Source organism: Erpetoichthys calabaricus, chromosome 2 (genome assembly GCF_900747795.2).
Source record: "Erpetoichthys calabaricus chromosome 2, fErpCal1.3, whole genome shotgun sequence".
In the NCBI taxonomy this organism is placed as follows: Eukaryota; Metazoa; Chordata; class Cladistia; order Polypteriformes; family Polypteridae; genus Erpetoichthys; species Erpetoichthys calabaricus.
In genome coordinates this window covers 82,010,713-82,123,069 of record NC_041395.2, presented here as the reverse complement: position 1 = coordinate 82,123,069, position 112,357 = coordinate 82,010,713, and the positions used below count along the sequence as shown (strand labels likewise).

The following is a 112,357-nucleotide window of genomic DNA, read 5'->3' as shown; positions in this document are numbered from 1 at the left end:
GGCACACTGCTGTAAATATTCCTACTCCTGGCTAATTCAATGTCTTGGTTTTGGTCACAGCCAGAATAGGCCAAAGGTCAAATAGCATGTTCATCTATCTATCTATCTATCTATCTATCTATCTATCTATCTATCTATCTATCTATCTATCTATCTATCTATCTATCTATCTATCTATCTATCTATCTATCTATCTATCTATCTATCTATCTATCTATAATAATAATAATAATACATTTTATTTATATAGCGCCTTTCCCATGCTCAAGGCACTTACAGAATATAATAAAGAACGGCAGCATATACAGTATATAGCATTGTACAAACCAGATAAATAAATAAAGAAGATTAAGACAGTGAATTCTGAAAAAAAAAGAAACAGACAACATAACTGATGGTCTAGCACACACATACAGGTTACATTGGCATCTTGACAGAGAAGTAAACTGAGAGAAAGGTAATAAAGTCAAGTAGAGCTAAAAGCCTTCCTGAACAGATGAGTTTTGAATTGTTTTTTAAAAGAATTCATGGAGTCAGCTGGCCTGATTAATTTCGGTAGGTCATTCCAGAGTCTGGGCGCTATACAGCTGAAGGCCCTGTCACCCATGGAGAGTAGATTAGTGAGGGGCACAACAAGATTGACAGAATCAGAGGACCTTAGTGGGCGGGCAGGCACATAGTGATGGAGAAGGTCACTGATGTAGTTTGGCGCGAGGTTATTTAAGGCTTTGTAAATTATTAGTAGGATTTTATATTCGATTCTGTAAGACACAGGGAGCCAGTGGAGACGGAGCAGGATGGGTGTGATGTGCTCGCTGCTGCTGGTTCGAGTAAAGACTGTTGCAGCTGAGTTTTGAATAAGCTGGAGCTGTGATATAAGATTAGAAGGGGCACCTGCCAGTAGGGAATTACAATAATCGATGCGGGATGTGATAAAAGCATGGACAAGTTTCTCAGCGTTAGAAAAGGAGAGGAAGGAGCGAACACGGGATATGTTACGGAGGTGAAAGTAAGAAAGTTTCTTAATGTGATTTATGTGGGCGGAATAAGAGGGAGGAATCAAAAATGACACCAAGATTTTTTGCAGTAGAGGCAGGTCTGATGAGATCACTGCCAAGATAGACTGGGAAGGAGCTCATTTTATTAAGTTGCATATTAGTCCCAATTTGCAGGAGTTCAGTTTTACTGCAATTTAATTTTAAAGAGTTCTGCTCCATCCAGGTTTTAATTTCACTAAGGCAGGTTGTGTGCTGAGAAAGCTCTGATGAAGTCCCACTTTTAACATTGAAGTAGAGTTGAGTATCCTCTGCATAAAAATGATAACCCAGTCCATAGGTATGGATAATATGGCCAAGAGGAAGCATGTAAATACAGAAAAGCAGAGGACCGAGGACAGAGCCTTGAGGGACTCCTTGTGTGACTGCCGCTGAGCTGGATCTGCTCTTGCCAAGACTAACAAACTCTTGCATCTATCTATCTATCTATCTATCTATCTATCTATCTATCTATCTATCTATCTATCTATCTATCTATCTATCTATCTATCTATCTATCTATCTATCTATCTATCTATCTATCTATCTATCTATCTATCTATCTATCTATCTATCTATCTATCCATTCATTGTTTTCATGTAGGCATTATGGTAGTACAGTGTTTAATGGTAATGCCTCACAACTCCTAAGTCCTTAGGTCCCACATTGTAAAGACATGGTCAATAGCTTAATTGATGACTGAAAACTGGCCCTATGAGAGTGACAGTGTTCTTCAGTGGAATGGAGTCCCTTCTAAGGTTGCTTCCTGCCCTATCCCAGTTCTTTATGCAGTTTACAAACATAAAGAGAATAACATTTGAAAGCAAAAGTGAAAACAATGCTTGATGTTTCTTTCATTTATTTGGCTTGCAAAATAATCAAACAGGGGCAACATTAGTAAGGGACCTGTCTAGCTAAAGACCCTTTTCATGCACACACTCCAACAGGGATCATTCCGATATGCCAGTTAATCAAACATGTGGTAGGAAAATGTGAACAGGGTGAATACTTATGTAATTAATTATTTTGTGTTTAATAATTCTAATTAATTTAGACCACTTTGCAGAAATGTGATTTCTCTTTGATATTAAAGAGTCTTTTTAATAACACCAAATGAAATCCATTGTGACTCCATTTTTTATAACAATAAAATGTAAAAACGTCCAAGGGGCTGAATACTTTTTATTAGCCACTGTAACACAGTTTTTTGGTGCTCCAATCACAATTGTACCACAGTTGACTACATTAAAAAGCAGTGTAGATGCACTTTTGTTCAAATCACACATTTGGAGGGGGTTGAAAAACAGATAGTGACCACATTTAGGACTAATGAAAATGCCAATGTGTTTTCTATCTGCCTACAGCAACCATGTAAGGCTAACTTGAATTTTGTATGGGAAAGATTATATCTCTTTATATATAAAATCCAATGTCTGTCGCTCTGTATGTCTGTCTGCTTTTCACGAGAGAACTACTTAACGAATTCAGATAATTTTTTTTTTCTATAATTTGCTTGAACATTTTGTGATCTCTCTCATCACGTGAAGTATCACAGTTCTCTTGCGGTACCGATTAATTTGTGCGAATCTGAGAGACACTCAGCAGGCTGAGCCTGCCTCGGGTCAATCTTACATCCGTTTAGCTAGCAAACGAGAGAACTACTTAATGGATTTAGATAGGGCTTTTTTCTAGAACTTGCTCGATCATTCCGGTTGATTTTGCGACTTCTCTCATTGCACTAAGAATCATACTTCGCTTGCAGGAGTGATATATTCGCGCTAATACAAAAGAGAGGCTGTGGGCCGAGGGGATGAGGAAGTGTGACGTCAGGAGTAGGTAGTTGGGCAGGGCCCGCCTCGCTGTCCTGTTTCACTTCTATGCGGGTGAAGCCAGGGGGTTGGGGTTAGGCTAGTCAGCTATAATTCCAAGCAAAGCAGAGATACTAAAGACAAATGTTAATACCAGGTGTAAAGGGAGCTTGTGAGGCAGCAGTGTTAACCTCTGTGTTACCATGCCCAACTGGTCAACAGAAATCTAACTAAATGTGCCCATTAACACATCTTCCTCATGGCTCTAATCTATGGAAAACAAAACCTGCAGGAAGAAAAGCATCTATGTCTGTCAGTCTGTCAGAGTTACGATGTCAAAATGGAGAGACTTTGGAAGCAGTTGCCAATATTTCCACTAGTGTACATCTGTCCAAATAGTTCTTGAGGAAGTGTGGGTATAGTGGCATGTAGACACAGAACCATGTCTAGCAGTCTGTCTTAATACAGCAAATATCAGCATTCATGACTTCAGCATAAGAAAACCCCTGGCAAAGTAGGAAAATCAACTTTTGGTTTACAGCATCTCACTCCTGGTCCAAACCGTGAAGTGTTAGACGTACTGTAAAACCTTTAAAATAAACCTTTGGACTCTAATTTGCCTCACAAAAGGCAAGGGACCAATATTAAAAAAAAGAACTGATAAGTTGGCTGGCCAAATCCTAGAATTCATGGCAGATGAAAGAGCAATAAATGGGATATGTTCAAACTCATTTACAAGCTTCACTTGCCTAATAATTGCAAACACACCCATTACAGAGAAGTTGGCTGCCAAATCTGTAGTACATGAAATGAATGGAAAGACCACTGGGGTCTAAAAAGTCTGTGATTTGTTAATGCACTGGATTTTGAAAAAGATTTTGGGCACTCACCTTCAGTACACATCCATCCAGACATCCATTATTAAATCCAGTTAATCCAGTTGCTGGGTTGTGGTGGACCACAGCCTATTCTGACGGTACTGGGTGCAAAGAACTAACCATGAGTGTTCATTATCATTACTACGAGGACAATTCAAAAAGTAAAAGCAACTTGAAAATTATGTAGTACTGCAAAGGATAGAAGCTGATGAAATACAATACGTTTGCAAAGGCTTATGGGTAGTTTGCAGGGCTCTGACATTAGTCTAGTTGAAGTCACGGTCAAAAGAACATGGGTGCTCACCTGAAGGATTGCACCATTGTTGAACAACGTGCACAGGGAGAGTGAAACTACATAATTTTCAAATTGCGTTTTCCTTTAGATTTACCATTACACTTTAATTTATTTCCCTTGTGAAATAAATATGCTACTTACTGAGGAAGTAACAAAAATATGTGATCAGAGAGATGTATGTCATATTATTTTCCTTGTTTTTAAAAGATTTTGATGAGGTAGCACATGGACGGTTAGGGATCAAACTAAAAGAAGTGGAAATTGAGGGTGCTGTGTTTAGGAGGGTGCAAAATTGGTTTAAATATCAGGAACAGAGAGGGGGCTATTGTGAGAAGGACCTTTTCAGAATTAGGTGATGTTAATAGTAGTGTCTCTTAAGGGTCAGTAAACGATCTGGACACTAATATAAATAACAAGCTGGTAAGTTTGTAGATGATACCAAACTAAGGGGAAAGGGAGACAATGAGAATTGGCTAAGCTTGGACAGATTTGTGGGAGATGAAATTTAATATAAGTAAATACAGCATTATACATAGGAAGGAAAAATGGTATAGGTGAATACACAATGTGAGGGTTGAAATTTGAAAGTACTGCTTATAAAAAGGATCAAGGAGCCGTAATGGACTCATCACTGTCTACATCAATGTGCAGAAGTGATCGAAAATGCTTAAAGGATGTTGGGTTATACAGCACACTGTGCGGAGTACAAGTCAATGGAGTCATATAATGCCTTAGTGAGGCCATATCTTGAGTGCTGTACAGAGTTTTGGTATCAGTATTACAAAAGAGACATAGCAGCGCTACAGAAAGTCCAGAGATAAGCAACTAGGCTGATTCTGGGACTAAAAAGTACAAGGAGAGCTTGAAGGAGTTGAACCTTTTTACTTTAAGTCAATGGAGATTAAGAGGTGAAATTAGTGTGTTGGAGTGTAGGGCATTAGGGACCTTCCATTCTCGACTTGATAGATAGATAGATAGATAGATAGATAGATAGATAGATAGATAGATAGATAGATAGATAGATAGATAGATAGATAGATAGATAGATAGATAGATAGATAGATAGATAGATAGATAGATAGATAGATAGATAGATAGTGTGGGGAACAGCCCGGACACAGACAGGTAGACATGTTGATTCACCACACACGTTTATTTACACTAATATTTACAACAGTAGTGAGCACAATACCCAGTGCCGCAGCACCAATCACCCCTTCAGTCTTGGCCACAACACAATGCCTTCTCTCAGTCTCTGGTCCGCCTCCACTCCTCTCCACCAAGCTTCCTCCACTTCCACCCAACTCTTGCCCCTGACTGGAGGGAGGCAGCCCCTTTTATACACCACAGAAGGACTCCAGGTGCTTCCTGAGGGTTTCTGTAGTCACACCCCTGTGTGGCGGAAGCTCTGCCGGTATATCCGGAAGTCCTCCGGGTGTCCCCAATCCTCTTCTCCCCAGTACTTCCGGGTGTGGCAGAAGTACTGAGGTCCAGGGCTCCCAAGGCATCGGAGTGCCCCTTGGAGGTGACCACGGGCCCCTACAGGGTTGAGCTTCCATGCTCTGTACCCGTGGCCCCCAAAGCAACCAGGGAGGACGCCCCCTTGCATTCTGGAGGAGGCACAAGCCCTCCTCCGGTCCTCCTGGGCATCCCGTCCGGGTAGGAACCCCAGCCGGGGGCCTAGATAGATAGATTGATAGATAGATAGATAGATAGATAGATAGATAGATAGATAGATAGATAGATAGATAGATAGATAGATAGATAGATAGATAGATAGATAGATAGATAGATAGATAGATAGATAGATAGATAGATAGATAGATAGATAGATACTTTATTAATCCCAAGGGGAAATTCACATACTCCAGCAGCAGCATACTGATCCAAAAAAACAATATTAAATTAAAGAGTAATAAAAATGTAGGTAAAAACAGACAATAACTTTGAATAATGTTAACGTTTACCCCCCCCAGATGGAATTGAAGAGTCACATAGTTTGGGAGAGGAACAATCTCCTCAGTCTGTCAGTGGAGCAGGACAGTGACAGCAGTCTGTCGCTGAAGCTGCTCCTCTGTCTGGAGATGATACTGTTCAGTGGATGCAGTGGATTCTCCATAATTGATAGGAGCCTGCTGAGCACCCATCACTCTGCCATGGATGTCAAACTGTCCAGCACCGTGCCTACAATAGAGCCTGCCTTCCTCACCAGTTTGTCCAGGCGTGAGGCGTCCATCTTCTTTATGCTGCCTCCCCAGCACACCACTGCGTTGAAGAGGGCACTCGCCACAACCGTCTGATAGAGCATCTGCAGCATCTTAATGGTATTTTGTAGAATAAGTGTGGTGAATAGGACTGGCTAGCTTGTTGAGCCTGATCTTATGGAGATTGATATAATGTTCTAATTTACACAGAGAGGATATTTGTTAAAAAAATCAATCCATCCATTTTCTGACTTCCATATTCATTTCACCAAACTGAGCACTGGTACCCAGTATTGGGTGAAAGTTAAGACCTAAACACCAGTCCACCAAAGGTAACACATACAGACCTGACCACCCACACACACGCAGAAATGACCACAAAAGTTAACCTACATGTTTCTGAGATTTAGCAGGAAAACTTGTTCCTTGGTGGAAATAACTCATGGGGACATACAGAGAAACATGCAAACTGCATACAGACTTGTTAGGCAGTAGCACTAACCACTGTGCCAGCCCCGATGGATGTTTTAAGGTAAATTTGTTAACATTAAACATCATCATAATTATCCCCTTTAATTCAATTCACTCTTTCAAAGAAATCTTTCACTTTCTTATTCCACATTATTTGCGATTCATAATAATTAAAAGCATTTTCAAGTTATGTGAATGAAAGGGTTCATGTCTTGATTCAAAAGCTCTTGCTGTGACTGCTGATTTAAATTAAAGCTCCTTTTTTGCCTATATGTCCTCCGGAACCAGTTTAAAATTACAAAGCATTACTTCAAAGCTTTACTGTTTATTATTTTTCAATGCACAGTGGGATTTTTACTTAGGTCTTATTGCAGTTTTTTTGCCTAAACAATTGTACTCCTGTGATCATACACTTCGAAGCATATTGTTAAAATCAGGGCATTTTTAAATGAAAAGCATGTGATAAATTTAAAGATTACATCAAGACAGGACCCCATAAAGCCATTGTTCCTTTTGTTTGTATTGTAAATATAAACCACAAGATTAAGTTGAATTAATATGTGAAATCCGTATAATTGTAATGCTTCTCACTTCTGAAGTCAGAAATATATTCATATTCACTCTGATTTACACAAAATTATCAAGAAACACAGGTGAAGACTGTTAACTATGAATAGTATCAAATGTCCCCTAAAATGTTGTCACTGGTTTACAGTATGTGGATTCATTAATAATGGAAAGATGGACAGATAATGTGTATTAACAACACATATGCACACATACATACAGAAAGGTCAAGTGACTCACATAAGCCCATTTCTTTTAAGATCCACTTGTCATTTCTAATAGTTATTATACTACAGTACCTAGTCATAAAGGTCTGTACATACATATTGGTTATAGCGCGCACATTCACACACAAACACCCACACACTCATACTGTTTTGTCTTTCTGAGGGCTACCTACGGGCTAATTTACATTTATTTCCCCCAGATGAATGAAACTCTAATAGTAACACGCATTCAGGAAAAATGAAGTGGTACCATACAACGAGAGAATTAGTCCAGTATGACTACTGACTTTAAATTCTTATGATAGGCAGCAGAGTTCACAACATTGTCTTGAGCAAAAGACTGGTCCAATTGTGTTTGGAATTGCCATTTTAAAAAATTGACCACATGAATATCAATCAAATTGCACTGTAACACCCTTCTTCGTGAAACCTCTTATTCATTCATGCTATTACTATGACATCCAATCCGAACATACCCCTCGACAGCCTAAAATTAACTCATCTACAAGCTGCGCTGCCTTCACAGCATGCACTTCCCTGGTGTTATTCCTTTCTATTTCAGAGTCATAAAAGTTGACAAAATTGGTGCAGTGGTTAGCGTTGCTAACTCAATGGCTCTAGAGGCCTGGGTGCAAATCCTTGTCCGTGTGGAGTCTACACCTTCTCCCTGTGTCTAAATGGGTTTTTCACATCTCTGTGTGTTAGATTACTGGCAACACTATATTGGTGTGAAAGTGTGGTTTATCAGGTCTGCTAAGGAATGGACGGAGCTGAGATAAGGCCAAGTGCAGGATCCTCTTAAAGAGTTGTTAAAATCAAACTTGATAAAGCATATTAAACTGTAGCAATGGGGACTTCATTCTTCTAAGACCCAGAGGTGCGACAAGACAGATATAGAAAATGCACTTATTTCTAGAGGTATATAAAATGGACAAATATATACAATCACTATCAAATGTGTCTTTATCAACAAAAGACACAAAAGATTTCATTTAGTTTTCTTTTGTTGACATTTATTGGCAATTATGTTTATCTCAATCCAGACACCAGTTAACATACTAGCAGATGAAGTCAAATTAAACATCAATTAAACAGTGGCATATTATTATCAAACACAAATGCTGAACTGGACAAAACCACATTTGCTCACTTTGTTCTTGCAGGTAGTACATATCAGAGAGGTTTAACAGTATTAAATTAGGAATGCACTCAAGTTTGAAACAGTGTAGCATCCTTTGTTTGGGTGATGCATCTAGCCCAACATCCTATATATACTGTAAAAGAAAGGTCTAAAGACAAATTGTTTTAAGAAAGGGTGTCAACCCTGTCCTGATTGCACCAGGAAGATGAGTGTGCAGCCGTGAGAAACAAAAAACCTTATGGTTACCATACTTCACACAGGAAGGAAAGTAAAAAAAATAAAATAAAAAGGTCTGAGTGAAAGACACAGAGCTGCCATCAGTGGACGAGCATCTGCTTTCAGTGCTAACAATCAGGCATTCTCTCACGGCTGCTGAAGCTAAACACTATAATAACAAGAAAAAGGAAGCATACAAAGTGTATGGGAGGTCATTGACTGAGACCGTCTTTATATGAAAAGTTGTAGCTGCATGTCTTTACTGAAAAGGAGCATTGTTTTGCTGATTTTATCTTATGCACGTTACAAGATTTGTCTGCATACAGCGCACACCGTGGTTAGGCACTGGCACCACAGCATTTCTGAATTTGCTTATAAGCACTACGTTAGGGCAGGGCTGTTCAAACTGCTTTAGACTTCCCAAGAAATATGTTGTGCATAAATGGGTGGGAAAAAGCTCAACTGCATTTGATGCAATCACTTGCACTTCTGATTAAATAAATGCAAAGAACTAGCACTCACCAAAAGAAGTCCCTGGGAAAACACTATACTCGTGAAACACTTCCACCCCAGACGTAAAGTGCTTTTTTTTTAACTTGTTTGCTAAACACAACTGTGGCCATCATATACTTTTTCACCTTGTATCAATAATCCCTCGATCAGAAAGGTGGGGTGGTGGCATGGCATAGTGTTTGTCAATAAAGGGGTGAGTTTCTCTTCTCGTTTTTCACTCCAGTCTGATAAACAGAGGGGAGACATTATTCAGTAGGGATAGGGCACAGTTCTTGTGTTCAGGGTGGTTTAAATTCTTCTTTACTTCCCCCAATCTTCCACAGTGTCTGCCTACTGCAAAACTATAGGTGTCTTGTCTTCTGTAGAACTGTTGGCTGCAACATACAAAAGGAAAAAAATAATTATGACATATAATTAAAATTTCATTTTCAGTATCACCACTTGATAACGCTGGACAGAGAGTAACACCTGTGACAGGGAAGCCCCTCTAAAAAAGCATGAGTGGTTCAACAATATGCCACTCACTTGGACTGCAGCACTTACAAATCGGATCCTTGTAAATGATTATTTAACCTTATTCTTTCTCCTGTTCTCCACAGTATTGATACACAAGTTGCACAAAATTAAGTGAGTTGGGTAAGTAACTGAAAAGATCGTTACAACGCTAGGACCCTTCAAAGAAATGACTAGTTGTCTGCTGTTACTATCAAGCACCATAGTTAGATGGTCTTGGGTTAACACCCAACACATCACGCAATTTTGGAGCAGGATGGCTTTATTTGGGGAGGTAAACGGGATTCCCAAACAAGTGCTTTGGTACGCAAGTGGGTGGTCTGCCTAATGCAAGAGAAAAGGCCCAAAGGCTGAGTTAGGGGGGAGTATTGCTTGTGCTTAATTTTTCTTTATTATTGCAGTGGAAAACTTGTTCCCCTCTGCCTCTGTAAAAGGAACTCTGTTTGATTTTTGTCTGCCATATATTTTCTCTTTTTCTTTTTTTACTCTGGTTTCATGTATATCTGTAGTACTAGGGTGCTGTACCGTGTTAGCCATCATGAATGTAGAGAAAAGCCAAGCAAAACGACACCTTTTATTGGCTAACTAAAAAGATTACAATATGCAAGCTTTTCGAGGCAACTCAGGCCCCTTCTTCAGGCAAGATGTAATACAGAAAATCTTGCCTGAAGAAGGGGCCTGAGTTGCCTCGAAAGCTTGCATATTGTAATCTTTTTAGTTAGCCAATAAAAGGTGTCATTTTCCTTGGCTTTTCTCTACTCTGGTTTCAGAAACATATAAAAATAATGTGCATAAACATAAAAATAACCCATTAATGGCGTACAAAGGCATCATGGATTGTGATAAAACTACCATACAACAACTTCAGTATCAGAACATATCATTCACTTATATTTTAAGCTTGATGCTAATAGCACTTTTTTTTCTTCAGCTCTTGAAATTTTTAATTACATACAGGACATACATTGCACAAAAAATATTCATGAATGGTATGTTTTTAACTGCTATTTGTATAATTTATGAAACAAGACACTGAAGTAAAAATATCCATTACTATATATTTGATGTTCAAGATGCATAGCTAAAGCTAAAAGAAGAGGGTAAAAAATAATATCTGAGGAGCATTCTCCAGAAAAAAAAAAAAAATCTTTTTAGTTTGTTGGTGAGCAGGTTTTATTTTTAAAGGTCTGAATCTTTACCTAGCAGCAAAATAAATGTTCAAACATTATTTACAGAAGTTGTTATAAATATGTTATAATTAAGTGTGAAAGATATGTGACAAAAAAGTTTAGAAAAACAGCCCACCTCAGATGACAAACTGCGTTTCAAATCTTAGCATGCTAGACTGCCACCTACTGGGCAGAACAGGAAATGGTTTTGTTACAGAGAAATGCAGAAAAAAAAATTGAAATTGGGATAGTGGGTCGTTTTAAAAAAAAGGCTCCGTCAGTGTGCATATGTAGACGAATAAAGGGTAAAGGTTATTCCCATGCAAAAAATAATAAGAAATAAAGATTTAGAAACACGCACGCCTGATGAAGGCTGCATAGCTGAACATTTTCTCTCCAACCTTTCCTGTATATTTTAATGAGAAGTCAAGCAAAATGACACCTTTTTTTGCCTAACTAAAAAGATTACAATATGCAAGCTTTCTAGGCAACTCCGGCCCCTTCTTCAGGCAAAATGTAATCATGATTACATTGTGCCTGAAGAAGGGGCCTGACTTGCCTCGAAAGCTTGCATATTGTAATCTTTTTAGTTAGGCAAAAAAAGGTGTCATTTTGCTTGACTTCTCACTACATTCATAATGGCTAACACGGTACAACACCCTAGTACTGTATATTTTAAAAACGAAATGACCAAAACTGAATTATGGAAATGCATAAGACAATAGAGCAAGATAAATATTTAACTTAAATAAATTTTACTTAAAAATTAAAAACTGGAGTATTATATATTTCATCAAATTGTATCCATCTGAAGTGACATTTTACCTCTTTCAAACAAGTTTGTGGACAGAGAGGCTACCACTTTATTAAGATTTAAAGTTTTACCAAGCATTCAAAGTTGAACAAACTTGATAAAGTATAATGTCAAGTCAAGCTGAGTCAAGCGGTTTTATTGTCATACCATCCATACACAGTATTGCAACATATGGTGACACAAAATAACATGCCCCAGGACCATGGGGCAAAATATACACAAACACAGGGCAAGTGCAAGACAGGTAATGAACTATACTGTAATAGATAAATAAATAATTAAAAAATAGGTAAGTCGATGTATTAGTAATATTTTGAAATAGATAGTAATAAATAAATAATAACAGTAAAACTAATAATAAAAGACAACAGTAGTGACAATATTAACAAATGTACTATATATAAATTCTCTACTAGGGGCAGGTCTGAGGGCAGGAGGGCAGCACAGAGCTCAAAGTCTGGTCTGCCAAGGGGTAGAAGCTGTTAAAGTACATGGCAGGAATGGTTCTGATGTCACAGTACCTTCTGCCAGATAAAGATGGTACAAAGAGACAGTGGGAGGGATGGGAGCAGTCCTTCACAATGCTATAAGCTTTTGCAGATACAACACTTTATAAAGATGTTTTCAATAGAGGACAGAAAGTATCCAGGAACCCTGTGTGCTGTGCTGCACTATCCATTGTAAGAGCTCACGTTCAGAGACACTGCAGTTTCCAAACCAGACAGTGATGCAGCTGGTCAGAACACTCTTGATGGTGGCCCTGTAAAACGTGGTGAGAATGGGGGTAAGTAGTCACTTTATCACTGAAAGTAATTCCAAGTAAGTGATGCTGCTTTCCTTATGCCTCCAGTTATTCATGTCAAATTAAAAAAAAGAATTGCTTTCCATTAAATCAACCAAGTAATTTATTGTAATATAACTACAGGGTTTTATTTTCATAAATGATCAAATCCATTCTTCTTCAGTATCTAAATGTCACCTTTAATGAATTTTAATAAAAGTGAGATTTTGTTCTAATGAACACAACAACTTGTTTCTATATTAGATGAACTCCATTGGGTACCATTTTTAGCTGGACTGTTAAGAGACAGCCTTGCATTTTTAAATTCATGTAAGCAGTGAAATTTCTTTTGAGCAATTTATTAATATATATCTTCTGTATGCTTTATCATCATCATCTTCTTCATTTCATTGTGAATATCTTACATACATGTATCTTCTATCTTTATTGGTCCAGTAAATCATGAGCACAGTATGAACACCTTAACAACATGCAGACTGGGATGATATTTATTTCTCCACATGGAAGTATTTAAAAAACCCCTGGAAAAAAATTAGGACCTGAGGAAATACAGTTGTAGTAACCATCACTCCAGATATGACTACCAAAACCAAGAGAAATAAAGAATTGCTTCAGTATCACTCAAGGTGCAATTGGTTCTCCCACTGAAACTTGTTAAGATATTGTGGACAATATTCATCTTTTATCTTGAGCTTTATGTAAATATCAGAGTCTCTGTAATAATTGAATGAAAGTATTCTTTCATAAATATTCTCTCTCTATATATATAGATAATATATATAGAGAATATATATATATTTATATATAAATAATATATATGTACATATAGTGTATATACTGTAAAGACATTTTTACTAGTAGGAAACGAAGTCAAACTTACGAATACTTTGGCACAAAATAGAGGAAAGCACAATTATGGTTTCAAGGAAGAGGGGAAAAAAACGCTCACAAAATGAGTTTTTTTGCATGTTAGTGTGGATAGGCAGGGACCCCAAGGGGATCATATGCCTTCCTATTGTAAACGTTGCCACAAACTATACCTTCAAAAGCGATCAGGAACATACGAGTAAACCACAGAGGTCTGGCAGGATACCAGAGAACCTCCAGAAAGTTACAATCCTAAGTAAAAAACAGTTAAGTGTATGCTGTGCAGCATGAAATATACCTTAGAGATTCCATTTTTCCTAAAGGCTACTGAGTGTTTGGAACATAGGGAGAAGAGGAAACTTTAGCAAGATGGACAGTACCTTTTTGCAGAGAAGTGATTTGAGGCTTGACTGTAAGTTACATCTTGAAAAGGTTTAAAGTTGTATCAAGAACAAACACTTGATCAAGTCCAGAGTCACGAGGAAAGCTGGGGCCAAGCCCCAATCATGAGAGGGAAAAAGGTTAGGTTTATGAGCGAGAGAGAGAGACAGAAATATGGAGAGAGGTGACAAATTAAAAGAGACATTGTTTCACTGGTACTGGAGAGGTGGAATAATGGGTGAATCAACCCACCTGGCAGACTTGTGGTTCAACTACTCATTAATGTTCATTCATTGCAACAGCTAAGCTTTTACTAACATTTGTCTGCACTTTTGCAATCACTTTTTGTGATGCATCCCTGTGTTTTGGAAAACAGGGGCACTCAATATTTGCATTATAAAATTTACCTTAAAAAGCTGCACTTAGACAACATATATAGTACGTATATCACATATACTGTATATAGAAATGTATGATATTATCATTGTGTGAATAATTTATTGTGTGCAATAAATCTTAATCCATATTTTGAACCCATGAGATGGAAATTGTGCTTGTCTAAAAGAAGTCCTTTTTTTTTCTTTAACTATATTCATTCATATGATTTGTTTAAAAAAATGAGTTTGTATCAACCAAAAATTAGGCGTGAACTTGAGCAATGCCTAGAAGAAGAAAGTAAATTTCACACCTCAGAGTTAACACTCTTTTCAATCTCTGTCAAGCTATTTTGCATTTAGCCTTTAATTATATTTTCCCCCCAAATGATGCAGACTGTGGATTCTTCAAGTGTGAAATCCCAGGCATTAGGTCACAAAATGTTAAAATATTAAAATTGAATCTTGTACTTACTATCAAGGTCTTAGAAAAATGTAATTCTTAGTACACAGGATTTAGTGTCAATATTAGTACAAAGGTGATTTTTGACTAACCCGGGACGCAGACTATCTGTGGCTCCTCCCACTTGCCGTTGGACAGGCACTTGATGATAGGGTTCTGTCGCTGCAGGAAGCCCTCCTTGCATTGATACCGTGTCACAGAGTTGGTCTCATACTGCGAACGTGGTGTGCCAAGAATCTTGGCATTTTCCACAGCAGGTGGTTGTCCACAGGAGGCTACCAGGCAATGCAGAGAGCAGATCAGAATAAACTTGTTTTTTTTTTTTAAATCTTTTTTTCATGCAAAGGAAGGATAAAGAAGGAAATATAGAAGGTAAGTGTTTCATTAGAACTTCGCTTTAAACTCTCTTCCTCCTTTGCAATGGTAAAATGTTCGGTTGTAATTGATTCTTAGCAACTTGTTTTCTCCTTGATGCATGCATCACTATTTCCAGCAAAGACAGTTAAAATTTTAGAAATGCCAAAAGTGGAAATGTTGTTTCAGAATTCAGTATAATTATTTTAATGTAATTGATATTACAATTATTGAAAAAAGGATGATCATAGGACCAAAAACAGCAAAGAAGAATGTGACAATCAGATAAGAGTTGGTCTATGCAGGTTTAGGCCTTTCTTCTCATGAAAGAGGAGCCCAAGAACTCTTCTGCATTAATGATTTTAGGGCATACAGTGGGCTGCACCACAAATGCATGCCTTCAGATCTTGTATATCACCTAACCACAACAATAGACTAGGAAAGGGACCAGGCTGTGGTTACCCCTGCCTTTTAGTAAAAAAAGGCATATCACAGGGTTGAAATGGGAGCAGAAGGTGCATAAAGGAAAAAAGAAGGAATAAAGCGAGTCGGTTGTTTAAGTGGAAGACACTGATATCAAGGGCAACCACAATAAATACAAGGTGGTCCTAGAAACAAGCAAAAGCAGTGGTAATTTCCTGATAAACAACAAAAGGATATAAGGAAGAGACGGAGACAGAGAGAATGGGGCGTGCAAAGAGAAACGGAAAGAGTGCAAATGTACAGGTTTCATGCAGGCTTGTGACAAACATGTTGTGCACTTTCCTGTCAAGGTATGGTATCCTAACCTAAAATTTACTGTATGATAAATTTATTTTATATAAAAATTTTCCTTCAGATATTCCTGTTTAAATTTTGTCCCGCAGAAATTCCTACAAAGTGATAGCATGGCATTGATTAGTATTAAAGTCATTTATGTACATTACTACAAATTGTGCCGTTTCCAGAAGCAGGTTCTAAATAATATTACTAGGTTTCATTAGTAGTTTCATGCCATGCACATTAACAGACAAAATGCATTACTGTTTATATAAATTGTAAGTAGCGGTTACGACTCCATATGGTAAATACACCAAAGTCAGTTACTTACAAGTGCCCTTTTTACAAGTGTAGGATAAGTGATAGTTGCATGGAACATCACTCCATCGTCCTCCATCATGCCACACCATGACAACACAATCTTCTCCAGATAGGAAGTAGCTGTCAGGTTGTCCATGATACCAGTTTTCATAAAGCTACAGAAAAAGAACAGATGGTAACAATGGAGTAAATAAATAGTTAAATGTACATTTGCACAACAGAAACAGAACATGTGCAATTTTCAACCTGGTCAAGTTTTTGCACTCAAATTCTTGTGAGGACAGTCAGAGTCAATTATCAAGGCAACGGTTCTTTAAAGACAAGATAATGGGCTACTGGTATACATTACACATTTCCTTCAAAAGATCATCAAGTCCTACTTTCTATGGTACCCAAAAGGTCATCTCCATACTTGCACTTTTACAGTGAAATGTAAAGGTAGTTTTTTCACAATTTTATAATTGACATTGATAGTATAAACACCTTATATGTTAAGAAAAGTTCAAGTTCACATTCAAATTCAAAATTATTTTTTTCATCTGTACAGTACAGTGATTTTCTCACTTTTATGTATGACCAATATGCAACATGTTGCCACACTACACTGTCTTGATCAGCAAATATTATTAGTCAAAAAATGTGTTGTTATATTGAAATCAGTCTAATAGTCCATGAAGTTACACATTATAGTTCAATGAAAATGTGCTTTGCAGTAAGGAGGTTATGGGCTCACTTCCCGGGTCCTCCCTGCATGAAGAGTGCTTTGAGTAGTGAGAAAAGCTCTATATATATGATATATATGTAAGGAATTATTATTATATTGAAATCAGTCTAATAGTCCATGAAGTTACACGTTATAGTTCAATGAAAATGTGTTTTGCAATAAGGAGGTGGTGGGTTTGCTTCCCTGGTCCTCACTGCATGGACAGCACTTTGAGTAGTGAGATAAGCTCTATATCAATGTAAAGAATTATTATTATTATTATTATTATTATTATTATTATATTGAAATCAGTCTAATTGTCCATGGAGTTACACATTATAGTTCAATGTAAATGCATAATGAAGTAAAATTATTAATTGTTAAATAATATTAAGATTACATTTGCATTATATGCGCATTTTTTCATAAGAACTGTCATCACTTAGACTGGACTGCCAATACTGATGCGCTGTGCAAGAAAGGACAGAGCCGGTTATACTACCTTAGAAGGCTGGCGTCCTTCAACATCTGCAATAAGATGCTGCAGATGTTCTATCAGACAGTTGTGGCGAGCGCCCTCTTCTACGCAGTGGTGTGCTGGGGAGGCAGCATTAAGAGGAAAGACGCCTCACATCTGGACAAACTGGTGAGGAAGGCAAGCTCTATTGTTGGCATGGAGCTGGACAGTTTAACATCTGTGGCAGAGCGAAGGGCGCTCAGCAGGCTCCTATCAATTATGGAGAATCCACTGCATCCACTTAATAGTATCATCTCCAGACAGAAGAGCAGCTTCAGCGACAGACTGCTGTCACTGTCCTGCTCCACTGACAGATTGAGGAGATCGCTCCTCCCCCAAACTATGCGACTGTTTAATTACATCCGGGGGGTTAAACGTTAACATTTAACATTATACATAGTTATTGTCTGTTTTTCACCTGCATTATTATCATTCTTTAATATTATTTATTGTATCAGTATGCTGCTGCTGAAGAATGTGAATTTCCCATTGGGATTAATAAAGTATCTATCTATCTATCTATCTATCTATCTATCTATCTATCTATCTATCTATCTATCTATCTATCTATCTATCTATCTATCTATCTATCTATCTATCTATCTATCTATCTATCTATCTATCTATCTATCTATCTATCTATCTATCACTTGAATACTCCTGAGTGAGATCCTCATGCTCTTCCCACTTTATCAAGAATTTGTCTACTTGTATACTTTGTTTGTCATATTCTAGAAACACTCTTCACATTATGGCAGTTTGTATGTGCCCTGTGTGGTGCACTCGTATCCCACACTCTTCTATATTGTGATTTTTGGGATAGACTGGCGTGAGGCTTTCTCCCATTCATCATGTACTACGCAAGCATACGTATCATGGGTGTAAAAACTGCATACAAGAAATGTATTGCTTACCAATGGATTCCCATCAGACCAGCGAAAATCACCCTCAATAGTTTTGTCGTTTAAACCAGTCCACTGGTATTCTTTATAATTATCTGTGGTGAAAGGAAATAAACATGCCATTTGTCACCAAGAAATCTAAGTCTTCAGCTAAAAATAAAATCAGAACTTCAAATACACAAAATAAATCTCACTGTTCACTGAAGAATTTATTATTCATATTATTATGCAGTATATTATTAATTTTAAACACGACAACCCAGAGGTATGCATGGTAATGTAGTTTTGACTTTAAATTTAGATTAATAAGATTTTTTCTTTTATTTGAGAGGACAAAGGAGACTAATTCACAAATGAAGGTAGATAACGCTTCTCTTCAAAATATTGGCATAAATATTCAATAGCTGACATTATCTTTATAATTGTTTTTGGTGACTTTTCAACATTAAAGCTGAAAATAGTGTCCAGTAACCCTGGCTGAGTTTTTTATTGTGTATTTCAAATCGTTGTATTCTGGATAATCTTAGTCGAGATAAGCAACTTTGACATACAAAATGAGCAGTTAACTCAGATTAATTAACATTATTGGTTAATTTTATTGGTAGCTGAATTACCTATTTAGTTATTGCCTTAATACTATCTGCTGTCATTGGAAGAACAAAATGAAGTTAATTTTATTTTTTATTTTTTTCATTTTATTGAATTTATTAAAATCAAATGACATTCCATATAAGCAAGTCAAGTTTTACAAAACTAGGTTTGAAACAAGTAGACCCTGACCCCTGAGAAAGAGAGCTAGGACAGAAAGAATAAAACTTTAATAGTAGGAAAAGTAAGTAAATAAATAAATAAATAGAATAAAATTTTAAAAAATAAATTAAAAAAGGGAAGAGAATCTGCTTCCTCAATTTAAATGCTTACTCTAAAATGTTATTGATTAGATCCCGCCAGGTTTTGAAGAAGTTTTATACAGATCTTCTAAGTGAGAATTTGATTTTTTCAAATTTCAGATAATATATAACACCAGTTATCCACTGACTTAAAAGAGCTGAGTTAGGATTCTTCCAGTTGAGCAAGATAAGTCTATGTGCCAATAGTGTAGTAAAGGCAATTACAGTTTGTTTGTCCTTCTCCACTTTAAGCCCATCTGGGAGTACACCAAACACAGCTGTTAGTGGATTAGGAGGGATTGTAACACCAAAACTGTCTGAAAGACATTTAAAGATTTTGGTCCAAAATGATGTTTATTTGGTGCAGGCCCAAAACATAAGGCTCAATGAGGCTGAAACTTGATTGCAGTGCTCACAGGTTGGATCTTGCCATGGAAACATTTTCGACAATTTTAAACGAGAGAGATTTTAAGTTGAATTTTAACTTGAATAATTGTATGCTTCTGCGGTGGGTTGGCACCCTGCCCAGGATTGTTTCCTGCCTTGTGCCTTGTGTTGGCTGGGATTGGCTCCAGCAGACCCCCGTGACCCTGTGTTCGGATTCAGCGGGTTGGAAAATGGATGGATGGATGGAAGTTTCTAATTTGGATGTTATGAAAGAAATGTGTTGCTGGAAAGTTAAATTTGGAGAGTAATTGTTTGTAGGATGCAAAGATGTTGTCTATGTACAGATCTCTAAGTGATTTAACCCTGAATGTTTTCCAGACATTAAAAACTGCGTATGTTTGAGAGGATGAAAAAATATGGTTATCTTGGAGAGATGCCACAGATCACAGAGTACTTCCTACATTGGTTCCATATTCTGAGTGAGTGAAGCACAATTGGGTTGTTAGTATATTGGCGATAACTTGTACTTATTGGGGTACAAAGCAAGGAATAAAAATAAGTACTGCAGGATTTTATTTCTATTGAGGACCAAGTCCTGTGTATGTTCATTTATTAGTTAGTTAAAGGCTAGCTTGGACTTTATATAGCACTACTCCTGTCTTTACACTTCTCTTAAAATCTCTCATATGTAAAATCAGAGGTAATTGACTATACAGTAGATTTAAATCAGACATACTGTTGATGAATTCTTGCTCCTCTGGGTTCATAACACTGACAAGGTGACTTCCACTCGTTCGGCAGTGCTGCTCTGCTAACTCCCAGCTCTGCCTGTGGATGAAATGCTTATAACAGAAGCCCTGGAACTTCTCCCAGCCTACTTCACATTTCTCCAAGTCTAAATGAAAAAGAAACAATTGGTGAAAGAAAAATGTAATCATTTCTTCAGTTAGCACTCAATCCCAGCTCATTTCACACTTATGTAACAGCTTTATTTTTTTAAAAATTCAACTAACAAATATAAGTGTCTTTTCTGGAAATCTGAAACCTATTTTTAGGCTTGTATTCAGTAATTAAAATTATTCACTTTGTAGTCCATGCCACCCTTCTAAATCTTCACCTTAAATGATTATTATTATATAACAATATATAGTATTTCTAAATGAAACAACATATACTTTTGACATTCAGCATTTTACTCTTTTTTACAAGCTTTTTCTTTTAATACATTTAGTTCTGCTCACCAGTCTCGCAAAGGTCCCCTCCATAGCTGGGCAGACAGAGGCACTTTGTTGAAGCTCCTACCTCCACACAGGTCCCTCCATTCTTGCATGGATTTTCTAAACAAGCATCTGAAACATATGAATAAAAAGGGGATACTACACTTCCCCAAAGGGATCACTCTTCAATGTGTGTGCCGAGTTGTGTATCTGGTACAGTTATGGCTTCAATCCCATGGATTTCATTTAATAATTCCATACACTTAATACAAAAAATATATCCATTCCTTCATTTTCTGAACTACTACACTTCAAATGCAAGGTGGGAATCCTGGATGGGGTGTGCATCCATCACAGTGTACTTTACAGGGGCCAGTTAAGCAAATCTGTATGTCATTGGCATGTGGATTGAAGCTGGAATACCCAGCCAAAGCTGACACACACACACGTGAGGAAGCTGCCCAGATTGTAACTAAAACCCAAACTCAGGAGCTTTGTGATCACAGTGTTGTCCACTGCGTCATTGGGCTGCCCAGTAAACATGGCACTAGAGACTACTGACTTGTTGCATCTGGATTAGCACATGCAAGTAACAATTTCACTGTACTCTGTAAATGAGACAGCAATGACTCTGTACTCCTATAAACTTGTCTAGTTTTTCAAAATATGGATGATTGCTCTGTACACGATGAATAGGCAAAATTAATCCAATAAATGTTTATAAAAGTGCAAATTTGTTATTTGGCATGTCATTGTTCTGTCTAGTGAAATAAAGCTTCTAAATCTAAGCTCTGCCACATGTGATAACTACTTCCTTTAAAAAAAAAAAAAGTAAATTCATGATAGTAGCTAAATCTCTGCTTTAACTAAACCTTGTTTATTTATTTCTTTTCTGTGCTTTGTCCGATGGCTTCAAAATGTGCCAACCTCCTTGCTTCCCTAGGTTGGGAAAATGAATGGGTGGGTAAATAATTGCCCAGAACTGTATGTCCCCAGAAGGGCATTAATTCTTTAACTTTTTTGTAAATATTGTACCTTCTGTCTTAATTTTAAGACAAAGTAATTTGCAATGTAGATGCTGGTGTATATTCTTATCTGCCTCTCTCTCTCTCTCTCTGTCTATATATATATAAAGATTAGTGAAGTTGTGCAACATTTTCATGTGAAGTTTTCTAGCAATGCTCATTTTTCTTTAAAACAGTAAGTCATATAGTATACATCTATATATATATTTTTTTTTCATCTTCATTAGAATAATACAACAATGATACTCTCATGTCAATACAACCAATTAAACACACATACAGTACATCCAACAATCTTCCTTATATACATCTGCTCTGCTAAATGTAATGGCACACACTTATAAATTGTAAAACTGCATAAGCATTCAATTGCCAGCAAATCATGACTGGTGATCATGCAGCAGAAGTCATATTCTTTTTCCGTATTAAGTTAGGTACTAATGATACTTCATCAAGTAAACTACCATTCAGATATAAAGAGTTCTGTCCGTGTTAAAATAAACCTATGGACCGATAGCGAGTGAAGCGAGGGGGGTTGAGCCACCATAGGCAGCCAGTGAGGTACACTACCCTAGTATAATTTAATTTATTTATTTATTCTTTTTTTCCTTGCTGTTACCTTGTCATTTTTTCTCTGTGCTGTGTATTCCACAAATACGCAGAATTTCCCTTTGCACTCACAAAAATCTGGCAAACATTTCAAATTTCTCCAAAAGCTTGTATACAAAATTGTGCCTGGATGTCATATCTGGTTATGACACTCATAGCATAACAAACCACTACAGATACCATGTGAAATTCCCAGGATGTAACAAGAGTAAAGGCAAAGGTGAGCATTATAAAATTACCAAAATATTAACAAGACATCATAAATATCATAAACTCAAGGGCTCCAGATTTGGACATGTTGAAATATATAGATATAAAGACTACTTTAAGAAGGACTATTACAAGAAATGTAATTTAAGTTAGGGCTTAAGGATGGTATTTAAAACAACACCAATTATGGCACCTCAATGCCAGACTGAATCAGTCTTTTTACCTTTAACAGGAATTACACAAATAAGACCTAAAACCATTTTTTTAGGAAACTATAGATGCCCACTCAACTCCTTGAATGTACTCTTATTGTTCAGAAGCTATATATTGCTAATACAGTTATTCACTTACTAAATAACATGAAAGCAACAAAAGACTGTGGTATTATCAACTGTTGCAACAAGATTCCTGTGTATTTTAAATCAAATTGTTGTGTATTGATGCAGTACTGCATTTAGTTTTCACTTTCATGATCCATATTCCAGAAAGTTTGTTTTACTTGTGAAGTTTTATAGTCTAAGTCTGCATTCATAACAATTTCACTAATATTTGTAATCATGTGCAATACTAACTTTCTACTGAAATGGGTGTTTCTACAGGTGCAGTTTCTCTGTTTAGAGTAAAATATTAAATTATCTTAAATACTGCATTTTAAAATACAGTATATTAACAAAACATTTGCAATTAAGGAAGTGTAAGATATTTTTAATTCCAAGCAACCAAATATACTGAATATCCATCTGGCCATCCATCTATCTTCTAAACCTGCTTATCCAGGGCAGGGTTGCAAAGAAACTGGAGCTTTTTCATAACAATTAAGCAGATTACATTGATTTAAGATCAAAATAGTAATATTATTCAAGTAAAACACACATTTAGGTACATGTGCGCAACTGTGGCACCTGTCAATATATCAACTGAATTAATTTTTTTCTGATATATACAGGATACTGTATTTACCTGTTTTCACTCTTACCACATTTCCACAAATACTGTTATTTATTATATACTGCTTACTGCACATACACTCACACACACATTAATATATATATATATATATATATACACTGTATATATATAAAGAAACTAATTAAGCAGTGCACATAGATGTCTTGAATGACTTTTAACATTCTATTGCATTATTCAAAATGTTTTACAGCAGGACATTTTAGGACCTCCTCAGCACACCTCACACTTTTACCATATAAAATATGAATGGTATACAGTATATCTTAAAAACTCCATCAGTCGATGCCTTGTAGATCCCTCTTTTGAAAATCTGAATCATTTGTGTTAAATTCTACCAAATTTAAGCAAGAGGGATGAACCAGCCTTGAATTTTGACCAGAAACCTCCTGCTGACTAGTGATTATCTTAAATTCATTCTTTATATCTCCTTCAATTGTAGAGTAATTTTTTGTTTTCTATCATATTTAAACCTGGACTATAACAGAGTTACTGGAGAGCCTTCACTTCATTTAGCTTTGCCACTCCATTATTGAAATTGCTTTGTTCTTTGGATCTTTGGAACATTTCTATTAAGTTCAATCCAAGAACTCTTTAGTCCTTTAAAGTAATCCTTGTCCTCTTATGGACTTCCCCCAGTAGTTCGCTTAACTCTCAGAGGATGATTTTGAAGAGGCTCCCTAATAAAACCTTTTTTTCCCTATTGTTCAAATAAGAGCTTTCAGGTTTACATTATTGCTCATTTGCAGAATGGTTTCATAAGAACTGCAAACACATTTTCTCCCTAAACAAGACAATGATTTATTTATTTAAAATTGTATGATTGTGTTCTATACAAAAAAATACATGTACTCTTGACGTTTGGCATTTTTCTTATCATCACAGTGTTTGACATGCTGTTCAAATAAGTTGAAAACACTATGGATCTAAGAATCACTATAATAATCAGACATGCACAAACAGCAGTTTTAATGATGGTGTTTGATCAGGGCTTCACCCATGAAGATTTGGAATTTCACAGCACATGCATTAAATGGCTCAGAATGGTGTATATACAAACAGTCATGCATGAGAAAATGATAATAATGGTAACTGTAAATGTTTCCAATAATTTCCGAATATAGGTATGCTGGTACAATACTAGTAATGCAGCATAATGGAAAGTTTAAAAAGCAGAAGAAAATGAATGAATCATGTGATTCAGATGTAAGAGAAAAGTGAAAAACAGGAACTCTGAACCAAATAATGAATATATCATTGAAGGACTAATAACTGAAATTTCTTCAAAATCTGTGATTGATGTTTTCTTTTTTTGTTCAAATGATACAACCATCATCAAGGATAGAAGCACTAATCATATACATGGCTGTAAAATTACAAAACACAGTATATATGGAAATGAAGAAGATGTTGAAAAAAATGCAAAAAGTTGAAACAATAACTTTTAGAGAGTTAAATATAAATTTATGACCTTCTACTTCCATATTTAGGATGAATTAATAAATGGATCTCTGGATAGTCTAATGCATCTCAAAAGATTTTACTTATAGAGCATAAATGAGCAGTAAAAAATACTAGGTTTAATCACTTAAAATATGATGTAATCTAAACTTTACTTTTTAATTTAGAAAAAATAATTTTCCTTAATTACATTACTTAATTTTCGTTGTTGCTGTGGTGTCACCCGCTGCACTCAGGTCGAAATCCAGGTGGTTCGTCACGTGGTGGGTGCAGCAGTACGCTATCAGTGCATTGTACTTACTACAGTATTTAATGTCCACATTTCCATTGTTTCTTCAAAATGTAGAGTGCTCCTTATAATTGGGGAGTGTGGAAAGTCTTTGATGTGTTTTTCTATAAGCCACCTGGTAGCTACTTAAATAGTACCATTAAAACATATCATTAATTTAAACACTAGGAGATGTGAATAGTAGCATCCCAGTGGGGTCAGAACTTTTGACATTGGTTGTTGTACACTATAGTATGTGAACAGACAACTGCCAAATTAATTAACAACTTATATGGTACACCCTAGGGTGAGATAAATCCCTACAGAAAATGAGATATACAATATGGTATATAATATTTTAAATTTACATCCAGAAAGAGGTAGAGCAGATTTTCAAAACAGGTGATGGTTTTCAGGGAGGGTAGCATATTGAGCAAATTAAGACATTAAACAAGGCATTTGGTGCACAAGTTCATGAGAACAATGCCATGATGCTATGAGAAAGCACTTTAGTTTCATTTCACACAAACAATACAGTGGCAACTAAAATGGAAAATGACCTACGAAAAACTCACTGAAGACTGAAATGCTATGAACTTTTAGGGGACAATCATTAGGAACAAAGAAGACATGAAAAAACTTAAATTATGAAGAGAATAGCTGCTTTCCACTATGAAAATGAAAAATTTCTATACGAGTATGTAATAGAGGCCAATTTGCTAATTAAAAACTTTGCATTCATTTTTGTTAAATATTAAAATGTACAAAACATAAAAATTAATGGTACTTCAAATAATTAATAAACACTGCTGACAATATTACCTATCGTTCCAGTTTTCATTTTTGGAGTATTTTTTTTAAATATGTCAGAATATGGTGGCACAGCATTTTATGTATAGTAGCTGTCTTAGATAATAGCTAATATTTAGTTGGTTATTTTTTAATGGAAAATGATGCAAAAAACAGCTTTTGTCACAGAAAACTTTTTTTTTAAACTAATGCAATATTGGGTGTATATGGCATCAGGTCCACTACTATTAACAAACTGAAACCACTGATCTACCCTGTCGTCATCAAAGATTATTCTAAATTAGAGTTCAGCTCCTCAAAATACCAAACACGCCAAAAATAAAATGTCAATCAACAAGATATTAATTGACATTTACATAATGGCATCATTCATTCAATAATTCATTCATTCATTTAGTCATTCATTCACCCCAATATAAGATTGTGAGGTTAATTACGTTTAGCCAGAATATAGCTCATTTGTAGGCCTGCATATATAATTACTTCACATCATAAAGGTTACAAAGACCTCATTAATTCTTCAAGGGTGATTACAGTTGAGAGAAAAGTATTTATTTCAGGTGATTAACTTAGAATATGTGAAGCTCTAATCAATTAACAGGATCAAGGAAATTGCATAATGTTATCAATTACTGTCTATCATGTGTAGTCTGCATAAAAAAAACTTGTCAATCAATTTTCACATTCCTCATTACTTGTTGACAAAACAGCCAAAAAGTTGCAAGCTTCAAATACACTGCATGCTACTTTAGCATAACGGTATCAGTGAGTGGCTTACCTGGAGAAGCAACATCATGCAGGTCAAAAATGGATGTTTCCAATCCGACCATTGACTGCAAATTGCTGATCCATCTAAATACAGTTTTTAAACTGTTCCTCACCATAGAGGTCTTGACTTGGGGTCAAAAATACTTTACTTAAGATCAGTTCAATTCTCCAGTGTGCACATTTCAACAGGTTTGGTGATGGCAATGAGAATTTTAGTTGGTGTACTGGCCTAGAAAATGTTTAGGCTAGGTTAAGTTAGATTAGGTTAAGTAGACTTTGTAATCCCAGAGAGAAAGGAATGTTTGCAGATTTCCATTCTTCCATTAGTAGAACTTAATATTGCATTCATACTAAGAGCTCAATATCTCAACAGAATAATAGGGAAGTATCAACAAATTGAGCAAAATAAAATAATCTCATGCCTTTGTTATATTGCAGGATTTGAATCATTGAATCTCATAATTAAAAAAAAAATAAATGTTACAGCAATTAACATTAAAAATGTATATAAAATAATTGTTGATATTCCTTGCTTAAAGCTCAAAAAACTGCTTTCCATTTACTGCTTTTTTTTTGCAAACAGAGGTTTTATTCCAGAAACAGGTCTCACAACGGTAACCAGCATACAAAAAAGCAACATATTTTTAATATTCCAATGTATAACATCTACAACATAGTCACACTTGATGAGTGCCCTCAAATTTGAAGCTAGAGTAATTTCAATATTTGAAAGCTTAAAAAATTGGGTTCACACATTAATGAAGTCTATTAATGTGTCACAATATTTTTACTGCATAGTATTTGATTGTGTCGTGGTCAAGCTTAAAAAATGAAATTTTGCAAAGGAATGTTATAATAACAACTTAACAACTGTTATCACAAAAATTTGCATTAGGCTTGAAGGACACAGTGCATTAAAAATATGTAATAACTGCAGAGTACCCTTACTTTACAGAGAATTTTTATATTTGCTTATAATAAAACTAAGATGAAGAAAATTAAATTTGCCTAACGGTAAACAGCTTTTCATGAAAAATGTGTCGAATTAGTTTACCTTTCGCTTCCATCAGAGGTGTCACACTCACTTCTTAGAGGGCGACAGTGGCCTCAAATTTTCATTCCAGCCAGTGTTGCAATTTGAAACCAAATATGGAGTAAACTTCCCATTTGCTTAATTTTACTTTAATTATTTGTCCACTGTGGCCCTAAATTAGATCAAGCTCCCTATGTTGTGTTTCCTTTCTTTTTAAAGATGAAATGCCTTCACTTTCGTCTCAAACTTTAAATAATTGTGTTCTGATTTCCTAGTCTCTTCTTTTTTGTTAACCATCGACTGGTTAAAAATAATACACAAATAACATAGAAATCAACTTCTAACCAACAAATGTGGTTTCACTTGCACCTTTGTGTTCATGATAAAATGTTTGTTTGAAATATATATTAAAAAACATATAAATGAAAAAAAAACTGAAATACTTATTGTCCAAGGAATGGATTTAAATGAAGAAACCAGATAAAGTGAAATTGTGCAGCAAGGACAGTAATCCACAAAGTGGGTCTGACACACATGTCTTACAGCGCTTTTGTCAAAATAGATAATGAGATGCCAATCATTTACTTTTCCCAAATAAAAGACTTGTGTTAGTATGCTATTAATCAACTCAATGTGTTATCATTGTTTTTTTAATGTTGCAATAAATCTTCTTTGTTTTATTTATTCATCTCTTTTTTTTTGTATAATTAGTAAAATAAAATCCCAGATGTTGGCATATAATAATGTTCACTTAATAAGTACAGTATGAGCACTGCAAATGTCACAACACAGTGATGATCATTATTTTAAAAAATACTTAAGAAACAATAATATTTATTATTAGGCATAGTACTAATCCAATACAGTGGCTAATGCTGCTGTCTCTAACAAGAGCTCAAATGGCAGTCCAGCCACTGTCTGCATGCTGTTTGCATGTTCTCCCCTTTGTCTTGTCTGGGTGCTTTAGTTTTCCTCCCACATTTCAAAGATGTGCAGTTTAGATTATGTGGTGTTCCTGCATAAACTGTGTGGGTGGACATCCTACTTTATAACCAGTATTGGTGAGTTGGGCCCTGATTCTTCACAACTCTAAAAACTGTCAGTTGAGTATAAAAAATGGATGGACAGATGAAATGTCCTATAGGAATTAATAAATAGTGTCAAGGTGGTGCTAATGATTTTTTCGTAAAATACTATTCATTTGGTTTTCAAAAACTTCTGTTGTTTAATTATTTATTTTTGTAAAACAGAGTTAACCCTGAAAATACATATTGTTTTAAATCTTTTTGCTGTGATAACAGCAATCTTTCTTCAGTATCAAAAAATAATGAAAGAAAGCTTTTCTTAAAGTAAGAAAATTTTTCAGGTTTAATACACTCATCAAACTCAAAAACAAAACAAAAATATCCTCTTTGATAAAATTTTACAGAATATTCACCCGTAATACACTAGTGTCTTGTTTAGGGCTACTATGAGTACGGAAATAAATGTCTATAGATTTACAGAATATGCAATACTGTACTGCACCATAATCCCAATTTACTAACCAGCAAAAAGACTGCACTGATAATAATATATTAAGTAACAACATTTCAATTGCAAAAAAAAAGATAATTTTTCAAAGTGTTATTGTGGGATGCTGGAGCATGTTCTTGTAACACTTGGGAGCAAGTCAAGTGACGGAACATTAATAAGCCAATTATCACTGCACTTTACATGCACATGTGGGAGGAGTCACCAGAGAGAGTTCAGAGGGAGAGAACTCCAAACAGATGGCAACCATGCTGGGAAATGATATGAGCCCTTGAAACTGTAAAACAAAAAGTGGCATTAACCACTTCCCCACCATTCAAATTAAACCTTATTGAACTTTAATGAAAATGATTTTACCCTTTAAAGATTAAGTTAATTACTTTACAGCAGAGAACGTGAAACACTTTAGATTCATAATGTAGCTTCAGTTTTGATTTTTCATACTGTGAGATGTGACCGAACAAGGAAATTCTTCAGATACATTGCTAAAAAAATTCTAATAATGTCTCAGGAAGACCAAGAAGAAACTGATGCAGCATGAGGCATCAAATCAGCTCTGTCCCTTCTGAAATGTCTTTAATCCAGCTTTGATTTGAAAACAATATCAAAGACAGAATCAGAGAGTATTACTGGATTGGCTGTATTTATTTAAATAAATAGTTCACATATTAAAAGCACAGATGTTTTCCTATATGAACACAGAAATGACTGATTTTCCTTTGTTATGATATTTAGAATTACATGCAAAGTTATAGTATGTTTCTTTTGCAACAGCAGACAACACAGTATTTGATAGGCGCAAAGAGATCCTGCTCTGAAATTAAAGTCTCTACACAGTTGGTTAAATAGAACATGCACTACTGTGAATAAAACTACTTTTAAAATAGATTCCATTTGCACAACACATGATGAAAAATGGGTAATAAACATTTCATAAGGATGAATTACATTAGACAGAGGATTAAAGTACAGAACTAAACCTGCTGTGCTAGGTTAAAAGTCTCTTTATTATTATGATGCATATGTGGACACTAGCATCTATAGTACCATATTTTAAAATGTGGGTGGGCAGCCAGACTGGCTTTTCCAAAGGACTGCTCACCTTCATTAGGAGGTTTGCTTTTTTCCAGGTACATCATCAGCTGATTTTTTATTTTCTCTTCTTTCACTACCAGATGTTCTAATCTTTTGCTTGTTTAGCTTCTCCTCTACTGCTTATTTTGGTTCTTTCATTCATGTTTCTTAAATTACATTTTTAAAAGTCAATGCAGGGCATATCGTGTAGTTCTTTTTTATTTTGTTATTACTATATAATTAAGGGGATACATGTGCCTATACAGATGTGCATTTTGTAGAGTTTTATATTTTTGTTACTGTTTTCTGTTGCTATCCTGTCTTTTAGGAAGAAGCACTATATAACAATAAACTGAACTGAAGCAATGATGTATATGTCATTATTGATGAATGGGGAACAAACAATTGAGAAAAAAACAGAACAATGCAAAGCCATATACTTATCACCTGAATTATTCCAATATATGGTGAAAGAAATTCAAAATAAGAGTTAATGAGAAATTTCACAGATATGTTAAACCTTAATGTGCAATTCTGAGACTGGTCTGAATGCTGGTCTGTATGTTGGCTTACTGCACCCTACATGAATTGCTCTGATGATCATTAAAGAAGCATTTTCTTCCCGGCTGTATCCTGGACTGTTTAAAATCAGTTACGTTACACTGGCTCACAGTGATGACCTGCCACCTCTGCCACCTTGTTTGAATGATCTTTCACCTACTTACAAACCTGCACAATCCAATTTGGGGTTGCAGGAGTTGACTTCTACCTTAGCAGTGGAGGGTACAAGGCAGCACCCAATTCAAGACAAGATGCAGGTCCAATTTGGTTTACATTAGCATACACACAGTCACACATTCCTGATTTTACCAAGCAGCTAAACACACGTGTGCATACACACTTACTTTATATATTTTGTAAATGTGAGACGAATACCCGGAGAAAACCCAGGCAGATATGAGAAGAATGTGGATATTCCATGCAGAATGTGATTGATTGAGCATAATTAATTTTGGAATTTGTCTACCTTATGATAATAATTTATTCTGGTTTTGTTGTACCTGTTTAACCTTGGAAATGTTAACATTTTTAAAATGCTTTTAACAACATTCCACCTCATTGACTGGGGAAAAACCTTAACGTAATAATGTATTTTGATGCCTCCACACTCTCCTAGATTATGAACTACATGACCAACAGAGAGCAGTTTGTGAGGCTGGTGGTGTGTACACCTTAGGAAAATGTTCTGTTTCCCTTCCTGTTTACAATACCATCTATAGAAATTCTCAGCTATCTCATCCATTATAGGCAGCATTAATAATGGAGACGATCAGAGTACTAGAGGCTTGTGAAGGACTTTGCCTTATGGTGTAGGGAGAAGTGCCTACAGCTTAACATCAGAAAATCAAGCATGTAAAAAGGTCTCTGAGACCAATCGCCATTCAGAGAAAGGATGTGGAAGTGGGGCTGAGCTCTCAAGTACCCAGGGGTTCATATAAACGGCAAATTGGATTGGTCTGACAACACTGTGGCACTGTACAAGAAAGGCCAGAGGAGACTATACTTCCGTAGGAGACTCAGGTCTTTTGGTGTATGCAGCAAGCTGCCAGAGATGTTTTGCTAGTCCACAGTACTGCTCTATACTGAGAAAGTAACATGAGTCTAAAAGACGCACAAACCCTGAACAAACTTATCAGGAAAGCCAGCTCTACCACAGGGCTAACCCTGGAAATCCTGACGGTTGTTTTGGAAAAGGGAGTTTTGGCAGAACTGGATGCAATCATGAAAAACCTCCTCCATCCCACCTAGGAGGTGCTCTCTTGGTGCCCTCCATGGTGTGCTAAAATGAGCCTCTGAGGATCTTTTCTGCCCAGTGCTATCAAGCAATTCAACGCTTCCTTCGGGAGTACCAGTCTAAATACATATACTGTAGTATTTAAATAGGTGTTTCTGCACAAATAATATATATGTATTATTTATTTTTTTATCTATGTGTTGATTGAATGCATTATTTGTCCTTTGAGTCTGTATCTTTGTTTTTTATGTTTCTGCTGCATCTAAAATTCCCCATGAGATTAATAAATAATTTAATCTAAGTATGGCACAAACAAAAATTGCTAGTCAGTTCCTGAGTTAGAAAAAGTCTTTAATATACTGGTGGAGCATTTGGCAATAAATTTCTATCAGAATATTTATATAGGTATGTTTGCATCTGTGGGATAAGCGCTTGTACTCTTATTAAACCAGGAGTAATTTGGAGAAATTAAGAATGTTGAGAAAAGCCAAGCAAAATGACACCTTTTATTGGCTAACTAAAAAGATTACAATATGCAAGCTTTCGAGGCAACTCAGGCCCCTTCTTCAGGCAAGAGGTAATCATCTTGTAATTACATCTTGCCTGAAGAAGGGGCCTGAGTTGCCTCGAAAGCTTGCATATTGTAATCTTTTTAGTTAGCCAATAAAAGGTGTCATTTTGCTTGGCTTTTCTCTACATTCATAATGGCTAACACAGTACAACACCCTAGTACTAGAGAAATTAAGAATAATTTTTTACTTAGATAAAACACAATTTTGATTTTCTTTTCAATGTTCATTTTTTGTATCAAATACAGTTACACTCAGTAATAAATAACTACAAAAGCAATGTGCCTATCTGTTTGGGGTAAGTGAGGATCTTACTACAACAGCTTGCTAGTAGCAAAAAGAGTACTGCCATATGTTGAACTACTCCATTGTACTATGTAAACATGATGATAAGGCAGTGACTTAACTTGATGCTAACACTCAAGTGTTTGTGCTTAACTCAGCAGATAGTTGATTGTGTACAAAAGGCTAAAACAGTTAAATAAAGTTTATTCAGTAAATGTAGTTACAGTCACACATACCAATAGTACTGTAATTGTTTTGTCAAATAGTGTGCATTGCATTTACAGTAATTAGCCCACTTTTGGTTCGTACATTTGTGTAGCCTGTGCATGCATTAGAAGAACCTTTGTCCAAAACAGAGTATTCTGACTTTATCCCAATGCTAACATGATATACTGTAAATAGTGAAATTCTCTGCTAAGAAATTTTGGCCATTAGAAATACAGTGACACACACACAGTTAAGAAAATGAGTCTCAAACAGAGCAAAAGAATGCATCCTCCTTCTACAAAACACTTTAATATTTTCACGGAAACCATTTTCAAAATAATACTTCACAGAAGTAGAGAATTTCTGAAAGATGCATGCACAAGAGGAATTTGTTTGACAAACATTAAGGGCTGCTTTTCTGGCTTCTCTGACAAGACAACTGTCAAGGACAGACAGTTAAAGAGTGGAGAAAGAAAGATATAAACACAGACAGTGAGTAGAAGCAAAGGTAAAGTCAGTGATAGTCCCCAAGAGCACGTTACAGTATTCCCAAGTCATCAGACATAAATAAAAGGACAGTGGAGAGGATGGTTATTGCAGTGTAGAAGAAGACGTTACCTGAAAGGTTCTCTCCGTGCCCAAGAACAGCCCTTTCTGTGGGCAAAGCAGGGAGGGTAGGCTTCCTTGTAAACTCAGTAAGTGTAGAAGGAGTACCTTCTTCTTCTTCATGTCTGGTGGCCTCTTCAAAGAGATCTTCTGTTTGCACTGTCAATTCAAATTCAGTCACAGTTGTACTTTTAATGGTAGGTGAGGTTGGTGACAAAGTTGTTGTTTCTGTTTCTAAATTGTCCTCTGGACTTTCAACTGTTTGATAAGTGACTAAGTTAGTGGTAGGTCCCTGTAAAGAAATATGTGTGGTGGTGGTGGGCTGTGTTGAAAAAGTCCACAACAAAGAGCCAGTTGTTGTTGCTGGAGCTGCTGAGGAACGATCTGTAACTGTAAATGTCTCTTTGCCCAAGTCATCTAAACTGCCTGCAGCAGGGACATCTGTTGTAGTAATGTGGTCTCCACTGTATTCAGATTCTTCAGTTTTTGATTCCTGAGGTATCACTGAAGGCAGGATTTTACCAGAGGGTGTTTTTAACTCATCTGGAAAACGTGTAATGGAAATCTGCTTGTGGCCACTTGGTGGTTCCGTAAATAGTGAAGCACTGCCATCATGATAAGAGACGCTGCCAGATTCATGTATTGGAAATCCAGATACTTCTCCTGCAGCCTCTTGCTTAGCAGTGCCAGTAGATTTCAGTAATTCTCTGAAACTAGTCATAGTGTAAAGTGTGGTAGATGAACCTGAAATATCAAGCTCAGATTTTTCTTCCTGAGGATAACCACTAAACTCTACCTTCAGAGGGGATTTAGTCATCCCTGAACCATCACCGGACATGTGGGGTATCATAATCGTTGTGACTGTATACACTGTGGTTTCTCCTGAAGTTGATATGGGCTCATGTAGGCCTGATTGTCCAGAAGGCTCATTTCCCACACCTATTTGACTACTGTAAACATCTGTTTTAAATGTCTCGCCTATTTCAGAAGTATCTAAACTTTTTTCCACTTGATGCATTTCTGGCACATTTTTCTCTGAAGAACCTTCAAACTTGGGTAAACTTTTAAAATCTAAGGATCCTAGTTCTTCATCATCAGAAGATCCTTCTTTGTTAGCCTTGTAAAGTGACTGCTGATCCTGAGATGTGCTTGTTTCAAGAATTTCCCTCTCCAGATCACCTGAGATAGTATCCTTAATTTTAGCTGACAATGAAGAAGTAAACTCAACAAAGGGTGTATGTGAAGTCACTACGATTAATGGAATATTCTCCTTGGATCCAGAAGAAGTGGGCTGTAGTGAACCTTCACTAGGCCACTCAGTGCTAGAAACAGTAGGCGATGTTCCTTCAAGATTGTCCAAGGGAGTTGTTGTCTTTACTTTTTCATGCAACCTCGTCAAGTCCTTTGTGACTGAATGACCAGATGGCACATAGCCTGATAATTCCAGAATAGATCCAGAAACTGCAAAAAGAAAGACAGGATTTATTCCTATGAAATAGACCATACAATCCTAGTTTAAATCTAATGGCATACTACTGTATGTCGACAATCCTACACTACAGATTAAAATTGAATTAGAGTATGAACATATATAAATAAACTACATAAAAAATGATAAAACATACATGTATTTTTTATTTTGAAAAGACACACCTCAAAAATAAATCTGTAGGGACTAAGTCTTGTAGTTCTATTAAAGTGTATTTTATTAGTACTATTATTTAGTACTTTTGGCACAAACATACCATATGAATGAAATATGATTTTAAATTTTAATATTATTACTTTTAATGTCACTATTATTGGAAACAACTTATTTATCCTTTCATGGTCTTGGATTCATAAAATTATTTTTATCAGGTTTTGAAGAACAGAATGCAGACAAATGAACTGCTAGAGCTTTTTCTTCTCTCATAAAAAAATCAGACTTTTACTGCAACGGCAGGCCTGCTAAACAGAAAGCTGCATTTCACAAAGCACGCAATTAAAAAAATGATCATCAGTCTGGATCCTTAAAACCTGAAAAAATGTAATGCAATGTGTAACATGGTTCTCTTGTTATGTACAAGCTACATGAAGACAACATCTGACAAGTAAGCTGCACTTATCACCTGAAAACAGCATTCCAAATCAAAATAAGGTGACACCTCCCCTGTTTGTTGGTGACATTTGATGCTCCAATCACCATGCCTCCCCAGAAGCCAACCAAAAACGCACATGTCCAAGAGTTGACACAGCTGCGATCCAGAATTAAAGGCTTAAATTCACCTTATTCCTAAGGAGAGTTGTGTTGTTCAGAAAACAATCTGTAAATGTCTGTGGTTTGGAAACTTTAGAAGAGTCCAACTTTATTGAAGAAAAGTGATGTGCAAATGGTAGAGAGGCTATATGTAAAACAAGCATATTTTGACTTGTTCCTAAGAATCAACAGGACTGAACAGAACAGAACAGAATGAGATGAAGTTAGAATAAGAAAAAACAAAGATGCCAGACATATGCTAATCTGTTTAATTGTTTGAATGATCAAGGCAGACCACACTCAAATCAGAAAATGCCATGCTTGTGAGAGTGAATTCTAAGATGCAGATACAACAGACACTCACTGTTTATTTATTGCTGCTGGAAACAAAGCACATTTATGAATATTCATCCTAAAAATCATTAGCATATAAGCCCTCATGCCTGTACTCACCCCAGTCAGACCATCTCTGCTTCCATTTTACAAAAAGAAATGTTGTTCAGAACTGTTAGAGGACCACCTGCAGTATTGTTTGGATTCACTAAACTGGCACTTATTTAGAGATGCCTGATCAGTTCTGGATGAATATGCTACCATTGTAACCAGATTCATCAAAAATATATGGGCAGCTGTGTGTCTGCAAGAACAATCCAAATCAGAAATTGTGACTCACCAGTAATAATCAAAACTTATTGAATGTTTGCAGTCACGCATTTCAGGTCAGTCATATGGAAACATACAGTACATGCAATTAAAATTGAATAGCATTATTATGGAACTAAAATGGAGACTGAGTGTAACAGTAATCGTTTCTCATAAAATGTGGCAGGGTTAACAGGCACTTTTGGGTTGCAAAATATGCCTAATTTAACATTTTCTTCCCCACATAAACATATTTCTTTTCATGCTCTACAGTGTGATTCATTCTTCTTTAAAAAAACCTCGAGTGACAAATTTCCTTCCTTCTTCAATAACATCTTTAATATCTCAATAAGATAAACTATGGTCTGCCCCTACTTCAAAAATATCTCTAATTCAAAGAAAAGAAAAGTGGACTGTCTAACTGTGTTACGATTAACAGTTGTCATTAATTTTTTTGTGGGTTCCGCCAAATTGTTTTAAGTAAAGTATATCTCTTTTTAGCAGTTTTAGAACTCAAGGATTGTGAAAATAACATGTCTTTCTTCCTACAAGATGTTTTGAGAAATTAAAAAATTTTATAGCGTTATGTCACAATGCCATATTGTTTTGTATATGGGCACTGCCACTTTGTGAGACAAGTTGCTGAGACAAAGTTCATGGTTGCTGGTTGTGTGGTCAAGCAGGTCATGACATCTGCTGTTGTTAATGTGATGGGTTTAAAGGTTGGAACTAGCAGCCATGTTTCCACCAGTGGTCTGTGTTAGTGTGTGATACTTTTGCGGAAAATTAACTTCCCGGCTTTAGAAATCTACTCTTGTTTTTGGTACTTTCATTTTTCTGAGCAATTTAAACTTGATGAATGAACAGCTTGAATTTTTGTTTTTTTCCGTTTTGATTTTGGTCCCTGACATTGTTTTATCTCCTGATCTTCTTCATTAAAAACCTTTACTATTCCTCTGTACAAAATGAATTATGTTGTTAAATCATTATTGTATGTCCTTTTGTTTTGAAATGCTAATATTTTTTATTTTCATGAGTTATTATTCTTACCATTGTTATTGTAGTGTCATTGCAATGCAATTTTATGTATTTGATTTCCTTTGGGCTCTGCCATTTTGAGTGTTTGTGCCTATGGGTAGCACCCAGCAGTAGCTCTTGGTTGCTGCAATGAATCATGGCTTTTGGGCACAAGGAACATGTGTCATTTGCTCTGTGACAGTGTGGTTGCATGATTTAAAAGGTGTTGGCACACATCTCAAAAATCTATATTTAAGAAAAGATATATTTGTTTTGTTTCATCTTTGATTTTGCCCTTGTCAATTAAAATATTCTAATGAAATATCCCAGATAGTTTGTCACAATTAGTCCACAGAAGATGCTATGTCCCTTGTAATGTATGACATCTTAGCGCATTTGGCTAATAAAATTGTTAAGCTACAGTACTGTCAATAAATGGCAGCTCAGCTTTAAACAATGCTGCACTCTTCAAAGTCATTGACCAGATGCTAGATTTTTTATCTAGTGTCAGGCTCTTCAACTGGATTTTGAATGACATAATTGGCAGATCTCAACATGATTGGATTTGCTGCATCATTTCTATCATGATGGCCCTCAAGACAGGATTGTACACCTTGACATCTTCTCCAAATATAGCTCCAACTACATCAATATATTTATTATTTCAGGTTGAAGGCACTGGCCTCTGCTTTGACTTTCAAAATTCTGTGGCAGTGTGGTACAATTTAATACTTGTCGGAAGACAGGCCTACGTGAAATGGTTAGGAAAGTTACCTATCAGATAAAAAGAGGCCTGTAAATATTTGTGGTTAAATGGGTACACAATACAGAGTCAGCAGAAAGTAAAAAAATGTTAGAAGATACTTTCTTCGACAAAAGATTAGACAATGAATATATGCAACAATGAATATACAGTACTTTGCACCTGAATGACAAAAGATGAAATCAGGGAAACCATAATAAGTGAATACTAAACAGACATTCATATTCACAGGTTTTAATAACATAGGGTAAATATAAATTAGGTAACACCGAAACGCTGCCCAAAGCAAGCACTCTTCTGGTCCCAGTACCAAAATGAGTGAACACTAATCACTGAAACAATGATGATGGACATCAGATCTCCATATGCTTAAGTGAAAATTTTTAAATAAGCCACCACACTAGTCCTTAGATATTTATAATCTTAGAGGTGGGCTGAGGTGACTAATATTAACAGAGAAAAATTACAAGCGGTGGCGTGGTGGGTAGCGCTGCTGCCTCACAGTAAGGAGACCTGGGTTTGCTTCCCGGGTCCTCCCTGCATGGAGTTGGCTTATTCTCCCTGTGTCTGCATGGGTTTCCTCCCACAGTCCAAAGACACACAGGTTAGGTGCATTGGCGATTCTAAATTATCCCTAGTGTGTGCTTGGTGTGTGTGTGTGTGTGTGTGTGCGCGCGCGTGCCCTGCCCGGGGTTTGTTTCCTGCCTTGCGCCCTGTGTTGGCTGGGATTGGCTCCAGCAGACCCCCGTGACCCTGTAGTTAGGATATAGCAGGTTGGATAATGGATGGATGGAAAATTACAAGTTCCAAAACAGAATATAGAAATGCAAACCAAGATAATTACACAGCAGCAATCTTCATTGTATTTTAAGTTTGAATGCCAAGTACATAAGTAGATGTACTCAGCTTGACTTGGTGGTCTAGACAATGTGATTTGCTAAGCTATGTTTCCTCACACTTTCAGGTCAAACATTATTTTTGTTCAGGATAGATTCCCTCCTTGTGACCATTACTTCTTAAAATCCAATGACCCAGAACAGAATTAAGTAGGTTTGATAAAGAAAGGATAACATTATTTGTAATGCAATCTCTAATTTGTTTCATGGCCAGTAATCATTGTTACACTTTCCTGCTGTTAATCAAACATACATATTTGTTCAGCAAATTACCTAAAATGACAAATCCCTAGCCCTTCTGGCAGTAGATTTGAATATTTTTTGTCTGTATAATTACATTACGTCGCAAGTTTTAAGTGTGGTGCTCTATAGTACGGCAGCAGCACTCTCAGCAGCCCCGTCTCGCATCAGTGCTCACACTGGCAAACCTGGATGCACAGTTTTATGCATCAATTGTCACCCATTATGTTGGGTTTATGTAGGCTCAATAAATGAACTGACAGCTTCCTTTAAAAATCTCTGTCAGAAATACGTGCTGTTTTTGCTAAAGGCACAATCGTGAATTAAAGGATTAAGCACTTCTATAATCTGAAGAAAAATTCTGGCACTTGGACTAAGGAATGAAGAAATGCCAATAAAAGTGTTCAGCTTGGGAGCTATAGAAATGAATTTATGGTGAACAAGTTGGAGAAGATTTGTGTAAAAGCATACTAATTCTCCAGCTTTAATGAAGGTTAATTTTATGTTATAAAGATTCTATGAGATTTCCAAAGTATCATAGCTACAGATATCACAAGGTGTAGTTAGAAGTCAGAGACATGGCCAATGCAATATGGAATCTGTACTCCTTCAGTTGTATTATTAAGATCTCCCCTTAGGACTTCAATTTCAAGATACCAGCTGTATTTAAGCCATAGAAATAATAGGACTAGACAAATTATAATTACTTCTCTTGTCCTGAGGTCATTTTAGGTGTATATGATATTCTCAGACATACTAAATCCAATTATGGATTATGGTAGGCCTGTTCTATAGTACTGTGGTGGGCTGGCGCCCTGCCCGAGGTTTGTTTCCTGCCTTGCGCCCTGTGTTGGCTGGGATTGGCTCCAGCAGACCCCCGTGACCCTGTAGTTAGGATATAGCGGGTTGGATAATGGATGGATGGATGTTCTATAGCAGTGCTCCGCAACCGGTGTGCCACGGCACACTGGTGTGCCTTGAGCCGATACAGGTGTGACGCGGTCAAATAAGACAATTTTCTAACTAAATAATATTTCAACGGTCCTCCTTAGAAACACAATAACGAGAATACGTGCAATGAAATATTCGCGTAAATAGCCTTTTAAAGGTTTCATAATTTTATGTGTGATTTCTCTGAAATAATAAATCCCATCGCCTGGCACCTACGACGTAGGCCCTACGTAGTCGCCAGACAACTCCGTAGTATGCTTTGATAGGCAGAGCGCTCCGTGCCCTCACCTAGATTCAATTCAAGCCGACGTATTAGTCGTGCTATGTCGCATTCACTTATCTTGCGACAGTAGTTATCATTCATTACTATTAGTTGTGTTGCTGAATTGTGTATGGTTAACGTTCTTCGTGTGATTCATATTTAGTTTTATACCCCTTTAAATATGGATAAATTTTTACGTGGAAAAGATTCGTCTTCACGTACAGATAATGAAGAACCCAGCACAAGTGTTGCAAAAAAACAAAGAAGATTGTGAAAAGGAAGTACAACGAAGACTACATTCGATATGGATTCTCGTTGTGTGGTGACGAAACGGCTCCAAAGCCACAATGAATCATTTGCGGCGATCAGCTATCAAACGAGGCAATGGCACCCAGTAAACTAAATCGCCATCTAAATTCAAACCATCCCAGTTACGCCAAAAAAAGACAAACAACTCTTATGTTAATTAAAAATGATAAGCGGTCATGCTTAAAAGATCTTGACCAAGAACTTCGGGTTGCGCTGTCAAATATTGAGCCGAATATAAAACTTCTGTGTTCATTGAAACAAGAGCAGGTAGCACATTAATCAGTCATTATGTTATAATAATTATTAAGATTGCATAAAAGTAATATAGTATAGTTTTTATGTATGTATACTTATAATAAATGTATACTTATAACAAAAAATGAAAATTTATTGTAAAATTTGTGTATTAAATTAGTATCTATATATCAGTGGCGTAGCTGGAGTTCATGTTGTTCGGGACTGTGAAAAATTTGATGCCCCAAAGCTGAAAAAAAAAAAAAGGAAACTCCCGTAATTTGGACGCCCCTAAATAGCTGGCGCTCGGAGCGGACCGCCAGTAACCCCCCCACCCCCCCCGCACCAACCACGCCACTGCTATATATTTTGGCTTTTGATGTGTCGCGGAATTCTAGGAAGAACTTTGGTGTGTCGTAGGTGAGAAAAGGTTGCGGAGCACTGTTCTATAGTACTAGGCACAAGGAAGGAAATGGCCTTGGATGTAGTGTCAGTCCTTTGCAGAGTCCATTCATACAAATACATCCATCCATCCATTATCCAACCCGCTGAATCCGAACACAGGAGCCAATCCCAGCCAACACAGGGCACAAGGCAGGAACCAATCCCGAGCAGGGTGCCAACCCACCGCAGGACACACACAAACACACCCACACACCAAGCACACACTAGGACCAATTTAGAATCGCCAATCCACCTAACCTGCATGTCTTTGGACTGTGGGAGGAAACCGGAGCGCCCGGAGGAAACCCACGCAGACACGGGGAGAACATGCGAACCCGGGTCTCCTAACTGCGAGGCAGCAGCGCTACCACTGCGCCACAGTGCCGCCCCATACAAATACAGGACCAGTTTAAAGTAGCCAATTAAATTAACACACATACAGTACTTGGGAATGTGGGAGGAAAGCAAATGTACTTGGAGAGAAAAGCATACACAGAGACTGGAATAATGTGCAAACTTCCTAAAGACAAAAACCTAAGGCAGGATTTAAACACAGGATGCAAGATTCATGATGCAGCAGCAGTAACTATTGCATCACTTTGCTGCCCTATAATTGTACATGTGCAAGTCATTTCTGGTTATAGGTGTTAATTGCTAACAGAAATCGTTAATGTATGTGTATCAGGAAAATATGTGTTTGGTGTTTACATCTACACACACACACAATGTGAAGGTGTAGCCAGTGGCTGTCAGAGCTCCACCAGCATGGCTCTAGCAACCATAGGCCCTAAACAAAAATAGAACAGAAAGAGAGGTCTTGCATATTCTAGCACAGAAGCATAGCAACCATTAGGAGTTGATACACATATAAGGGAAGTAAAAAGCAACACCAACACAGTGAAGAGATAGATGGAATCTATCAGTGAGACCAAGAATAGCGGAAAAAAGGTCATCAGCCTGACATGTGGCAACACTAGCTACTACCTGGAAAAGCTAGGAGTCAAGCTTTTCATTCAAGCATGACCTCAAGAAGGGCCGGAAAGAGGCCAGTATTTTTCTGCCCATCTGCTAGGGGCAGTATAGCATTGCTGCTTATAGTGAGTAGACAACATAAAAGCTGCATGATGGACAACAACAGAAGACTCAGGGGAGGAGAAAATCAGAGCTGACTATAGGAAGCTGTAGCAATGTATAGAGACTTATTCTAGAGAGTAGAATATCAGAAGGGGAGATGGTTCAACAGGCAGAAGGAAAGTGTAGTAAAACAGAAAGGAAGAGAGATACATGAAGTGAGGATTACTTTTCACTATTTAGTAGGTGGGAAATAGACAGCAGGCAAAAGGAGTTCCTAAACCTGCATGGTTAGGAACAGACTAACAGTAGGATTTTGTTTCTGCTCTTTGTGTTCACTCTTTTGGCCCTGTCTTTCATTATTTTGTAATAATGGCTCAATTTTTTACTGCAGGAGCCCTCTGTATTAGTATGGATTGGTAATCTTCTAGGTCAATCTACATATTGACACCATATACGGTATGTGGATTACTCTGAGAAAGAATGTTTCTGTTTCTTTATGAAAAAATAGTAAGAGCCTGATTCCAGTAAGTCAAACTCAACATCACAAACCTTCATCCTTCAGTCTTACATAACTTTCTTGTGTGCCATTTTATTCCTCTTCATAGAAAATTTATCACTAATTTTATTTTCGGTCTAAATTGCATTTGGAAGTTGGGGGACAGTTGAACATTTTGGAAGTAAATTGAGTGTCTTTATGGTAATTTAAATAGTTGGTGGGTGGAAGTTCCCATATATTGCCATTTGTGTCTGTTTAAAAGAAATCATTTGGTGTCTGTTTTGAACTTATAAAGTCACCCCTTAGATATACTGCAATGGAATTTACAAGAGAGTACTAATTCATTAATCAAAACCTCCTTTAATTTTATATTTGTTATCTCACCATCTGCACTAGAAGAGCCAGGAGCTTCATTACGAGATTCTTCAAGTTCTTTGGCACCGCTTGATTTTTCATCTCCTTCACGTGGATGTAAACTGTCTGTTGTTTGCAGGTTTGTTTCTGATTTTTCATTTAGAGAAATTATTAAAGGCCTTACTGTGCTATTTGTTTCTGCTGTTGGTGGATATGTTTGATGGTTTAATCCAAATATTTTGGTTTGATGTGGAACTTCTAAGGATGCATTTATTTCTGCTGATATTGGATGATATGAGTGAGGGCTTTCTCCAGAGACTTCTTGTTGAATTGTAGAAGTTGTGGGACCAATATTTGTTTCTGGCATTGGCTGATAATGTTTGGGGTTTCCCTCAGAATATTTAGATTTTACTGAAACAGTTTCTGTGGCAGCATTTGTTTCTGGCATTGGCTGATAATGTTTAGGGTTTCCTGCCGAAGATGATGATAGATTTGTATAGTTTACTGAGGCAATATTTGTTTCTGGCATTGGCTGATAATGTTTTGGATTACCTACAGAAACATTAGACTGAACTGTGGAAGATTCTCCAAGAAGGGGCACATAATCCTTAACAGTGTCTTCGATTTCAGGACTCTTGTATTTCTTTGGCATTGACTCTGAGTGATTCAACTGGTGACTGTCTAGATCTGCAGATGAAGTAGGCTCAGAGCTTTCATGTGCTAAACTTAGTTTTTCTGGAGACAAAATTGCTGATAAATTTGGACTAGAGGTCCCTGAAGATGTTTCAGAAACTGAGTAATCTGGAGTGAAGCCATCTATACTAGTTGGTTGAAAAGCAACCATCTCTTTGTTCAGACGAAAAGAATCCAATGACCCTTTGGCTTCCATTTCCCCTTGTTCTAAAGCCACATTAAGCTCCTCAAAAACATCTTTTAATGGGGAAACGTCATCCACATGTTCTGGCTCAGTTGCTTGATAGCCCAGTGTAGAGTCAGTGTATCCTTGTGACAAATCATTACCTGTAAAGAAAGACAGAGACATTCGAATATTCAGGGATGAAGGATGAATTAATTTATAACAGATGAAATGGTACATACACTGACAGAAGTGCGAAGAGAACTTTAATTGCCTTACAGAAAGTTTAGTTCTGGAAACAAAGAGGAAGATTCATTTTGAGTTAGGGAAGGAGGAAAGGAGGGTTTGAAGGCTAAAGGTTCACACAAAACAATCATATTCTGAAAATATATCAATGAACCACTGAAACAAAACAAAGATAATGAATACTAATAACATTTCACGGAAGGCATTAGGCACATTGCAGAAAATAATACTGTTCAGAAAAAATTGACAGACAGACAGACAGACAGACAGACAGACAGACAGATAGATAGATAGATAGATAGATAGATAGATAGATAGATAGATAGATAGATAGATAGATAGATAGATAGATAGATAGATAGATTTATTATTTGTCCCTGGGGAAATTTCGTATACTTTGATAATTTATAACTTTTTGCTTTGTTGACCCAGACCCTAGTTCTAAAATTCAGAATGTTTTCAGCAGCCTCTGAGTTGATCAATCCTGGTGTATAATGTAGAGTGTTATCAACAACTGTAAGATAATGAAATACACTTAACTGAGCTAATGTATGGCTTTAAGCATTGTTTACAAACTCTAACATGTAGTCTCTGATGCCCGTTCAGCAATGAAATTCCTTTGAATCGTGTTACTGCTTCAAAACTATGTCATGGTGACACAGAGATTTGTACTACTGTTTCACAGCTCTAGGGACTTCAGTTTAAATGCAGACCCTGATGCTTGTTGCATTGTCTCATTGGATGTTCTATACTGTACAATACCATACAGCTAGTTGGCAATAACGACTTTCTAAAGTCTAAAATTATTCAAATAGCTGAGACTTGAGGGTGTTTGCTCAAGTTCAATGAGGTGTCAGACTTTTGTCTTTTTTTACTATGGCTCTTTTATTCACTTTATGCATAACTCTTTCTTCATGTTTGTGTATGGAATAAAATATTTTACCCATTATACTTGGGGTTTACTACAACAGCACTCTAAAAAAAGTGCATCAACAATCAAATTTTGCTCATATCCTTAGTTTCCGTTTATCCATCTAGTTTAAGGATATATTGGAACCTTTCCCTGCAGCACAGGGGAGGATGAAAAAACAAGCATGGACAGGAAATCACATAGCACATATCAAACTTAATAACACATCAGAAGTAAGTCATCTTGGGGCTCAAACCCTGTCAGGCAGAAATATTATCAACAAGCACCCCAAGCCACTGATCTGGTGATAAGGTAATTATGATATTTCTTCAAAGTTAGTTTTTGAATGGCTGCAGTACATTTTAGAACCTCACCTCGAAAGCAAAAGACATCATAGTGAGTAGATGGTTCAGGAAATCCAGTCTGATTTCGATGCAGATAGACAGTCTTAACACCCGCCTGGTTTCCACCACAACGTTCTCTGGGTACTACGATAGGATAACGGACACTGCCATCAGCAAGCCAGCCTGGGCTACAGTGATCTAGGCCCTCATTCCAAGCTGCATATAATTGTCCAGTAGTGGCAAGTTCTGCTCCCCTCTCTGCACAGTATTCTTTTGCTTCTTCAAAGGTAAGCTTGTCTTGTGAAGTACTATGGAAAACTTCACCTGCATTGAAAGAAAAAAATTCTTAAGATAAACACAAGAGTAGAACAATAGTGTCAAAATAAAAACAAATTACATCAAAATATAAACAGAATAATTAATTAAAGATATCATAATAACAAGTACATTTTTCAAATAATTTTTTTTCAGTATGCAATATATTGTGAACATGATTAAAATCAGCCTGTTTCTTAGTAAATAGTAGAGTCTGTCCAGAAGCATGGGTAATAAGAACCAAAATCGTCAAAACAAAAAATTGCATTTAGTGGAAGGATGGTAACCAAAATATTTAATCAATACAGGCAAATTATTCATATACAGTACAGTAGGGACAGGTCAGGATTGACACCAGACAGCCAAGAAAAATGCCAGAGTCCTAAGTGTTCTATCTAAATTGCATTCTTTTGTTCCTAAAACCATGTAGAGCAGATACTGTTTTTGCCAAATTTGCTAAATTTCTCTGGTGCTTGTTAACCAAAAGCATGCTATTATTATTATAATTATTATCATTATTATTATTATTATTATTATACTCTCCAACATTAAAGTCTACCTTTGCTCTGTAGTTGTAAACACAGATAATATATTTAAAAGTTAGCATTTTTTGTTTGAATGGTCTCTGCACCATCTGGATATAAACTCTTCCATAAATTATATACTGTATGCTGTTACATGAGAAGAAGAATGAAAAGAAGCGTGCTACCTCCTAAGTCTTCCACATAGCAATAAACATCATACAATTCTTCTGGATCCTGTACTCCATAATTCCTTACTCCTGGAAATCCATCCATATCACCATAGCAACCATCACGAGGATTATGGATTGGATATCTATAAACAAAAGAATGTGGTCAAAATCATATACAACATGGCATTAGCATCCCTTTACACTGAAATATAATTCAAATAACATTAAAAGTTTGATACAATCAATATGGGGCGGCACGGTGGCGCAGTGGGTAGCGCTGCTGCCTCGCAGTTGGGTGATCTGGGGATCTGGGTTCGCTTCCCGGGTTCTCCCTGCGTGGAGTTTGCATGTTCTCCCCGTGTCTGCGTGGGTTTCCTCCCACAGTCCAAAGACATGCAGGTTAGGTGGATTGGTGTTTCTAAATTGGGCTTGGTGTGTGGGTGTGTTTGTGTGTGTCCTGCGGTGGGTTGGCACCCTGCCCAGAATTGTTTCCTGCCTTGTGCCCTGTGTTGGCTGGGATTGGCTCCAGCAGACCCCCGTGACCCTGTGTTCGGATTCAGCGGGTTGGAAAATGGATGGATGGATGGACAATCAATATGTTTCTTGGTTCAATATGTACTTTTATTGCAAATGCACATATTCAAGAAAAAAGGATTTAAAGACAAAAATTAATTATTTATCAAAAATACTTCAAAGCAAAAAATGAAATATACAGCTTACATAAATATTCAGACCCCATGTAATGGTAGCTGCTGATATACACAAAGATTTTATTATAAGAATTGAATTGCCAACAATCACGTCGAAAGCCTCGAAGAGTTCAGCAGTTTAGACTTTTGTAAAAGTGTTCCACATAACTTCATTAACAGCTTGGTATAATAAAGGTCCATATAGAGGTGGCAATGAAGAAACCAATACACAAAAATTCACCTGACGGCCTGTCAACATAGTTATACAAGCTATGGAAAATGAAAGGAATGACATGCTTTATTCAGTTCCCTTAGATCCCTTGAATCTCCTCATTCATTGATCGACACTGAAGTATGAAATAAACATTAATTGCCTATTTGTCCTAGCCAATCAGCATCACACTGTTCATAGCCACTGTGATAGGCTGCTATGAGCTGGTCGGGTGTGGCAATGGATGCTCCAATCTCAGAGCATGCCTGCTGGGCCCTGCTGAATGTGAAGGCATAACGATTGGAAGCATCACGATAGTGAAATACAACTCCTAGAAAAGAATCAGGAGATAGAGTATATTAAAAATATTCATTTTGTGTAACTAACTTCTCATCATGTTTATTTATGATATTTGTTTATTTTTGATATTTATAAGAAATATCAGGCTTATATATTTTTTTTAATAAACAGATCTTTTTTAGAGCGTTAGAGAAGCCAAATCTGTTCCTAACATCAAATGAAACTTCTATACAGTCACTTTACAACCCAGAAAAAATAAACTTTTAGCCTGTGTTTAGCCATGGGCAACATTCTTATATAAAATCTCACTGGAATATAGAATTTTGTGCAAAATTCCATTACTAAACAAACAGCCAGAAATAATAAGATTCAGCAATAATGCAATGTTATCACCATGATTAAACTAATTATGTAATCATTATTACATAATGATTGCATAATAATTCCATATTGATTGTTCTAATTACATTTTTATAAAAAATTACAAAACACTACACAGAAAGATTTTTAGTACAAAAAAAACAAACTTTTAGTTATAATTTATATGTACAGTTAGGTCCATAAATATTTGGACAGAGACAACTTTTTTCTAATTTTGGTTCTGTACATTACCACAATGAATTTTAAATGAAACAACTCAGATGCAGTTGAAGTGCAGACTTTCAGCTTTAATTCAGTGGGGTGAACAAAACGATTGCATAAAAATGTGAGGCAACTAAAGCATTTTTTTAACACAATCCCTTCATTTCGGGGGCTCAAAAGTAATTGGACAATTGACTCAAAGGCTACTTCATGGGCAGGTGTGGGCAAGTCCGTCGTTATGTCATTATCAATTAAGCAGATAAAAGGCCTGGAGTTGATTTGAGGTGTGGTGCTTGCATGTCAAAGATTTTGCTGTGAACAGACAACATGCGGTCAAAGGGACTCTCCATGCAGGTGAAAGAAGCCATCCTTAAGCTGCGAAAACAGAAAAAACCCATCCGGGAAATTGCTACAATATTACGAGTGGCAAAATCTACAGTTTGGTACATCCTAAGAAAGAAAGCAAGCACTGGTGGACTCAGCAATGCAAAAAGACCTGGATGTCCACAGAAGACAACAGTGGTGGATGATCGCAGAATCATTTCCATGGTGAAGAGAAACCCCTTCACAACAGCCAACCAAGTGAACAACCCTCTCCAGGAGGTAGGCGTATCGATATCCAAGTCTACCATAAAGAGAAGACTGCATGAAAGTAAATACAGAGGGTGCACTGCAAGGTGCAAGCCACTCATAAGCCTCAAGAATAGAAAGGCTAGATTGGACTTTGCTAAAGAACATCTAAAAAAGCCAGCACAGTTCTGGAAAAAAATTCTTTGGACAAATGAAACCAAGATCAACCTCTACCAGAATGATGGCAAGAAAAAAGTATGTAGAAGGCGTGGAACAGCTCATTATCCAAAGCATACCACATCATCTGTAAAACGCGGTGGAGGCAGTGTGATGGCTTGGGCATGCATGGCTGCCAGTGGCACTGGGACACTAGTGTTTATTGATGATGTGACACAGGACAGAAGCAGCCGAATGAGTTCTGAGGTGTTCAGAGATATACTGTCTGCTCAAATCCAGCTCAATGTAGTCAAATTGATTGGGCGGTGTTTCATGATACAGATGGACAATGACCCAAAACATACAGCCAAAGCAACCCAGGAGTTTATTATAGCAAAGAATCCTATGCCTCATCGACTAAAATAACAAAGAGAAATCTGATCAATCAGATTTTCATGAATGACAAAAAAATTAAATTATGCAGAATTAAAAAAAATATTTTTTGCCTATTTGAACATTATAACATTTGGTATTCCTAATTCCAGTTCTTTTTCTAGAGATTGCTGTTTATTTAATAGCACTTCACCCCTTCAAGTTCACACCGGCATAGAAATGAAGCATTACATTTAAAGCAGTGTCAAAATAAGACCTCTGCTGGTTTGCATGAACATCTATGGGTAATGAAAAGATAAGACAGAGCGAGTACTAACATAGCTGTACTTCCTACTTCTTTTTCCTAAAGAGTCTGGACCTACCCTTAATCCATCCATTATCCAACCCGCTATATCCTAACTACAGGGTCACGGGAGTCTGCTGGAGCCAATCCCAGCCATCACAGGGCACAAGGCAGGAAACAAACCCTGGGCAGGGCGCCAGCCTACTGCAGGGCACACACACACACCAAACACACACTAGGGACAATTTAGGATCACCAATGCACATAACCTGCATGTCTTTGGACTGTGGGAGGAAACCGGAGCACCCGGATGAAAACCACGCAGACACGGGGAGAACATGCAAACTCCACGCAGGGAGGACCCGGGAAGTGAACCTGTGTCTCCTAACTGTGAGGCAGCAGCCCTACCCACTGCGCCACCGTGCCACCCCTGGACCTACCCTTAAACCATTTAAAATATTTCTATAGAGGTAAAATACCCCTAGATCTTAAAATACTTTATGTTTAAAATAATAAACTATTGACTAAAATATACTGACAAGCCATGTAAATGTAATTTAATCAATTTCAATAAAAATATACGTAGTAGTAGGGTATTACGCAGTGTTAGCCATTATGAATGCAATGAGCAATCAAGCAAAATGACACCTCTTTATTAGCTAAGTGAACTGCTTTTTAGGCAACTAGGTCCCTTCTTTAGGCAGGTTGTATAAAGTTTATTTATCTAATATTCAGCATATGGTTAAATAACATTTAAAATTTGGCATTTTTGTCCTGAATGATTGTTTGTTACCAATCAAATAGCACTTTTAACAATCTCTATTCTCTGGATCTAAATTCTTAAATATACAGTAAATGCAGTTACACGAAAGGAAATTGAGCCCCCTACTGGTTTAGACAAACGCCCATAGGCCATGAGAAAATACAGGGAGTATTATCATAACTGTACTTCTAGTTTTAAGATTTTTATACAAGAATACAGCGCGAGGCAGGAACAATCCGTTAATGAAGCTCCAGCTCCTCACTAAGCGCTGCGGCACCGTGTAGTTAAAGTTTTATCTGTATAATATAATAAACATATTTTGCTGCATTTCATCTTCAAAATTATATCGTCATCATATGTAAATATGCACTTTATAAAGTGGCTCAGGTTGTGCAATATTATATTGTATCGCAAGTTTACAGTGAGGTGATTGTACTTATAAGTACAAACAGTTCTACAAAGAGCACTTGATGGACTGATTGAGTGCGTTTAGAGTTCTTGGGAGGAAACTGTTTGTGAACTGCGAGGTCAGTACAGGAAAGACTCTGAAGCGTTTGTAGGATGAGGGCAGTTCAAATAGTGAATGGCTGAGGCAGCGTGTGCTTGATGCTGTATACCGATAATTCTCTTTCCAACAACCTGCTGTACAGCTATGATTCCACACTCAGATACAGTGATATAAATACTCAGAGTGGTACAGTAAGAGTAATATGGAAAAAGATGATCCGATGTGGCAACCCCTAACGGGAGCAGCTGAAAGAAGAAGAAGAAGGTGCAGTGAGAGTAACAACTCTAAAGCAGTTATGGTATTTGGAATAGTTTGACCATTCTGTGGACCATTATATTGTTACAGGTTAATTAAAATCAGATGCATTAAACTAATAAACAATATGCGGTTAATTTCAGTGTATTTATAAAGCTGCTTCAGGGATGTGGATCTGAAAAAGAAAGGATAACCACACAGGAACAGTAGCACTGCTTTGACGCTGGGTGCCACCAGTCTGCAAAACTGAGCAGAGAACTTGCGTACGCCAGGGTTGGATCTACCGTGGAAATGTGTGTGGCTTTATGCCAAGTTTAGGTTTTATACATCACGATTTGAACGTGGAAACATTCTTACGCAACATTTTTGTGCGTACGCACCGTTTATACATGAGGCCCCTGATGTTGCTTCCTGCATTAGACCTATGATTCGTCTGTTTATTATAAATGGTAAATGTCAAGCATAATATGATTGAATGAATAAAGCACTTTGAGCTACCTTTTGTATGAAAATGTGCTATATAAATAAATGTTGTTGTTGTTGTTGTATGATGATTCATATATGAAAATAATGGATTAATGGTCCAGCAGAACTTTCTTTCTTAAACATCCACAAGCATTATTTTCTTGATGTTTAATGCTCATTCAAGATGGGGTAGTCAAAAGGTGGCAAAATATTCCAGTTTTCTAACTGCATGGATTTGGCATCTCCAACCTTGAACTGGTCTGTTTGAAGCCTAGGTCTGTGTAATTTATGCTGCCTTAAATACCTTTTATTAGGTACAAATCAGCCTGTCCTGTGGTTAGATATGCTGTGATGAAAGGCAACTTTTCCCGTACATTTCTGAAGTTACCTTATGAATACTCATACTGGACCTCTGATAAAGATGCTATTAAGTTAATTAGGTATCATTGTGTTTAAACAAGAAATACCAAACTGGTGATTTTCTTGTAGTAAGCATTTTATAAAGTATCTATCTGTACATCCATTTTCAAATCCTTTTAGGAATACAGGGTAGTAAAAGGATATATAAATGATTGTACTGTATTCAGTTTTGGACTAGCTGACAAGGTGATAGTACTCCATTACAGGGCACATACTCACTATCACCAATCAACCTAACTCCATTTCTCAAAAAAGAAAAAAAAAAAAAAAAAAACCACAAGAACATGGAGAGAATATATAAATATCAAATATTTTGTGCACAATTGTCCTTCAGGTGACATATGAAACATGGTTCATGGACCATGAGAAAGGTACTTTACATGTTGTACCTTTTGTAAATCATCAGTCATTAATTACAACCACAAAAGACTTGAAATATTGACTGAACTAACAACCTGGAATATGAAATGTTTTAGAACAGTACTGCTGTCAAGTTTAAACAATGCTTAAACAAACTGATTTCAAGAAACACACCTTCAGACAAAAAATAACTTCAAGACAGTGATGAATTGGATATTGTCCAATCAGAGGTAAAGGATGTTTGGTTTAATATTCTAAATGGAAAACATTCTGTAAAGTAATGATTCAAGTCAGAGAAGATGTGACATTCTACTCTGTTCATTGGCTAAAAGTAATTCAAGCCACTATTAAATATTGAGTACGACCTTCAAGACTAATGAAATTAATCCAAAAATATCAAGTGCAGTGATAGAATTGCATTATTAGTGTAAGTGACCCTATATTTGTTCAGTTATCTCTTGCTGGAACTCAGGACAAGATATGACCATTTTCCTTGACAGGGAATTATGCTGTATGGGGTCTTATATAGGTTTGGTAAATTATACCCATAATGGCCTATATAGTGTAGTGCTTTTAAGCATACAGATAATGAGAAAGTAACCACTATGATTCACTTCTGTTTTAAGATAAGTGCTCATTTGAAAATGCTGCTTTATTTCATGTCCTTGCAATGCCATATATAAAAAAGATTGATATAGTTAATACAACTGTATAGTTCTTTGTAAAAGCAAATGCTTTTCATCTTACCTTTAACTTTAACCTCAGCAATATCATGACTATCTTCCAGTCCCTGCTGTACTTCACAGCGGTATATTCCAGAGTCACTGGGTTCTAGCATTTCCAACTGAAGGGTGAGGTTATTCAGGTCTTCAGGATATTGCAGAAGGGAGGCCCGACCTTTGTAAGCCTCACTTACCTTGACGCGCAAGCCCCTTGCTACCAGAATTTCTGCCTCGCGACCTTCACTGATGACAGTCCATTTCACCCGTGGGGTGCTAAGCACTTTTCTTTTTCCTTCAAAAACATTAGTGCCAGGAAAAGCACTGATAAGATGGCATGGCAGAATAAGAGTACTGGCTAGGGAAACCATTACAGGCGAGTTAGCTGTAATCTTTACATTTAGGTTCCTTGTGTCATCTAATAAAAAGTAGAAGTAAAAAAATGACATTAAAAATTATGATTAGTGCTCAGCTGTAAAACATACTAACTCAATGCATCAGATAAGTAAAAGCAGGTGTTAGCCAATATGATAATAATTAAAAATAAGCATACTATTTTTATATGTTTGATGTGTTCACATATGTGTTAATACCAAATAGATTACTGATTACATAGTATACTCAACAACCAATCAATTAAATCTTTGAAATGTAATCCTTTTGATAAAGTATGAAATGTATCCTCTGAATTACTATATGACCCCGAGTAAGTCACTTGAATCACATATGTTTCAGTTATAATGATTGTACAGTACCTTTATTTTCAAATTTGTCCAATATAAAATAATGATAAATTCCTAGACATGCTAGATTTTCTAAAAGGATGTTTTCACCAAATACTCAAATCACTCTTATTGGCTTCTGTCAATATTGAAGAGTAAAATCTTTTCCCCTGATCCTCCCTGTAAACCCTTCAACCCTAAGTAGAAACCTCATCCCTGATGCTTATATCTTTCTTCAGTAAAAATCCACAGATTTTTTTCAAAAGTAAGGAGTGTAATGCATTGTGAGCACACAAAACAAACAGCCTACAAAAACAAATATTTTGGTTCATCACCACCTTTGTCATAACCCTCTTACTGTATTTCCCTCACAATCTTCCTGTCCTTACTTATAAACAAAGCCCCAACTAATTGAAAGTCTACCAATAAGGATAGCTGTGGCCTCTCACCTACAGGAACAGAAAACAGCAGAACCTTAACCAGAACAGGAAATGTGAAATCTGTCCTTAAAGCAAGGTTTATGTGTGAGTTCTTGTGGATGGGCCTCCAATGTAACTGAGGTCTACCCTGTATGAAATTACTGTACAAGCCCATATTATGTGGAATGCAAGATACCAGGGACGAATGCCAGAATAAATTCACATGGATTCACATGGATTAGACCAGGGGTAGGCAACGTCGGTCCTGGAGTGCCACAGTATGTGCAGGTTTTTGTTCCAACCCAGTTCCTTAACGAGAACTCAATTATTGCTGATGAAGCACATATTGCTTAAGTGACATTTTAATGCTTCATTTTAGTGGTCTCGCTTGTTAAGGTTCTCCAACCTTAATTGCTTATTTCAATCTTAAACTGCTGCATTCAGTGTTTTAATTGCTCTTTATTAGCAATAAGATGTAAAACAGGGGTAGGCAATGTCGGTCCTGGTGAGCCGCAGTGGCTACAGGTTTTCATTCCAACCCAATTGCTTAATTAGAAACCAATCATTGCCAATCTCAGACCTTATTTAATTTTATGGCTTGTTAGTCTGTGCAATGTAAGGCTCTTATATCGTAGATTTTTTTCCTTTTCAAGGATATCATCCAAATGATTTGAAGCCTAAAACAGATCATTTTCAGTCTGTCACATTTTTCTATTAAGTGTTTTATTAAATCAAACAGTGCATGATGAACACACACAGATGTAATTGGAAAAAAGCTAGCTGGAGAACTGCTGGCTGCTTTGTCTTTTACATCTTATTGCTAATAAGGAGCAATTAAAACACTGAATGCAGCAGTTTAAGATTGAAATAAGCAATTAAGGTTGGAGAATCTTAACAAGTGAGACCACTAAAATGAAGCATCAAAATGTCACTTAAGCAATATGTGCTTCATCAGCAATAATTGAGTTCTCGTTAAGGAACTGGGTTGGAACAAAAACCTGCACATACTGTGGCACTCCAGGACCGACGTTGCCTACCCCTGGATTAGACCCTTGTAGTGCAGTCCATTTCTATAACCAAACTTATTGAAATGGTCTTAAAATAATTTGTTTGAGCAGACAATTTGCCATTCTGGTAATTTTGAAGCATTTTCTAGAAGGTGCTTTAAATTTTAAAGGTGGGGATCTGTGATATTCTCAGTTTTGGGGTGCTCAGTAACATTTTGGGATTATCCCATTTTGGGGCAAGAGGATAACTTCTCTATTTGTAAATGACACTGAACGTATGGATTTTATGATCTCTGGTCAGAGGACTCTGAAGTAATTTGTTTCCCAGTGTTTATATAATCAGGAAAAAATGGAACAGTGTATAATTTATCATTCTACACTGCAATTTTTAACAATAATCAGGCAACATATACTCTCATTACAACTTGTCATAGTTCCACAATTAATTAATGATCAAATTTTCCAGTTTTCCATTTATGTTAACCAGTTTCAGACTATGTTGCTCTACTGTGTGTTTAAACAGATCAGTGTTTTGATATGTACTACTTCTGTACTTGCATTTTACCTGAGAACTTGTCACAGTGCTAGGTGCCTGAACTCAGTGAAGAGCGCTATGCAAAAATAATCTGAACTGAATTGAATTGAACTACATCAGCACTAAAGTGAGCTGTAAAAAACTTTACCTGCTCTATCAACAAAGGTTTAAAAAGGAAGCTTTGTTCTTGACAAGTATGTTCTTGGAATGCAAGGAATTGCTAAAAATGCTTTAGCATTTGTTGCTTCAAGTTTCATCTATACAGTACATCATGATTAAGCGGGCTTAGAAAATAGTATGGCATGGCATGGCATGGTATGGTATGGTATGGAATGGAATGGGATGTTGTGGTATGGTGTGGTATGGAATGGTATGGTATCGGATGTTGTAGTAAAATGGATAATAACTCTGATTATAAGAAAGGAAAATAAATTCAGTTATAGAACACTGAAATCATAAATTACCTGCATCAAGTTCAGAATTATAGAATGAGCCAAGAATGGCAGGACACATCCAAAACAGGATCAGCTTGCCTATCATTTCTATCTGTGAAGAGCTCCAATTTATGAAAAACACCAAATGCTCCAAAAATGATCAGTAATGGTCTCAAATCTTCAGTTGGCTTCAAAGTAAAGTACCTGGTGGAAAAAATATAGCATGTAAAAACTTAACCAAACATCTTATTCAATGATCTTGGGATCTAATCTGTATTTTATGCACTATTGTAGTTTTTTTTAAAGAATCCTTTAAATCTGTCACAGTCCCACTCATAATTTGCTTATGCCACCAATTCTCAAAGAATACCGCATGAAAGAATAAGAAAATCTTAACATAACACTCTCAAACCCTCCTTGAGAATTTTAGGATCAAGGAGGGACAAACTCTACCCTAAAAGCATTAGGAACAAAGCAAGAAACAACTCTGGGCAAGACTGCAGTCTATCACAGTCACCACTTACACACGCTGGAACAATTTTGAATTATCAATTATCCTAACATGCACTCATTTGGGAATGTAGAAGGAATACCTCACTCAGTCAGGGGGAGAACATTCCACACTGACAAGCAGTGGAATTAGTACCCCTGGTGCTGAATTTGTATTGCAGAAGCTCAAATCACTGCAACAAAATGCTGCCCCAAGAAATATCATCAATAAAAAACAACTATCACTAAGTAAGAAACAAACTGCCCGTATAAAGCAAACAGGCTAAACAAATGTATGCTAGGGCCACTCACATGCATATTGCGGTAGATGTGTGTACACAGTATTGTGTGCATTATTTATGACATTTCATGAATCATCATTGTCTTCTTTTAGGTTAAGAAAAAGAAAGAAAGAAAGAAAGAAAGAAAGAAAGAAAGAAAGAAAGAAAGAAAGAAAGAAAGAAAGAAAGAAAGAAAGAAAGAAAGAAAGAAAGAAAGAAAGAAAGAAAGAAAGAAAGAAAGAAAGCAGCTGGCAGGAGATTTATTCTTCTGGACAGACTCATTGCTCCTGTGGAGCTGTACAGAGCCAAGTCTACCAATGCCAAAATTGTGCAAGTTCTCACTCTGTGAGAAGAATTTTGATAAGTTCATTTTCCTGTTCCCTTGGGAGACTCATGGCCTGCTGTCTCTATTCTTCCTACAACTGGTTAACAAAGTAGACCCTCCTCCACCATTGAAATACAGCAGCTTTTCAGTAATTTATCACTATCCAACAGTGGCTCTGTGAAAGCTACAAATTTACACCCGGAAACGGTGAATTCATTGCCCCTTGAACAGCAGTGAGCAGACATTTAAATTTGCGTTTCTAAGATGTTAAAATGCAACTTTCTTCCATTGGTGACAATGTCACTCCTAGCATTTGTATGGAGTTCCGCTTTTCATTCTTTGGAGTTTTTTTAACTCAAAAGCATCTACATAAAAACAACTTACAGAACCAGACACATCGTAATTAAATTCCTGCTGAGCTGATAATTAATTTTGTACACAAGTCAAATTATGCTGTGAACAGTTATGTGGAAAAGTTGCTACATTCCTCATTTGTAAAAAACATTTATGTAAATTACAAAACAAAAATAGCTTATATATTACAGTTTATTTTGTTTTGACAAACCATTAAACACAATATAAAATAAACTTCTGCAAACTAATTGTACTATTAACTTTAGTTCAGTCTGGGCATCCAACATAAGTGAAAATAAAGCAAAATTAAGGCATGATCAATTGGTAAGGAGTCATTTATGTTTTCTTTTGTGAACTGCATGTTTATTTTTTTGCTTCACTAAGGGAAAATGGGAAAAAGAATTCTGCTGTCTTTGGGACACACAGCAATAAAACAGCTCAACTAAGCTGCTCAAAAAATAAATTCAGAAATATTAATGACCTTGCTACTTTCAGTTAAACATTGTCTCTGAGAACATTATTTACTTGTAAAAGTTCTCAAAGCAGAAGGAAAATGAGTGTCAAAAATCTCTTTCTTTCTTTCTTTCTTTCTTTCTTTCTTTCTTTCTTTCTTTCTTTCTTTCTTTCTTTCTTTCTTTCTTTCTTTCTTTCTTTCTTTCTTTCTTTCTTTCTTTCTTTCTTTCTTTTTTTCTTTCTTTCTTTCTTTCTTTCTTAAACATCACTAGTGTGGTTTATTTTGATGTCTGGCTTTTCTATAAGAAAGCACCTACTGCAAATCTGATGTATAGTCCTTACTATATGTTCTGTTATATATGACTTTACTTGACAGCTTTTCAAGTGAAGAAATAAGTAGCAAAGATAGTAAGATAAACTAAATAAATCATTGCCAATAAAAAGTGCTCATCTCCTTGGATGTTTTCAAATTTTAATTTTATAAAATATTGAATCACGATGGATTTTTAGGCTTTTTAAGCACTGATTAACACAAATATACTCTTTAATGTCAAAGTGAAAATATTTCTGCAAAGTGGTCTAAATTAATTACAAATATAAAAAAACAAAATAATTGTTTGAATAGGAAATACTGAAATCATCACCTGTGCACCTAATTGGTTTTAGGAGTCACATAATTAGATAAATGGAGATCATCTGTCTGTAGTTGATGGGTTTCAATTGATTGTAGTGTAAATACTGTACAACTGAATCTGGAAAGTCCAGCTTGTATCACTATTGTGGCGTAACCTGCTCTAAGCATCCTCCATGAAAAGGTTCATGAAAGGCACAAATCAGCAGATGGATACAAGAAAATATCCAAGTCAGGTGAATTCAGGTAAATCAAACATTAAGACATGGGAAGAGTAGATAGATAGATAGATAGATAGATAGATAGATAGATAGACAGACAGACAGACAGACAGACAGACAGACAGACAGATAGATAGATAGATAGATAGATAGATAGATAGATAGATAGATAGATAGATAGATAGATAGATAGATAGATAGATAGATAGATAGATAGATAGATAGATACTTTATTCTATACTTTATTAAATTGGGACAGTATGTAAATCTGCTTAGAGCAGGTCATCCACTAAATCTGAGTGATTATGCCAGAAGAAGACTAGAGAGGGTGTCCACCAAAACACCAATCATAACACCAAAGGAGTTACAAGTTACAGTGTGTCAGATTTGAGAGACAATGCACTAATGAAAATTAAATTGAGTTCTCATGACCATTAGACTAAATGCTAGGGTAAAATGAACACAACAATATACGGGGAAATCCTGGAGGAAAGCCTGATGCAGTCTGCAAGAAAACTGCACCATGGGAGAAGGTTTGTTTTGCAGCAAGTCAACAACCTCAAGAATAAAAGCCAAAGTTACACAAGAATGGCTTTGAGTACTGAGAAAAGCGCTATATACATTTAATGAATTATTATTATTATTAAAAGCAACCATGTTAATATCCTAAAGTAGCCAAGTCAGAATCAAGATCCAAATGAGAATTTTTAGAATGAACTTGAAAAAGACTGTTCACTCATGGTCCCCATGCAACCTAACTGAGCTTGACTAGTTTTGAAGAGGAATTGTGAGAAAGAGCAAAGTTTAGATGTGCACAGCTGACAGAGGACTATGCACACGGACTCAAGGCTGTTATCGCTGCCAAAGATGTAGCTACTAAATATTGACTTGATGGGGGTGAATACCAAGGTGATCAGTTATTCTGTACTTCATATTTGTAATTAATTTATCACTTTGTAGAGAACTTTTTCACTTTTACACTAAAAAGTATTTTTCCACTGATCAGTGTCAAAAAAGGCATAATAAATCCACTGTGATTAAATGTTGTCTAATAATAAAATATGAAAAATTTCAAGGGGATGCATACTTTTCATAGGCATTGTATATAAGAAAAAAATTCTATATTAATTTTCATGGAAAGTAAAAGCAAAGTTTTGCATGTGACGGTCAAGCCAAAATTATTATTCTGGACAGTAATTCCCACTATCCATACAAAATTTCAGAGGTTATAATTTAAAGTGCAATCTAGTAAAGTCTCTGTATCATTAAAGTAAGCAATCTATCATGGCAATTATGTACTGTATCAAGGAGTATTTGATTTGCATGAGCTCATCATTCATATCTACATTTAAAAAATGTATGTAAATATCTCAAATTATGACAGATGAAACCCAGTGTTATTTGAAAGAAAACATAAAATTAATAAAAATAATAACAAAGATTATAATAATCCTTTCTTCCACAAAACATTTCCACATATTTTTTTTCCTAGTATGGGAAATGATGATTATAATAATAAAAAGTCTGAATTAGCATAGGGCGGCACAGTGGTGCAGTGGGTATCGCTGCTGCCTCGCAGTTAGGAGACCCGGGTTCGCTTCCTGGGTCCTCCCTGCGTGGAGTTTGCATGTTCTTCCCGTGTCTGTGTGGGTTTCCTACAGGTGCTCCAGTTTCCTCCCACAGTCCAAAGACATGCAGGTTAGGTGAATTGGCGATTCTACATTGTCCCATGTGCGTGCGTGCCCTGCGGTGGGCTGGCGCCCTGCCCGGGTTTTGTTTCCTACTTTGCGCCCTGTGTTGGCTGGGATTGACTCCAGCAGACCCCCGTTACCCTGTAGTTAGGATATGGCGGGTTGGATAATGGATGGATGGATGAATTAGCATAAGCCATCCTAAAACAGGGTGTTCTAATGATTAATTTCATGAGGTAGAAGAGCATAATAAACAAGAAGAGCATAATAAACAAGAATAAATGCTTCAGGTTTTAGAAACATTAAAACATTTTAAAAGTTTAAAGTCTAAAAATTGTAACAGAAATTTGTCATTTTCCAACCTCTGACAGAGGTCCATAGAGGACTAAATCCCTAGTAAGCTATAAAAATTCAAAAATAATATCTTTGTTGTAAACTGACCTTGAAATAGTCTAAAATGATACCCCACATGCTTATGTATGTTGTTTGTAATTTTTAACTTTCAGAGAATGGCACTCAGGGGGCCAGGACCACCACTTTTAAAGAATCGGATTTCAAAAATATCATAATTTTTCTAATCAGCAACCTTGAAATAGCATAACGACACTCTACACAAATACTGTATATTACCAGTTCCCATATTTTTTTAAGTTTTGTGAAAAGGAATAACTTTGACTCCTTATATCCCATTAGGAAGTGAACCCCTGGGTTAAGTTGATGTAGCTTGCACAACTTCAAGTCCTTCTGATCATTTCTGCTGATGACACCTATTGGTTTATGCTTTATCAAGTCAAGTCAAGTCAAGTTGGGGAGCATGCACTGGTAGAGCACATTGCCGCACCCACTACATGACAAAACAACTCAGGATTCCGGTTTGCAACCTCCCAGGCAGACACACGGTCCAGTCCCACCCTCCAGAAATGACCTGCTTTCTGCTGCAGCCAGATATGGTTTATCATAAGGGTGTAATTTCCTGCACAAAATATAGTCATACAAAAGACCTAAAAACGTGAGTTTGTGGGTCTGCTGGGCCAAAAAGGGGTGAGGGGACCAAAAAGATTGACATCTTTCATAACAAGACATATAGCCCAGTCCAACTATATCATATGTAGAATATTTCTCAAACCATTGAGTCAGAAAGCACTGGACAAAAAAACACAGTAATCTACATTGCTTTTTAAGGAAGCATATAAATGAGGATGTTATAGCTACAATGAGGATAACAGAACAGAAATAGAAATGTCAGTCTATGTTGTCCAAAAACATAGGACTGGGTATTTAAACTAAGAAGTGTGTTGAAAGTTCATCCATCCATCCATCCATCCATTGTCTCCCGCTTATCCGAGGTCGGGTCGCGGGGGCAGCAGCTTGAGCAGAGATGCCCAGACTTCCCTCTCCCCAGCCACTTCTTCTAGCTCTTCCGGGAGAATCCCAAGGCGTTCCCAGGCCAGTCGAGAGACATAGTCCCTCCAGCGTGTCCTGGGTCTTCCCCGGGGCCTCCTCCTGGTTAGACGTGCCCGGAACACCTCACCAGGGAGGCGTCCAGGAGGCATCCTGATCAGATGCCCGAGCCACCTCATCTGACTCCTCTCGATGCGGAGGAGCAGCGGCTCTACTCTGAGCCCCTCCCGGATGACTGAGCTTCTCACCCTATCTTTAAGGGAAAGCCCAGACACCCTGCGGAGGAAACTCATTTCAGCCGCTTGTATTCGCGATCTCGTTCTTTCGGTCACTACCCATAGTTCATGACCATAGGTGAGGGTAGGAACATAGATCGACTGGTAAATTGAGAGCTTCGCCTTGCGGCTCAGCTCCTTTTTCACCACGACAGACCGATGCAGCGCCCGCATTACTGCGGATGCCGCACCGATCCGCCTGTCGATCTCACGCTCCATTCTTCCCTCACTTGTGAACAAGACCCCGAGATACTTGAACTCCTCCACTTGGGGCAGGATCTCGCTACCAACCCTGAGAGGGCACTCCACCCTTTTCCGGCTGAGGACCATGGTCTCGGATTTGGAGGTGCTGATTCTCATCCCAGCCGCTTCACACTCGGCTGCGAACCGATCCAGAGAGAGCTGAAGATCACAGCCTGATGAAGCAAACAGGACAACATCATCTGCAAAAAGCAGTGACTCAATCCTGAGCCCACCAAACCGGACCCCCTCAACGCCCTGGCTGCGCCTAGAAATTCTGTCCATAAAAGTTATGAACAGAATAGGTGACAAAGGGCAGCACTGGCGGAGTCCAACTCTCACTGGAAACGGGTTCGACTTACTGCCGGCAATGCGGACCAAGCTCTGGCACCGATCGTACAGGGACTGAACAGCCCTTATCAGGGGGGCCGGTACCCCATACTCTCGGAGTACCCCCCACAGGATTCCCCGAGGGACACGGTCGAATTCCTTTTCCAAGTCCACAAAACACATGTAGACTGGTTGGGCAAACTCCCATGCACCCTCCAGGACCCTGCTAAGGGTATAGAGCTGGTCCATTGTTCCGCGACCAGGACGAAAACCACACTGTTCCTCCTGAATCCGAGGCTCGACTATCCGACGGACCCTCCTCTCCAGGACCCCTGAATAGACTTTTCCAGGGAGGCTGAGGAGTGTGATCCCTCTGTAGTTGGAACACACCCTCCGATCCCCCTTCTTAAAGAGGGGGACCACCACCCCAGTCTGCCAATCCAGAGGCATTGTCCCTGATGTCCATGCGATGTTGCAGAGGCGTGTCAGCCAAGACAGTCCTACAACATCCAGAGCCTTGAGGAACTCCGGGCGTATCTCATCCACCCCCGGGGCCCTGCCACCAAGGAGTTTTTTGACCACCTCGGTGACCTCAATCCCAGAGATGGGGGAGCCCACCTCTGAGTCCCCAGGCTCTGCTTCCTCATTGGAAGGCATGTTGATGGGATTGAGGAGGTCTTCGAAGTACTCCCCCCCACCGACCCACAACGTCCCGAGTCGAGGTCAGCAGCGCACCATCCCCACCATATACAGTGTTGACACTGCACTGCTTCCCCTTCCTGAGACGCCGGATGGTGGACCAGAATCTCCTCGAAGCCATCCGAAAGTCGTTCTCCATGGCCTCCCCAAACTCCTCCCACGCCCGAGTTTTTGCCTCAGCAACCACCAAAGCCGCATTCCGCTTGGCCTGCCGGTACCTATCAGCTGCCTCCAGGGTCCCACAGGACAAAAGGGTCCTGTAGGACTCCTTCTTCAGCTTGACAGCATCCTTCACCGCCGGTGTCCACCAACGGGTTCGGGGATTGCCGCCACGACAGGCACCGACCACCTTACGGCCACAGCTCCAGTCAGCTGCCTCAACAATAGAGGCACGGAACATGGCCCATTCGGACTCAATGTCCCCCACCTCCCTCGGGATGTGGTCGAAGTTCTGCCGGAGGTGGGAGTTGAAGCTACTTCTGACAGGGGGCTCTGCCAGACGTTCCCAGCAGACCCTCACAACACGTTTGGGCCTACCACGCCTGACCGGCATCCTCCCCCACCATCGAAGCCAACTCACCACCAGGTGGTGATCAGTTGACAGCTCCGCCCCTTTCTTCACCCGAGTGTCCAAGACATGTGGCCGCAAGTCCGATGACACGACCACAAAGTCGATCATCGAACTGAGGCCTAGGGTGTCCTGGTGCCAAGTGCACATATGAACACCCCTATGCTTGAACATGGTGTTCGTTATGGACAATCCGTGACGAGCACAGAAGTCCAATAACAAAACACCGCTTGGGTTCAGATCGGGGGGGGCCATTGCTCCCAATCACGCCCTTCCAGGTCTCACTGTCATTGCCCACGTGAGCATTGAAGTCTCCCAGCAGAACGAGGGAGTCCCCAGAAGGTATGCCCTCTGGCACCCCCTCCAGGAACTCCAAAAAGGGTGGGTACTCTGAACTGCTGTTCGGTGCATACACACAAACAACAGTTAGGACCCGTCCCCCCACCCGAAGGCGAAGGGAGGCTACCCTCTCGTCTACTGGGGTAAACCCCAATGTACAGGCTCCAAGTTGGGGGGCAATAAGTATACCCATACCTGCTCGGCGCCTCTCACCGGGGGCAACTCCAGAGTGGTACAAAGTCCAGCCCCTCTCAAGGAGATTGGTTCCAGAGTCCAAGCTGTGAGTCGAGGTGAGTCCGACTATATCTAGCCGGAACCTTTCAACTTCGCGCACTAGCTCAGGCTCCTTCCCCTTCAGAGAGGTGACATTCCACGTCCCAAGAGCCAGCTTCTGTAGCCGAGGATCGGACCACCAAGGTCCCCGCCTTCGGCCACCACCCAACTCACACTGCACCCAACCTCCTTGGCCCCTCCCATAGGTGGTGAGCCCATGGGAAGGGGGACCCACGTTGCCTCTTCGGGCTGTGCCCGGCCGAGCCCCATGGGTGCAGGCCCGGCCACCAGGCGCTCGCCATCGAGCCCCACCTCCAGGCCTGGCTCCAGAGTGGGGCCCCGGTGACCCGCGTCCGGGCAAGGGAAAACGCCGTCCAAAATTGTTTTTCTTCATAGGAGGTTTGTTTAACCGCTCTTTGTCTCATCCCTCACCTAGGACCAGTATGCCTTGGGTGGCCCTACCAGGGGCATAAAGCCCCGGACAACAGAGCTCCTAGGATCATTGGGACATGCAAACCCCTCCACCATGATAAGGTGGCAGTTAAAGGAGGGGTGAAAGTTAAAATTTCTAAATAAAATATTTTCAAACCCATTTAATCCATTTCAGGGTCACAGAGGGTGACAGCCTAACTGAAGTATCAAGTGCAAGAGATAGACAGGCCCTGAACAGAGTGCGTGTCCACATCAGGGTCCATTCATAAACACACTCACAGGGCCAGTTTAGATTGGTCAATTAATCTGCATCACTTTGCAAATGTGAAAAGAAAACCAGAGTGTACCCCATGCTAAAACAGACAAAACCTAAAAAAAAAAACCCACACAACAACTCCGTGTGAGATCTGAACACTGAATGTTGGGTTCTTGAGGCACTGTAGCACTGATAACTGAACTACCCCATACTGTATATGCTTATCTCTAGACATTATACTGTTAATATAAATACAGACAAATGAAGGCTTTTTAAGTGTTTTATGGACCAGAAAATTTAGACACATCACAACAGGCACACCATTATAACTGAGAAGAGGCAAATAGATTTTACCAAAATGGGTTACAATTGTTTTTTTTGGGTTTTTTTTTTGCTGAAGTAGTAACCATTGTGAGCTGCAATACCAAATTCTAGTTTTCCAGAGTACCAAAATTCCCAAATCTCATTTTAAATTAGAAAAAAAACAAGGTTTGAATGCTTCAGCAGCTCTAAAAAAGACATTCAAAAACATTAGCAGCACTGCTGGAATTTAAACAGGCCAAGGCACAGTTTAACTGCAGAGATGGAATGCCAAAATGGTTTCTTTTAATTTCCTTTTATTAAACATATTTAACAATAATACCTCTATCTAAATACAATTTTGTCTTCCTTTTATTACTCTTCCAACTATACCCATTTTCAAGCTCCACTGGCAACGTCATTATAACCATTTTATACTCATATTGTCTTCATTAAGAAAGAAAGGAAGAAAGACTCATTCACATTCTCCATATTGCTTTCATGGTCCCCACAGCCTGTTCCTCTGGAAAATATAACATCTACTATTAAACCACTAATTTAAATGGAAAAGCAGATCTGCTTTCACTCTACCAACTAGGCAAAATGCCGAATGGTTAATGTCGGCTATTGGCAGTTATTTTATTTTAATAATTTTTCCTTGTCTCTCATCTGTCTCACTCTTTTACCAGTAAAAGTGCTGTCATGCTTTCCCCATTTTTTATTTATCTGGCTTAAAAGCAGAACCCATTCCAAGTTGGTCCTAACCACTACTGTAGATTGTAAAAAAAAAACACACTAATAGAAAAATTAACTGCTGACAATCTGCTCTGACTCAACAAAGGTCTTCCTGCTGACACAGGGAAAATTCTCTCCGAGCTCATATTTGAATCTCAAAAATAAATGAATCACAAGGAGTCCCATATTGGTGTCATCACAGATAAGAGAACAAGGAAGAAAAAGAGAAATACACAGAGAGAGAAACATAATTTGGCAGACATTCTAGTCACGTTATACATACTGTATGTGAATTACATTGAGGCCTTTTAAGGTGTACCCTAGTAATTCCCCACCTATATTTTACAAAGAACATTTAATTGATGTTAATAAAATAATTTTATGAAACATCAAAGCAGTGAAATCTTATGTCTACTGAAGCATCAAAGTTTAATATAATCATTAATGTTTGTAATCTAATGCATTGCAGCACTTTGAACTATTTCTAATGTCAGACATGTGTTTTGTAAGCCACAATATGCAACTTAACTGTTAAGAGATTTGTTATTTCATATGTTTTTTGAGAATGTGGTTAACATGGCACAAAATTCAGCTTTCTTCAGAATTCCATTAAAAACAGATGGAAATAGCACTCTACTGATGGAAGACTAGCTAAGACTGTGCAGTATCTACTTTAAGCAATATGTTTATATGACCTTTTAATACAGTAATTCTTTCATTGTTTGCAGAATATATTTAGTAACTGTCTATTGTCTATGTAATGTTTATCTATCTTTAGCAATAACACACAATTCATATCTTCCTCCTTTTGGTGTTCCAGTATCGAAAATGTATTAAATCAAGAATGCAAATTCAAGAAATGTATTACACCATGAGGTTTTTTTATTGTAACACCACACATATTTTTTTAGTTTAATTTTTTTATCCATTTATTAATAAAGCTACAATTACAGATATGAACTACAAGTGGTATTAAGACTACGTGAAATGTCAAATGGCACTCCCTGATCATCTACCTTAGTAAAAGAATAACTGTCTGCATATCTGTGAGTGTGTCCAACCGGTTGCTATGTCTCTGTCATTCCAAAAGATGAAGCATCACAAACATTTTTAGTAATAAAATGTATTGCATTTGTTATTCCCATAGATGGTGCATTACAAACTTTAACAGAGCTTTCATGAATCCCATACCACATGGTGTATAGCAGAGACATATGCATTGGATGATGCACTGCAAATGTTAAAATCTGATGTATACATTGATTTCTTAGATGTCAATGTGTTACACAGGCAGCACAGCTAGTACTAACATAAACTGCTTCATATTTTGGTGTTCTGTCTGCATAATGTACATTTATGCTTTTAGCTAACAGGTTTTTGAAGCAACTTACAAATTGCAAGTCTTAATTACAACTGGTAAATATTTTTACAATTGAAATAAGGCATGTGGATTGGTTTGCTCATGGCATGATAGTAATCAGTAAGAGAGGCTGAAGTAGCTCATTTGTATTTAATGGTCCGGCACAATTGAAGTTTAAGCAGTCTTTAAATTAAAAACTTGACTACTGAGACATATACAGTACTTCTGTGTTCATTATTCATCAGCCATTTAATGTAATTTTATTCTTCCCTGTCATTGCCACTATAAAATGATCATTTTTATCTTGTCATTCTTCAGCCATGCTTTGTCATATATGCGTTTTGTAAATCCGTGAGTCTTTTAGTGTCTGTAACTGTGTACAGTGCATCCGGAAAGTATTCACAGCACATCACTTTTTCCACATTTTGTTATGTTACAGCCTTATTCCAAAATACATTAAATTCATTTTTTTCTTCAGAATTCTACACACAACACCCCATAATGACAATGTGAAAAAAGTTTACTTGAGATTTTTGCAAATTTATTAAAAATAAAAAAATTGAGAAAGCATATGTACATAAGTATTCACAGCCTTTGCCATGAAGCTCAAAATTGAGCTCAGGTGCATCCTGTTTCCCCTGATCATCCTTGAGATGTTTCTGCAGCTTAATTGGAGTCCACCTGTGGTAAATTCAGTTGACTGGACATGATTTGGAAAGGCACACACCTGTCTATATAAGGTCCCACAGTTGACAGTTCATGTCAGAGCACAAACCAAGCATGAAGTCAAAGGAATTGTCTGTAGACCTCCGAGACAGGATTGTCTCGAGGCACAAATCTGGGGAAGGTTACAGAAAAATTTCTGCTGCTTTGAAGGTTCCAATGAGCACAGTGGCCTCCATCATCCGTAAGTGGAAGAAGTTCGAAACCACCAGGACTCTTCCTAGAGCTGGCCGGCCATCTAAACTGAGCGATCGGGGGAGAAGGGCCTTAGTCAGGGAGGTGACCAAGAAACCCGATGGTCACTCTGTCAGAGCTCCAGAGGTCCTCTGTGGAGAGAGGAGAACCTTCCAGAAGGACAACCATCTCTGCAGCAATCCACCAATCAGGCCTGTATGGTAGAGTGGCCAGACGGAAGACACTCCTTAGTAAAAGGCACATGGCAGCCCGCCTGGAGTTTGCCAAAAGGCACCTGAAGGACTCTCAGACCATGAGAAAGAAAATTCTCTGGTCTGATGAGACAAAGATTGAACTCTTTGGTGTGAATGCCAGGTGTCACGTTTGGAGGAAACCAGGCACCGCTCATCACCAGGCCAATACCATCCCTACAGTGAGGCATGGTGGTGGCAGCATCATGCTGTGGGGATGTTTTTCAGCAGCAGGTACTGGGAGACTAGTCAGGATAAAGGGAAAGATGACTGCAGCAATGTACAGAGACATCCTGGATGAAAACCTGCTCCAGAGCGCTCTTGACCTCAGACTGGGGCGACGGTTCATCTTTCAGCAGAACAACGACCCTAAGCACATAGCCAAGATATCAAAGGAGTGGCTTCAGGACAACTCTGTGAATGTCCTTGAGTGGCCCAGCTAGAGCCCAGACTTGAATCCAATTGAACATCTCTGGAGAGATCTTAAAATGGCTGTGCACCGACGCTTCCCATCCAACCTGATGGAGCTTGAGAGGGGCTGCAAAGAGGAATGGGCGAAACTGGCCAAGGATAGGTGTGCCAAGCTTGTGGCATCATATTCAAAAAGACTTAAGGCTGTAATTGCTGCCAAAGGTGCATTGACAAAGTATTGAGCAAAGCCTGTGAATACTTATGTACATGTGATTCTCAGTTTTTTTATTTTTAATAAATTTGCAAAAACCTCAAGTAAACTTTTTTCACGTTGTCATTATGGGGTGTTGTGTGTAGAATTCTGAGGAAAAAAATTAATTTAATACATTTTGGAATAAGGCTGTAACATAACAAAATATGGAAAAAGTGATGCGCTGTGAATACTTTCCAGATGCACTGTATATACAGTATAATTTGTGTGCATGATTTGAGGATCATTAAGATTACTAGCAGCATGGTGCAAATTATGAGGGAGTTTGTACTCTATTTTGGGGAGCAGAGTTTTCCATGTCTCCCCCGTCAGTAATCTTAAAGAACATTTTTGAATTTGGGTTTATAAAATAGTTTATAAAATTTCCTGGTTATATGTGTAACTTTTTTGGTATATGCTGCATTTATGATCTAGTTTGAGTGTGTTGTTTTTACCGTAATAATAGTTCATCATCTTAATATTCTCCCTAAATGTTTGATGAAAACCCAAAGAAATTAAACAAACAAAAAGTGAAATAGCCATTTGTTTAAACGTGTTATAGGTTACAGTAAACTTGAGGTCAAGTGGCACATTATGTCAATATGTTTCACTTTTTTAAGATGAGAGACTTGCAATTAAATTAGCCTGAGAAGACTGGAGGCAATGACTTAAGTGTCAGGACTGTTCATTTATTATATTAATGGATCATTTGGGGGCATGCCCCCCGCTCACTTTGCTCGCCAACCCCTGGGTGGGCGCTGTTTGCCAGCCACTTCGTGGATCTGCTGGGTAAGCGGATGTACAATTTAAACAGATTGTTATTTTCATGGGAACTGTTACATATGCATAATAGAACTAAATATTTTACATTTCAGTGAGTAATTAAAATAGTAAAATGTAATAAATTGAAAGAAAACTATGTTTCATGTTGCGTTACAGGTATTCGTTGAGTTATATATTTTCGTTCTGTTTGGCTTTGAAATTAACATGCAACAATTTAAACTTACACTTTTACTGTAAAACTTCATGAAAAACAATACAGTATTTGGAGTTAACTTTTTTTTTTCAATATCACATTGACTTTTGATTCCATGTTTGGACTTACATCATGACAACGCAACGTATAATTGCCTGTGAGTGAATATTGTTTCTTTCTCTCTAATAAATAAACTGACTTTTTGGAATGTTTGTCCCTGTGATTTGTTAATTGTCAATCCAAAAGCTATCCTAACGGGAAACTGTAAATGTTTTAATACGAATGGCATATCAAGATCTCCTTTGGGGTCAAATGTTATCCGCGGAATATGTACTACATTACCTTTCGTGTTGCCAGTTAAACTTTTACATGTTAGAATTGTTCAACCAATTTTCAATATAGCTAATCTTGTTCCATTGCATAGCCCATCACTCATACATAAATTACACAATAACATTATGATACATCCTTCTTTCAACAATAATTCAGCCGGTGGAAGACTGGACGGTGTTAACGCTTGTAGATATTCTACGGGATATTGTAAGTTGATGTTATAATCTTCCGCACTATCACCACCAACTGCTTCAGCATAATCTATTGATACGTATTTAATCAATTTGCCGTATAACCGATTGACATTTTTCACGTTAATTCGTTTGACTTCATTGTTTCTCGCTGCTAGGATTCCCCGTGTACTCATTTTTTTCTGTTGATAACCCTTTGGGATAAAATTCTCCAATAAGATTTGGTCATAATATGTCTTCTTTTATTGGGAGATTTTGAATTTAAAAGTTGCCAATGTCTAGTAGCCAGATAGTGAAATCAACCGAATCTTGATCTGCTCGCATATTCTTTTGTAATTTGAATTGTTGGAACAAAGACCATAAAGGCCCACTCTTTAAGCATGCATTGTAAATCTAACTTCAGCCTCCTTTCTTGACTACTGGTAGAACTTGACAAAAGTCGCCTCCCAGTATAAAAGTTTTACCTGCAAATGGTTGATCAGAGCCATGTCCCGAAACGTTTTGTCAATTACATTTAATACTGTTTGTGGGATCATTTATTTGTTCCAAATAAATATTTCGGTCTTTTGCATTTCTTGTTTCACCATCTTTTTCCATTTCAATGTAACATTTCGTCTGTGATATTTAAAGGTAAGTTAAAAGTTTTGCGAGCTGTTTTACCGTATGGAAGAAGAACTGCTGCTATACCTGTCCATGCTATTGATGCAATGTTTTTGCATAAGTGTTTTCAATCATGGACTAAACACTTACACAAAAAATGTTTTATCTGGTCCATCTTGAAGAATAACTGCTGAAGAATTTCATCGAAAATACATTTTTGAATTATGTCGAAAACTGCCCTTTGATCTTCATTTAATTGTGAGTACATTTCTCGAGGTGAGAGTGCAGGAAGTGTGTCTGACGAAAGCATTCACACGAATGAGAGGTGAGAAGACCGTGTCTGTGGGCCGCCAACTGGAAATGGTTGAGACCAACTTGAAAAAATTTCTTGGCAATAATCTTGTCTCATCTCAAGATTTTCTTTTATACTACAGAGCAAGAACCTAGTCTACCTGAAAATCATTAGACACTTGAATATCCAGCCAGCACATTGAACTTTATTTTTTTGTAGATATAATTTCATAATTTATGATAGAGCAAGTGATAAAAATGAAAACGCAAATGCTCTGTTGAGTGAAATTGTGAAGGACGACCATGAATGCTGTCAATAATCACCTAGGGGAAAAAATTACATTCACAAGTCTTAAAGAACCTGAGCACATTATTGAAACAATAAAATCTAACACTGATTTAACAATATTTCCAGAAGCCCCTCAAGAGTTAAATTTTGTCCCAAATTAAATACATAAAGTGGAAAAACATTGGTAGGAATATGCATGTATTTATACCCCATGGTTATCTGTGATACCTTTCAAGGAGTGGACCTGTCATTGTTACTGGGTTATGGAGTATGTGTATTTTAATGTGTCTGGTACAAATGTCTAAGACCTATGAAGATGTGTCTTAATTAAAGTAAACAACAAGCAGATTTAAGCTCATTTCATTACTGTTAATGGTTTCACCTTAAACTAAAATTAAGAGCCACATTAAACTTTTTATGAGCATTTATGATATTCAAATACAACATTTACATCAGTACCATGTAAGATATACTGATGCTCTGTCCAGAGATGGATCCTGCTTTATGGCCTATGCGGGAAATAGGCAGATTTGGGAATGTTATCTTAAGTTATTTGCATCAGCAAAAAAAAAGAGTCTGCCATTTTCAAAGCTCAAAATTGAACCAATCACTCATATTGTACTCTGCAAATATGTCCATTCCCTGAACTCACTTCTCCCATTACAATATTGTAGGGACCTTGAGCCAATGCCTATAATATCATACTAAAATAAGACACAACCCTGGAGAGGTTACCAGTACATCATAAGGCACACCCTTCTATATTAGACCACTGTAAAGTCACCAGTTGTCCTAACATTCCAAAAGAAAACCCCAACTAACACAATTAGAATGTATAAACATCACACAAACATTAAAGGTATAAAACATTATTAAATATCAGATTTATTATATGTGTATTCAATAAATAACATATACTTGGGGAACTTTTAGGGAAGTAGCCATGTTGCACAAATCAAGAATTAATAGTTTGATATTTTTAACTAAACTCTATGCCTGATCTTCACGACATGTATGTGAATTGTTTTAGAATGCTTTGGAATCTCTACTAAACAAATATGACTTTAAAAACAACCAAATTAACCTTATGGATATAATAGCCCTTATCCTATTAATATCATTGGATTGATATTAAACACTGCAAACTAGGTCAATCTCAAAACTGCACAATAAATACAACTGTGGCTACAATTAGTCTGTTGCTCTATTTTATTTTTTAAATTCAATTTGAAAATTGCAGATAGGACATAATAAATACCATTAAGGTTTAACTAAGATAAAAAATTAAATGGAAGAATTAAATGGATGCTACTCTTACCATAACCTAGTCACTGGACCACAAGAAAAGATGAACAAGTAAAACAGACAAAGGGATTGATACATATTTTACTTGTTGCAAAGAAATGTATGATATTTTACAAATTAAAGGAAGATATTTTATCCCATAGCATCCAACTTACAGGGAAAACTTGGGAGTTGGTGGCAGGATTGGCACTCCAGCCAACATAAAAAACCTCACACTGTTTCAGTGTGGTGCTGAGGTATCACCCACTGCACTCGGGTCCCAATCCCGGTGGTTTGGCATGCAGTGGGTGTGGCAACACGCTTATCAGCACATGCTCCCAACCTCTCTCTCTCTCTCTAATTAATGATATTTGAAAAAAAAAACTTTACTGGTCTACACTTTTAACTACAATTGTTAATGTCCTCCAAATTTCTACGAACATTTGTGGAAAGAAGACTCTATAGCAGTGTTTCAGAAACTTAAATCAATCAAGTTCTATCATCAGATTGTCGGGGCGGGGATAGGGAGGTCATCCAGGATCGACCACAGACCAACCTGCTGCTGTAAATCGAGTGTGATTGTCTGATTGGCACCTCCAATGCCACCATGATCCACAGGTTTGGAAATGCTGTATAGTTAATTTTGTGAATGCAATTTTCAATGCGGGTAGCGCAGTGGTAGCGCTGCTGCCTCGCAATTAGGAGACCTGGGTTCGCTTCCCAGGTCCTCCCTGCGTGGAGTTTGCATGTTCTCCCCGTGTCTGCGTGGGTTTCCTCCGGGTGCTCCAGTTTCCTCCCACAGTCAAAAGACATGCAGGTTAGGTGGATTGGCGATTCTAAATTGGCCCTAGTGTGTGGTTGTGTTTGTGTGTGTCCTGCGGTGGGCTGGCACCCTGTCTGGGATTGGTTCCTGCCTTGTGCCCTGTGTTGGCTGGGATTGGCTCCAGCAGACCCCTGTGTTTGGATTCAGCGGGTTGGAAAATGGATGGATGGATGGAATTTCCAATGTTAAGGTCCTCAGGCAGCCTTCTTTGTTATAAAGATATTTCCCTTTGTCTTTCAGAGTAGGACACACCCTTCAGTCCCGGGATGCACTTGGCTGTTCTTCTCTGAACAGCTTCTTTTGCGTCCTATGATTACCAGAACTGCACACAGTACACAAAAATGATGCCACTGTCAGAGAGCTTGTGCAAGATGTCTTTTGATTATATTATATTCAATAGTTTATATAAAATAAGCTAACTGTTATCTGATTAATGAAAATGTAATGAACAAATCTAGACTTTATGTCATGCTTTCCTTCATAAAGATTAATATTTCCCATGTTTTATCTGTAATTAACAAAACAAATAATGTAATTCAGTCTATCAGCTTATGCCTTTTATCAGGTTGACTTAAAATTGATTACTGCATTTTCAATATGCCACCATATATGTTCAAAACTATGATTATTTTTCTAAGTAATCAATATGTTTACTGTATATTTTTCAACAATGAAATTATCATAAATAGCCATGGTCTGCTCCAAAGGCTCTGTTACTGCTAAGTAAGCTCTAAGTCTGTGAGGCATATTCAAACAGTGAAACCATCTGTCATTCCATGTTGTCAAGGTTTGCTTCCAGGTAGCAGTGAGATCCCTTTAGCCATGAGGCTGACATTTCTGGTATCCAGATGGCTTATTTAGGTGCATTTCATGCCACAGTTGCTAAAGATCCACAAAATGTCATGTTCAAATTTTGGCTACACAGATGCTTTAGTTTTCCTCATACATCTTAAAGACATGTACAGTATATGTGTTAGTTTAACTAGCACCTCTAAACTGTGTCCCTGAGTTTAACCTGTGATAGACTGGCACCCTGTCTAATGGTTTCTTGCTCCTACTGTAGTCCTGTCAGGGAAGGTTCCGATTTCTTCTGACCCTCAATTAGATTAAGCAGGTAACAAATAGATGACTGCATAGCAAAAAAATGAAAGAAATTCCACTATTCTCCATTAACTATGACATAAACAACTATATTACCTTAATATATTAAATTTTCTGTATGCAAGTGTTTAAAGAATATGTTTAACAACCTAAACACTACCCACCACATTCAAGTCATTTGGAGCAATGCTTGTCTCAGCAGAAAAGGTGCAGAATAGTAGTCTATGCTAGCAGGGGGCGTTGGTATCAATATGTCAGTCCACAAGAAATTGCTCAGCTTTGACCTGCCAGGAAACTTAACAGCCCTGTAGTAGTGTCTTTTGTAGATTCGTAATGAAAATTCTTACAAACCTGAACACAATAAGGCATCATGCAACATTTATATGAATTACAGAAGCCACAAAAAATATATATATAGTTGCCAAACCTTTCAAAATAAGTTCAGTCATTCAATAATCTTTGCTTCACTTCTTGATTTTTTCAAACAAACTTGGTAGCCTTCATTAAGCTCACACTCTCCGCTGAACTGGGGAATGGAAGGTTTTTTACCCTTTTTTTCAAAATAACTTGAAAAGAGAGCACATTCTTCCAATTATACATCACTCACCACGGTTGAAGCATAATGTAAGACAACACATGAGGCACCCAGAGAGTGCCTTAGTCTGAGTCTCATAATACATTCGTTGAAAGGAGCGACACTGGACACCATTGGAAGGAGCTGATCCACCACAGCAACAGTTACTCCCTGATTATGACAGCCATCAGAGCAACCAGACAAATAGAAGGTGTACCCACCTAAAGAGATCTGGCCAATCCTAGGTCTGGACACCTCAGACACACTGAAATATGGAGTTCACAAAACTCCTTCAACAGCAGAAGAAGATGATCATCATGCCGGAAAGACAAGATGTTCCAACCACCTACCTAGATGGGAGGCCTCAAATTGAGACCCAAGTGCTGCCGTGCAGCAAGCAATGCCTCAGCACCACAGCAGTTCTGATTCCCAACAAGCCTGACCCCATACTCTTCTGGGGATGAGGCTCACAAGGGCTTTCCCCCAACCCCTTCATAACACGAGCAGCCTTCCAATGGGTGGCTGCAGCAGAGCTACTTCCACAGAGACCAGAAAGGAGTACCGTATGCCTTTGTGGCTGCGTGAAATTTTTATGGTGGCTAGAGTGCCAATCCTGCCACCAAACCCCAAGATTTCTTGGGAATGCAGTTTAACGTCATACCCAGGACAAACATATCAAAGAAAGGAGTCGCAGCACATGGCTTGATGGCAACTCCAGTCTGAACTGGGAACTGAGAAGGACAGATTATCTGAGGGCAGATAAGGAGGAATTTGTTAGAGGAATATGTGAGCAAGTGACATACTATCTATGGTCTAGCGACCCACATCCTGCTTACAGAGGAATCGAAGCATTACGCACATCTGAATCTATTCCTCGGAGAGTTTCAGTCAGGGCGGCTGATGGAACAGTCCTTACCGATGATGCTGCAGCTGTGACCTGCTGGGCTGACTACTGTGAGCAGCTGTTTAAAGCTGATCCTCCAGCTAGGACATTGGATATCTCTGGGTCGACCATTCTTGAGGATGATCCTCCAATTAGCCATGAACCACCCACTCTCACTGAGTTTGCACATGTGGTGAACTAGCTGAAAGTAGGGAAGGCTGTAGGGATCTGTTGTATCTGGGGTGAACATCTCCAGGCTTGTGGTTAGGCTGCCCTCTTGGCATTGCAAGCAATCTTTGCTTTCATTTGGGAGACAGGCATCATCCCAACTGACTGGAAAATGGGACTTATTTCCCTGTCTGTAAGGAGAAGGGTGATTACCTGGATTGTGACAACTATAGGGGGATAACACTGCTCTCAGTACCAGGTAACGCCCTTGCTAGGGTCATCCTCAATAGGATCCATGATCTCTTGTTCACCTACCACTGACCGGAGCCATCAACTGCATCCTGGCACTGGTGGTTCTCATCGAGCACAAATGCGAATATCAGCAGAGTTTCTTTGCAGCATTTGTTGATTTTTGTAAAGCATTCGACTCAGTTGATCAAGCTGCCCTGTGGGACATCTTGAGACTTTGCAGGACACCCTCCAAAGTAGAAGGATATCATGGCCGACCTGTACACTGGAACTATGAGTGTGGTACAGAGTGGAGGCAGAACCTCTGCGTTTTTCCCGGTTGATTCTGGGGTTTATCATGGGTGTGCTCTTGCTCCTACTGTATTCAATTCTTGCATGAACTGGGTGTTGGGCAGGGTCGTAGGAACCAGCAGCTGTGGGGCATCTGTTGATGAAGAAAGATTCACTGATCTTGACTTTGCTGATGATGCTGTGATCTTTGCGGAGTCAACTGAGGCTCTGATCGGGGCTCTTGAGAGACTGAGAGGGGAGTCTGAGTGGCTGGACTTGTGAGTGTCCTGGATAAAAACCAAGATCCAGGCCTTTAACGACCTCTTGGGCACAGCCATCAACAGTTTATCCATCTTCGGAGGGAATGTCTATCTCATCAAGAGGTTTACTTACCTTGGCAGCGACATTCATGTCTCTGACTTCCTATAAAGTCAGTAGATGGACTGAAAGAACATGGGTGGTCATGAGGTTGCTGGAAAGGGGTATGTGGCACTCCCAACATCTTTCAAAAGGACAAAGGTCCAACTCTTTAGAATCCTGGTGCTTCCTCTTTTGCTATATGGTTGCGACACATGGACGCTATCCAGTGACTTGAGATGAAAACTGGACTCCTTCGGTACTGTGTCTCTTGGGAGAATCCTTGGGGTACCGCTGGTTTGACTTTGTGTTGAATGAGAGGTTGCTCGCGGAGTTCCAAATGAAGCACATTACTTGCATTGTGAGGGACCATCAGTTAAGGCACTAAGGCCATTTGGCATTTTTCCCCAAGGGTGATCCGGCTCACAGGATCTTCATTGTTGAAGACCCGAGTGGCTGGACCAGGCCAAGGGGATGCCCACATAATACCTGGCTGTGCCGGATAGAGGGTCATTTCTGGGGGGTAGGACTGGACCGCATGTCTGTCTGGGGGGTTGCCAACCAGGATCTAGGTGGGTGTGGCAACACGCTGTGCCAGTGCATGCTCCCCAACCTGACCTGAGCTGATGTGATTGAAGTCTCAGGTAACCAAACTGAAAGGTAATATATGAGATATTATACATAATTATCATACTAAATCAGCAGCCTTTAAAAATATGGAACTTTTCTTTTCTCACAGATGAAGACTCAGAAGGTGTCAATCTTAAAAATGGCAGGCTTCCATGTAGATCAAGATGGGAGTAAAAACTGAAACCAGCCAGAATACCTTTCCTGAGTAGGAGACCTTCAAAAGGAACACCAATAACCATCAAGAGTTCATTAACATATTTAAGGTATAAACATGCTTTTTAAAAAGAATACAGATGTAGAAACTGAAGCCCTAAAGCAGGAGTGGAATGTGATTGAAATTATACACTGCATATAAAATGGGTCCAATTCATTAGTCATTTAGGCTGTTAGCACTGCATGATTTCCAGTGATTTTTCTTGTAAGCGGTTACATAATCCATCAATCCATAATCCAGTTTTAGGGCCATGTGGAGTTCATCTTGGAAATATCAGGGACAAAGCATGAAACAGCCCTGAATTTTCTGCCAGCTAACATAGGACACACTTATGAAGACACCCACACCGTGACATACCAGGCCAGTTTTGACCTACCAGATAACCTAACATACATTTTGGGATGTGGGAGGAGACTGTAGGAGAAAATCCAGATGGATATACGAAAAGGTTCTCACACAGAAATAGAGCCAGAACTTACAACCAGTCTCCTGGTACTGTGAGGCAGAGGCACTAACAACTGTCCCACTTCCATTTACATGATGCTTTTTGTTAACTTCATGTTGTGAACTGCAGTAAATGGGTGCTGTGATATTACTATTCAAAATATTTTTTTAAACATGACAATAAGGCAAGCTGTGAAACAAACATGTTTATGTTGTTCTTAACCAAATATGTCAAATATATCAGTCTCCGTCTTAGAGCAGGTATTAAATTTTATGACTGATGCAGCTTAGGGAGGTACTGGAGGTGTAGCCAAAGGAAATTAATAAAAAGCAGCTCAATTTACAAATGAAACACAATGAATCATCCTCTTATTGACAGCATGAGTTTAATTTTTTAACTGATTTTTCTCAGCATTTCTTATGCTGCATATATCTTGAGTTTATCATTATTATTTCTACATTTCTTTATTATTCTCCAAGCTTTCAGGTTTAAAAATAGACCTCAAGGACCAGTGGCAAATGCAAGCCAAGACTCCCATCCATCCCCATCACACAGGAGGCACAGCATGCATAATTAATTTCCTATTTGAAATATAAGGTTTGCCAAGAAAGGATAAAAGAAAACAAAAAAGCCCAGTCAGCTTTTTAACAAATTTTTGAAGGGCACTTTTTAAAAAGAAAGAAAGAAAGAAAGAAAGAAAGAAAGAAAGAAAGAAAGAAAGAAAGAAAGAAAGAAAGAAAGAAAGAAAGAAACTTTGCCATACATATACAGTACAAAGCACCACCTGTTTTGGGCAGACCTTGATCTTAGTGCTATACTTCATACCATCAATACATGCTTACATACTTTAATTTTGAATTTACATGAGCAAAACTGTTTCATTTTTACTGAAGCCAGGGTTACTTAATTCACTTTTACAACAGTAAAAATTATTAAATATTTAACAAATACCCTTTCCAACTATTGATGAGGGTGAGGGTGCACTTACTTTTTCTTAACCGTGAAATTCCGTGTCTATTTAATAAATAATGACAAGACGCATGCTTCAAGCTTTCGGGGTTAGTTGTCAGATCGGGTCAACTTAATTATTGATTGCTGCTAAAAAACAAACAAGGCTCCGATTTCCATATGCTAACATATGCTAATGATACTCTTCTCAAGAAACTTGATTCACTCTGTGCAGCTCTGCAAGAATAGATAGATAGATAGATAGATAGATAGATAGATAGATAGATAGATAGATAGATAGATAGATAGATAGATAGATAGATAGATAGATAGATCGATAGATAGATAGATAGATAGATGTACAATGCGTTTATTTATTTTTAGCTCACGCGCAATTCCCCTAACTTGCTGATGCTAGTAAGTAAGCGAACACCTAAAGAGTAAACTGCACCGTTATCAATAAAGACGCTTCTTCAGTTAGTAAGGCTGCGGACAAAATTGTGACGTCTAAACTGAAAATCCATCGAAACGTGAACAGCACGTTGCACCTTGAATCTGTCCAACATTATCAAACACTGATGTCCTAAGACAGCGAGAGAGGATGTTATGGGGACAGGCAATACGTTAAACTGCTTGTCCACATGCAAACCATTATCGGGCTCCTTCAAAGCAGAGATGCACATATAACAGAGAGCCGGGGACAGTGAAGTTAGAAACTTTTCTGATTTCTTCCTACACATATTAAAGAAAACGTTTCACTGGTACAAATTAATTACGTGTTTAAAAAATGACAGTGGTACTAACCGTTGTTTGTTTCCCTGCGTCTATCGGCTTCTTTTTTGGAAGAAGAAAGCGCAAGCCTACCTGCTTCTTGTCACTTTGAGGCGCACACACAGCACCGCAGGCTCAGTTCAGCTGGGAGTCGCGCGCCTCGCGCCTCGGATGCTGCAGTGCACGCGGGAAGAGTTACTGCGGCGCTGAATGCAGAGGGACTGCGAAGAGGACAGCTGAACAGATCCGGCAAGAGTTAGCAGGCAGAAAGGGAGTGGGCGCTGGAGAGGCAAGCAGAATAACTGCAAAGCGGGAAATCCTGCGAACATCCTACTTTATCCCACCTACAAAAAAGTCTTTCTTCTAAGCGTGACGCACATGAACACACACGCGCGCTCACGGGCCAAAGGGTGGTGGGGGTGATGGTGGGGGTGGAGGAGAGCATCGATCTTGCCGACTGTAATTACTTTTTTTGATAAATCAGTTTGTAATTTGTAAAAAAAAATAGTTTGCTAATTAGAGATGTGCTTTTAAAGAATGAGTATAGCATAGTGTGGTGGCGAAGGGCTAGGATAAAAAGAGACTAACAAGGTATCGAAAGAATGAAGACATACATTATGCGACCGTTCGACCTTGAATAAAGCTTAACAGCTAATGCGTTAGGTTTAGAGCATTCGTTTTATTAATTCGTCTCTTTATTTTTCTGTATATGCTTTTCTTTTCTTAAATCCAACCACAGCATCAAACTGGCCTTCTATCTGTCCATCCATTATTATCTTGTCGAGGTCCTAATGCTTGGAAATGCTTGGACTGAGTGGCACTATCATTCTTTTAAATTAAGAACAAGTCCTTGGAAAAGCCTCCAAGTCAGCACCAAGCCTGGGATCTGAACCCAGAACTCTGGAAGATGTGAGGTAGCAGCACCAACCATAAAAGCACTAAGTAAATTAAGGCAACCCCTGAAAAGGCTCTTGTGAAAAAATAGAAAGTTGATCCCTATTGTTATTTTTTTTACAATAGTCAGAATTAAACTGACCTGATCTAACAAATACAACCGAAAGCTTGCACTTCACAATTATTTATTGAATTGAAATGCTGTAAAAACAAATAGGGGCCCTTCTGGTTTCAGTAGTCAGTGTCGCTCATTTTGGCAGGAATAGCTTCATGTTTTTTTGCAACACAGAGGAATTTCCTTACACTTTTCATCTGGAATTGCAATTTTTTACAAGGTTTTAAATTTCATATTTGATTTAGCCTTCATGAAACTCTCCATTTCTTCTTTCAAGTTTTTTATGTTGTACATTTAGTTGAATGTTTTGAATCACTGTCCTGCAAGCTTAAAAATAAAGGTGCCAAAGTGGTTCTTCAGAGCAGTGTTATAGGGGAACCGTTTTTGCTTCCTAAAAGAACCATCGACATAAAATTTCCGGAAAGAACCTTTCTTTATTACAAATACTATCATTGAATAATCTCTCAAGCCAGAAAGTCACAGAGAGTCCAAAGCCTTCTGATTTCAGTCAGACTTTATTAAAATATAACAAGCCATGTTAGGCCTGCAGAGAAATCTGCTATTCTTGGGCATGGCGACATCCTTATGCAAAAACTTAACATAGATAAGATACTTAGACACTCTTTCCTGAAAGTTTTTGTTTCAACCCAAATGCTTAATATGAAGCACTTATTGCTCAAGCATCACTTTTGCTTCATTTTAGTTGTCTCACTCGTTAAGATTTTGAACCCTTATTGCTTATTTTAGTCTTTGCATTTTTGTTTTTTAATTGCTCCTTATTAGCAATAAAATTCAAATGACAAAAGCATTTCTCCATTTAGCTTATTTCCATTTACATCTGTATGTATTTATTGTAAACTATTTGATTTAATTAAATACTTGGAAGAAAAGTGAAGAGAAAAAAGTGAAGGAATGAGAATCTGTTTTAGGCTTCAGATCATTTGGATGATATCCTTAGAAAGGAAAACAAAATCTAGGATATGAGAATGACCTGACATGGAAGAGTTAAAGCACTAGCAAGCCATGAAATTAAATTATTGGCAAGGATTGTTTTCTAATTAAGTAACTGAGTTGGAACAAAAACCTGCAGTCACTGCGGCCCTCCAGGACTGACTTTGCCCACCCATGGGTATACCCATCCCTGCCCATTGCTAAATGACAACACCTTTTGGCATCTTGCCACTATTGTCTCTTAACCTTTCGATCATGCCTACTTTCCATTTGGTATTGCCCATTTTCTCACGCAATCTTTGGCAACGGCTTTCAGGGTGTCATTTTATATTGGTGGAGTAGTTTCATGTAAGACTTAGCACACGGGTGTCAAACTCCGGTCCTGGAGGGCTGTAATGGCTGCAGGTTTTCATTCTAACCATCTTCTTCATTAGTGACCAGTTTTTGCTATTAATTATTTTCTTTTGTCTTAGTTTTAATTAACTTGACTCAAGCCCCTTAGTTGTCTCTTTTTCCTTAATTAGAAGCCAAACAATAATGAGACACAAAGGAAGCCGCCACATGACCAGCTCACCTGTGCCCATCACACAATATCTGAAAATAAAGAAAGGTGAAGGTCTCGGTAAGGTTGATCTCTCAGGTCACGAAAACATTCTGACAGTGTTCTTAGAAAAAAATAGAAAAAGCGACAGTTTTGGACATGTCTGCTGTGGCAGAATGGGAGCAACAAAAAGCCATGGAATTAAATAATGGGTTTAATTAACAGCAATAATCAGCTTTTCATTAAGAGATTGGTTGGAGTGAAACTGGTTGGAGTTTGAAATCCCAGTTTAGCTGGTCATCTATTGGCTTGTTTCACGTCTCATTTTTGTTTGGCTGTTACTTAATGAAGAACAGAATAAATTCAGAGAACTGAATTCTTAAAAATAAGGCTATTAAAATGAAGGGAAAAGAAGTTAATTAGCAGTGAAAACTGCTCGCTGATTAGCAAAGGGGTTAGAATGAAAACCTGCAGCCACTGCGGCCCTCCAGGCCTGGAGTTCGACACCCCTGACTCAGCGCATATCATTGCATTCCAGTGTTTTAACTATCTAAGGCTCAGTAAAATTCAGTGCTTAGCAGTGCGTTAAACTGTATTGGCGGTGTGATTACAATATACTTTAAAAATAATAAGTTCTTAAAAGGTGCAGAACCACATAGTAAAATAAGTGCTTAATTCAAATAACAACAACAACATGTATTTGTATAGCACATTTCAATGCTAATGATGTAGCTCAAAGTGCCTTATATGATGAAGAAAGAAAAAGAAAAAATTTTAAAATAAAATTAGGTAATACTAATTAACAAAGAATAAAGTAACGTTTGCTGGCCAGGGAGGACAGAAAACAAACAAAAAAAAAAATCAGAGGGCTGCTGAAAAAAAGCAAAATCTTCAGGGGTTCCAAGACCACGAGACCACCCAGCCCCCACTAGGCATTCTACCTAACATAAAAAAATGCTTCATTATATTATACATTCTAATTTCTGGGCTTGCTATGTTCTGATTTCTGTGATAAATTATCCAGTGTTTGATTATATAAAATATTCAATAATATTTATATAGGTATACTTCCATAATACTCACAAAAAATGGTAACAAATGTATGAAATACCAATGGATTCCTGATTTTAAAAGGACTCTTGCTGCATTGAAAAGCAAAGGCTAAGTCTGACTTTTCTTGTTCTATCAGTATCCTGTAGTATACTATTTATTAAAGATTTCTTTTTTTCTCCACATATTAGCAACCTTTTCCAAGCCGAAAGAACCAATTTCATATGCAAAGACCCCTCCAAGCATGGAATGGTTCTTTGTCAAGCAGTGTCTCTACGAGGAACCATAGATCACAGTCAAGTTCCATATTTTTAAGCGTGTTTTTGCCACTCCTGTTTTTGCTTTTGCACTGGCTTTTTTTGATATATCATTTCATGTTCTTCACAAAGCACATTGTTGGATTCATTGTTGACTTAGAAACAACAAGTTGCCTCTGCCTTGTAACAACTAACCCCAAACTAACCCCAAACATTACAACTGATACAGTTGTGCTTGAAAGTTTGTGAACCCTTTAGAATTTTCTATATTTCTGCATAAATATGACCTAAAACAGCATCAGATTTTCACTCAAGTCCTAAAAGTAGATAAAGAGAAACCAGTTAAACAAATGAGACAAAAATATTATACTTGGTCATTTGTTTATTAAGGAAAATGATCGAATATTACATATTTGTGAGAGGCAAAAGTATGTGAACCTTTGCTTTCAGTATCTGGTGTGACCCTCCTTTGCAGCAATAACTGCAACTAAACATTTCCGGTAAGTGTCGATCAGTCCTGCACACCGGCTTGGAGGAATTGTAGCCCATTCCTCCGTACAGAACAGCTTCAACTCTGGGATGTTGGTGGATTTCCTCACATTAACTGCTCGCTTCAGGTCCTTCCACAACATTTCGATTGGATTAAGGTCAGGACTTTGACTTGGCCATTCCAAAACATTAACTTTATTCTTCTTTAACCATTCTTTGGTAGAATGACTTGTGTGCTTAGGGTCGTTGTCTTGCTGCATGACCCACCTTCTCTTGAGATTCAGTTCATGGACAGATGTCTTGACATTTTCCTTTAGAATTCTCTAATATAATTCAGAATTCATTGTTCCATCAATGAAGGCAAGCCGTCCTGGCCCAGATGCATCAAAACAGGCCCAAACCATGATACAACCACCACCATTTTTCACAGATGGGATAAGGTTCTTATGCTGGAATGCAATGTTTTCCTTTCTCCAAACATAACACTTTTCATTTAAACCAAAAAGTTCTATTTTGGTCTTGTCTGTCCACAAAACTTTCTTCCAATAACCTTCTGGTTTGTCCACGTGACCTTTAGCAAACTGCAGACGAGCAGCAATGTTATTTTTGGAGAGCAGTGGCTTTTTCATTGCAACCCTGCCATGCACACCATTGTTGTTCAGTGTTCTCCTGATGGTGGACTCATGAACATGAACATTAGCCAATGTGAGAGAGGCCTTCAGTTGCTTAGAAGTTACCCTGGGGTCCTTAGTGACCTCACCGAATATTACACGCCTTGCTCTTGGAGTGATCTTTGTTGGTCAACCACTCCTGGGGAGGGTAACAATGGTCTTAAATTTCCTCCATTTGTACACAATCTGTCCGACTGTGGATTGGTGGAGTCCAAACTCTTTAGAGATGGTTTTGTAACCTTTTCAACAACTCTTTTTCTGAGGTCTTCCGAAATCTCCTTTGTTCGTGCCATGATACACTTCCACAAACATGTGTTGTGAAGAGCAGACTTTGATAGATCCCTGTCCTTTAAATAACACAGGGTGCCCACTCACACCTGATTGTCGTCCCATTGATTGAGAACACCTGGCTCTAATTTCACCTTCAAACTAACTGCTAACCCTAGAGGTTCACATACTTTTGCCACTCACAAATATGTAATATTCAATCATTTTCCTCAATAAATAAATGACCAAGTATAATATTTTTGTCTCGTTTGTTTAACTGGTTTCTCTTTATCTACTTTTAGGACTTGAGTGAAAATCTGATGATGTTTTAGGTCATATTTATGCAGAAATAAAGAAAATTCTAAAGGGTTCACAAACTTTCAAGCACAACTGTATGTTGAGGTTATATTATTCAAAGATAGCTTGTTTGCTCTCTCTCACATATAACATCCAGTTCTACACCCAATATCTACAATATCTACAGTCTATATAGAGATAATATCTACAAATTCATAGAGATAATATCTACAATTCTAACTCATCTGTCCAGAGTACACTGACTTAGATATCTTCTGCTCCCTGACAATATCTAAGCAATTTTTTTTTCATGCATTCCTTTTTTTGGTTTTTGAGAGAAGATTCATCTTCGTTTTTTTCATTGTTTCATTTCAGGCCTTTTCTGCATGAGCTTTGATCTTGATTGAAACAATAGATGTCTTCTGACTCTTTGGGCTCTCAGGAGACTTTCTTGTGCTGACAGGACAGCCTGTTCTTAGTATACATATACCCATACCATATGCTAAAGATGACGTCAATGCCACACAAGCGAAAATACAAATGTATAATAAAGAGAGTTAAAGCAAACATTTAATCCAGTTTTAGGGTCAAGGCAGCCAAAGCCTATTCAAGCAAAATGTAGATCAGCCCTGAATGGGGTGCTTATCCATCACAAGGCATGCATCCATACAGTATGTAATGAATTTCGAGTTACAAAACAAACTAAACTTCACATCTTTGGGATATGGAAGGACACTGCATTATCAGTTACAAAATGTTTAAATATAAACAGAAATCATGCAAACTGCCCACAGAAGTTGACCAGGCTGGAATTTGAACCCAGGACACTGACCTCATTCAAATTGCAATCATATAACAGTATACCTAATTAGTCAAAAAGTCAAACAAAAATTAGTATTGACATAAAAATTGCAGGAAAATATAAGGAAGATGACAGTCCAACCTTTTATAGAAAACTGAAAGAGATGAGATCAAGAAGTAGAAGAAGAGTATAAGCAGGTCTAAAGAAGAAGGATGGTATGCTGGTGAGAAATGAAGAAGTGAGGAATAAATGGGAAGAACATATTGATGATGAATATAATGATGAAATTTATAAACTGTCCCACATTATAGTGGAGGAAAGGATATACTGTAGAGTAGAAGAGGAGGAAGTAAAGAAATTGGACAGAAGATTGCAGAAGAATAAAGCAGCAGAAAATGATGAGATCACAGCAGAATACCTAAGACATGGAGGTCAATGGAGTGTAAAGATTATAGAACAATGAGGTTGATACGACATGCCATAATGATTCTGCTCCAGGTAGTGAAAGAAAGAAACAACAGCAAAAATAGAGCAACATCTGGAATAAAGTGTGCTATGTTTCAGAAAATAGAAAAGAACAAGGGATGGGATATATATGTGTATATCTATATATATATATATAGAGAGAGAGAGAATGATTATAGCAGAAAGAATGATAAAAAAGAAGACAAAATCTATACGTGTGCTTCATAGATTATGTTGAAGCTTTTGATAGACTGAAACATAAGAAACTGTTAGAAATAGACATAATGAGTCAAGAGAAAAGATTTATAGATAATTTGCAGCAGAAGGAGAAAGTAAAGAGAGACAGATTAATAATATTACGAATACAGTGAAATCCTTGTAAAAGAAATGGAATGGGTAAAAATAAAGAAAGAAGAGATTACAAGCATACGTTATGCAGATGATACTATAATACTGACATCAAGAGTTCAGGATTTGCAGAAGATGGTAGAAGAGATCTACAAAGCATCCAATGAGTATGGGATGGAAATGAATGTAAGGAAGACTAAAATAATGGTGATTAGCAAGAATGGGAACATCACAGATATTGTATTCATTGGATTATTAGTAAGTGAAGGAATATAAATACCTTTGGATTTGGATTAAACAGCAAGGGGATTGCTTGATTGCGATAAAAAGAAAAAGAAATAAAGCAAAGGAGACTTCTGGGACTGCAAAGAATTCCTCAGATTGCCTTATGGGAAAGTGTTCATTCAGTCTGGATCTGGAAGGAGAGATGACATTTAAGAAGGAAGAATGCCAGGACTAGATCAAAGTAATACTGTGGTCATCCAGAATATGACTACATGTCTGGATGGATGTGTTGGGTCAAATCTTCCATGGTTAGTGATGTAAGCATCTTTGTGGTGTGATATGGAATCCTAGAGCTGTCAAATAGTGCCATGGGACTAATCCAACCAAAACGTTTACTGCTTTTTCTGTAGATGAGAGTGTGGAGCAGACTGCAATCTGCGTCCCAGAATGTCCAACAAAAATGTATGTAAAAAGGAAATATATTGATGTCCTCTTAGAAAATGGTACCAGATATTTTTGCCACTAAAGCTTACTGCATATGATGGGTGACAAGATTATTTTGCAACAAAACTGTGCTCAGCAAGAACCAGAGAGCCCCAAGGACCATAAGATGCTTTGCTGTTTAGGGACACTGTACCCTGTGCGACATCACTCACATTATGCCTGCAGCCTATAACATTACTCATGTTATGCTTGCAAATGTCACAAATGACATGCCCAGTCAATTGCATCATTCTGGATGTTCCTGTCTAAGATGAGCTCAAAAGTTGGGCTAAAATCGTCCTTAGTGGGTGTGCTAAAGAAAAATAAGAAGAGCCTAGAAACATGGCCACATTACAAAATATGTCTGAAGTTATTTGAATTGTTCTTAGAGAAGAAGTGAAGTATAGTAGAGTAGAGTACAGTACAGTACAGTAGATTAAAATAGAGTGGAGCAGAGTATATTATATTGCATTTAATTTGTCACTGTTTGTGTATGTGTGGTTTGACGGGTGAAGATTTATGGGGGTTTGAGGAAGGTGGTTATGTCCGGGGGCATCTCTGAGTTTTAATCCTACCATATACATGTCCTCACAGACTAATTTTAAAAACAGTAGCAAATAATTTCTTTCTTTCTTTCTTTCTTTCTTTCTTTCTTTCTTTCTTTCTTTCTTTCTTTCTTTCTTTCTTTCTTTCTTTCTTTCAGAAAAGAGGAAAGAAATGCAAAAATATGAAGAAGTTTACTATTTAGAGCAAGGGTTCCCAAAGTGGTCGATATTGACCCCCTGGGGTCGATTTGAACTTTCTAGGGGTCGATAGTTTCAATGAAAAAATTTGGGGGTCAACGACAGCAAAAATAGACCCCCTTACTACTGCTATTTGTTTGTTACTTCAAAATATCTATGATTCCAATAGGTACCTAATTAAGAAGTAAAATCATTTAAAAAAAACACATTACATACCAAATTTGCGAACGAAAAGGTAAAATGTGTCATTAAAAGAGTCACACGTAAGAATGCGTGAAAATACATGTAGCACAAACATGTCTGTTCATTGTCTTATCGAACATATCAAAGCAAGTATGGATATGAAAAACCATTGCATGTAATTAGGGGGTCGACGGTTTTAAAAGTTTTTGGTAAAGGGGTCTGCGGCTGAAAAAAGTTTGGGAACCCTTGATTTAGAGAGAGCATGATAACATCTAAATATAAAGATGATGCTGAAATTAGGAGAAGGACTGGGATTGCTAAACGCTAGTTTGAACATTTCAGCAACTTTAACCACAAGGGGTTGCCACTGAGCCCCAAACCACAGTAATGCCCAACACAAAGAACATTTATTTGTCAGTAACATGTTCCAATAATAATCTGCCAACAGATCAATGCCTGGATACAAATGTGATTGATTTCTTCCCTCCTTCCTTCCACCAAGAGTGTTGCCTGCTGCCTCGTGACTCTGACTCCTCTAAGTGATGTGGCTGGTTCCTTTTAACCTGGACCCAGGAATGCTTCCAGTGTCATAGCAATGGTCATCCGGAGTGCTTCCGGGTTATACAAAAACCAGAGCAGCCCCCCCCCAACAGTGCCGTCTTCCAGCACCAAATGACCCTGACAGAGGTTCACTTCTAAACTCATATTTCAATGTAGCCCTGCAGGAGACCTAACTGGGACCAACCTGGGGGAACACTGTCACCTATCATGTGGTGGAATTAATGTCCTTAGGCCTCCATGTTTGCCCAGTCCATCCATTAGTACAGTATTTTACCCTGACTGGGATAAGGATCGCCAACCATCCCGGCTGTGTTGCAGATCTTCCTAGCCGTCCTTCCATTATGGCTTACCAGCCAGTAATGGTTCACTCACCATCCCACTCGGGATGCCAGTCCATTTGCCTTTACATCTATACAAGATATTAAAGGACAGCACAATTTCCATGGGTACAACAATAAGAATTTTTCAGTGCTACATTCATTCCTCACTAAAATAAAGAACTAAATGTTGTTCAGTTTTGGAGCTAAATGCGGGTACACCCAAAGCTGCAGAGATGTGGCTTCTGAGAAAAATGATGAAAATATAAAGAGGAAATGTTGCCAAAATCCATAGTAAGAACAGAACTGATATAATTAATTAGAAAATGGCAGCTGGGATTTCTGGGCTATGTACTGAAGAAAGAGAAGCTTGATAAATGAATGGAAAGAGATGTCGTGGCCGACAGGGCATGACGTTCATGAGTTACGTTAAAGCAAAGGTTCTGAGGTGCTTATTAGAACTTCACAGTATAAAAAAGATACAAGAACATGTTGGTGCACATCATAAAAAAACAACACATAATGCTAATGACAGAGAATCGTAATTTGTTTATAAGGGCATATTGAAAAGGATTCTCAGACAAAGAAGATGCTAATACAGGGAAAATAGAAATTAATAAACAGGGTTCATGTGGCAACAGTTGGCTGAAAGTTGTTAAGCCAAAACCTATCACTAAGTTTCTTTCAAAGTCTTGCCTTTATTTTTTAAACAAATTTTGGACGCCCCTCTGAATGTAAGGTGATCTTATATACAGTAAGTTCAGTGACACAATTTTCATAATTTTAGCTCTGTATGGCACCACAATGGCTTTGACATTTAGCAATCAAAATGTGATTGAAGTACAGACTTTCATCGTTAATTTAACTGGTTTACCAAAAATATCATATGAGCCATTTGGGAATGACAACCATTTTGTTTTTGCATAGTCCCCCCATTCCCCATTTTCAGCATTTGATGAATAAGCTGTTCCATAGCCAGGAGGGTGCAGTTTTTTCATCATTTCATCATCTATTAAGCAGGTAAAAGGTCTGGAATTGATTCCAAGTGTGGAATTTTCATTTGGAAGCTGTCACTGTGTACTCTCAATATGAGGTCCAAAGAGCTGTCCATGTAAATAAAAGCAGTCCATCACTAGGCTGAGAGAACAAAACAAACTCTTTAGAGAGATAGCAGAAACATGAGGAGTGGTCAAATCAACCATTTGGTACATTCTTAAAAAGAAGGAACAAACTGGTGAACTCAGCAACACCAGAAGATCTGGAAAACCACAGAAAACAACTGTGCTAGATGATTGCAGAATTCTGTCCTTGGTGAAGAAGAACCCCTTCACAACATTTAGCCAATCCAAGAACACTCCCCAGGAGGTAAAGCTATCATTGCTAATATCTATAATTGAAGACTTTATGAAAGTAAAGACAGAGGGTTTACCACAAGGTTCAAACCACTGGTAAACCACAAGCATAGGAAGAACAGATTAGACTTTGTCAGAAAACATTTTCCAAAGACTGTCCAGCTTTAGAACAATTTTCTTTAGACAAACAAAACTAAGATCAATATAACCAGAGTGTTGGATAGGGAAGAGTATGGAGAAGAGAAGAAATGGCTCATGATCTGACGAATACCACAACATAGATTAAACATGGTGGAGGCAGTTTTTGGCATGATCAAGCATGGCTGTGAATGGAAGTTAGTCACTAGTGTTTATTGATGATATGACTGCTGGCAGAAGTAGCAGGATGATTTCTGAAGTGTACAGAGCTATAGTGTCTGCCCAAATTCAGCCAAATGCTGCAAAACCAATAAACAACGCTTTACAGTACTGATGGACAATGAGACAAAACATACTGCAAAATCAAACCAAGTGCTTTTCAATGCAAAGTAGTGGAATTTTCTTCAATGGCAAAGTCAATCAACTAACCTCAACCTAATTGGACATGCATTTCACTTGGTAAACATAAAACTGATGGTTTAAAGTCCAACGAGCAAGTAGCTACTGAAGACAGCTGCAGTAAAGGACTGGCAAAGTATCACTAGGGTGGAAACCCAGCACTTGGAGATGGAAGTCATTGACTATAAAGAATTTTCAACAAATGTCTCGATTCATGCTCAATAATCCAGGTAAGGAAATTCTAGAAAGTTGATTCAGTTCATCTGGACATAGTTCTTTTTCAGGGAGATATATGTTACATCACTCATCCAAGTGACTTCCTCAGTACTCAGTTGGCCAATTTGTATATGGAAGAAGTGGAAAAGAGGGCGCTATTATTCTATCCTGGAACACATCCGAGCCATTGGTTCAGGTATGTGGACAACACCTGGGTGAAAATTAAATCTCAGGAGGTACCACAATTCACTGACCACATCAACTCAGTGGACAAACACATCCAGTTCACCAGGGAGGACATGAAATGTGACAGGCTAGCTTTCTTAGATTGTGAAATTTCCATCAGCAATGAGGACATTTGAAAGTTGATTTGTACCGTAAACCAACGGATACAGATCAGTATTTAAGGTTTGACTCTCACCATCCACTAGAGCACAAAATAGGTGTCATCAGGACTCTATAACACAGAGCAAACACCATACCCACAGACACAGCGGCCAGGGAAGCAGAAGAACATCATATCAAAAAGGCCCTGAGAAAATGTGGTTATCCCAGCTGGACATTTGTCAAAGCAGGGAAGACACCTAAAGAATGTTCTAAGCAATCCAGGAGAGAGGAAGGACAATCGCTGACTAAGCGGAAACCTTTGGTGATCCCTTATGTGTTAGGAGTATCGGAACAGCCGAGACACATTTTTTCAAAACACCAGGGGCCTCGTGTATAAACGGTGCGTACGCACAGAAATGTTGCATACGAACCTTTCCACGCTCAAATCGCGATGTATAAAACCTAAACTTGGCCTAAAGCCACGCACATTTCCACAGTAACTCATACCTTGGCGTACGCAATTTCTCTGCTCGGTTTTGCAGACTGGCGGCACCCAGCGTCAAAGCAGTGCTACTGTTCCTGTGTGGTTACCCTTTCTTAGATCCACATCCACGGCGGCGGCTTTATCAAATACATTGAAATTAACCGCATATCGTTCATAAATTTAATGCATCTGATTGTAATTAACCTGTAACAATATAATGGTCCACAGAATGGTCAAGCTACTGTTCCTGTGTGCTCATCCTTTCTTTCTTAGCTCCACATTCCTGACGCGGCTTTATAAATACACTGAAATTAACTGCATATTGTTTATTAGTGTAATGCATCTGATCGTAATTAACCTGTAGCAATATAATGGGCCAGGGAATAGCCATAGTATACCAAATACCATAACTGCTTTAGCGTTGTTACGCTCACTGCATCTTGTTCTTCTTTTTGCTGCTCCCATTAAGGGTTGCCACTGCGGATCATCTTTTTCCATATTACTCTCACTGCACCACTCGGAGTATTTATATCACTGTATCTGAGTGTGAATCACAGCAGCAGATGACCGGAAAGAGAATTATCGGTATACAGTTTCAAGCACACACTACCTCAACCACGGCAAAAAGCGTCAAAGCCTTTCCTGTTACGGACCTCGCGTTTCAGAAACAGTTTCATCCCAAGAACTATAAACGCACTCAATCAGTCCATCAAGTGCTCCTTGTAGAACTGTTTGTACTTATAAGTCCAATCACCTCACTGTAAACTTACACTACAGTTATAATATTGCACAACCTGCGCTACTTTATAAAGCGCGTATGATGACAATATCATTTTTAAGATGAAATGCAGCAAAATATGTTGCTTATAGTATACAGATAAAACTTTAACTTCATTTAAATAATCTGTATTGTTAATAATTAAACATGTGAGGACACGGTGCCGCAGTGTATAGCTAGTTCAAGGATAGCTCCTGCCTTGCGCTGTATTCTTGCTGGTGCTGACGCGACACTGGAAGGATAGACAAATAGAATAATTAAACATGTGCTACGAAGATATTTCAATGTTCCTTAAAAGTTTTGAAGAATCGGCGTTCTAAGCTTACAAATGGCTTAACGTCTATTACAGAACTGATTGTGTGGCGATTGGAGAAAGAAAAGTATGGACAGGAATTGAAGGTTAGTACGTTTGAAAGAGACAGTACTTCTGTAATAAATTATTTCATCGAAGGTCGCACATGGTGCAGCAAGCCTCTTGCGTGAGATATGAACAATCACTGCGCCACCGTGTTCCCATGTTTAATAACATGCTTTCATTCCTATCATCATGAAAATGATATCACGTATACATCTCAGTATTTTAATTATTCAGAGAGCTGTAATATCTTGAATGTAATGCATTCTGTGTCCTGTCGGAGAAAGAGAAAGAACGGAAGCACGTAGTGATTCACACACATAGAGCACATAGAAGATCAAACACAGAACAAAGCATTTAACATGCTACTTGAGAAACTAGTAAAATAAGCGATTTTAAGATGAAGTTTATGATGTTCTACTTTAATGGCATAATAAACTACGTGATTAAAGTGGAAATTTCAAGATTAAAGTTGACATTTCGTGCTTTTTTCCCACTGTGTGCCTATGTTTTTTGTTTGTACCCTAATACGCTTTCATATGACACTCAGACGGTGGGCTACGACTCGCCTTTTCACGGCGACTTTGATATGTGATTTCTTTTTTATTTCGGGCACTGTGCGACTTTGTGAATTTGATCTTTCGAGTTTTTCCGACACTCTGTCAGTCGATCAACTTTCTTTTGTTGATTATACCACTGTTTAAACCAACAAATAGTACGTTTTTCCTTTGCCTCCACTTGGTATTCGCTGAAATTCTTATATTTTCCCCTGTGCTTTTCCCATTGTCTTTTCACAGAAAGCTATTTATATTGATTTGCATATTCAAAGAGGCGTAATTCTGGGAGGAGTTGGGGCGGGACAGAAGGCACGTGCACGTGCGTTACTTTTCACGCTGATCGGGATTTATGTAGTGGAAGAACGTGAAAGTTTGCGTGCGCACAGATTCCTGCATCTGGATTTTTCTGTGCGTACGCACAATCCCGCTTTTGTGCTTACGCCATGTTATAGTGTGAGTTCTACGCACGGCGTTATACATGAGGCCCCAGGTCTCCGTGGCTTTCAAACCCCAAAACACGCTACGGCAAATATTGGTCCACCCCAAGGACCGGGTGCCCCGGCACAGACAGAGTAATATAGTTTACGCAGTTAAGTGCCAAGAGGATTGCCGTGAATTATACGTCTGGGAAACCAAACAACCACTGGCGAAGCAGATGGCACAACACAGAAGAGCTACCTTGTCAGGCCAAGACTCCACAGTCTATTTACACCTACAGGACAGTGGTCACTCTTTCAGTGTTGAAGATGTGCACATCCTGGACAGGGAGGAACGCTGGTTTGAGCGAGGAGTGAAGGAGGTCATTTACGTGAAAAAGGAACGACCATCTCTGAACCGAGGAGGGGGCCTAAGGGTACATCTTTCACCATCTTACAATGCTATGATTGCAGCCATTCCCCAACTCTCTGTGAATGGTACCCATGGCCATTGATCAATGGACAATTTGCATATCATTGATCAGACGGCCCATTGTAAGTCAATGGTGGTAGTTTCGGTCATTATGCAAAGGTACTGTTTATAAGGTTGGAGAAACCTGCAATCAACTGAGACTGAAGAAGTCACTTGGATGAGTGATGTAACGTATCTCCCTGGAAAAGAACTATGTCCAGATGAACTGAATCAACTTTCTAGAATTTTCAACATAATATTTAAAATGATCATTATATTTTTGATTATATTAGATTGTCAAAATACTTCTGAACCCAGAAAATAGGGGAGGCATGTATAAAAATGTCTGTCTTTTCTAAACAGCTCCTACAATAATCTTGTTAAATACCTTGAATTAAAACTGAAAGGCTACTCTTCAGTCATATCTTGATTGCTTTGTTTCAAATCCATTGTGGTGGTGTACAGAGCCAAAATGATGAAAATCGAGTCACTGTTCAAATACTTATGGACCCTACAGTAAGACAGCCACTATGACCCTATTTAGCACATGCTAAATGAGGCACATCATCGTAGTGATGAAGTATACTTAATTGAAGTGTCTGTTTTTAAAAACAAATACACAAAATAACATCATCATAATGATAAAAATGACAAACAAAAAAGAAAAGAAAATGTGTTCAGAGCTGACTATTCAGCCATTTTGGAGCTATTTGATTTAATGATTTGATGTACCATCTGATAACTGTATAATCCCACTAATTGATTTTAAAGCACACATGGGTAATAAAGGAGATGCTTAAATGGCCAAAATTGTGAGGTACAGTGTAACTGATCAGTATCCAAGTGGAGAATTGTTGGATTTCTGTTCGAGACTTGGATTGCCTAAAAGGAGTATGGTCTTGGAACACCATGTTGTCCATAAGTGAACTTGGTACCAGAGTACCTTGGGCCAAAGGTTAGGGATCAGCTTTGTAGTTGTGTCACCTTATCTGAGGCGGTATGTTCTGGACACTAAGGTAAAGAGAGACTGGAGCAGTGAGGTGATCATCACTTTGTGTGTGGTGAGGTGACTCAGATAAGTAACGCACTTTCTACTTAGACCTGGAAAACCTAAATAGGGTAGTTGAGAGGTTCCTAGGAACAATTAGAAGATGTTCAGCTCCAGAAAGTTGTAGGTGTCTGTCATGGCAGTAACTCTAGGACACATTTGGGGACTGCTGCATTCCATGCAGTCACTGAATTTGCATAGTAAGAGATGTGTTTGTATATTTACTGTTAAGCGATAGTCTGTTTCATGTAAGCGCTGGAATAAGTCAGGGAGTTGTCTTGTCTCCTCTCCTATTCATCATTTTTAAGACAAGTCAAATCAAACCAAGTTGATTGTCATGTGTACATAAGAAAATGAACTTCTTACTAGGGTGTCTTCTCAGAGCAGTTGACAATAATACAATACCAATAAAAGTCACAACTCCTAAAAAAGTACACATAGCAGACTACATTTATTTATATATAATTATATACAATATATGGAGAAGAAATCAAGGTGCAGCTGAGGTTTTTGAGATTATCCAGTTTGGGAACCCAAGGGTTGAATCTCTTCTGTTTGCTGATGATATTTTCCTCTTGCTTTCATCAGACTGTCATCTCTGTTGCACATTGGACAATTCACAGCTGAGTGTGATGGGAATGTTTTAAGAATTAGCACCTCCAAATCTGATGTCACGGTCATCTTCCACAATAGTGTGATTTTTCCTCCTCAGGTTAGGGATAAACAGCTGCTCCCTGTAGAGGATTTCAAGAGCATTGGGGTCATGGTACATGTGAGAGAATACCTGATTGTGTGATCTGAGACTGCAGTTTTACATACTGTGGTCTGACGCTAGAAAACCCCTGGTTCAAAAGAAATGTTGGGACACCAGCCATCTCATTAATTTCTTTTATCAAAATTAACCAAAACTAAGCACACATTCTTGTTGCAAAACTTAAACACAGTCTGTAGCCTTCTCTCTAAGTCAGCAGAGCTGCTTGGTTGAACAGGTCTTGGCTTTCTATGGAGCCCCATTTTCCAGGCTGGTACGACTCAAAGTGAGATGCCTTCTTCTGGGGTTCCCTGTCTTTATAGGCCTTGGACTAGAAGGGGTGAGGTCAGTTGCCCTTGTAGGGCATCTTCTTGGAGCTGTGGCGATAGAAACAGGTGGCAAAGCTGGCAGCAGCGCCACTCTTATTTTGGGGTGGTATTATATACCTCAACTGAGCCTGGAAGGCAACCCTCAGATGTGTAGGCTTGGCAATACATTCTATCGGAGTGTGGTGGTGAAGCTTCTGATTTACTCATCTTTTTATATATCTTTCTCACATGTGGTGACAAGCTCTGGGTAGTGACTGAAAGAATGAGATTATAAGTTCAAGTGACCAATGCGAAGTTCAGCCTCTACGATAGGTTGAGGAGCTCACCAGAATGGGAGGACTTCAGAGCAGAACCATTTTTTTTTAATTGTGGAGCCAGTTATGACAGTCTTTGATTCATCTTGACTGGAGGTGTACATGCTGCTGGCTGAAGGTGTACATGGTGCAGCCCACTGGGAGAAGAGCCAGGGGCATTTCTAAGACATGCTGGAGGAATTTTAACTGTCTACTGGCCGGTGCACCTGGAAACTCCACAGGAGCTGAAAAAGTTGCTGAGGGTTGGATGGCCTGGTCAGCACAGCTACTGTGACCCTCAACATGGTAAGCAGAGAGAAAAAGATGATGATGATGATGATGATGATGATGATGATGATGATGATGATGATGATGATGATGAATTTCTAGTCTCATTGCTATACATTTTGTGATCTGTAGTAGAGAAAGTTCAAATGAATTGCATAGGAGAAAAGCAAACTGAAACAGTTTTGCAGAGCAGAATGGCCAGTAGGAAAGGTTGAAAAAGGATGGCTGCTTCTTGAGATTATCCTTATAAATAAAAGAGTGTGGACATCAGTCTGTTGTGAATACTGAGCAGCTGCTTAATTTTTCTTTAATAATAATAATGATAATACAATTTATTTCAATGCACCTTTCTAAACACACAAGGACACCGTACAGATAATAAAATTCAAAAGAACCACACAGTCAAAATTAGTCAGTTTTCAGTTCCACAGAAAAAGAACAATAAATTTATAATACAAATTATACCAGAGAGCAGCAGCTGTTAGATGCTCCAGCGTTCACTCAAACCGAAAGTATGTACTGTATGTTTCGATATTTTTAAAGTAAAAAATACATCGTAAAAAACTTCATCCACCTTAATTAAAGGATAAGTGTCTGTGTGTCTGTCTGTTTGTCCATCCAGTTGCTACTTCTCTGTCATTCCAACAGGTGGCACATCACAAATATTAACACTGATTTTCCCAGTCCCATACCAAACGGCATATAACAGAGACATATGCATTGCATTTATCATTCTAAAAGATGGACCATCAAAAACATTTGTAGCGATGCATTTTATTACTACAAATGATTTTGATGTGCCATCTGCTGAATTATTGCCACATGCATCACAAAATATGTTCCAATAGATGGTGCATTGCAAACATCCACACTGAGGTCTACATTGATTCTACAGTCATTAAACCATTACTTAAAAAATCAGACCTAGACCCTAACATACTAAATAATTATAGGCCTATTTCAAATTTACCGTTTCTCTTTAAAACACTAGAAAAAGTAGTCGCCAGTCAGCTTCAGTCACACCTTACGCATTACAATTTATTTGAGAAATTCCAGTCTGGTTTTTGCACTGGTCATAGTACAGAAACGGCACTAACGCGGGTTGTAAACGACATTCTGATATCCTCTGATGAAGGAAACTCCACTGTAATTATGTTGTTGGACTTAAGTGCAGCATTTGACACTATTGACCATTCTATTTTACTGCACAGGCTAGAAAATGATGTTGGGCTTACAGGCACTGTGCTCGCTTGGTTTAGTTCTTATTTATCAAATCGATTCCAATATGTACAGAAATGTGCTGACAGTACTCCATCATTATACACAGAAGTTCAATATGGTGTCCCGCAGGGCTCAGTACTGGGACCTTTACTGTTTTCACTTTACATGCTTCCACTGGGATCTCTCATTAGGAAACATAATGTTAATTTTCACTCGTATGCAGATGACACCCAGTTATACCTTTCATTTAAATCAAATGAAGTTTCTCCAATGTTGTCTTTAATTAGTTGTGTTAGTGAATTAAAGGAGTGGATGAATGAGAACTACAGTAATCCCTCCTCCATCGCGGGGGTTGCGTTCCAGAGCCACCCGCGAAATAGGAAAATCCGCGAAGTAGAAACCATACGTTTATATGGTTATTTTTAGAATGTCATGCTTGGGTCACAGATTTGCGCAGAAACACAGGAGGTTGTAGAGAGACAGGAACGTTATTCAAACACTGCAAACAAACATTTGTCTCTTTTTCAAAAGTTTAAACTGTGCTCCATGACAAGACAGAGATGACAGTTCTGTCTCACAATTAAAAGAATGCAAACATATCTTCCTTTTCAAAGGAGTGCAAAGCAAGCAGTCAAAAAAAAAATCAATAGGGCTTTTTGGCTTTTAAGTATGCGAAGCACCGCCGGTACAAAGCTGTTGAAGGCGGCAGCTCACACCCCCTCTGTCAGGAGCAGGAAGAGAGAGAGAGAGAGAGCCACAGAAAAACAAAGTCAAAAATCAATACGTGCCCTTTGAGCTTTTCAGTATGCGAAGCACCGGGCAGCATGTCCTTCAGGAAGCAGCTGCACACAGCCCCCCTGCTCACACCCCCCTACGTCAGCGCAAGAGAGAGAGGGAGAGAAAGTAAGTTGGGTAGCTTCTCAGCCATCTGCCAATAGCGTCCCTTGTATGAAATCAACCGGGCAAACCAACTGAGGAAGCATGTACCAGAAATTAAAAGACCCATTGTCCGCAGAAACCCGCGAAGCAGCGAAAAATCCGCGATATATATTTAAATATGCTTACATATAAAATCCGCGATGGAGTGAAGCCGCGAAAGGCGAAGCGTGATATAGCGAGGGATCACTGTACTTGTCTTTAAATACAGATAAAACAGAGATGTTAATTGTTGGAGGGAATGATGTTGATCATAACAATATTTTGTCATCATTTAACTCGGTTGGAATCCCCATTAATTTTACTGAATCAGCCCGCAATCTAGGAGTTATCTTTGACTCTAGCATGTCATTTAAAGCCCATATTACAAAGTTGTCCAAATCATGTTTCTTCCATCTTAAAAATGTTAGGAAATTAAGGCGCTTTCTAAATAAACAGGATTCTGAGAAAATAATTCATGCATTTATTTCTAGTAGGATTGACTACTGCAATGCGGTGTTCACTGGATGTTCAAACTGTTCTTTATACAGCCTCCAGTTAATCCAAAATGCTGCTGCAAGAATTATTACAAGAACAAGAAAATACGAACACATAACTCCAGTTCTTAAATCCTTACACTGGCTCCCGGTTAAGTTTAGGGCAGATATCAAAAACCTCCTTTTAACATATAAAGCATTAAATGGCCAAGGTCCGGCTTACTTATCGGAACTTATCATGACTTACAAACCTGAGCGCACATTAAGATCTCAAGATGCCGGTCTGGTTATGATTCAAAGGATTAATAAAATAACAATGGGAGGTCAAGCTTTTAGTTACAGGGCCCCTAAACTGTGGAATGGTCTGCCTGCTACTATAAGAGATGCCCCTTCGGTCTCAGCTTTTAAATCCCGGCTGAAGACTCACTACTTCAGTTTAGCATATCCTGACTAGAGCTGCTGATTAACTGTACAGACTGCATCTCTGTTGTTAAAGATTAGCACTAAAACATAAGTAATAAGATAGTTATAATTGTATACTAACCCTCACTTATTCTGTTTTTCTTCTTGGTACTCAAATATGGCACTTGGTGCCATGGCCCACCTGCTAAGTTGTTTTGCCTGCCTAAGGTAAAGTCATCCCTGATGGAGGATTTCAGGAATCGTGGGAAGGAGGGGTCCTTTCATCGGATTGGCTGGCCCAGCGCTGAATCAGCTGTGCAATGGCCAAATGGGGGAGGCAGCTTGATGGATGAGGTCTCCAGGACTGTAAATATATCCAAATCTTCTTATGTGATATCATCTACTGTTAAATTCTGCTCCATACTTCTAAAATTTTTATTTTTATACTGTATTGAGGATTTGTTCTGTTCTGTGTATTGTATTGTATTGTATTGTATTGACCCCTCTTCTTTTGACACCCACTGCACACCCAACCTACCTGGAAAGGGGTCTCTCTTTGAACTGCCTTTCCCAAGGTTTCTTCCATTTTTCCATACTAGGTTTTTTTGGGAGTTTTTCCTTGTCTTCTTAGAGAGTCAAGGCTGGGGGACTGTCAAGCAGCAGGGCCTGTTAAAGCCCATTGCAGCACTTCTTGTGTGATTTTGGGCTATACAAAAATAAATTGTATTGTATTGTATTGTACTTAAATTTCAAAAAATCTTAGATGAGTAGCATGGCTAGTTTTGAATATTTCAAATATGTAGTAAAATTGCAGAGAATAGGTGGACTTTTCATGTTAAAAATAATGCTTTATCAACAAATTTGTGTTGAAAGTACCTCAGAAATGTAAGATTACTAATAGCTTGACTCTGAAAGAAAAAGCTCACTAGGTGGGATCACTAAGTTGTACAACTAATGCCTCCTTGCTCAAACAGCCTTTAAGGATATCACAATGTGAAAATAGCAAGGAATTTGTCTAAAAGTGCAACTGGCCCTGGGGTGTTTATTCATTTATTACTCCATATGAAATCCCAGGCAAGATTAATTAAACACTTTTCTCACCAGGAGAACTTCAATTAAATGTGCTTTGCTTGCTTTTATTTTAAAATACAAACACGATGGATGAAAAAAAATACTTGTAAAAGCTTTCTAATTTTCTTGACTATTTCTATATACTTGTTCTAGTTGTAACATTGCACTCCAATGTATGAAAATTAAGCTTTGCTGTAATTATGCTAGTTTTCCATTGGTTTGTTAATAATCTGGCTACCTGGCCTATTAGAATCATTAGAACACACATGAAAGTCATTTGTTCCTCACGCAAGTTTGTCTGGGCCCTCAGACTACAGACAGGCACTCAGCATAGTCTGCTACACATTATAAATGTTATCATGGCAAGGTTGCCATCGGTTTTAATCTTGAGATCTAATGGGATGTGCGCTATAAAAGGAAAAAAAAAACTAAGTGAATGGCACTGCAAGGTCCTGGGCTCACATCTCAGGCTGGTCACTTTTTGGTTGTAATTTGTGCAATGCCCCTACATTTTTTTTGGCTTCTCTGGACTTTTTCTTTCACAACCTAAAAATGTTCAAGGAGTGAACATGCTTGTGAGGGACTGGCACCTAATACAGAGTTGCTGTCTCCATTGCTCTAAATTTGACAAGCAGGTTTAGTGAATGAAGGGATGGCCAGATAGACTGAGATAAATCATTTGGTTTGAAAGTGTCCCGTTGGGTTTGTAACAAAATGTTTTTACCACATGACCCTTCATTCTTGCCTTTTATTGTGCAGTTAGATTTTTGTGTTGTAACCTATCAATACGATTTACTTATCTTATTAAATTTGATTAATTTATCTAAATTAATCTTATTAAATAAGATGTTTTTCAAACAATAGGACAGTTCTAGTGTGCTTGGACTTCATATGCAGGAGTAGTTAGTTCCATTGCATTGCTGACATCAACAGACTGCTGTGGTGTGTCTTGTTCAATGGTTTGCTTGAGAGTTTTTTGCATCTGGAAATTTTTTCTTTAACATTTTGGCATCAAAAGTAGATTTAGAGCATCGTTAATGATCACCATAAAGATTTTAAAACTTTTTTTCTTGGTGTTTTTTCAGCATTTTGTAATAAATAAATGAGCAAAACCTCTGTGTAACAACAGGGTGAAACTGGGCAGCCTCCAGTTCTCCATGCAGTCCACATGCCAGTGAGAGTGAAATGGACTGGCTCAACTGTGCTTCCATTTTCTACAGCTGGTTTATTTCATTACATGATTGATGGTGGATTTGGAGATTATCAATGCATTGCCCCCCTCTAGACTGCACCTAACTGAAATCGGAGTGCCAATTCTTCACTGGACGCACGCATGCACACACACAACACTTTCATTAAGTTTAGAACCACTTGTTAAAATAACTGGGTGCCTGGTGGCATACTTTTTGACTTTGGGAAACTAATTTCAGATGCCGGCCTCTTCTCTGTTTTTGTGGAGCTTGCATGTGCTCTCCACGTCTGTATGCGATTCTCTTTGTGTCCTTCAGTTTTACTGATGCTAAAGATGTCTTACTTAGGTTATCAGCTGTCCTAAACTGGCCTTTGAATAACTTAGCATGGATGTTTGTGTGTGAGCCCTGTGATGAACTGGTCCCTGTTTCAAGATAGGTTCCTACCTTGTGTCCAATGCTGTCAGGATAGACGTGACTATGAATTTCATTAAGAACTCCTAAAAAGTAATGGATGGATGGATAGATAGAGCATAACAGGTCTGAAAATGAACTACTAAACTACTATACTGATGTCTACCATTTTTATTTGACATCTTAAATAAAGTGTAAAACTGCTCAGCTCAGTTAAAATCCGACGCCTTGTCATTTTCCAGGTGAGATTTTCATGTTCTTCGCATATCTGCATGGGCTTTTGTCCATTTCTCCCTCTTATATCCCCAAAGGTGATGAAGTTAGATAATTGGTGAATTGTCATTGTGTGAGTGTGTACATGAGAGGGCCATGTAATGAATTGGGGTCCTGGCTGAGTCTGATTCCTGCCATACTTCCAGTGCTGCTTTGGCCACCTACAAATCTGAATTCTGTTAGATGGGTTTGAGAATGCTGTGGAACCTAAATGAAGAAGAATAATTCTGTACAAAATTTGCTAAAAGAAATGGTCTATTGTGCAAGGCTTGTTTAATGGTTGAATTCATTTGATGTGTAGTTCATCACCTTCTCCATCACATAAAGTTCAAAGTCACTCAGCCTTAAAGGTAATCACAGGCTTGACATGTCCTTTGTGAAAATAAAGTGTAACACATGGCTGAAAGGGGAAGAGACTCCAGTTCAAAGAAATTGTTAGATATGGATCATTGTCATGTGTAAGCACGGGTCAAAAGGTGCACACTGTCCATAGTGAACACTGAGACTGCTGTTGTAGGGTGGTAAAAAAAGACAGGATTCCTAGTGTGGCATCTCTAAATCCACTCCAGTTTAAGGGAGACTATTACAACAAATCATCTTAAAAAATTCTGTGTCCTTAAGTGTACGCGTAATGTGATTAGCAATTTGTTATCTACCTGTGAATTTGTCACAGCACACTTCACCTACACTCAGTGAAAGCGATTTACAAAAATAAACTGAATTGATTTGAATTAGAGTTGGGACTCCTTAGAGGCCTAGGATGAGACCAGAAATGGGAAGTCTCGTGCAGTATGCATTAACATATCTCAAGAGTATGCAAGCAGGACACCTCCCTGGCTATACACTCCTGCCTAGAAATTACCGTATTTACTCGCGTATAAGTCGGGTCTTGAAACCTGAAAAATCGATCATAAAATCAGACCTTGACTTATACGCCCATTCAAAAATGCGACACTTACATTTTTTTTTTACATCTTCTTGCTTCCTCCAATCTCGCAGTTTCTTAGACACATCGAATTTTGTTGCAGCAGCGCAGTTACCAATTTCTTTTGCCACTTCAATGACTTTTACTTTAAAACCAACTACGTATTTTCTTCTGATTGTATGCTCCATCGTAGATAAGGGATGCTCTTACGATAAAGGTGTATGAGGGTGTGAGATACAAAACACACAAAACAGTGCAAACGTCACTTTGAAATAGTTCGGGTATTACGTTGTGGTCACTTAGGCACAATACATAGAAAAACAAGGCTGTGTGCTTTGCCCTTTCTACTTCCCTTTTTGCCTCTTTGTTTTTGTCTGTCTATATATTTCTCTGTCTTCCACGCTCCCAGATTGGGACCATGTTTTCTTTGCCTCCTTCTTAGCCTTTATCACATCCTGCACCTTTCTGTTCCACCATCATGTCTCTTTGCTCCCTGGTGTGCACTCTATCATTTTTTACACTTTCCCATATGTCCATTTAGATCACCACAAACATTCACATTTTCTCCCTGTTGTACCATCATAAGCTCTTCATCCATTTTGCCCAGACAACATCCGTCTCCTCTTCCACATAGCCCATTAGATGAGCATATGCACAAATGATATTAACTACATCATGGCCCAGCTTGACGCTCATCACTCTATCACTACTCCTATTCACTCTGCCAAAACTACAGTATCTTTTAGTTCTTCAGATACTACTATACCTATTGGATAGATTGTAATCAGTCAATGAACACAGAGAAATGCAGATATAGACATATTCATTTTGCCAGCTAGTAAAACAATGCAGAAGTTAATTGGAAAGCAATGCTGGATCCAACATAATCAGCACTAAATTCATTGTGTTCACATTAGATTAGCAACATATTATCAGATAAGCACATACTGTATAAATTGCCAGAGGAAATAAATAAATCTTCAAGTACAGGGGAACTTATATTTGATTATCAACTTATAATTGATTAGTTTGCTTACATAGAGAGGTAGAGAAGTACAGTAGAAGTCTTCAATATGGTGCCTAAAAAATCTTGTTGAGAGTATTTCAGCTGGAAACCTCAATGTACCAAGAAGCACTCCAATGTGATGTCGATTTTACTGTCACTTCATTGAAGCAAAAAACTCTAGGAGGCAACTTGGTTATCTGGCAGAATGGTACACTTGCAGGTCTAGCTGCTGGCACCCTAGACGAGGTGTCGTACTTTGGAGGAATGTAGCACTCAGGCACCAGCGGGGGAAGAAGCTGCACAGTCATCAGAACTGCTGATAAAGGCCGTCCTATTGAGAGTCGGCAGTGCAAAATCCAGTAGGTCTCCTTCTGAAAGTGAAAACCACATCTGATTCATTGAAGAAAGTTACACTTGACTGCAAGTAATACACTTCATTATTTGAGATTTCAATCATTGAGTCCAGCTGAAAAGAAAACGCATTAAAAATGTTTTATAAATGTGCTCAGCATGAAAACAAAATTTAAAAATGGAAGTTTGAGTTAAATGCTTCATTTAAATAAATACATTTAAGCAGATGCTTTTTGGAGGACCTGTGTTTTTTATTACCCTGACCTAGGTACTGTCGGTGTGAAGTCTGCATATTCTCCCTGTATCCCTATGGTTTTTCTCTAGAATTCCATCTTCCTCCCATGTTCCTAATTTATGTCTGTTAGGTAAACTGGCAATTCAAAATTAGCATGTTGAGTGTGGGTGTGTGGAAGCCTGTCCTGTGATGATGCAAAATCACCAGTGTTAAATTAAATATATACAAAATGTACAAAGAAAGTCATGTTTCCATATGTACAATACATTATAAATGTTCTTTCAACTTTAACAGTTTTGCTGAGTACCATACCTTGCTGCTGGGACTGACTCAGACTGGTCACAAGCCTGGTCATAAGCAGCAATGGATTTAATTAATTTTATTTGCCTAAGACCTATGAAATTAAACTGTAAATCACAAAGTTCAATCTTTTTTAGATATTCACTGTGTAAACTGCTGAGGAGCGGTGATGTGTTGCTTGTTGAGTAGTGCATTTCAGTAAGACTTTGCTGTGCTCTGTATATGTGATGTAATCTGGACGCCGTATAGCGCCCGACCTGGCACAGACTGACGCAGAGGCACATACAAAATGAACACAGGCTTTATTATTCTTTAGCTATGGGACACGTCTTCCCCATGCCACACAGCCCAACACAGTCCCAAAGCACTATTACAACACCACCAAAACACTCTTCTCCTTTACCACCACTCCTCCTCTAGCTTAGTCCTCCTCCTCCCGACTCTGGCCCTCGAGTGGTGGTGGTTGGCCCTTTTTATAGCCCACCCAGAAGCGTTCCAGGTGCTTGACCACCTGGTCCTAGTTGCACTTCTGGGTGGGGCTGAAAATTCGTCCAGCCGGGTGTGTTGACTCCATGCAGCTCCCCCTAGTGGCCATCCGAGCTCCCAACCAGGCTGAGGAAGACTCCATCTCCCATGGAGCCATGCGAAAGGTTGGGGGATCACCGTCCACCAGGGAGGCTGCCACCAAGCGTCCCGAGAGAGGTATTGAACTGCCCATGGTTGCTCCCCTGGAACAAATGCAGCAGGGGTGTCCCTGCTGGGCATGGGACCTGGCTGTCCATCACAGTGACAATAATGACCAATAATGACTATAAACATAAACTTACATGTGACAATGATGACCATATAAACCCAAACTAAATCCATCCATCCATCAAAATAATAATTCATTACATTTATATAGCGCTTTTCTCAGTACTCAAAGCACTATCCACACAGGGAGGAACCGGGAAGCGAACCCACAATCTTACACAGTCTCCTTACTGCAAAGCAGTAGCACTACCACTGCGCCACCTGTGAGGACCATTAGCCAACCCGCTATGTCCTAACACAGGGTCACAGGTGTCTGCTGGAGCCAATCCCAGCCAGCACAGGGTGCAAGCCAGGAACAAACCTCAGGACACACACACACACACAGACCAAGCACACACTAGGGACAATTTAGGATCACCAATGCACCTAACCTGCATGTCTTTGGACTGTGGGAGGAAACCAGAGCACCCGGAGGAAACCCGCGCAGACACGAGGAGAACACACAGGGAGGACCCAGGAAGTCGAACCAAGGTCTCTTAACTGCGAGGCAGCAGCGCTACCACTGTCACACTGTGCTGCCCCCAAACTAAATCATGTCCTGTATTCTAGTACTCATTATTACAAAGTCAAAAAACACCTACTTTTATATACTTTCAGCTGCAGTGGTAGTCTTGTATATTCTTATGAGCTTTGCTTGTTTCAATTTCTACAACATAGGTCTTAAATGGTCTGATTTGTGTTGTGCTGTTGTTAACATGGCTGCTTCAATTTCTCTATGTAGCAAAGAAGAAGAGTAGGCAGTTATTTGATTTATGAGCTTAAGGTGTATTATTTGCACAGATCCATCATTGACTTTGAACACAGTATGGAAACAACATTTAACCTCAGCATTCATGTCAAAAATGAAGAACAACTAGGCTGCCCATCCATGACAATACTGAACATGTCCATGTAAAGGATTTGACAAAAATGCATATGAGCAATCAGATGTGTTAATAACCAAGAATACTATGTTTAAAAATATTGATCAAGCAAACTGCATTCTTCTTGTATAGATTTTTTATGCTTATATCAAGTATTTTTTTTTTTTGACTTACAAGAAAGTCCATCCAGGCAACCTCATATACATGACAGGAACATGGAGAAGGTACATGTTTGTTTACATACTCCTACATTGAAGAGCTGTCAATTGACCATTTATTTGGCTGTGGAAGGAAAACCAAGCACCTGGAGAAAAATGTAGGCAGGCATGGGGAATCCATGTGAGCTCATCTCAGACTGTAGCCAGCCAGAATTCAAATGTAGTTTCCTGAAGCTGTAACACAGTAGTGCTGCCATGCCACGCTTCAACACTGTCTAATGAAGCAAAGTAAATTTGTATAAGACAATGATCATTGTCGTGGTTGTATAGTGCTCCTGATAAATTCAAATAAAAAAAGAAGTAATAAAAACTGTGTCTTCAGTTTATACATAATAGGTGTTGATGATGCAGAAAAATGCATTCAATCAGTTAAGAGATGGGACTAATCTCAATGTTACAAGCAGCAATAAACAAAAAACAAACAATGTATTGCTTAGTTAGTGTAACTGAAAACTACACATCACTAACAAAGATCCATAGATGAATGGAGTAAATTACGCAGTAGTGTGTTAGACAGCGAGACTTTATGGACTTTCAGATCTTGACTTGATTTTTGTGGACAATCTAGCTGAATGGGAAGGATGACCTTCTTCGGCTGAATGGCCTTTTTTCTAATATTCAGCAAATTTTCTGCAAACAGTTCAGGTACAAATCAGAAGTAATGCTTATTACCTAACTGGGTATAATTTACAAAAATTACAACAAATTACAAAAAATGTGTCTGAGTGAGGATGAACAAATATTTGTATCATACGCAGCTGTAATGACTGCATGTCTTCTATCCCTCTCAAATTTGTAAAGCTATGTTATTCTCATTAATTTAAGATGGATGTTCAAAGTTTGGATAGACTCGGCCAGATTAATTCATGTGGTCCAGGATACGGTTGAATGTTCAATGTTTCATGCCAGAAACAAACGCTCGATCTCAGTAAAGAAATGAGCTTGTGATGAGCTTTTACATTTTGTTGACATAGTTACCATGGAAAGTTCAAAGTTCATTTAGGCAACAAAAAGTACACTTTGGTCGACACAAATATATTCAGTTGGCATTTAAAATATATTAAAGTAATGTCTGTCTGGGAAATTTTTTTTTTTTTTTTACTTTTTGATTGATTAACGGGAACATAGACAACAATTAAATGTTAAACTGCAGGCATGTTAAATAAACTTAGGACTAGTTATTGTATAAGCTAGCATTTTAAATAATTAGTAGAACGTTTTTAATTTATAATTATTCTTTAAAGTACATGAATTCTAACATACTGTACTGAGTTGTTTTAATATTGAGCAATTCATCCAATTTTGACACTGCTTATCTTTAATGGCTGGTGGTCTAATTGATTTCCCATCACCCCTCCTACCATTAATCCACATTTGCGCAGTTAAGGGTTGCTGGGAGTCAATGTTGGTCCTGAATGCATTGGAATCAAGTCTGAACAAAGCATGTACAAGGTGCCTGCACACTCAAGTATATTGGTATGGTTAGCATTTGCTTTTTTGGGAACTCCACTTAGACTTTAAATAAAAGTTAAAACATTTTAATTGGGGTTTTGAAGACCAAAGAATTAAATTCTTGTTATTTCATATAAGTTGATTTCAATGATGTGTAATAATAAGCAGAGACTAAAAGTGTTAGGCCACCTGTGGGCAAACCCAATATAATTACATTTCAAAAAAGAAAGAAAATGCCAACAATTGCGTTAGAGGAGACGTTTTTTCAGACAGAAGTCTGGTTCTGACGGATCAGAAAATGATGGAGCTTCTGGTTATGCGGACTTCAGGCAGGAAGAGGTGGGTCCAGATGGATGGACACTGGAAGTGATGTTGGAGATGGAAAATATGTCAATCTTCTGGTCTG

General features: G+C 38.1%; 1 protein-coding gene across 1 annotated transcript; it reads right to left on the bottom strand.

Annotated features, from left to right (window-relative positions):
• Positions 1 to 8,471: 8,471 nt before the first annotated feature.
• Positions 8,472 to 82,314, bottom strand: bcan (brevican). The gene is made up of 14 exons (XM_051923318.1): positions 82,037 to 82,314; positions 57,115 to 57,288; positions 53,996 to 54,385; positions 48,356 to 48,524; positions 47,309 to 47,442; positions 46,315 to 46,608; positions 43,959 to 44,948; positions 34,020 to 35,468; positions 20,813 to 20,920; positions 20,308 to 20,466; positions 18,307 to 18,389; positions 16,183 to 16,327; positions 14,831 to 15,013; positions 8,472 to 9,729 (listed from the first exon to the last, which is right to left on the bottom strand). The coding sequence occupies exons 2-14, from the start codon at positions 57,188 to 57,190 to the stop codon at positions 9,686 to 9,688; spliced, it is 4,224 nt and encodes a 1,407-aa protein (XP_051779278.1). The 5' UTR covers positions 57,191 to 57,288; positions 82,037 to 82,314; the 3' UTR covers positions 8,472 to 9,685.
• Between the last annotated feature and the right edge of the window lie 30,043 nt (positions 82,315 to 112,357).

Coding starts and splice junctions, on each gene's coding strand:
- bcan (XM_051923318.1), bottom strand. CDS start 57,190: ATGATAGGCAAGCTGATCCTGTTTTGGATGTGTCCTGCCATTCTTGGC. Junction 48,525..53,995: donor TGCTGAGGTTAAAGTTAAAG/GTAAGATGAAAA, acceptor ATTCTTTTCTAG/GAGTTGTATTTCACTATCGT. Junction 20,467..20,812: donor AGGGGACCTTTGCGAGACTG/GTGAGCAGAACT, acceptor TTTTTCATTTAG/ACTTGGAGAAATGTGAAGTA.